Source organism: Numida meleagris, chromosome 1, assembly GCF_002078875.1.
Source record: "Numida meleagris isolate 19003 breed g44 Domestic line chromosome 1, NumMel1.0, whole genome shotgun sequence".
Lineage (NCBI taxonomy): Eukaryota > Metazoa > Chordata > Aves > Galliformes > Numididae > Numida > Numida meleagris.
The window spans coordinates 43,549,482-43,693,660 of NC_034409.1; the positions used below are offsets into that span (position 1 = coordinate 43,549,482).

Below are 144,179 nucleotides of genomic sequence, written 5' to 3' on the forward strand. Positions count from 1 at the left end.
TTCATTTGTTATTAATATTCATTTATGTAAATAATTTTATGGGAGAAAAATTGTCAATATTGGCTTTAATTAAGCCAATATGACATAAGATTCATTGCTTTATTGATAATTATTTTATATATTTCTCTAGTGAATCTCTTATAATCCCACCTTTCTCCTAAATCCAAGAATCAGTTTCATTCTAAAAACTTATGTATTAATGATTGAACTTTAACTGCTCTAGTGTGTAATAAGAACTGAAAACATGCAGTTTAACGTAGATTTTATAGAACAACCTTTAGCATCAGGGGAGCAATAAAAGAGCACGGTTTACAAGAAATCTATGTACCATTCTTCTACTTAAAAGCCCACGTGGGGATTGTTAAATAATAATGTATTATTAGGCATTCATCATATTTGGCATCCCAGTACAGACAATTACCTTTTTGTTTCCATCAGAAAGCAAATTATTCTTTGTGGAAATTAGTTTTATGCCTCATTATATTCCCAAGTCTGGTACAATTTTGGAAGGATTGAATTTGCAGCAAAAGTTAGGAAAAGTGTTAGTAGCTTTGGCATGGCAGTACAATCACATATTGGGAAGCATAGCCTTCTAGACCTACTTTGAGGTTAGATCACTAACACAAAATATCTCCGTAACATAGCATGCTTTGTTTTTCTATTCTTCTTTTTATCTTCTTGTTTTTTTTGTTGGTGGTGGTGGTTGGTTGGTTTTTTTGTTTGTTCATTTGTTGTTTTCTTATACTAACATTTTTGATCAATCCCCTTATTCTTTTTATTGGAAACAGAAATAACTGGGTATCTTATTCAACACTATCTGCAAAAAACAGGACACTTTGTAATCAGGATTCCTTGGGCAGGTAAGAAACAAATTATTCTGACCTGGTATTCATTCCCTAACCACCTAGAGCTCTGTGCAGTCTCTTTTATTGTTACATGATTGTTGACTATGTGACAAGTGCACTTGCGGTCAGAGAAGACAGGAGGAATAGAGCAGCAGAAGCAACTGTCCATTTAGTACATAAGAAATGGTATACCTGGGCTGAATGGTTTCTCATGATTGCTAGAAATTACTCCTGCCTGTAACTTTCTCAAATATGTCTGAAGGAGATGATCAAGTTTGCAGGAAAATAGTCATCAAAGCAGAGAACAAATAAGAAAGAAACGTATATTATTTGGAGCAGACTTTGGAGCCCAGTTGTTCTTCCTTTTTGGACACGCTCAAGATCTCACTCTTAAACTCTATTGTCTCATGAGCATTTAATTCTACTAGGTAAAATGGAACAGCTTAAATGGGTGAGAATGAGAAAACTAATTGCTGAAAATATGCTGAAAACATGATTTTCACCCAAGACAGCAGACACAATGCAAAAAAAAAAAAAAAAGAGTTCCCTCAGAAATAAGTATTATGAAAGTGCAGAACAAAATGTAAATTTTCATGGTTCAATTTATAGAGTAGTGCAGAAGAGGAACAGGAAGCAGCTCTGGGAAAGCTAGAGGAAAGCCAGGGAATAGAGACTGCTACACTGGGATGATAGCTGATATAACACAGTGTAACACTTATTTTCTCATGAGATGCTTCGCTCCAAAAGACTTCAGGGTTGCTTGTCTGGGATCTTCCTGGAAAACATCATGTAACAGAAATGAACAGAATTTTAATCCTTTGCATCACAAAAAGTACTGAAGCTACTGTATGTACTATTTTTCTGTTGGATCTAGTATGTTGCAGTATGATGGCCTACAGGGCACACAAGGGAGAAGACAAATACATGGTCTCTTAATTCTGCCTGGGCTTATACACTGGATCAATACACAGCAGAAGGTAAAACACGTTTCACTTCTGGTCATCTCCAGAAGCTGAAATTCAGCATTCTTACTCAGCTTCCTCCCTATCTTACTGCCTTGGGAATTGGGCAATAACTGAAAAGAGATTTGAAGGTTTTGAATTGTGTATTTACTTCCAAATTTCATTATTTACAGCTTTTGTGAATGTAATCCTGTGGCTACAGTATTTGTATTTGCCTTTGCTCCAGCTCATGGGAACCAACAGATCTGTAGGCCTGTAATATAGTTTCAAGAGGTGTACCAAATGTGAACTTCTTTGAAACAAGAGCATTTAAATAAAACATTTCCAAGACAAAAAATACAGTAAAAACAATAAATGTAATATATATTACAATATATTTATTTTGCCGCTGTATTTATTATGAAGACAACTTGAAATCTTGAAAATCTTTCAAAAAACATTATTGTTATACCAAAAAGGGACACATCACTTGCTTTGTCACAGATGTATTCTGAGATGGGCTGATTGTACTGAATATCATTACCAACCATAACATTTTGCATAGCTTTGATAAAACAAATACCATTACTCCATAACAAAACTTTTTTTTTTCTAAAACGATTTTGTTATAAATTGAAATTGCGCACAAAAAACCATGAAGATACAAAAGTTTCTTGTACCTTGAGGACCAGTTGGCAACAATTTTCACTTGTAAAAAATTAAAAATATGGAATAATTTCCCCAATTCTCTCTTTCCTTCCAGGCCCACATACTTTGGAAGTGGAAGTGAGGGCTGGAAGCCCATCTGAGATGGTTTTTGCACACACGAAAATGCAATAGTAGTTTTGGAGCATCAGAACCTACAATTTTAAGTTGTTTAGTGAAAGCCAGACTTCGTCATATTTAAATCTGAATTTGGGAATTTGGTTTTATTCTGTACAGGTGAAAGTGATGTATCTAAAATTTTTCATCTGTCTGCAAGAGAAACTATTGACTAGTCAAACCATTCATATGAACAGTGTCATGGACAAGTATAATTCCCTGTTCTGTGTAATTTAGAGGTAGAAATTTAAGTTTGGTCTACCATAAACTGAAGGACTTACCTTGCAGTGGTTAATGAAGCTTTTATTTTTGTGTATATGAAAGTCAATCATGAAAGTGGAGCAGATCCAAGTATCAGTCTTAATTTGTAGAAAAGACAGATAAATGATTTAATGTAGAAGCTGATAGAGTCCGTAGCTATATGCTCCTCTCTTATTGTCCCTATAGTGCTGTTATAGCCCTGATACATTCTAGCTGGACCAGTTGTCATCAGCTATCTCATGCCAGAACTGAGTAATATCGTAAAAATTTTGGCTTCAGTTAATCAGCTTCTTTCAACACAAGTTATTTCACTGGAAAATGTAGGCATCAATTTTAATTATGACGTATCAGAGTTGCTAAGATACTTGTTTGTTTGACTAAGTGTCAGTAACAATAAGACAGTATGTTTGACAGAGTTTCAAATTCTGCCCTTGATTATCTGTGGGATAATAAGCTCCAGGACGTTTATGCAAGTTTGGGCAAAGTTACATGACAGACCAAGACAAGGAAAGGAGGGAAAGAAGAAGAAGAAAGGAAGAAAGTACAAAAAAAAAAAAAAGGAAGAAAGGAAGGAAGGAAGAAAAAGGAAAAGAAAAGAAAAGAAAAGAAAAGAAAAGAAAAGAAAAGAAAAGAAAAGAAAAGAAAAGAAAAGAAAAGAAAAGAAAAGAAAANAAGAAAAGAAAAGAAAAGAAAAGAAAAGAAAAGAAAAGAGAAAGGAAAAGAAAGGAAAGGAAAGAAAAGAAAGGAAAGGAAAGGAAAGAAAAGAAAAAAGAAAAGAAAGGAAAAGAAAGGAAAGAAAGGAAAGAAATGAAGAAAAGAAAGAAGATTAAGAAATGAAGGAAGGAAGAGAAAGAAAGAAAGAAAAAGAAAAAGAAAGAAAGGAAAGAAATGAAGGAAGAAAGAAAGGAAGGAAGGATAGAGAAAGGAAGACAGAAAAGTTTGTTTCACTGGCATCAATTCTAGGAAAATATATTAATAGACTGAACTTTCATTTCCGAGGAGTGGTGACCAGTGCCACATCCACTTTCAGTATGAATAGGATTTTTTGGCAGAGAGAGTGAACAGGGCAAAGAGTAATCACATTTTCTGTGAAATCTCCCTCCAGTAAATAGGGAGGTTTTTAGAAATAGTAGGAAGAAGTTAACCGAAAGAAGTTATTTGAGATGACAATTCAGAAATTCTAAGATGTTCTGAATTGTCTCCCTGAAGTAGCTCTTCTCTTTCCATTAACTAGAGAAAGAACATAGCAAGACTTGTCTGAAACTCACCTCTGCGTACAATCCCTCAGCACTGCTGTGCAGTGTAGTAATGCACACATTTGTACACTGTCTTTCTGACTTCTGGAACCCATCACATATTCAAAATGTTCCAAGCTTTTATAGGAAAATAATGTAATTTACTTTATATTCACTTTCTTGGCCAAAAAGAACAGAAATATATATATGTTAATTCTGCAGAAATACTCATACTCTCATCCAAAAAGTGCTGCCCTTCCAAAATATAATCAGAATTGATTGCATATTGCCAGGATTGCAAGTGCAGTCTCAGCCTGCTGTGACATTCCATGTAGGAAATGTGCACAGTTTTCTAGTCTTTCTTTTGGAGCTCTGTAGAGTGATTAAAGCTAGGGGGAAAGCAGAGGAAGCTGACAGGTAAATGTTTCCCTTTGGCATTCCTCTTCACTGGCTCATGGCTGGTGAAGTGAAGTGGAGGGATGGGTTTCTCAATTTAATGTTTTCAACTAGGTAGCCAGCAAAAGCAAGCATAAATTTATCAGGGAAATTCTTGAAATGATTTATCAAAGAAATGATGGAAATACAACATCCCTGGTAGCATACTGTGACATAAGATCTAAACTTTATCACGAGTGTCCAATGTTGTAGCTTGCCTGAGCCACATTGAATGAAGAGTAATTGTTTTGGGCCACATGTAAAATATACAATATAGTTAATGTATATAAGTAACAAAACATTTTATTTTTTATATTTTTGTTAAATTGATAAAAAAGAGAGAGAGCAACAAAAATATAAAGCTAGTGGAATATTTGACCTTTTTTTTGTGAAACTAGTGCATCAGTCTGGTTTGATGGAAGTGGATGTAATTCATAGCAAGTTCTCAAGGTGTTTGTCAGAGATTTTTGATGAAATTTTACTCCTTCTATACTTCATCCTTGAAAATAACTGTTCACAAGTGCTCATACTGCCAAAATGCAATGACATGAATAAGGTGTGACTGTGAAGCAAAGGATATTTTTCTCTAGCAAGAGAAGTCTTGTAAAAGTCTGGTAAAGAAGCATGATCAAATTTTTGAGTCTGACTACAACTCTATACATTCAATTTGAAAATTCACAGGTAATATATTCATATGGACTAAAAACTGACTTGCAAATTTGAAAAAAATATGTTTTTTTCTGCAATCTTGAAATCTCTTCTCAAATTCCTTTATCAAAACAGATAGCAAGGCTGCATATTTTTCACTATTCTCAGGACTGTGTTCTGCCAATGTATCAAAATACATAAAATTATTTGCTATAACTTAAGCTTGCCATCATTTAAGTTTCATTTTGAACATTGTTTTGGTTTGAAACAACAAACATAAGTTGATTTTGACCTTGAAGACGCATGTTTAACTCACTTAAATGAGTGGTAAAATCCACCAAAAATGATAAATTTGTAAGCTAATTCTTCATACTCTGGCACAATTTTTATTCTGATTCCATAAATGACTTGATTTCATTTTGCAAATCATAAAATCTTTTCAGCATTTTGCCCCAACTTTACTTCAGAAGAGTAAATGGTGTCCCCAGAATCAGCATCCATGTTTTTAAAGAATTCCTGGAGCTGGTGATGATTAAATCCTTTGGACTTTTTGAAATTCACAGCTTTCAATTGGCATAACAAATGACAATTTGCATGACATTACCAATTTTTAAAGCTTTTGCACATAAATTTTCTTGATGTACAATGCAGTGATATTTCATCAAATGTGAATTGCTGGCAGCAGTTTTGTCATCTTCTATTAATTTTAGAAGTCGCTCTTTCTTTGCAACCATTGCTGGGGTGCTATCAGTAGCTATACCAGATATGTTGACAAAGGTTAACAAAAATCATTTTAATGTATACTGCTTCATATGAATCAAGAGATTTAGTTATGTCTTTTAATGGCACCAAAGAAGCCATTTCTTCAATGGCATTGAATTTGTTATCAATACCTCTAATAAAAATGGCAATTTGAGCTGTACCAGTAGCAACAGTATTTTAACTATCACCAAAGCATAAAATTTGAAATAAGCATTTATCTAATTCTTTAATTCACCTGGCTATATTCTGGTGGGACAAACTCATCTTAGAAAAATCTGTTTTTCTTTTTTTTTATCAGAACAAGTTCTATCTGTCATGTTTTCCATACATTACTTAATAAAGTCACCATCAATAAATGGTTTTGATTTTTTTCTGCAGTCAGATATGCTACCACATAACTAACTTTTATAATAAAGTCCATTTGAATTGTAACTGAAAAAAAAAAATCGAGACTTTTTTTCAGTTCTGCTATTCTGTTGTTACGAAATTTTTTTGATATGCATCAAAAATTGTTTCTGCATACAATGTCTTTTCAGATTTCTCTCTTCATCCACAATTTTTCTGTTTTGGGGTTCTGTTTTCTTTTGAGACAATATTAAATAGGTTGAAATATTATTATAGGTAATCACTGCATTTTACTCACCAAGCAGCACAAGGAAATGTAACATGTATTACACATGAGTTTCAATTTGATTGAGTGTGTGTGATGGGTGTAAGCGGTGGAGGTAGTACTGCACTGCTTCCTCCCTTTGTCCTGGTTTCAGTTGAGACAGTGCTAACAGCACACATATGTTTTGGTTGTTGTTGAGTGATCAGATCACACCTGGGGCTGGACCAAGCTTCTGAACAGGGAAGAGCTCCTGCCATGATGGCATGGTAGCAGGGGATGGGCTTCATTACTTGCTGTCCCAGTCCACATGTGGCCCATGGGCCACAGGTTGGACATGGCTGCTTTTTCATGTGATGGGAATGAGAAGGGTTATTTCTCCTGTACTGCTGTATATCCTCCTCTTAATTCAGGAACACTACTTATTTGGATGCCTGGCAGGTCTAGGTACCAGGCTCGGACAAAATGAAGTTGCATTCCTACATAGTACAACCCAGTAGCCAAATCTCATCCAGTTGCTTAAAGCTGAAGCCTAGCAGCACACCTATTCAGCAGATAAAATGAGTGCAGGTATTTCAAAGAAATAATAGGGATAATGGCCTTCCTAGCTGTGAACTCAAGCTTGTTATGCTTGAGATACCCTCATATTTGTGGCATTGTTTGTTGCTCCACACTCCCATCTGATGTAAATCAGCTATATTCTTTTGAATCGGTGGAACTGTGCCAAATTATAGCAACAGAGATTCAGGCCCTTCGCTTCATAAATATATATAATATATTGTTGAACTCATTTGTTAAAAACAAGGCACCTTAGGATTCTGAGAATTCCCCACAGGATCTGGCAGAAGTATAACATCTTAGCCTGTCTGGTATTAATCTGATACACAGTCCAGTTGAGAATGCGTGCCAAAGGAATCCCCAAACATAAAGACTGTTTGGCTTTACTCTCATGGCTAGAGGTGTGTTCCTCCCTCCTGCTGCTTCTCAAACAGATGGGATATTCATCCCCGTGCCATCAAGTTTATTCCCCATGTTGTAAAATGTGTAATTTCTCTATTATATTTTAAAATTACCTGCTGTATTGACATGCTATTTAAGGAATGTAGTATTTCAGGAAGTAGCAAAAATTATGGGGCAGCTTAACTAAAGGTCATAGATGCCCAAATTGCAAAATGTCATCTGAAATGCTCAGCAGCAGCCCAACCATGAAAGTAACTAAATAGATGCTCTCTCTCCCAGTTTAGCCTGATGATTCCTTAGGAATATTTAAGACTATTATGCTGTGAACTTACTGTATCATCTTAACTAAGGCAACAGACCAAATGTCTCCTGGAATGGATTTCTGAAAACTAATTAGAAGGAACACAGTTGTGGGCCAGCCTAGTAGGTGTGCACAACTAATATGTTTTGCTAATCTCAAATTCTTCTCAAAATCAGTTTATTGATTCCTTTACTTTTTTCTTGTCTTTTCTGTTTTTTGGTGGGTTTTTTTTCTTGTTTTCTCCAGAAATAAAATGATAGGAAAGAGTTTCTTCCTGATGTGATTAAAATACTTGCACAGGAAGTGAGAAGTCAAGTTCTAATTCTCTATTCCACTTCAAGAGGGTCACTGCTCTCAGTTTCAAGAAGCATTTTCCTTCACTCTCTGAGCCTAAGTTCACTGACAGATATAGTCACCATCCTTAGGAAAAATAAATAATATATATTTGCAAGCAGATTTAGATAAATATTTTTTATTTTCTGCAACATGTTTTCTTTCTAAACGATTCATATGCAATTAAATGACATCATCTCATTTCTAGTCACTTTGACATTTCTAATTAACTATTCAGTTATCAGAAAAGATTCTTAACAAGATTCTTACGCTAATCAGATTAAAAGCCCTTTACTTTAAGAAGCTTATTAAAGAAAATTAATTATCAACATTATCTATCTCAGTTAAATACCTTTGACCCCAAATTTCTTTTACTTTTATCTTCAGTTTCTGGAGTTTTTTTCTAATTTTTCCAACCTTCAAGGATTCCACATGTTCAGCTGTTAATCTTAACAGATGTGAATTTTAAATATAGGATAATACATTTATAATTATTATGGACAACTCTTTGGTTAGTAGCTAAATTCATTGGAAATGTAAGCAACTTTTTGTCTGGGATAAAACCTAGGCACTCAGGTACTGGGAAATCTGAAATTATATTCAGACAAAATTTTACCATAGACTTTAAGTGAGTATTTTGCTATTTTGGGTAGCTGTTGTAAATATTAACCTCATAGCTACTACTCCCTGTTGTAAGAAGTCTTTCTCAACAGGGCATCCAATTGTTGTAGTGTATATTGTTTTGCACTGAACTTGGAGTGCTCAAGCTGTCATCTATACATAAGATTATTTGCATAACCATCCTACTGATTATGCAACTGGGGACTAAAATGCTATATGATGTTTTTTTGACTTGACTGGTCTATACAGAAGCAGAGTAGATGATTTTTTCCTAACATATCTTGGAAAAGAATATGTTTGAGTGGGATTTTAAAAGATAAGCCACATTCATTTGGAGCTCAGATTATTACTCTTATTGTTTAAGTCAGCCTCTTAAATCCTGCCTTTTATCCATCTGATAACAACGTATATGTAGCCATTCCATGAAATGCACTGAAAGACGTGCATAATTTTCATTTTACCCAAGTAAAAGTATATGGAATGAATTTATAGTAATTTCTTTAATCTTAAAATTACATCTTAAAATTAAAACAACACAGTCATCTTATTTACCTCCCTTGATTTCAGCAGTTAGGCGGAATGCACTGGATGGCACACAGAATCTATAAGCAGCGCTTTGTAATGCATTATTCAAGAAGTCTGCTATTAACTACAATAAATATTGTAATACCAGATGCTGTTGCAATATAAATAGGGAACTGCCACTTCTCCTTCTGTGATCAGGAAAGTGTGCTGGATCAGCTTATGCAATAAAGAGAAGATCCAATACTGAACTTTGTTCTGTTCCTTCTTGCAAGTCTGTTATGATCTAAGAAATTCACTATGTGATACAATTTTCAGCTGAAGTGCATTGATTACTCCTGAAGGCATTGATTACTCCTGAGTTACATAGTCCTGCAAATCAAACTGGATCATGGAAGTGACAAAGTACCTGCAAAAGTGAGAGAGATGCCAGATGCTGCCAGAGTGACAGTGGTGCCACAGCATTATTGTCAGGTGAACAGTCAGAAAAGAAAAGGCTACAGACTTCTAAACCATTGGCAGCAGCATCATATTTGTCTACTGTATTTTACAAAATAATCCAAACACAAATGGATTGTACTACACTGTTTTTCTGCAGTGATAACATGGACATTGTAAAGGCTAAACTCCTTGTCCATTCCTACTTTCTAGTTTTTGGAATGCCTTTCATAACATGTTGAAGACTGAAATATCACCCATGCTAAAATATCGGGATCTATTTGCTACCGTGTTTTCTGCAGTAGTTTCAGAAACAATTTGGAAGTGAATACAGTGAATACATAGTTTTGAATGACTACTTAAATCTATTAATACTCATCTCAATTGCCCACACTGCATATTCTGAATCTTCAAGGAGGCACATATTTTCCTTCCTGTGGAAGAGAAAATATAAATGTCTGAAAGGCTCTTCACCGCTATTTTCATCTCTGATCAGATAGAAAACTATATTGTATGAGAATAGGAGTTCACTGGTGAATGAAGGTGAAAGCACTTTTGCAGCAAGATCAAATACAAGTACAGCTACTTGGAGGTGAGGGGAAAGAAGAGACAGGGAAAGAAAATAAAAGAGGAAACTCTTCTGTCTCAAACAGGGCATGGTCCAGTAGGCCTATATCAGGTGTTCTAAGGGCAGAAGGTCCGTAGAAGGGAAGTCTATGACAATGCATGTATGGCTCTGAGATATTTGGGAATACAAAAGAAATCCAGTCTCATTGCAAAGAAGGGAGGGGACAAGCGGAGATCACTTAATCTTCTGAATCTTATGTGGAAAAGGACGGTATCTGTAGGCCTCGTGTTTCCTCTACACCAAACCAAAAGGAATGTCCATTGGCCTGAGCAGGACTTCCACGCAATAATAGCAAGATCCCTCCTTCAAAAGTTTTATAATCTGGCATCCTCCCAGCAGCATTTCTTTTCACTGGGACATGACAAAATCATGCTACTTAACTTTGCGAAAGAATGAAAACATTGTGCTGCCTTGCCTCTAAAGGACTCTTGGCACGGGATTTGGAGGGACCCAGGACTCCATAGGTTACAAATATTTGTCAGTCTAGCCAGACCACAGCAGTTCTCCTGCCTACTCTAAACATGCAGGAGGCATTCTCACAAACCCACTAATTCAATAACTCTATAGACACCCTTGCCTGCATGGGCCTTGGCTTGCAGTCACAATGGCAGAAAGGTCAGCAGAGGCATCTTGACCTAAAGCAACATCTATTGCCACAGGCAGGAGAGAAGGCAGTGTCTGGGAATGGTTTATGGCAGGATAGGTCTACAGGGCAATAAAGATTCTTCAGGTCTTTCTGTTATTTCCAAATGGTCAATTTTTCTTGATTCGTTTTCACAGATACCCCACTGCCCACTATTATAGCTTAGAATTATGATTAATTATTATGAAAGCAGAGGAGAAACAACACTTAAATTTGTTAACTGCTCTTTCTCCATAGGTTATTGCTATAGCTGAAACCTTATTCCTCAGCTACCTTGAAAGGTCAAGGAGGAACCCTGCCTCCATGTGTATGCTGACTTCCTTTGGGCAATCTGCCCAGACTGTAGCCTGAAGAGGCCCTCTGGGTACATAAATCTCAAAGGCTTTGAGATAGTCCAGATGGTCTTCGTAGGAAAGGGTGGCTTTTCTCGATGCATTCTCATTGTACTTTGACTAATAGTTTCTGGCCAGTAAGAAGGCCTGGTCTAGATGTAAATATTTTCTCTGTTGTTTTCTGTTTGTTTTCCAATAAGGCAGGAAGTCCTTGAAGTGATGTTAAGTATGGACTGACTATCAGGGCCAAAATCATCTGTATTTTCTGAAAGGAAAATATTTTATATTTGACAATAAGAAAATACTGTTGCACTGCAAAAAATCATATCTGTTCTCTTGGTTTCAGGGAACCTTTTAGCTCCCTGTCTTCCCTTTCTCTTCCCCACTCTTGGTGAAGTGAAACCACTGTCCTGTGCCTTGATCTGGGTAAGGAGGAGCTCTTCTCCTTCTGAAAGCACTTCATTACATCCTCAAGTCTTGTTTTTAGGAAAGCAAGGAGAAGACACAGATAAATACACTACTCTCTGGGCAGTGAGCACTGAGGGGCAAAAGTTTAGCCAGCACCCACAGATTTTCAGTATCATGGCAACTAAACAGTAAAAAATATAGACAAATGTAGATGGGATGTTATATTTTAGTCACTTACAAACAGGAGGTGTTTTTGATTAAAAAAAAAAAAAAAAAAACAGGGAAGACCTGTGTGGAATGAATAGCTTTAAAAATTTTGATAGCAACAGAGAGAAAACCTGCACAGGCAAACAAGACAGAGAAAAGAAGGGAGAAACTGTGTCATAATGTAAGAGTTGTAGTCCTAAAAAGGGCATGAGGTGGGTCATGGAGCAAGCTGATTAAGGGAAATTGAAATCAAATATAATGTAAGTACCACGGGTGGCACTTTAATTATTTTTCATTGATGGATTAACTTGCATTGATACACTAACATTGCACTCTATAATATTTAAGTTAATCACAGTGAAGTGGAGAGGCAACACAGAGAAGGAATGATCCTTCCATAGGCGTCAAATTGCATCACAAAATCTCTGGAAGATGCTGAGTTTTTTTTGTTTTTGTTTTTGTTTATTTGTTTGCTGTTTGTTTGTTTTTCTCAGCCATCTACATTAGCAGCTTTAAAATCAGCTTTTTCAGCTTAAATGGAAGCACGCTCTTAGTGCTCTTCAGTCTTTTGATGAAATGCATGGGGAAAGAGAACATTGTCAGCCTGGACCTGGTTCTGCTTTTAAGCTCTGCATATCAATAAGCATGGAATGGTCTGAGGTCAGGCAACACAGTTAAATCACCTTTTTTTCAGGTTACATAAAAACAAAATAAGTACTTATTTACCAAATATAAATATACAACACTGTTTGCAAAGATTGTTCAGGAATGAAAATCAGCAGCGTATATCTACCTAGCATTTTAGCTTCTGAGGCCTATTCCACCTGCAAGAGGTCAGCTAGGAAGCTGACAGATGCTTCAGCCTTCCTGTCTGAAGCCTGTTTTACATGCAGCCTTTGTTGCATTGGAAGTCAATCCTGGATTCCTACTTCACAAATACCATAATTCTCCTGCTGAGGTTTAACAGATTGAAAATTCCCTCTGCAAGACTCATGATTTTGGGCAAAATTTCAACTTTCCTGCCACCAGAAAAGTGTCTGTTTTATCTAACCTGGAAAAGCTAATGTCTCTTGGGTATGATCCAGGGCTAATCTTATTTTTCCATACAGCAAATGAAAGATTATTTTCATGGTGAGCTGAGCCAGTAGCTAAGTCATTCACTGTAGGGCAAGAACATTTCCTACTTGTAAAGTCAATGAATGTTACTTCTCACTGACTCTGAGTTTTCCTAGAAACAAAGGACTGGACAAACACACTTTTTACTGATATATTTATCGTATTAACACTACAGCTTTTTTTTTTTTTTTCTGGCTTTTGATTGACTGTTTCAACAGACATTATATTAATGGATTCCTTTTGGCAATTGTGGGTTCATAATGGATTTATTTGAGTAATAATGTGATACCATAAGGCACTATACAAAGTGAGAAGGTATGTTAATAAAGTGAGTTTCTACTGAAATTTAATCTGTGACTCATTATTCACTTCTGGTTATCTATATGGAACTTTCTTCAGCTATTCCATAGGGCTCAATTGTCTGTGCAGGCTATGGGAGACAGTTTTTGTAACATTATTAGCGTATCTTTAAAAGAGGTGTCAATAAAGTATTGTGATTAAAGACTTGGATTTTAGTAGCAAATAAAAGCCAGTCAACAACATTAGCACAGCTTAGATTATGCATTTCTGATCAAGAAGTATTGTAACATATAAGCAGGTAATTTTTATAAACGTTTTGGTTATGCAAAAAAAAAAAGTGACATAATCTGTTTAACTAAAAAGTATCAGCTTGGGTTAGAACCCTTTCTGCCTTCACAAACAATTGATCTCCACATCCATCACAGTATGCCTGAACACTTGGCTGCAACTCTGAGCTTAGCGGCTTGTGCATAAATATGTTGCACAGAAATGAGATGTGGCACCCTATGCAAAACTTGCCTCCACTTTTCCATCTGTTTTTCCTCTGTTTTGTGCCTTTTTCCTCCCTTACAAGGTCCTAGCAGATTCTGCAGAACTTCAGGCAGAAAGCAATTTGCATACGCAAGAGCAAGCAGAATGACACTGGAGAGAGAGAGCTGCAATTCGATTATCCCTTAGTTAAACGCTGACAAAATCTGTGATCTGTGGGGATTACTCAGAATGTCTTAGGAGGCTGTAAAAACCTTATGCTGATGAAAGTCACTTTGAATATATCATCTAACCTTCCTGTGTGAAAAGAGTTTTTCTCTCCCATCCCCCTGCTGACTGCTGGCAAGCTCTCTGCATTATCTAAAGCCACTAGCATTTCTGCAGCTTCAGGAGACAATCTACAGAATCCCGAGGAATCTACATTAACATCTCTGGGGTTTGGCTAGGTTTTGTGTTCCTTACAGGCTGCTCTGGTGATTGTATACACTTAGTGCCACTGTGTTGATGGATGTTTTGTGATGCTATATAAATATTTTCTCTACTTTTTTTGCAACACATTAAACATTACAGGTGGAGAATGAGTATTCTGTGTCTAAGAAAGGGTGACTGTGAGAGACCTTATCACAAAGGCCAATATAAAATAACTGCTTATATTTTAAAATTCACTTCCATTTAAGACACTTAAAAAATACTGAGAATGCCACATCTCCTTATTCTTTGTTTATACATTTTGCAGCTGTGCCACTTTTCCTCAATATTTCATTATGAAAGCATAGGGATGTATTCAGAGAAATTGGGATCACACTACAGGAGCCAGTTTTGTTCTAACTCATTTGTAGTAGGGTGCCTGACGCAATAATTTTGTAGTTAAAAAGGCACAACATTCTATTTCTGTAGTGCCACACGACTGGGATTTTGTAGAAAGTTATTCCCTAGGGCAGGCCTGTGGGAAAAGTTGCAATAAACTGGCTCCCACCATTGTGTTGTCCAGCAGACCAAAAAAAGCAAACAAATAAGTCTCTTCCTTTCTGTTTAAAGAAACATTCATCATTGTAATTCTCTTGTATGTATTGTTATGATTCTGTTGTTTAATTTCTGCATGAGTACTAGGCATGAATAAAAAGCACCAAATCTGATTGCTGGTAGTTACAGCATGGTGGAAAATGAGATTGATTTCTCCAAAGACAAGTTCTGAAGTGATATAACACTGCCTCGATTCATTGTGAACGGGCCAACAACCTCTATCCCTTTAAGTGGCCTTCTTTTGCTGTCAACCTGATTTAATAAAACAGTTCTAATGCAAGATGCCCACTTAATAACATATTGTTCAAAGCTAATGATATTTCATGTTGCAGTAGAATTTTTCATGTCAGGGTTTTGAATTAGCTTACAAGTTCTTGATAAAGCCAACTGAGATACTGTATTTTTAACAGAAGTGGAAGGAAGTAGAGAAAAAGGAACATTAAAAGAGATCCCCCAACTCATGTGTTTCCCTAACTGCTTGTTGTGATTACTAGGTCTGGTGGGAAGAAATTTTATTTTTAAATGTTTTTAATTATTTGAGGATACCTGCCTAATGTTTTCCAGAATTGCAGATTGCCTCATTTACTAGATAGTCATGCAGAAAAATAAAAAAGTAGTGCATTTTGTTCATAGACCAAATGTTTATAAACTTTTCCTTATTTTCTTTTTCTACTAAATGGTGTAAAAAAAAATTAACTACAGACAGGCCGTGCAGAGCCAACCTAATGAGGCTTAATGCTGCCTCTTGAGAAGGACTGCCCTTACTGGGATAAATGCTGACTTACCAAAAAAGCATGGAAACCACAATCTATTCTGAGGAAAACAGAAAACATGGCTCAAAGACAGGCAAGGTTGATCCTTTTGCACAAACACCAGTTCATCCTCATGGAGCAGGCACAGACCTACATAGAGGTGGGGCATGGGTCAGGGGATGTGAATTATGGAGCCAAGAGCTCTGGAGACTGAGCAGGAGCTGGTGTTGCATCCATTTTACCACATAATCTAAGGGCTCGTGCAAATGAAAAAGATCCTGCCTAGCCTCAAATGCTGACAATCTGAGCATTTACAAGGAGGACTGAGCTGAGATCAAAGGAAATTTGGAGGATTTCAGGGGCCCAGGCACAGCATTGCCCTTCCTTTATGCAAGGATTGAGATAAGAAATCTAACTCCAGCAATATGATTTAGAGACCCAAAGTATGAACAATGCCAGCACTCTCATGACAGCCAGCTGGCTCGGGAGTCTTTGGCTTACTGACAGAAGCCTTCAGAAGGTGCTGAGCCAAGCTGTGGTGTGGATGAGGGTGGCTTTTTACATCCCCTTTTTTGTCCAAAATCCCCTTGAATAGCTTTTACTCCCTTGCTTTGTCAGACCTCTAGAAGTAAAATAAACGTACCATAGTTAGATAAGACCGAGCTAATTTGTTAAAACACTTCTTTTATGTTATCTAGGCCTACCTAATAAAATTAAAATTACTTTTCCAATATAAAGGGGAGACTGCTTTTGTACTATCTTTGGGCAATCTCAGAAATCTTTATGAAAGATTCCCTCAAGCACAGCAAAACACTGGACAATTTCTGCAAAGCTTTTGATTTTTTTTTATGGATCAAATGTGAAAAGCGGAAACATAAGAAGGGATTGTGAAAGGTGATACAGGCTGTGTTACACAATACCAGTGTTTTGGCACAGTGAGAAACAAGTTCACAGATTCTCTCTGGACATTAGACATGGACATCCAAAAAACTGTTTGGATGTGGTGCTCAGGGACATGATTTAGCAATGGGTTGTTAGAGTTAGGGTGGTATGCTTAGGTTGTGGTTGGACTTGATGATCTTGAAGGTCTTTTCCAACCTGAGCAATTCCATGATTCTATGATTCTATGGTATCTTCATCTCAGAAGAAGCAGATGGCCATGAGGTAAGACAAACTGACAGTAAATTCACTCCGTTTTCTCCTCAGATCCCATCTTCTGTAATGCATCATACATATGTCAGTTCTCTCCTAAACTCTTGTTTGGAACAAATTAGTCAGATCTCCCTCTGCGATGTAGCTCAGGAAGTGCCTTGCTCCAGTAAGGATTTCTCATGGTTGCTGTGGACAAGATCCATTCCCCATGTCCTGCACTGCCTTTAGCACTACCCCAGCAGACTCTGGCTACTTCTCCTCAATGTTACCTCATACCTCAACATACGTAATGTATGCCATCAACTTTCTCCTATAGAAACACCACATTTTGGGAGCTCTATCATGTTCTCTATTATTTCATTCACTTTCAACTGAAAAATCACAGCAGAATTATACTTACATCTTTCACATTTGAGATAGTACCACATGAGATTCAAAAAGGACATAAGACCAAGTGTTATTCAGAGTGTGCATAGCTTATGTGCTTCAAAGAACATTGTTGTCTGCAGCGAGGACGTGACCCATCCAGTGCAACTTGGCCTGGACTTCAGGGGATGCTCCCAGGGGACAGTATCACTGGCAGTTTTCACGTAGCTACAGTCTAGCAGAGTGATTCATGCTCTTGGTGAAAACTACTGCTTAACAACTTCGGTGCTTTTTCATGGGCAGCTTCAGGATCTAGGATGATATTGGTAGGGACAACATGCATGTTGCAGCATAACTCAAAATGTCAAAGTCACGAGTTACTGAAGCTAGTAACTTGCTTCAATGGACAACAACCCTTATACCTTAAACAAGTGCCCAGATCTTTGAAAACTGAGCCTAGGAAGGTAAGTGCAAAGCCCATAATAAGTGTAGCTGGATTCATTGAAGCAAAGCAGAAAATCCTCAAAATAAATAAATATAAAAAAGAAACAAACATCCTTATTTTCCTGATGAATTGAACAAAATAAAGGCAGGAAAGAAACAATTTTGTTCTATGAAACACATTTCATATGCTAAAATAAATAACTGTGTTTAATACTCCCTTTCCCAAATATTAGTGAAATGCATTTGGGCCATCTTGTTCTCTCTCTCTTTTTCTCTCATTTTCAGCACCACTGATGTGAAATTTAATCTCATAAAACTTCTTTGGAGGTCAATTCCTTAGATTTAACTCAGTGCATATGTGAAAACAGAGTGGGGGTTCTGAGTTTTCCTAAGGTTATGAGGAAATTATTTCTGTTTGGCATCCTCAAAATGATAGCCAATATATTTTATCAGGAAGATTGTTTTACATTTCATATCTAAAATTACCCAAGCAATGAGTGAAGAACTGCAATTTTTATAGGCTGAGTTTATATTAAATTAAATAGGATGTCATTATTAGTGTTATGTGGATAATTCTTTAATCAGATAAGACCTTGTGAAAATTAAGATCTTAAACACAACCCTTGTATTCCTTCTGTTGAAAATGAGATAATATAGGTTGTTAGCAAACAATGTTTGAATAATAAAAAAAAAGTTTTTTATATTTGAGAACTATCCAGTTATTTTTAGTCTGCATGCACTCTAGTCTAATTTTATACAGCTTCATTTGCTCAAGAGAAGTTCTTAAAGGTTTTTCTGAGGGGGATGGGAACAGTGTAATAGTAATTCCTGAGTCATTTGTGGATTTCCTTTCTTTCTGAATAAGATGTTTATGCATTCTATCGGTACTTGTCAGTTTAAGACATCATGGATTCATAAAATAAATGTGTTCATTGGAAGAGGGTCAGACTATGAAAACTGGAAAAATTGCAATCCTTTCTGTAAGTAAAAATACTTTTATTGTGTTCGCATACCTTATTCTTGCTCTGAGAAAGGGTAAAAAGAGTTAAAAAACTAAATATATCTGGAGCGACTGCTGTTAGCTGTTCCTCACAGTATTCCAGAAATATTCCATATGGAAGGAAGCAGATTTGATATGTTTTTCAAGAAGAAACCAAAAATAAGAGGATGAAAATAGATGAAGACTCTTCTGTCATAATTAGAAGCAATTGGTCCCTTGGGTCTGAGAAGTAAAGTTTGCCAAGAGAAAAAGTTTCTTAGGAGCGACAGCAGAGAGGAAGCAGAGACCACAGTAATACTGTCAGTCTCAGTTATGTGAAAAGATCAGTCAGAATGCTAGAAAGTGTGAAATCAGTCTTTGGGAATAAGATTTTTTAAAGAATAAATAGTATTGTGCTTTTTGTTTTATTTGCATTTCAGCTTTTTAAATTATTTTTATTTTGTCACATTTCTCCACTGAGAGGATAGAAATGATATTTTCATATGCAGAATTTATAAATTACCAAATAACTCCATACATGGATAGTTTTAGCCTACAAATAGCTGTCACCATTTGCATTAACACCTTACCTGAATTCAGTTTAAATTATATTGCAAAAATATTTTCTTCTCAGTGAACTTGTATTTTCTTTTCCACCAGGCCTACCATAGCAGTATTTCCCTGTTTTTTTCTTTTTTTGTTGTTTGTTTTGTTTTCCTCCTTGACCTCTCAATATCACACAGCTCTTGCAGTATATGGGAAGTTCTGTGAATACCTACCATCCCCTTTCACTCCAGGCTGAAGCTGAGTGCCTACAAGGATCTGAAAGGATCTAAGAACCTGACAGAGTGATTGGAGTTCAGCTGTGTCTTGTCCAGCCCTCCTCCTTCATGGCTCCTCACACCAAGCCCTGCCTGGGAAGGATCTTTGTGCTGCTGCCTTAGGGGCTTGCTGGATCCTCCTGTCATCTGTCTGCTTACTGGCACAGCTGCTCCACTGTGGAGAGAGAAGCATTCTGAGAAACGTTTAAGCAGAAAGACACAACCGAGGTGCTGAACAGCTTGGTGAGGATGAACAACATAGAGGAGGGTCAGGAGAAGAGCAGAGAATTCAGGACTGAGTGGTTCAAGGACAGCAGGAGATAGGGGTGAGGGCTGGCTGCTGGGAAGACCCTCACTGAGGATGGATCGACACTGAGAATGGCCACTGAAAGCCTGCCAGAAACTTTCTGAGACTCAGCATTCCTTATGGAAGGAGCGATTCTGGGAGTCTGGGGCATGCTGTGACTACACCTCATGTCCTCAGCAACCAACTGTTGTGCCAGCTCTCCTCCATCCACTCCTATATTCTGTTTACCATGGAAAGGTTTCATTTTCTCCAAGCTTTGGCTGAGGTATGTGAGAGCCTGGACATCAGGATATCTCTTTCATTCTGTATAAAGGCTGCTCACTGTTAGCAGCCCTCATATATACTTATAATCCTGTAAGCTTAATGAAGGCAGGAGCTAGGACTGAAGTACAAGAAGGCATTGCTTTTCTCTTGGCAGTTGAATGTGACCTCCCTGAATAGATTGGCGATTTGTAAATTCCCTAGTGTACAAACTATCTCATGTGGAAATGTGCTTCCATTTCAGAGTCTGTTGTCCTTCAGTGCTTGTTGTCGTTTCTAGCAATAGGTCATCAGTAGACAATTTCTATCCCACTCAAAATAATACTCCCTGAAAAGTTTCAGAATTTAAGTGACAGATAACTTACAAGCTTACAAATAAATTGAAAAATAAATAGAGTTAAGGCACACTGGTCAAAATCTCAATCAATTCATTTCAGGATCTTCTTTTCAGATGTTATGCAGAGGGACAGTATCTGTGGTCTTCAGTGGATGTCTTTGATGTTCAGTAACTGAGGTTTTACATATCTAAAGCATAGGTCCCTGTAGCCATGTCTGGCAGTTAGTTTGTGGCAAGTTTGTCACCTTTAAAATTATATATTATCGTTTCCTATGTCTGTATCCATAGACAAGCTGCATCTATAAATGTTTTTCTAATTCACTTCAGCACAAAATAAAAAAATCTTAAAAGCTTCAAAATAATATGGCACCCAAAAACTTTACTGAAAAATCAATACTAAGAATGATGTAGTTTTTTTTTTTTAATATATTAACATTCTTCAGGCCTAATTTGGAGCACTGTTTCTTTGTTTCATTTAAGAGGAGAAGTCTTCTGCATCAAACATTTATGTTTTCAATAAAATCTTTATTCACCATACAAATGCAGTGTCTTGGTCATCCAGAGAAAAATAAATAAACAAACATAACAAAGCAAAACAAAACAAACAGCAAGCTACTATTTTTCTTGCTCAGAAATCCTCAGCAATGCTACCTTCTTTCTGACAATCCTCTGGCATCTTTCCTTCTTCCTACAGTCATTCTTAACTGCATTGCCCTCTCTGAAACCCACAGCTGGTGCTGATATCATCACCCCTATGTGTGCTCCTAAACTAGATTTAGGAGAAAGCTTGTAAGTCAATACTTGAACAGTAGGCCTTTTTATCTGTGGCTTATTTTATTCTGGGCTTTTTGTGTCATCATGATGGAATACCAAACTAGATGGAGATTTATGAAAATACTCATCTGAGTGTTAGTGTCTAACATCTCAATGCTCTGGCATTTCCTTCCAAATTAGATGTCATTTTAATATCCACAAGAGTTTAGCCAGTCTTTTGTTGGGACTGATGATGTATGCCTGGGAAACTCACTGGCTGTATCTTGTTCGTCTTGGTTCAAGACTAGCATCATATTGCAGCTGAAAAACAAGTTATAAATAAATGTGTATTTAGTAATACTACCCTGCATCCAATGGAACATAAAAAATTTATCAGAATATAAATCTGGGCATAGGCTCTTCTATGGCATCTGTCCTCAGGTAGCTTTCTATACGGACCCTCTCTTCAAGTGCTGGAAACTCCGATAGTTTCACAGAATTACAGAGCATCCTGAGTTTCCACTGGAGAGGCAGGACAATTGCTGTTACATAGAATATTTTGAATGGTTTATATAATCACTGTTCAGTGATTATTCTAGGAAAATTTCACTTTGTGTAAGCTATACAATTTCTCATTTTTTCCTTATTAGAGGTCACTCAGCCCACGCTGAGTTTCTACCTCTCACTACTTGGAAATTGTAGCAAACTATTTAACTTAGCTCTTTCTTTTTCTTATACATCATATTTCATAGTATTTGTTTTGAATATTTCTTTCTTTCTTTTTCCTTCTTTCTCTTTTCTCTTCTCTCTTTTCTTTCTGTCCAGTGACTAATATCTTTGTGTTGTAAGAATACAGTGTTAAACATGTCTATGCTTTCTACACTGTGATGGATAAGAAGAGATTTAATTTAGCATCTGGAAAAGTATTGCTGGTTCTCCAGGCTCACATTTCTGATTTTTCTTTTTTGTTCACCCAGTGGTCAAACACGAAGAGAAATGTAATTACTGAGTGAATTTCAGCACCCTGCATTTAAAGAAGAGCACGGAGCCGCAAAAGTACTAAAGAAAAAAAAACATAGTGTGGGCATTGCATCTTTCAGAAAGCGTACATATTATTCTCCAGTATTTTTCCTACACCTTATTCTATTTCCAGCTTCCTTTTTCTATCGTGTTTTTATTTGTTGTTCTTCCCATCATTAAGACTTGTCATCTTCTTATAGTTATCTTGGCCATATAAGTCAGGTGCTACCATTGAAACTGCCACTCCTTATACCCATAAGTACTCTAATTCTCTCTGAAAGGTTAGAATACCTCCTATCACTTTGGTGATGGAGCTGCTAAATGCTGGTGGGTGTTGAACCAGAAAACCTCTGGACATCCTTTCCAATCTATTCTATGGTTTTGATTTGATTCTGTATTTTAAGCATAGACAAGGGAACATATGCCTGCCCACTATCCCTTTTTGAGGACTGAATTGTGCCTTTTATGGATCAAATATTGACTCTGTTATTTTTATGTGTGGCAACACATGCCTGAGAAAATAGATGTTTACTTGCTTCCTTGCTAATCTTTTGGCTTTCCTAGTGTGCTACAGGAAGAAAATTGAAAGCAAAATAATCCACATCCCCCAACCATTCTGCAGTGTCTCTGCCAATAGTAGAGAGCTTGTTCTTTCATCCTCCCCTAAAACCCTTTACATGAGACACTCAGCTCTGCTTTTCCTTGCCTTCAGCTGAGATCAGTTCATTGTGTTCAGCCACTGCAAGCTGGCGTCTGCACAAGAATGTTTTATGGGGCTGTACATGTTCAGATGAAATATAGTCTAATAGGTTTCACTGCGTTTCTGTACTTGGGTGAGTGTGTGCCGGTGAAGTAGAGGAGCAGACCACTCACAAAGAGCAAGCTTGCCGTTACCTATCATTTTTTGAATTTTGAGTGTTATGAGGTGTGCACATGTGGCTGTGGGTACAGTGTAGTGAAGACCACCACATATGATATTCCGTTCGTAACTTGTCACCCTGCCTGCAAGGACTACTTTCTGTCCCCGGTCACCTCGTCACATTTACACATCAATATGATGAGCGGCAAAATGGCGTTTATTGTTAAAAGCTACAAAACTATATAGTATATCTTATCTTTTACTAGACTGTTCCAGAAGCTCACGCAGGCCCCTGGCCAATCATATTGAATATCCCGCTCTGGCCACTCTCTTCCGAAAGGCCATACACGGAGTTGTTGTACACCTTGTTATGAAAACAAAGAAGGACAGCCTCTCCTTCTTACGACACGGGTTCAAGTAAAGTAGGTGAACCAATAGCAAGCATATGAGGAAGGACCTTCAGCGTTACAGCCTGAGTACTCAGTAACATGCCTACTACAACAGTACAGTTTTGAGCTTGAGTTTGTCTTTGGACAGGATGGCAACAAACAGACTACAGATTAGTGATGGATACTGAAAACCACCCTCCCTCCTCTGCTGTCATTCAACTCTGCACTTACTTGCTCTATATCTCTTCTCTGCACTGCAGCTAGCAACAAGTTCCTAAATAATCCCTGATGCAATTGGAGAAAGCCCTACAGTTCAAGGGATTGAATTCCAAGGAAATAAATGAAAAATAAAGAAGTCAGAAAGGCATGTTCTGAATCAGACTACAGACTAAGAGAGAGTCTCATTAAAGGCTCTTGCTGCCAAATGCTGTTCCACTTACCTTCAGAGCTGTCTGCATTAATGACTACCTCCACTTGGAAGTTATTTACATAAAGTATTGTTCTCATGTCACTGCTGCAGATAGCAACTCCTTGCTAGGTGTGAGAGAAAAAAGAAACAGAGCAGGCTTCAAATGACTTCAGAGAAAGCTGGAATTAACACGTGGCGGGAAGGATGAAGTATTCCTCCTGTAATGCCCACTGTTGCACAAGGGAAAATGCGTTGCTACAGGGTATGCCGTCACACAAGACCCTCCCAGGTAGGTCTTGCAGTGAAGGTGATGATCTTTGCTAGCATTGTCTGCACTTCAGTACTCACCATTATTTGATGTATTTACTTGCTTCCTAATCTTTCCTGGCAAAGATGGATCCATGAGGAAAAGAGAAGCATGATCCAGGTTGTTGCGGAGAAATCATAGGAAGGAGAAAATTGAAGACTTGTTCAGTGTTGGTCTGAATAGCATTTTTCCATAACCTCTGTGGGAACAGTGTAGAGTCTAGCCCTTATAACTGGCAGTGGAGCACTTCATAGAGCTACAAGGGTCATTGCCTTTGTGCCAAGTGGGCATTTCCACACTACTCCTACCCCCTACCTCTGTACTGGATCAGCTTCAGGTAGATAGAGATAGAGAAGCAAATGCAAAATTGTTTGAAACACTGCGTCTCCTCCTTGAACTTAATTGGCTTTTCCCCTTCAAAAATAGAACATTCCAATGCATAATGACACTTAGGTTCAATTTAAATTCTATTCAAAACGAGCTTCTTTTGTGGTTTTGGCCTGTGATACAGAATTGATCAGAGAGATTTTATCTGAAAAGCAAACCTTATCACTTGCAAGTTCATTAGTAATATAGGTGTCAACGGTTTACGGGCGTTCAGCCCGGTTCCGTGACGAAGGGGACGGGGGATCCATGGGCCCACGCCATGGGAAAAGGGAAAAGGGGAAAAGGGTAAGGAGATGGTCCTGAGAGCAAAGAACAGCAGCAATGATCTGAGGAGAAAGAAACTAATTTACTAAATAAAATATTGGAATGCAAAACAACACACTATAATACAGTATAATTACAATTTAAGCTGATAAATCCAATACAGAGAGAGAGAATGTCTACTACCGACGATAAGACGGCTGGAGAGCAAGGTACTGCCAAGACGAGAGACGGCGGAAAAAGGGAAGAGGTCTTGTGATCTGCAAGTTTTTATACTGCGAGCTTTTATCTTTTCCCTCCGGCTGGAAAATGGTAACAGAGGAGAAAAGTACCGTGGGGAATGTAGTAGTCCTTCTCTTCTGAGAACCAGGTACATCCACTACTTGATGTTATGATGTGGAATACCAATAACCAAGAATCACAAAACCATGACAATAGGATATATTTTTAAAGACAGTTCTGATACACTTTGAATAGGTTAGTGTTCCAAAAGTTGCCATAATCTGACGCTATCATTTGATAGCCTGTGAATCTTCACCTAAAGAAGAGAGAAATGGTTTACAGAGCCTTTGAGAATATCTAAAAACATAGGTTCTATTACAGATACTTGCTGCTGAAGTGCTAGCTGTTATTCATTCCAATACAACTCAGAGAACTCTTTATTGTGTGTTGATTTGTTTCTAAAATGTAAAACTTGATGACTTAAAATATCTATAATAACTAGAACCCAAAAGTTAATAGCATTTTCACGGAAATGAGTGAATATTTAGAGATATAATCGCTGTATAACTTATGTGCATTTATTAAAGATAATGTAATAAAAATGTTAGCATTCTGGGAAAGTCTAATAACCTTACAGTATGCAAATATATTTAAAAGTTGGGTAGACAATTATTTCTCAGATAATGTATATTTTCCAGCTTTTGCACAACACTTTTGTCCAACAGGTTTTGATGCTCTTCCATTGTTGGCAGTTACATCACACCAGAAATGTTGCAGGGTTTGTGACTCTTTTTTTCCACAAAGTTAAATTCTATTACTGACTGTTGGACAACCTTATTGAAAATGAGACTGTTTTTACCAAATGAACTTAATATCTTTCAAAATAGGTTAACTTCTTTGGAAGTGGACCATATTTGTTCAGATTCAGAAGATTCATTCCTGGATTTAATCAGGAGTGGATATTCTGGAATAACTCCCATGTAGGCAAACTTTCTTCAGAGACGGAGCTCAATTTTTTTCCTTCAGGAAATGCTGCACAGCTCAAAAATGCTTAAATTTTGAACAAATTTTTTCAGAAAGTTTAAGAAAGAAAAAGTGTAGGGAACATTTTGATACGTATTGAGGATTCTTAAAAGGAAATTTCAGTAGCAATTCAGCTATTCAGCATTTGGAGAATCTGCCATATGGCTGCTGAGGCTCACAGTGACTTCCTAGCTAAAAGACGTATCTGAAATAGCTATGTCTAATTCCAACATAACACATTCAGAAAAGAGAGACTGCCGATATTCAACTTAATCTCAGTGATAGAAGCTACTGTATGGCTGGACACACTGACTGTTGATTTAGTTTTAGTATTTTTTCATTCGTGAAGATCCCAGCTGGTTCTGATAGCTGTAAAATGTATAAGTGTGTTGAATAACAGAACTTTAAATAATAAAAATAAACAGGAACATCTACTGCTCTATTCTTCAAAAGATTATATAGTTCACAGAAAGTACACTGACACTGAAAGTACATAAACAACATGAGCTAACTTGGATTCTTACAGGAAAAATGTAAAATATATGAGTTTCTGCTGTAATATTATCTACTGTTCCAGTCCAGAGAAGTAAGAATATGCTTTCATCCTATTTCAAATACCAGACACTTCAAGAATGTCTTGCTAATTTTTGTACTACATCTCTTTGGAAGCAAGTGAATGAGTAGGAGAGTCCAGAGGACAACAGCAAGTGAAACTTGCTGAAACATGGCCTGTGAAGGAGACAGAGCAGTTTAATCTGAAAAAAAGTCTTGAAAAGAGATGTTTTAATAGTTTTCAGTGTGTAGAAGGCTGCTGAAGAGATAAATGATCTATTTTCTGTTCTGGATGCCTATAGGAAAATAAGTAGCACAATTTAGCAAAGGAGCTATAAATAAGACACCAAAAGAGAGAAGACTGATAATCGTTTGAATACATACAGGGTGACTATTGGCTCTCGATTTTTAACAGGTAGAAATGTCTTGCTATAGAATTGGCAAAGATGCAAATGACTCTGACATCCTGCTCTGGACAGGATTAGCTACTATTCGGGGTGTTTTCCTAAAAGAAAAAATGATTGCAAGAGATTAAGAAGTTTCAACATTAAAAAAAAGAAAGAAAAAAGGAAAGTACAATATTCCTTGGAATAGGCAATGCAGATAGCATGCTTGCCTGAATTCTTAAAGGAAAAGATTGAAGACAGTAATGAATTTTGTATATTGTAATGTGAATATATCCAATAGCCAGACAACATATAATTTGTGTTACTTTTCTGAGGTAAATAACTTGAATCTGTGTCCTGAAGGTTACAGTGGGAAGTAAATTCTGCACTTTACTACTTGCAGAAAAAAAAAAAGCCCTAAAAAAAAGAGAAAAGAAAAAAAACAAGAAACAACCTGTGTCTCAAATAACTTGAAATTAGGCAAGAGGGAAGTGTTCCAACATATTAATCATCTTAAAACTAGCTTTTAGGGAATAACTTGAAAATTGCAGCTTGTGCTTTGATGCTTCTGGATATTATATGATATGACCAAGTATCAGCTTTAAGCTACTATGTTCAGTTATATACCTATAATGTTACATATCGTACCTGTTATTTGGTAGGATTCTTTGCCAGCTCAATCTGTCGGCATGTTTGCTTGTTTATTGCTAATAGTGGACTGCAGATAGACAATTGACATAGGCTACAGTGTGAATATTCACATATTCAGATGTCTGTTAGCAGTCTGTTGCTGGAGGTAATCTTTCAGTCCAAAGTTGGCAGATTGTACAGTGATCTTCAGCCCCTGGAGGGCTATATCATCTACCTCAGCTTTGTTTATTAAATAGGATTATTTTTAAAAGTGTTTCTAGTTGATGTGGTAATTTTATATTCCAGCAAGTGAGAAGTTTTCACCTGAGCTGTTCTACCAACTTGCTCAAAAGGCAGCAGCCTCAAGCAGAGAACTTCTGATAAATAGTGGGAAACAGTAACATACACAACCTCTAGAGACCTCTCTGCAGTTATTCTTCTAATACAGATGTAGCTTTGGTTGATTTCCAGAAATGTTAACTTCCAAAACATGTGTTGAAACAGAAGAAACTTGTAATGAGACTGGAGCAGCTTGTGAAGAATAAGTCACAAAAGCAGTTCAGTTCAGAGTTCTATTTTGCAGCTTTGAAAGCAAATTAAATACCTTACTGATAGAGCAGAGAACTATTTGAGGGCAGTAGAATGGTTGTGATCAGGTTAGGTAAAAAATTATTACAAAGGATACTATATGCTCTTCAAAGAAAAACTTGTGTTTTCTTGTTTTGCTGCTTCCTCCTCAAACAAATTTCTACATTTCTAGGAGGGGCAACATCAAGTAGATGGCATGTTCTGATATTTCAAAAGCTTTATTTAATTGCCAGAATCATATGATGGCTGCCTCTGTCTCCTGAATTTGAACTCTGCTCTTCCTAGAGCACTGATATAACTTTATAGAATCACACAGGAGAGTTTGATGTGGAAATAAGATTCATTTTAAAAATAATTTTAAATAAAATTATCGATAGTTTACTGGATAGTGAATTTGCTTTCATATCTCTTTCAATTCTGATTAGATGGATATTTGCAGCGTACCAGGTCCTCTACAAATTTGCAGATTAAATTTAGGAATCCCTGTGGGAAACTATATGTTTTATATGCAAGAGTTTAATATAATTAACTAGTGAATGTGAATCAATAATTTTCCATTTTCTTCTCTTTTTTCATGCTTATTCTGCCCTTCCAAAAAAGCTATAGAGTTCCAGCAAACGAATAATTAATTACATCATTTTGGACTTTTTTTTCCCTCTTAGGAACTTCAATACCTAAAGAACACAGATTAATTTAGTGGGCCGGTTCAACCATTGGGAAGGGCACATAGGTTAACAGTTGATCACAGAATCATTGAATCATATAATGGCTTATATTGGATCATCTTGTTCCAATGCCCCTGCCCTCATCAGAGATGCCACACCCTAGACCAGGCTGCCCAGGTCCCCATCCAACCTAACTCTGAAAAACTCCAGGGATGGGGCATCCACAACTTCTCTAGGCAATATGTTCCAGTGACTCACCACCCTTTGAGTAAAAAGTTCCTCCTAAAATCTAGCCTAAATCTCTCCTCTTTTGGTCTAAAGCCATTTCACCTTGTCTTATCACTATCAGACTGTTTAAAAGTTAGTCTTTCTCCTGTTTATAGGCTCCCTTTAGGTACTGCAAGGCCACAATGAGATATCCTGGAAGCTTTCCTTTCTCTAGACTTAACAAGATCAGCTCCCCATCTTTTCTGCGTAGAAGCGGTGCTTCAGCCCTTTGATCATCTTCATGGCCTTCCTCTGGACTTGCTCCATCCACTCCTCATACTTTTTATGCTGGGGGCCCCAGGCCTGGACACAGCGCTGTAGGTGGGGCCCCATAAGAGCAGAGTAGAAGGAGAGTACAGCCACCTCCTTCTCCCTGCTGGCCACTCTTCTTTTGATACAGCCCAGGATACCATTGGTCTTTTGCACTGCAAGTGTGCACTGCCGGCTCATGTTCAGCTTTTTATCTACCAGAACCCACAAGTCCTTCACCACGGGGCTGTTCTCAATGAATTCTTCTGTAAATGTATCTGGGATTGCCCTGACCCAAGTGAAACACCTTTCACTTGGCTTTGTTGAATCTTATTACATTCCTGTGGGCCCACTTTTCAAGCTTGTCCAGGTCCCTTTGGATGGTATGTCTTCCTCCATTCATATCAACTGCACCATTCAGCTTAGTGTCATCAGCAAACTTGCTGAGAGTGCACTTGATAACAATGTCTGTGTCACTGATAAAGATTTTGAAGAGCACCAGTCCCAAGACAGACCTCTGGGGAACTCTAATTGTGACAAATCTCTACCCAGACATAGATCCATTGACCACAACCCTTGGTCTGTGACCATCCAACCAGTTCTTTATCCACCAAATAGTCCAGCTTTCAAATCTCTGTCTCTCAAATTTAGAGATAAGGATGTCATGTGGGACCATGTCCCACATGCAAGGCCTTGCAAAAGTTCAGGTAGATGGCATAATTTGCCCTTCCTTTATCCACTGATGTCAACACTCCATCATAGAAGGCCACCAGATTGGATAAACTCCTTGTCTTGCATATGCCTTAACGTAGCTTCCGGAAAGATCTTTTCCATGATTTTCCCAGGTACAGATATGAGGCTTACCAGCTTGTAATTACCCAAGTCTTTCTTTCCCTTCTTATTAAAAATGGGAATAATGTCTCCCTTTTTCCATCCACTGAGGACTTTACCTGGCAACCATGACTTAGTTGCTGATGGGTTCTGCACAGCAGGATTGGGGGGGCTGGGCTGAGCAATCCCTTCCTCACCAAGAAATCTCAGTGTGCTCTGCCTTGTCATGTGCCAACCAGAGTTCACCTACTCCACTTTCTAAACTTGGAAGGGACAGCTCTGTCCTTCAGAGTCCATGTCTTGCCTGCACGGAGATCAGGCACCCACCTTCCCATTACAACACCCAAGGAATACAAGGATGAGTCCTCCTCTCACTGAATAGATTAATCATTGATGTGTTTGCCCAGAAAGGAGGACAGGTGAAATCATAGAGTTTCTGAACATCCTACTGACCAGGTTAGCAGCAAGGCCCTGCTCCTCCCTCCCTTTGGATCAGGGTTACTGTGAAAATGCATTGTGAGCCTCCCAGGATCAGAGCAGAGGGAAGCTAAAGACAGACACCACGTGGCTCACCGTAGCCTCCAGAGAGACTTTGTGAAGAGAAGAGGTTGTGCATGTCATTAGCATTCCAAGGCCTTACATCCCCCTCTTGGCGTCTGACTAGACAGTGCACATAAATCTGGCTACCGGATGTCCATAAGAAAGTGTGTGCTGTTGGGTTGGATGTGTTGCATGTTTTGGGTCATGAAGCATACACTGGTCTTCGGCCTTTGTCAACATAGAGGGGGAGGGTAATCAACATTGAGATAAGGTATGGGAAGAGTATGGGGTTGAGTGGACTCATGACTGGAGAACTGAGATTACAGGAGATGGTGAGCAAACAAAATGAGCACAGGGTGTGATCAGACTGACCAAGACCAGCCAGAGATTCACCACAAGGAGAGGTTAAAATTCAGGCTGTCTCTTCAGACCGCATTATCAACAGGAACCCTATGAGAATTGATTGCAAAAACTTGACTAGCTGTTTCTACCTTAAATTTGATGGGCAGTCATAGAATCATTAAGGTTGGAAAAGACCTCTAAGATCATCCAGTCCAACTGTAAGCCCATCACCACCATGCCCACTAAACCATGTCCCTCAGTGCCACATCTATATGTTTCTTGAATACCTCCAGGGACAGTGACTCTACTGCCTTCCTGGGCACCCTGTTCCAATGCATCAACACAATTTCTTAGGAGAAATTTTTCCTAATATCCAACCTGAACCTCCCCTGGCACAACTTGAGGCCATTACTTCTTGTCCTATCACTAGCTATGTGGGCGAAGAAGCTGACCCCCACCCCTGCTTTTTAGGAGATAACAGAGTTAACATACCTATGCAATATGACTATTTTTTCTCAGAGGAAAAACTCACAGGGAGTTTCTGTGCTCATAACCAGCATATGTATAGCTGTGTAATATGCCTTGCAAATTAGCATCTCCCAAGTTATAGCTTTACTGTGTCCAAATTTTGTTGTTCTGGTGACCTCACTCTTCATCCAAGTTATAAATATAACAACTCTTGAGATAAAGCCATCTGGGTCAATTTCAAAAGTCTAATATTTAGCTGAACTCTTTGAAGTTTTTCCTTCCTAAACAGCATCTCAAATCTTCACTACCTAAATAAAGGGCTTTAGTAGGGCTGCTAAACATAACTGGGTTGCAAAAAGCATTAATTGCAGAATGTAACTCAACAGGAGAGCGTGGGAAGTCAGGGACTGAGGCTGAAGTAGAGCCTGGATAACTTAGAGATGTATGCATACAAGGAAAGAAGCCTGAGGATCTGGGGAGTTTGGAGTTTCTAGATATGGTCCAGGCTGAAAAGCAGATGGCTTGTCTAAATCATGCAACCCAGATTTAGAATCTCAGTGGAATGGCCACCTTGGTGGCCTATATGGAGATATGGATGAATTTGATTTAGGTGCCCCCAGAGTTACGTAGGTACATGTGGTTCTGGCACATGTGGTTCTGGCACGTGCAGTCACAGAGAGGTGATGGTACTGAGCTGCAGATGGCTGAGCAGACCATCACAGGGTGTGGCACCCACTGAGCCTTTTGATCAGTGCGTAGGACTTGGCAACCACGAGGCTTGCTCTTGCCAAGGGCAGGGTTTGTGAAGAGATTCTGTAACTCTTTCCTCCAGGGTATATGACTGAAGTTCACAGCAGTTACCTGTAAACTTTGCTAAACCTAAATATTGTCTCTTCCTTCGCTCCCAACACCCCTCCATCCCACACACATGCACATGCTACATTATGGGTACTGTGATGTGCTTACTTAAAGGGTTGCAGTGTATCAGCAATTCTATTTGAAATGCATTAAGTACCCTGTTGCAGCTCGTAATGGCATTTTTCATTTGCACAACTATTTTTTTTTATGCAAAGTTTGAAACATTTAGAACAAAATGGTGAAAACACAAGGCTCAGGCAACTGGATTCTTCTGGAACAATATAAAAGAATTAAAAACAAAACACCAAGCAGTACAGCAATGTTGATGAGATACTTTCTTCTCAACTTCTTGCAAAGGAGTAATTGCTCCAAAGAATTCTTTGCATTATTCTCAGGGATGTGATTCAAAAGATTTAGATGCTATGTCTCTCCTTTCACTGATGCTATTAATTGGTTTTGAGACACATCCCCATTTTGTCATTTCTGAAGGTGAAGGCTGTTCTGTGTTTTGTTAATGATGACAGCATTGCTGAGAAAAAGCAAGGCCTAAAATATTTAACTTTAAGAACATGACAGATTAAATAACCCTTGGGGTCCTAATAATCATCAATCACAATGTAGGAGATGACAAGGTGAAATTTCTCAGATGACATTTTGTCACTTGGGCTAGTCACTTAAACTGACAAAAGCTATACATTCTGCTCTGCAGCTTCTTTATTCGAACTGGGCCAATTTTACTATCGTGCTGTTATCCTGCACAGCAGAAGTGGTGACAAACAAAAGAGGCTTTTGTGATCTCAGTCGAATATTTTACCATGAGCTCAAGAAAATATCTTCTTTGCCAAAAAGGAATGAAAATTGTCCCTGTATTTTGTGACTGGGCAGAAGCCCAAGGCTCACGTCTGCCTGGAAAACAAGTCTAATTTGTATTTTAGTTCCCACTTGCTTATCGTGGGATCACGTAAAAAGGGCCACAAGTCAGAGGAACTATAATTTCAGTAGGGATTCCTCCTGTTACTTGTTGAAATAACTTTCCTCAGGATATGCTGGAAGAAAAAGAGGGCTGAACTTCCATTTCTGCATTCTTCACAATAATGGCCATCTGCTTTAATTTTGCATTATTTTCTATTCTGCAGCAACACATAATAATTCCATTTAAGCATATAACAGTACAAAACTTGATTGTGTTAGCACATACTTCAATGTAGTTATTGGGAAACTTAATCCCTCTAGAAAGTTTTAATTTTGGAAGAAAATTTAATAGTAATGGCTACATGAAAGCATTAAGGGATTGGATCCATAAATCGGTAATGTAACATGAAATCCTGAAACAGCCCATCTCATTAAAAAAAAAACAAACAAAAAATTAATACGAGCAAATAAATGTATGTACTACCATTCAGAAGCCTTGGGCAAAAAGTATGTATAGAAATATACATCTGTTAAAATGAAATAAAATTATACTAGAGTTACTGAGCACAGATGATGTAAAATATTGCAGTTTTATAGAAGTGCTAAGTTGTTCAAACGTATTGCTACCAAGAAACAGTAGGTTAGCATAATAAGCATTGTTTTTCTGACTGACAGAAGTAGGAAAATTGTTAATGCTTTCCATGCCTCAGACAAAGATGTCTTTTGTTTTCATCCATTAAACAGAATGGTTATATTTGTTGTTTGGAGACACATTGTGAACTTGGGTAACTGAAGTTAAATGTTTCCTTCAATCCTCTGGCACATTTAGCTCCCCAGAGTTCAGATTAAGTGGTGATGGTGGTGGCAAGTTGTTAGTCAGCATTGTGTAAATCAGCAAAAATCATGTCAGAGTACCAAAAACAATTTATTGGTGTCTTTTGGCTGAAGTTACGTCTGCTTTCTCAGTGTTTAACTCATCCTTTTCTGTATCTGTGCAAACTACAATTATCATGAACCTAAGTTCAGTGAAAGCTGTTTTGATAGCTCTCATTGTGACATACCCTGCCATCCATTCTGTCTTATCTGACTTCTAGGTCAAGCCTCCTTCCTTTATGGTACATTTATGCTGTCATTAATGCTCATCTCCAAACTCTGCAGCTACTTGGTTCTCTTTTAGCTCTAGCTGAACCAAGTGTGCATTGTACCTTCAACCCACCCATGCCACTGGTGCTGCTCCTCAGGTCATGAACTTCTGCTACACCATCAATTCAAGCCCTGCTGCTCCTTGGTCTCCTTTAAGTCCATCAGAGAATCGCAGAATCACAGGATAGCTGAGGTTGGTTGGGACCTCTGGGTCCATCTAGCCTAACTCTACTCAATCAGAGCAACCCAGAGCAGAGTGTCCAGGCCCATGGCCAGGCAGCTTCTGAAGATCTCAATGGAGGATTCTCTGGGCAATGTGTGCCAGTGCTCTGTCACCTGCACAGCACAGAAGTTCTTCCTCATGTTCGGAAGGAGCCTCCTATTTTCCCCCAGTTTGAACAGTCATCCCCCACTTTTCCCAGCCTTTCCTCATAGGAGAGGTGCTCCAGTCCCCTCATCATGAGTCCCATCACCTCTGTCCTTCTTCCTGTACCCAGAACAATGACATTTCTCACTATTGTCCATGCTCTAAATTCTGCCATATGTAAATCCTGTTTCTCTGTCTCCCAGCCCATTAACCCTGCTCTCTGCTCCTTTTCAACAGTCTTGTCTGTACTTCACTCCTTTTTGTAAGCCTCCTACATTTGCATCCAGCAGCTTTGCTTCTCTTTCAAAGCATTCCTTAGAGGTAGGTTGAAAGCTTGAGCAGGTTTATTTCTTCCTCTTAGGCTGGAATTATTTTGTTCGATCTCAGGAGGGGAGAGGTGCCTGAGCTCCCCAAGCAGTTCAGGTTTTCTTCCTATCCCCATCCCTTGTCCTGGGCTTTTTACTGAAAAATCAGAACAACTTGCTGAAAACTGAAAGGCAGGATTCTATTCTTGTGGGATAAGCTCTGGTCTCAGCTAAAAAGCCATCTATCTATTTTTTATTTTATATTTTTAATGAGTTGGTAAATGCCATTTACTGCAATGTGCATCAACAACATTCCAATTTTCAGTGGTAAATTAAATAAAATCCTAGTATTTGGCCAATAGCAAGAATGGGATGAAAAAGGTTGCCTAAAGCTTGGCACAAACAATTTTAAGCTCATTAAGGAGTTACCAGAAACTTTTAATTCTGAAGTTGGGATAATTTGCATAATCACAGATACACTATGGTTTAGAACTGGAGGTTGATAATGAGGATATACGTTTTAGTGGCACAAAACTTCTGAATGCATGATTAAGAAATGAAAGATTATGAAGGAGCCCTTGTCTAGTAGCAGATATTATGGCAAAAAAACTGTGCAAGAAGACAGCAGGACTTTCAAAAAGTCTTAGGACTGACACAGAGGAATATACTCATTGTTTGGCAGTGCATAATATCTTTATTTAGAACAATAAAGTATATGTATATAATGTAAATTTCAAATTTGAACTGGTATAAAAAAAGGATCAGGGAAAATGTCTATCTTTAAGAGGACACGTATATACATACACACCACATTACATAAATTTTATTACTGCCAGTCAGAATGTAGCTATGCAAGACTGTGCTGACATTTACATTGAGATAAATGAATTTGCCCATGATACAACCAGCAAATGTCTGTGTCTCTATCACTAAAGAGTCTGAAGTTACCGCGTTCTATCACTTCAATAACATAATAGCAACATGCCACCATCACTGTACATCTGCATTCAATAGATATCAGATTCCTGAATTGAAGAATGTTGGATAATTCTTAAATGTAAATCTAACTCAAAATACCTGTACTTCATATATATGGTTAGCTTTTCAATTTAATATTTGTACTGTGTGTACTGAATAGTTTCAGCGTATTACAGAGAGCAACAGAGAAAACAGAGCTGGTGAAGATAGAATCTAAAAAATGTGCAGGTTGTACATATACTCCATAGTATAGCACATTAGTTGTTCATAAGCTTACTTATACAATGACCTTGTGATTAAATAAGTACCATTTATTTATTCAAGTAAACACATATCTAAAATAGCACATTGAGTTACTCAGTATATCACTATCTGCTTTTTGTTGTCACAAGGCCACAATTAATTGCATGCAAAGTTCAACTACGCCAAAGGAAACCTAAAAACGTTAGTTCCTCACAAAATGATAGACATCTGAAACCCAAACTTGGTTGACTTTCATATTAAAAAAAAGAAAAAGCAACACTCACTTTTTCCCCCAAATTCATTTTAAGAGAAAGGGTGTTCATTTCTGACCTAATGCAAAGTTTATCCATAAAGACTGAAGAAGTGATCACTATCCAGAAGTCAGATAGGCTACAGCTGGATAAAGAAGCAATTAATTGACTATTTCTGCCACGACTACTTTCACAGAATAGTAACTTATATGATTTTCATTGGTTTCAAAGATATCTCACAAATCAGTAGTTTTTTGAAATTTCAATACATGTAAAATAAGGGCCTCCTTGGTGGATAGACAAATTGGGCACAGAAACCTTGAAATAATTTCATGATCACATTTTCAAGTGCCCTGCCATCCACTTGCCATCCATTCATATTCATATTCATAAATGTCCAGAAATGTCCTTCTGCCTTGCAAAATGACTGAGACCACCTAATATTTTGTTTAAATCTCTCAAAAACAGATAGGGAGAACAGGGAAATCATGGGCTCTAACAGCAGTTCTACTACTCTCTGTTGTACTATGTTCGGTGCATATTCAAAATCTGAACAGATTGTGATGTCAGGTTGGAAATTATATACATGAACTCTCTTTCAGTTTGCATGTAGCCTTCAGTTTGCTTTACTCCATAGCAGAGATTAAAGTATGTGACATATGAAGGTGACATATCTACTATTTTAAAATTTTACTCTTGGAACATGAATATTTTGTCGCCATCTATCTCCGTTTAGTGTAAGTTTCCATTTAAACCTGTCATTTTATCTTTTACTATTGTATGGGTAGACGGTATACTAAGGACTCTAAAACACCATGTGTTTTGAAGTATAATTGAAGGCACACCAGTGTGCAATGTTATTGTGTATTTGATTTTCTGGAAAATATGCATATAGGAAAACTAATATTCTTATGAACAAAGAATGTTAATAAATACAAATATTTGTTTAAATGTATCTTTGAAAAATACTGTAAAACTTAGAATATATAAACTCACTTTGAGAACACACAAAGTAGCAATGTGAAATACTTTTTTTGTAAAATATGTAAAGATAGCGGCTTCTACTTATTGTTGGTTGATACTTTTCAGCTCTGTCAAAACGTACATACAGTTATTCTTCACATTACCAATAAGGTGCAAATTTCCTATTAGTTAGGTCATGCTGACATTTCTTTCAGGGTAACTCTTAATTAGTTTGCAGGCCTAGTGAGTAAAGAACTATATACCAGCAAATTTTTGCAGATCTAAAATTTGCAATGAGCCTCATTTGTAGAAGTGATGAGTAACCTTGATTATTTCTCATTAAATGGTGAGTGGTCCTGCATCTTCTGAATAAAAATGAAGGCCTGATTATCTCACCAGGCTTCTTTTTATCTAGTTTAAGCTAAGTTCCTTGGATGATAAAAACCTCAAAGCTCTGTTAACATTAATGGAACTGTGCTAACTTATACCAACTGAATGAGATTGGAGAACACTTTTCTGACACCTGGGGAGGGTCGAATATTATTTTCTGACACTCAGGCAAGCCTTACTATAGGAAAAGAAAAAACTAGATCTATGTGGTCAAATCCTGGTATCAGTGAATTCAAGAAAAGTTTCACCATTGACCTCAGTAGTGTCAAAATTCCAAGCAAAGTAGCTAAATGCACATATAAGCTCTGTCATCACAGTAAAGTCCTGAGGTTTCTTCTTCTCAGTGAGTATGAAAGCCAAATCAATTTTACCAATAATACACGCGCGCGCACACGCACACACACACACACACACACACACACACACACATTATATAATACATATGTCATATTCTTTCTATGCATGGCTCTCAGAAAATTTATCAGATGATTAAAAATTCCACAAAAATTCTTTAAAAATTAAGCCTGTCAAGTGTACCAGTAGATCTTGGACAATGGTATTAGATATATTGTTTACCTCTTAAGTTGCCCTGTGTGGAGTCAGGACTTGATGATCCTCAGGGGTCCTTTCCAACTCAGGATATTTTATGATTCTACAATTAAGTTAGACTATACTTTAAAGAGAACTCCAACTTTCTGGAAAACATTAGTAAGGTGTTCATTGTTTTATGTATTTTTTTAATATTTTCAAGTAACTCAAATGAAAATTCTTACTGACATAGCCAGTTTGATGACAGATGGCCGTTTGTCATCTAAAGTGAACCACCTTTACGTTCTAAAATAGAAAACTCTAATACAGATAAATGATTCATAACCATTGTCTGGAAAGAGTCAGGATGAAAAGATGCACAACTGTACTTGTAACTTTTATCACAGTATTTTTGGGATTTTCTTGAAAATGCCTGTACATCAAACCTGTACAAGATTTCATGGATGCTACAGCAGCAGTAGTTGTAGAAGACAAGTGGAAATTAAAGCCTTTCTCTTTTGTTTCAAGAGAATTAACTTTAGGAGTGGAGAATGTCAGGATAGTAAAGCTTTCTAATCATTTAAAACACAATGCAAATATTAATTACAGCTGATGTAAGTAAAAGCTAAATACACTCTCAGGATCTTTCAGATTTTCTATGCTATACATTTGAAAACAAGGTATCAATGGCATGCATCTTCAGCATTTAAAATGCATTTTATGGGTTTGTCTTTATTATGATGTTTGAACGCAATTCAGACTCTTTACTCTCCCTTCTCTTGGCATGGCTGGAAATTGCACCAGTGTACACATCTCCAGCAGTTACTCCTAATGCTTCAAAGCTCTATGATGTACTGCAACGTCCTGTTTACTTTGTCTTCATCCAGTATTTGCTTCTCCTGAGCAGACACCACCAAAGCTGATGAATTCTTGAGGCTTTCTGTGGTGGGCATGTAGCCACTTGGCATCCAGCAGAGGCCACGTGTCACTGTACACATGACTTTTGCCAGGAATAAACCTAGTTCCTTATAAGTAAAAGGCTAGTAAACTGGTCCATGTCACGACTTTACTTTCAAGTTTTATATACAATATTGAAGAGTATGTTATCTGTATCCATTTCTGCATTTTCTCTCAGTTCAAAGAACTCCATTTGAAGACACCAAGGCAAGGTAGAGGACACAGAACTTAAATTAAGGATGCAAAGGTATTTATGATTTTCAATTATTCCATATAGTTGGAGGCATTTGAAAGATGTTTTTTGTTCCAGACATGTACTTTGTTTGTCAGTCAGACACAAGTACTAATGCAATTAAAAACCCCAAATGCCACACAAAGTAGATATTCACATAAGATATAGTCCTGTTAAGTGCACACTCTTCTTCTTGTTGTTCAATTCAGTGTTGGTTTTACAGTAAGAAACACAAATTGTCCTCATTTCTATGTCACGTCTATGGAGTCATGGGCAGCAACAACAGATGCAGACTCAGTCTGTCACTCCAGAAGGAATATGAATGTGCTTAAAGCTGCTTCATTTATGAAGCAAACATGGAACTGTTACCTGCCTGAAGAGAAAGAGAAATTAGAATTTTGCTAATTAGGTTTTCTCTCTGTGCTACTAAACAGTAGAGCTTTTCACAGACATGTAACACAGACATTTTTTCCTATGATTTTGGAAGTACATTCATGATACTTGCATGGCATTCCTTAATTTGGAAACAAATGAATATATAATCTGAGATGAATTTTCAACTTCATGGCACTTCTTGATTCAAGAACACATTTGCCAGCAAAAACTTTTGATGTCATCTAGTTGATGGTGACTACATAACTTGTGGTCAGACACCCCTTGCAAGAGGCATGCTCCAACTGCAGAGAACTTCTGGGACTGGGAAAACTCACTCACATTTTCTGCTCCCTCGTGTTTGCTTGTCCCTCTTACATACAAGCAAGAATTATGGATCTGATGAGGCTATGGAGACTGCAAACAGTGCTGAGTAAACAACTGGAAGAAGCTCAGTTCTATCCTGCTATTTTAAGGATTGTGATTTTAGGTTACACTGCTTTGAAAAAGCTGTAGGGACAACAGCTGAAGTATTTTCCATATCAGCCACTACACCAAAAAGGAGAAGCAGTAGTTGTCCTTCATTTCAGAATTCTGGTATCTTTTATTTTGTAATGTTTATATTAAAATTCAAAAGCCAGAATTAATGATACAGGATTATCTACATTAGCAACAAAAGTTCCTAGGTGCAAAGTAAGTCTACTGATAACAAGTTTTATTTCATTATTTTTCCCCCTAATGGACTCTGAATGATTCCACATTTCAGCAGACTGAAGTTAATCCTATGATAGGACTTTCAACCACAAAAACTTACCATTACCTGAAACAGTAACAGTGTTGAGGGAGAAAAAGCAACAGCTACACTTGTAGATGTTCTTTCTCTTTTTGCTGCAACATACTGAAATAAAAAATAGGTACTTCATTACTACAGTGCTAGTACTGTAGGTACTGTTACTAGAGTTTCAAGGAACAAGAATGGAAGGCTTTATCAGTTAACATAAAAGCACCTACATGTAACAAAAGAAACATTTGTAATTGAACCAGAAGCATTAAAACTTATGTTTGCTAATAGATTCTTCCTACAGGTTGATAGATTTTCAAAATTTCTCAAGGAGAAGGGAGAAAAAAAAAACAATTTATGCCATATATTTAATAAAACTGCACACTGAATATGTAACCTCTTTACATTTTCTTATTCGGGTCCTCTCCTGCATCTACCCAATTGTTCTATTTCCTCTACCCTCTTTTCTTCCTATAAAGTCATTTTTCATACTACCTGTGAAGTCAGAAGGAAGATTCATGTTTGGTTTTGCAAGTTTTAACACCTGCAAGGATGAGGTGCTGGATGAGTTATTCTTTACAAATCATATGCTTGGTAAATATGCAGTTTTCTTTTATATGAACTGTATGTGATGAAAAAATGTTTGAAGAATGTGTTAGGTGTAAAAGGTTTAAACCCTAAAAACCTTAAAAAACCTTAAAAAAGCTTAAAGTCTGACAATTTTGTTTGTTTGTTCATTTGCTTTATATTTTTGAGAGCTAGAGAGGAACTTTCAGAAAGAATCTCTCAAAGATAATCTTACATTTCTATATATATATGTGTGAAATGGAACTTTATACCTTATCTCATTTTCCTCTTGACAGCCATGACACTGTGTAGTTTCATTACTTTCTGGTCTGGATTTAGGATGTGTTTTCTAGAAAGAAAATGCAATAAATGTAAATATTCTAAAGTTTTATTTAAAAACTCTGAAAGCAATTGTTGTACATTCCAGTTGGCTAGAGATTTTCAATATCAAAACCATTTTGCAAAATGTAGGTGAAATATTGCCTTCTAATACACATTTCCTAATTGTATAATTTTACAATTAAATATTTTGTATTGTAGACAATGCCACAATGGCTAAAATAAAAAGAATTCATCCCAATAGAAGAACAATGTAATTAGGGGAATCCCATGCTTTTAATTTCCAGTTAGAGAGTTATCAAACTGATAAGACAAGATTTATAATTTGATGATGGAACTGAAGAATTTGACAACAAAGATTTATATTTTCATGTCACGCAGTTCAGAGAAGATCAAAAGAGAGGTCTATGGCTTTCACATACAGAATCATTCTGTTCTTCCTGCTTCTCTATAGCCATGAAATATAGAATAACTATGCAAACAATTAAATGAAATATTTCTTACCTTCCAGTATATGGCTCCCAAAGTAAAGCCAATAAGAAGAGACAGCAATGATGTCAATGCTATGCTGATCCCTTGCAGGCTGGAGCTGCTAATGAAGCCAAGTGCCTCTTCTGCAATTACAGATGTTCTCATTAGTGAAGACAGATTTATGGCAGAAAACCATATTCAGGGCAACACTATTAACAGGAACACTTTTAGGCAGCATCTGCGTAATAGCATCTTAAATAGCAGAACAGATACTTCAAAATGCTGTGTACATGAGATGCATGTCATCCAAAATATCATTAGAACTTTTTTTGACCACAGAGATGCTCCTCTCCTTTCTGAAAGTGCTCTATTTAATAGTTCCAAAACTAATTATCTTTTGTCATTTGTAGAGCATATTCTTTTTCCCTCACTTCGAAGTTAAGTTTTTATCAGTTCTTAATGATCTTGTAACACAAAGTAATTCCTTGGAAGATAAAATATTTGTCACTTCTAAACACTCACTTCATGCATTTGTTTAAGTTCCATAAGACACATAAGACACAGTGGTTAATTTAACTAAATAAGCCTGAATTTACTTCTAATATCTGCCTCTAATGGTCCTGCTGACTTCAGTAAGATCAAACCCTTGTAAGTTTATGTCTAGCTGTGTGCTTTTTTGTTGCTACCATTTCTTGATAGCTTTTTGCATTTTATACAGAATAGTCCCAATCCTAGTCTTTTATGTGCATAAGCAATTCCATTCTCCTCACAGGGAGCTGTATGCATACCACACTAAAATGAGGCTCTCCAGTAATTTGATCAAGATTAAGATGTGAAAAGTCCTATGGAGTCACCCTGGGATGTGCACTTTCTGAAATGCAAAGTGAGCTGTAGGAGACTGCCAGTTTAGACACCATTCAGCCAGTTTTAGTTCATTTCAAAATTTAATGTCTGCACCTCAAATTGTGGGTGTATTGTCAGATTATTGCAAAAGAACCAAACTGTAAGCATGGAAAAAGTGTAGGTAACTAGTTAAAGAAATGAAAATGGAGCTGTAGGACTAGAAATTTGTGCAAGTGATTTATGCAAACAGCAAACATCGAAGCACATTTGGTGTGAAATACTGGGTCAATCAATGTGTATTTAGTACATTATTAAACAACCACTGAGAAAACACTTTAGTTTAGAAAGGAGCATTCTCATAATTAACTGGCAACTCACTTTCACTCTCTGAGTTTTTCTGCATGTCATGTTATAAGCTTTTACACAAATATTTTTTCTTTGAAATTCAGCTGTATTTCTAGAGTTACTGTAGAGAAAACTACAGGACAACAAGTCTACATCCCTTGTTACGTACTGTTTACAAACTCTAGATTCTGACGATAGGGGCTTGAATTTTATTTACATCAGTAGGCTCACTGCACTAAAAGGAAACGTCGGTCAAACAGAATAGATGATAATTTACTGTGAAGAAATCTGTCTAAAGAGAAGGGAAAGAAAGTTCTACAGGAATGAACACCAGCTGAAAAGAGTGGAAATTAAGAGGAGTGGCATATCTTTTATGAAAGTCTGTCCTAGGTTAGGTATAGAGGTTTGTTTATAAAAATTGAACTTCACGAAATCTGGACAAACTTAAGTGGTGTAGAGATAGCCTGAGTATCTGAAACAAAAAATCTTATCATTAATTTATGCAACTTGTATTCTCATAAGAAAATTTTTGTACTGTTCTTGTGTTCTAGTCAATTAAAATGGAACACTGCTTTGCCTAATTACATTAGTGATTCTTCCCAGTGTGAGACTGGTTAGTAATACAATTTAACTTATGGGGATGGTCATGTTTCCTGGATTCTGCCCTATAAACTTCAGAAAAATAGGAAAAGTGGAAAAAAACCTCTTCAGGTAACAAATAGCAGGTCATTCGATAAGATGTTTTGGCAGAGTGTTTAACCTCAAAAATCCTCTATTCTGCTCTGCCAGCTAGCATGATATAGCAAGCATGTTGATTTTTATGTCAACTTCTAGAGAAATAGTCTGCATTCATGGAGATCAGTGTTAGTCTGGCATGATCATTTTTACAAATTTCACAAACTAGAGATTCTTAGAAAAAAAGAGCTTTCTTTACAGTGAGATATCTAGAAGTAGAAAAATCTGATTTCTGAGAAGATATCTCCAAAGCAGATGCTTTCTTCAGCATCTACTGAAAGGGATATATATTTAGTTTTCCACATGGAGACCTGAAATCCAGGGACAGAACCTAAATACAATCAAATCACGAAAAATAAACAACAACAATGCACAAAGCTACTTTTAAAAATGAAAATAGATCTTTTCTATAATTTCATTCTGTTTGAGTTAATTTGAAAGTTAAGTTACCCAAATCTACTTTCAAAAAACAAATAAAAAATATCCGTTAGATTTATTTTTGAGTAAGGAAAAATATCTCTTGAAAAATCTGGAGAGAATGAAATGAGTCATTTCAGATTTTACCAAGTGCCTTCCATTTATCTAAAAACCTAAGTCAGAACAGGTTGGAGAATTTTCAGTCTGGAGAATCTCCCAGAGATCTATGCCCTAGTGAAGAAAGGGGAAATAAGAAAAGCATGCTTGCTGCCAATAGCTTTTATCCCTTCAATTGAGACTGTTTCCACTGTTAGAAAATTGAACCAGAACAGCTCTACACAAAAGCATTCCCACTCCCAATGACTGAGAAGAGAGAGCAGGAGAAGGAATAGGAGGAACCAGATGGTTTGGTAACTTTGTGAACTCTTTGGACAACTCCAGAGGAACTTCTGGCTCTACAGTTGGTAGGTTATTTACTTGAAATAGACGCTATTCTGCAAGGTGCTAAAGGAATGTGGAAGCAGGCCAACAACTCCCTGAGATCTCAATTCACACCTTGTGGAAGAATCCCTTAGGAAGTGAGCTCATATGAAGTAGACTCATGTATAATCTTCATGGACATCAGGATGTTAAACTGAATGAAACGTGTTTACATTGAAAGCCACTCAGCTACACAAAGAAGTTATTGAGCTGCTCTCTACTTTGAGCCATGTGTGTAGGTTTAGCAAGCAATTATAATTCAAACCACCAACTAGATTTTATTGCCTTATATGTCTCAAAGGAATTTTCACTTTACCTCTGCTCAGCTCCAACACAATTACCACAAGATCTTATCTACAAAAATGTAGAACAGCTCTCACCTGTTCATTAGGGTTTTCCATTAACTGCAAAAGCACAGAATGAAACACCAATTGCATTAAGCCATGGGTAATATTTTTAAATTGTTGTGCAATTACTGAATTAAACTACCGTATTCTTTGCTCAATTATAAAAGTCGAACTTCTTCCTAAAAACTCAAACAGATCTCTTTGTTTACAGTGCACACATGTTCTATGAGCTGTTCAGTACTTCGTAATAAAGCTTAATTATTATGAGGAAATTACAGGCAAAAAAATGGAAGAAAGCAACAATGAAACTTCCATAAAAATATAAATTGCACTGTAGCAATAAAGTGCTAAGGTAAGTGTTAGTAACAGCTAGCAAGTTTAAGTTTAAGCAGGGAAACATGATATTCATTTGGTGGAAAGAAAAAGAATTACTATAGTTTTCTTGATTTAAGCACTGAAAGAGAACAAGACTCAAGACCTCTTATCCTGATATTTTTTCCTCATTTAGTATCCACTCATTTGAATTCTCTTTCTATGCACAGGTTCATGATCCAGAGAACAGAGACAATATCAATGGGACTGAGACATAAAGAGTTACTCAGAATTTAAGCTGGATTACATCACATAGAACAACAAAAAAAATGAAGGGGAGGAAGGAAGATCAATTTTATGGGGGCAAAGATGTGGAGTGGGAACACGTCACACATCTACATTAAATATTACCAGGAAAACACCAACACTACTGTCATTCAAAAAAGATTAGAAAAGGATAATTGTTCCATTGTACATTTAGTTGGGATAAAATTTTTTGTTTAGATCATGTAAGGGCTCTATCATAGTAGTTCAATTTTATCATTGTGTAATAATGATGAAGTCTTGAGATATGATGTGCAATAAAAGTAGCACTAACATGAGAAAAATGCAATTTAGCTAATTTATGTTAGATGACATTTCGATAATAATTATTTCACAAAATATTTTATTAGATGGTTTACTTCAGGTTTGTCTAAGTTAAACTTAGAATCGAGAACAGTTCAAGTCATCTGACTCTCTAAGCAGACTTTATTAATGGATTTGGCATTTGTTGTTAATCTGGAAGGATTCATTTGTAAATACTGAATGTTCCTCAATAGTCGAGAAACTATTAATTTAAATTGCTCATTTTAATAGTTTAATAGTAAGGAGGGTCATTAAAAAATTATAGCACAGTAGTTTGTGTCTGGGGATGCATTTTTCAGGTTTCTCCAGGTTTCTATTCCAAATGTTTGCCTTTCTGAACTTTGGATTTAGTGGTGCTGTTCCAAGAACAACCTGCAGCCAGCAGACTGGGTCCTCTGTGCTGAGGATTCTCCATGTGAAAAGTTTATCCACTGTTGTTTCTTTCAAGAAGGAAACAATTAACAAAAAATAAGAATAACTTACTTAGCAGTAAAGCCAAGACAACCTAAAATCGGTACTGAAGATCATTCTCAGGCAGTAAGAGAGAGATGCCAATAACCATGTAGCAACTCCTTCTCCTTCCAAACTAATGACTAAAGTGTAACCAGTCAGTATCCAATCTTCAAATTAATGCAGTTTAATCTGATTAAGAGTTCAAACTGTCCCCAGTCCTAGACATTTAGATGTTGTCATTTCTACATAAGGCTGCTAACTGGTATCCAATTTTCCAATAAGTTGCTTAGGAGAATGATAATCAGTTAGATCACACCTGTACAGCATATGGCCAGCCAAGCAATTCCTTTGACTTATTGCATTATTTTAATTGTTTTTTTTTCTACTTGATTATCAGTTACAAAATAAGATTAACATGCCTGTTTCTGTACTCATGTACTCAGCACAGTTCTGGCCAGAGCTCTGGCATCTGCTTTCTTGCCTGGTGTCACTTCTGCTACTGTGCTGGGTCAAAACTCCTTTCAGATAAACTGCTCCTGTATTCTATCTCTGTCTTTCTTTGGCTCCTTGATCCATTCCCATCGCTTCAGGCTGCATTTGAATATTCTTCCTCTCATAGTTACATCAAAAATTATCACATGCTCAGACCTGAGAGAGACAGGTATGCACTCTTTAGCCCCCTCCTGGTGCCTCACAGTTGGCTCTAGGCTCATCAGGTTATTTGCAGCCAGCTCTGTGACCTCCTGGATAGGAATTTATGGCTACGAGATTTCTCTCTTCCAGAGAGGAAAGCTGCCAGCCAGGAGTTGAAGGTGGATCCAGGCATAAATATAGACTGGACAAAGAATGGCTTGAGAGCAGCCCTGAGAAGAATCTGGGGGTGTCAGTTGATGAAAGACTCATCTGGAGCCAGCAATGTGTACTTGCAGCCCAGAAGGGCAACAATATCCTGGGTTGCATCAAGAGAAGTGTAACCAAGAGAGGTGATTCTGCCCCTCTACTCTGCTCTTGTGAGACCCCAACTGGAGTAGTGTATCCAGTTCTGGGCCACCCAACACAGGAAGGTCATGGAGCTGTTGGAGTGGGTCCAGAGGAGGGCCATGAGGATGATCATAGGGCAGGAGAACCTCCCCTATGAGGACAGGCTGAGAGAGCTGGGGCTCTTCAGCCTGACGAAGAGAAGGCTCTAGGGGACCTTATAGCAGCCTTCCAGTACTTGAAGGGGGCCTACAGGAAAGCAGGGGAGGGAAATTTTATAAGGGCATGTAGAGACAGGACAGGAGGAAATGGCTTTAAACTGGGAGAGGAAAGATTTAGACTAAATACTAGGAAGAAATATTTTACTGTCAAGGTGGTGAGACAATAGAACAGGTTGCCCAGAGAGGTTGTGCATGCCCCTCTCTGGTGTTCCAGGCTAGGTTGGATGAGACTTCGAGCAATCTGGTCTAGTGGAAGGTGTCCCTGCCTATAGCGGGGGGGGTGGAACTAGATGATCTTAAAGGCCTCTTCCAACCCAAACCATTCTATGATACTATGATTTTGTTCCAGCCTTCTTCTCAGAGGACTCTGGGGTGTGATAAGATATTCTTTTACCTACAAAGCAATCAAAAGCGCTTCCAACCTGACAACGGTTGTGAACTATCTATGAGATAGCAAGCATGGTACTGAAAACCCAGAGAATAACTAGATTACACATCTGCAACTGAAGGAGGAAGAGAAGAAATATATTTCTAGTAGTATCAGTCCTACCATCAGGAGCTTCCCACCAGTGCACACCAGGCTGGCTCTGTGCCTGTGCTTTCTTATGCACAACGAGAACCAGGCACACACTTCAATATCACACATTCAGATAATGCCAATATTTGTGAAACATAAAGAGGAAACAGTAGAAAGAAATGCACTGTCATCCTGATGTGTCTGGGAAAAAGGAACAAGGAAAACCACAGCGCAATAAGCTTTATGCACCATTTCAGGAACCTTTACGGAAAATCTCCTCCTTTTGCTCACATGGAAAGCTCCAGAGAATATACAAGGTGAATACTAAGTCATTGGAAACCCCTGAAACTCTGTTAGTTCTCTTCACCTCAGCTTCCTATATCCCTTCTGACCTGTGACAGGTAACACTGAGGCTCTTACAGAAACAACTCCAGGCTGTCTTATCCGTCTGTGACCAGTCATGTAATACACCGATCAAGACGGATGAGAAACATGGTGAAGGCTATGCTGGATAGATTAGAGTTACTACAGTTTTGGAAGGCTAAGTCCTTGGTCTTAACCAAAAACTCCCTCAGCACGCATCTGGCCCTACTGTAACTACAGCAAGTATTCAGCAGGGACTGTCTTCAGATTTGGTGTCAACTTTGACATCCAGAGTGCTCTCAGAATACAACATACAGAGAAACTCTTCACCCAAACAAGTATCCTTGGCCCAATTCAGGACAGCTATTCTGTTAGTTTGGAGCACCTTTCTTTTCTAAGACTTAAAATGATGTGCCTGGGATAGCTGAGTTTGCTGAGGCCATTAGACTAGTGAGGCCTCACAATAACAGTAAGCCAAAAGGAGGAGACCTGCCCTCTCCAAGTGGCAGAGAGCTGTCACAACATTGCAACTTCACAGCATTTCTAAATTTTGATTCATTGAATTTTGGTGTGACAGCTGAAAACCACATGGTGCACCATCAGGCACAAGTAACTTCCCCTTAATTTGCACAATTAAGACATTCTTTTCCTCTGAACTCTCATAACCACCAGCTTCCAGAACAAAATGTAGACGCATATATTAATTCAATCACTTGTACTTACTGTTACTGCTAGTGTTACTGCCAATGCTGTCATTCCTAAGGGAGCTGGCAGCAACAGGAGGAAACGAAATTGTTTTTGTGACAGCGACTCTGGAATCTAAATAGAAAATGAGTGTGTCAGCATTATGTAACTTAAAATACAGTTCCCTCTATTTGTAATGAAGGGCTATGGGGCTATTTGACTCTTCAAAAATTCGGCTGCAGGGCTTTCCTCTTAATAGGCCAAAAAAGGCAACCTTATTAAGAGACAGATGAGTCCACACACTGAGCTGCTGCTGAATAGGTATTCTGGGAAAGCAATTGCTTTAAACAAATTCTTAGGTTGTGGCACTGATCTCCTTCTAGTTATTACTGGTGTAATTGTGCAAATGGATACGTTGCCCTAATTAAAACAGCTAATAGCTGTGACAAGAGAGAGTAAAAGAAAAGAGAATACAAAACCTCCATTTACTGGAAGGATGAGAATCAGCTGCAGGAGTCTGACCTGAGCTTGTTAAATCTTTCACATCAAGTAAACATGGCCCTTTTCAGGAGGAGTGGGACGAATATGGAGGTGACTTGAGGCTACTCCATGTTTACAACTTATCCTAGCTTCCTATCCTTTAAATAGTGCAATCTTAGGCTCCTTTACTGCCTTATAAAAATTAAATAGAGCATCAATAGAAGATAGGGTGAAGAATAAGAACAATGTGTAGAAATGATCCAGGATGTATTTAGGATGAAAAGGAACAGAGCAGAACATTGTGAAGTTATCTGGATTATATTAAGGAACGATGTCACTAGAAACAATGGCAGAAGTTTTACTGCGAGATGTAACTCTCCTTTGAGCAGAAATACAAGCTTTGGTGTTAGTGGTAATTTTAACTGGCAGTAAAACGGAAACATGAAAATACAGCATCGGATTCCTAGTGTCTTGAAAACAAAGGAACATCACCCATTTCTATCTATTTGGATTCTGTTTCCCCAAACAAGAGCCATCTTACCATTCTCTGGTGTTTCTACAGTTGAAGGCATAATGCAGTCATTCTTATCCAGTGAGTCTGCAAACTCCTTGTAGACCTCAATGGTACTATTAAAGAGACTAAAAAAATTCTCAGGAATGAAGTGATCTTCTTCATAAAGGTGACCGTTTTCTTTTATAAAATCCTAGGATAAAATATAGAATCCAAATTGAAAGAAGGTCAGGAGAGATGCACATTTCAGCACCTCAACAGATGATAAAATATCAAAAGATGACATAAAATAGCTTAAATTTTTAACCTGTAGAAGACCAGATCTTCTTTGTACGGCCTTCACAACAGACTGTTTGATATGATGCTTTCAAATTAACTTTGCAAATAGAAATAAAACATTATTCCCCTGTTATAAAAATGCCAAGGAATGAAAGGCAGTTTCCCATCCTATGCTGAAAACAAAGAGATTTTTCATTCTTTGAGTTCCCTCATCAAAAAAACAAACAAACAAACAAACAAAAAAAAAAAAAAAACCACCTTGCATTCACATTACTTTGTTATGCTCTGCATGATTCTTTTAACCTGGATACAGGAACACAACACAATCATAGCTATTGTGGTAAGAGTACAGGGAACAGAATACAATAGCTGTGGCAGAGAAGCAGGCTGAGATCTTTGATAATGTAACTAAAAATAAGAGCAGGATTATAAACAAGGAAGCTCAATCACTCTGAGATCTAACAGACAAGTGTGTTATATCAGACTAAACAAAAAGATTAAGGCCCATGTTAAGATCACTGATGGTTGTTCTCGTTTCTTCTAACTCACCGGTTTTAACACAACAGTTGTTTATTAGGCCAGCAGCTCAGAATTGGTCTGGTCTTATTACTCCCAATAGGAGTGGTAAGAATACAGGTTAAACATGCACCGAGGAAAACTTCCTAGAGCTTGGTTCCAAAATTATTCTCTTTAATGCTGTCAGTACTAGATCTAAGACCATTCTATAAGGAAATCAATAGCAATTTGATTCTGTGAATAACAGAATTTTGTGCTCTGCAAAATAAGATTCCCCCTCCCCAGTCATATCCCAGTGGAGGGGCTTGAATCATAATAAAAAGAACTGATAAGAAGCAATAAATTTAAGACTGGACGGAATTAATTTTGAAGTGGAAAGAGAGGGAATGTCTAATTACAGTACAAATTCTCAGAAATATAATAATGACAAGGTTACATGTTTATGCTACATCAAATGATATTGGGTGTTTTTGTGCATTTAATTAATTCATTCTGAACGTAAAAGAGAAGCAATTACAACAGCTAAGAACTTACATGACAAAAACAGATGTATAGGGAAGATGAAATCCTAGTCCAATAAAATGTGTTGGAGGTTCTTCAGCGGTCCAAAACCTTTGACTACAGAAATGACTGATAGACTGCTTAGGGCTGAGTAAGGGATTAGAAAATTAATTTATCCCTATCATTTTCACCCTAGAGAATCAGACAACTCTCAAGGGAGACTCCTGGAAGACTTTCAGCTGTTATTGGCATGCAAAAACATATGGAAATGGGGCATTATCCTCCAGTTTTTCCTGTATCTTTGTATACAAAAAAGTGCATTAAATCATGGTGAAGCAGTCTGAGCCTCACACACCGTGAGAGTTTATTAATAGCTTCAACTACATAATCTCTACATTTATGTTAGAATCCCTAGCAAAATGAGTAATTTTGGGTGTACAAAGAAGATTCTCTGCCTGTCTGAAACAAACCTGAAAGAATTAATCATCTTAAGGATGATGGTTACATTTTTGACTACTTAACTGTATACAAGTCTTTGCATATACTGTAATTCCAAGAAAGTAATTTTCCTTTGAAACAGGAGATGATGACTAGCCAACGTTAACAGAGTGTACTCAGCATATGTCTGAACTAAGCAGGATTTCAGGTGTACAGGAGTAGAAATGAAAATAAAAAAATTGAATGAAACTTTGGATCTTTTAAAATAAACACTAAGTACTGTGCAACAGAAAGTTCAAGTAAAAATATTCAGTACAAAAGTAGAATCTCTGCATTAGATTACCTTATTTTTATCAAAAGCTAGACATGCCATAAGATCATTGATTATCCTTGTGAGGTTATTAATGATTGAATAGTTGCTTAAAACATCAGACATTTCGGAAATATCTGAAAATTTCTGGAGAAGATTATGTAGACTCCTCGAAAATTCAGGCACCATCAAATGCAACCAACAGTGATTAGGCTGCCAGGGGATAAAAAGAAAGACAGAGAGGTAGATTAAATATCAGACTTTGCAAACACTGGTTAAGCAACTCAACATGAAAAGTAGATCAGACAGTTCTTTCCAATTTAAATTATCCTGAATGTCTAAATAAAAATTCACTTTCTTTGGTGTCGGCCAACTTTCTCTTTAGCCCTTTTGGTAAAATTTCTATTCTCACTGATACTGACATATTTATGGTTGTCTGTTAAATGCCATCCCTTCATTAAATTCTTAATGAATGCTAAGCAACAGTCTGTTGAGAATTTGAGCCCTAGGACATACTACATTGAACACTCTTCCATGCTCTCATTAACCTCTTTTTTTTTAATTACTACTGCTTTAGCAACTTTTTACAGACTTTTTTAAACCATGCACAGTTCTCATTTTATTATTGTTACTCTGCATAACTGAGTTAACCCCAAAGATCCTTGATTTAAATCTCTTTTGAAGAATGATTCCATAAACATTTTGCTGTAGAAATTCATGTGTACATTTACCCACCTCTGAGCTACTCAGCTCAGTTAACTCCTGTTAGCATTTTCACTGAAGGGCATTTCTGATAAAAAGGTTCTATATCCAAAAGTCTTTATTTTCCTGAATTGCTGTCATCAATTTATTTATTTATTTTCATTTACTTTTACACAGCCTATCACAGTATCTGCCACATCTGTGCCACTGGAATAGAGTTCAAATCCTTCAACTGACTCTTCAGAAAAAAAAAAAATGTATACCCTTAAGTATTAGTTACATTGCTAGATGTACATGGAAATCTCTTCCCAATAAAAACTGCATTATTGACAGTAAATGCTATGGGAATTTACTCAATAATTCCATATTTGGATTTTTTTTTTCAACTGTTAAAAATGCATCAGGATGATTCAGGCCTGTCAGCTACAAAGATTTTGGCCCAGCAACCCCTAAGGAAGATGCACCCTCAGTAACACTAAATTAGTTTCTAATACTCTATGGCATGTAGGATGGTGATAGCAGCATCCACTGAATCTGTGTTTTACAACACACAGAAAGCATCTGACACTGAATCTGCTTCTACATTTAATCTCTTTTTAGTCAATTTCTGCAATAGCTCTCTTTCAGCCTTCAATACTGAAGCTGTCTCACACACTGCTAACAAGTGAAAACTATTACTGCCTCAGTAATGTATAATTACATCAGCTTAAAAAGTTAAAAAAAAAAAAGTGAAATGGATAGCATTTGGCTTGATTCTCTGCTTCCTTTTTCTTCTTCAAGCTTTACAACGGGAGGGGAGAAACAAAATCGAATAAATCAGAGGTGGCTTATTGAAATGTATTCCATTCAAGCAGCTTGCATTGTGTCATGTCTCGTTACACTCAGAAGACAGAAAACAAATTTTCCTTTGCTTTGGTGTAGGAACATCAACATAGTGCTTCTCTGAGCTGCAAACCTACAAACTGCTCTGCGGTTTTGTGGAAGTGTGTTGCTCTCTGCTTCTCCTGTGTAAGGAGATGATATGGTGATTCCAGCAGGGCTTCTGCTTTGCTGCTCCTGTGGTTTTGCAAGTACATGAGAATCTCCTCCAGATGAACTATTCTGCCCTGCAAAGCTCTATTTCATGAGAAATTTTAGTTTTCTTTTCAGTAACATCAAGCTGTGCAAGTGTTTTTGTTTTTTTTCTGAATACCTACCAAATACAGGGATAAAACTGTTAAATCCACCAAATATGACATTGTTTGCCAGGAAGAAATGGAGAGTTAACTCTGCTTTTTGTGTGTAAGTTTGGACTAGCATTTAGATCTTGGGCTACCTACAAACCTGAATTCCTCTGTACTTTCAGGTACTCATAATACTTTTCTTTCTGTATTCAAAAGTTTGGAGTTTCTCTCTTCCTTTGAGTTTTGCCCCTGATGCCGTTGTCTTCGCATTTTAATCTTCAGGTTAGATTACACACTTCACTCTATTCAAAACTACTTTTAACGCCACTCAAATGCATTGAGCTAGTGCATAATGCAACAGCCCTCTATTTAATGGATCGGGTCAGTCTGTTCCTGTTACATGCACTACGCTGGCTTTCCATTTGCTTTGCATTTGCTCTGCCTTCCCACCTGTAGTCATCTACATTCAAAATTTGCTACCTTGGATACATTTCTGACTTTGTGCACACATTTAAGATTGAAATCTAATGGAAAAAAAAAAAAGACTGCAGAGAACTGTCTCAAACGCTGAACAAAAGGCATTTGCCTTATTCTAAGCCATGGGTTTGCAGGGACCTTTTAAATCCCAGAGCAAAACCTACTTATTCAGCCAGCCTTTGGTGTGGTGTGTGTAACATAACCTGAAATCCCGAGAGGAATTTGGCAAAGTGGGATGTGAATACCACTGAATACTTCCTTCTGGGAAGGCACAAGGCCAAGAGCTGCACCTTCCCTCACCACTACTGAATGTGGTGTACAAGCAAAGCGAATTTGGAAATCCCGACTCTAAACTTCTCTTCTTCCTATTTAATTCTTGGCTGCTCATCATAAATGTAAACTGGATCTATGTTTCTGGATGTGATGCAAGATGAAATGGCATTTAAGCTAAAGAAGCAGAAACTGCTTACTGTCAGCCAAAACTGAACCACAGAGGGAGGTAAGAGGTGAGCAGTGAGAATGACCAGGTGTCTATTGCTCAGCCGAGCTCCCTGGTCTTCTTCATCCACAGTGTAAACACTACCCAAGAGAGCAGCAGAGAGAGCAGCTTCAATACAGCCTGGCCTACACTGGACAGCTGCAGTGCCCTCAGCAGAGAGCAGAACCCAGGCTAAGGCTGCCCACCACTGAAGTAATGCTCAGCACAGCAAGCATCCAAATGGCTGGATTTCAAAATGCATTGCAGCCAGGGGATGGTAGCAGCCAGCCTTACTGGGTAATGGCTATTTTCAGAAACTCAATTTTTTTTTCCATCAGTTCAAACTGTATTATACATGACCTAGTACAGAAATTCCACAGCATTTTTTTCTACTGAGTTTTCCTCCTTAAGGAATAAAATTTAAGTTATACGCACTCAGCGTATTTTCTACTTTCACTTTTTTTCTTCTTTCCTATTTATTTATTTATTTATTTATTTATTTTTGCAGTTCATGCTGCAACAAACAGAACATTTGCAATGCATTCTTCTTGAAAATATTACAAACATTAAGGAAAAAATAAAAACCATTTGGCAGAACAAAACAGTAAGATAGCATGAAAAAGTTTTAATCCAAAGACTAAAAAATTATAAAGAAGGCGGAAGACATTTATTTAAAAGCATCGCTATGTATAAGATTATATAGAAATCATGTTTGAGTGAAATGTCCTGAATTTCTGTTTGTTTAGTTACTGACACTGACAATTGCTGAACTTGAGCTTCTCTTCATTGGCTGGTCCATATTTGCTGTGCTTTAATGGCTTTTCCACAAGCTTAAACCAGGGTGATACTCTAGAGTATATTCCAAAGTAAAATTAAAAAGAAACTAGCTATTTAAGAAAGCAAAAATTTTCCTTTGTCACCATAGTTTGATTCTTTTCCAGAGAAAATACTAAAACACTGAATATGAAGAAATATTGTTTTCAAATTCCTACAATTAATAACATTTTAAGTTACAGTAGGAATCTTTATACATTCTTGTTTTTTAAATTAATAATTGCAATGCATATGACAAGTGAAATAATCATCCCATAACATATTAAGCTATAGTACTAGCTACAAAATGTAATCACCATCACTGCCTCCAGTGAGCTGTTTTACTAGGGTTAACATGAAGTGGTTGAACATACCAGGCTATCCATCTTCGGGACATATTTAAGGGTTATCAGATAATCATTTGGGAGATTTCCAACCTACAAGAAATAGATAATAAAAACGTTATTACTCACGAAACAAATCAAGACATTTTCCATCACTATGTTCAATAAAATATACCAAATATCAAATACAGATTTTAGGTAACATAAATGCAAGCTGCAAAAGCCTGCATGCTCATTTTCCTATGGAATTGCTACTGAATCTTATTTGCTCAGAAGTGAAGTATCTTTCCACCTTTCCCTAATGCTCCCAGATTTGATCCAATCATGTTCATCACTACCATCTCTCAGCAGAATTAAAGTCAGTGATATGGTGGGGAGAAGCAATGGTCTGAGGTTATTCATTGCTGCAGAAATTCCACTGCATTTCCATCTTTTAATGGCAAGTCTTCAATTGTTTGGAGAATCTATGTGACAATTTGTACTTAACCTTAACCTCTCAGACATACCCAGTAGCTTCTGACTAAGCCTTTTCTCAGCAAATAACTTAGAACTTGAACAAGCATTTGAACCTAAAGAAATACCTGCCTGCCTTGTACTCACTGTTGCACCAGGTCAAAAAAACACTTGAGCACGACTTTAGCTTCAAAGCTGAGCCTCCTATAATGATGAGCAACATAATCATGTCACGGCAATGTCCTAGGGCAAAGGAGGGCTTCTGCACACATAAGCTGAGCATAGCTCTGCCGTTGTGGCAAAGTGTCTTGCGTGCTGAAGTGAGGACAAGAGTGGAGGAAGGGGTCTTACTGAGCTATACAATGCACTCTTCTGCAGGTGGAATCTAACGCTACTTTGAGATAGGCTTGTTCATCTGAGGAATGTTCCGACTGAGGAGATGAAGCAAGGGAGATGCTCCCATGATCCACAGACTCTGGAAGGAGCTTTTCCAAGAGGTCCACCAATACTTCAATACTTAGTGACAGAGCAAATCTACTTCCATTCTTCTTAGTGAGATTCAGCAGTTATTTCTGATCCTTATTTGATATCCATTTAGTCAAAAGATGATAAGTACATACACAATTTCCTTCTTGAAGTAAATTCTACACTGTTCAACAAAGCCTTCCTACTTCTTTGGGTTAAAGATTATTCTTTTCTTCATAGCTGTTTTTGATTCTGCTGCTATAGCAACAAACACAGTGATTTATTTTCTGTGTAGCTTTTAGGTAATATTTTGTTCAACACAACAGAATGTTTTATTTATTAATTAAAATTGAGTTTCAATTAAAAATTGAAACAGCAATTTAAAAAATTCCAGGTTCTTGGATGATATTTATGCACAGTCAGTCACTACCAAATTCCAAACTTTTTTTTATTTTCAATATGCATTGAATCATGGTCCCTCTGTTCAATGACCTCTAGCTTCCTCCTACAGTAATAAAAAAAAAGCAGTTTTATACAAATGATCCTCATTAATTTCTTTCTGTAGATAATTTTTTTTTATAACCTTGCCTTCATAAACCAGCAGAGGCAAAATTGCCTCTAAAATTCTCTTTCAATTTCTATTTACCTGGAGTTTTGGGGAACTGATTAAAGATACCAAAAATAGTGAAGATTATTGCAGTGCATTTGTTCTTTCTTCAGAGCTTCTTGAAATTGACTGGTTTATTCTAAATCCTTGTTCACTTTTTGAATAAATTTTTCTTGCTCTAAAATCACCCTGACATTGTAACACATTAATAGATCATACAGTTTCTTTGCAACTTCCTTTGCGTGCCTGGAGAAGTAGGATTAGCAGCACTTCAAGCAGCAAAGATATTGAAGATGTTACTGCACATGCAAAGTTTCCCCTACTCACTCTAGAGGGATTCAGCACTTAGCAATGTCAGCAAAAGCACCATTCTTAAAGAAAGGTCACTGGAAGATTAAATTTGTTCCAAATCAATGAACACTACAAGAACTGATATGCATTATGTATACAATCTACTTTACCGGCATCAGAGCCTGTCAAGCACTTTTCATGCACATTTACAAAAAGGTAACAGCCCAAGAGCTCTTCCAGCTCCTCCAACATAGATAGAGAATACAGCTCAGTCTCAAAGAGTTTTTCCTTGATAGACTGTGAATCAGAAAATATATTTTAGAACTTACTTACTATTAAAAATGAAGATCAGTGAGGGGGAAAGTTGTCAAATGCAAAGTATATGCCCTGCCTCAAGACAAAACAACTTATTAAAGTTTTATCGACTAAACTCCAAATGCCACATGCTCTGCTGATGGTTAAAGATGGAGCTCAGTCAAAGTGAGGGAGTTATATTTGTGTCCAAGCTTGACATACCAATTTACTCACAGAAAATAGAGTAGAGCTCCTGATGCAGGAGTGAAGGACACGTTTGTACTAACACTGTACATTTCATATTGTCTTGCTTTCCTGACACGAGTCACGTCTTGTCGAAGGAAAACCACCAATACCACCCAGAACTAATTGCTTACTTTTTAACTGTTGAATTATCCTCATGCAGTAATGAATGTGGAAGCCAAAAGAAGGGACAAACGTGACTGCACTGAGTTTTCCACCTGTGCAAAATGCCAGAAAGTATTCTGCATACCACCTTTGAGAAAGGTGTCTGACAAGAATGGGGCTACGAGCTGCCTGAGCAAAGGGAGATGAAACATGACTGTCCCTAGACAATTCCTGAGTTCTGGAACAGCTTTTAGGTTCCCATGCTCAAGTCATTAAGGACAGTGACAAACTTGGAGGCGACAAGACACCTGTCTGCATGACCTTACTTGCTTTAGAAAAGGGTAACGTTTTCCTTAATTATAGAGAACATCAACTGATAATGTTGGAAAGTAATGTGTACAACTAAAATAACCCTGCTTTGCAATTGAAATTCCACAAAAAAAGTTATCTGATTTAGTGGGTGGCTGTGGTTGTAGAAATCCTAGCAGGCGCTGAGAAAAAAAAAAATTCTTTCATGACATGAAGAATAGGGAATCTGGATTTTTGTGTTCATGTTCATATAAAACCAATATTAACTGCTACATTCCCATTTGTAACAAAATCTCAGATGAGGAAACAAGTTTGAATGACATGCAGAAGTTTGAATAATTAATACAACACTGTTAACATTGCATAACCCAAATACACTTTTTGAAACATGCTCATGATAGCATAAATGCAGAGATAAAAGGTTATATTGTGAGAGTGGTTTAAGTTCCATAAACTGCTTTCAGTGCAGCAACAGAACAGAGGAGAGATGACCTACATCTGAAGTTAAGGGCTTTGATATGAGGGCTACTGTTCTTGGAATTTCTCTTTATTGTGGTTGTTTTGAAAATTTTATGTAAACAAGCATACATATAAATATTTTTTAATGCACAGATCAAAGATAAAGTCATTAAAGTAAGTATTACCGTTTGATATTGTCAATGATTTCTTGTTTTATTCAGAGACATACGATAGAAAAAACATACTTTTCTTTTGGCTAGCCTTTCTACCTCTCATTTCTCTCTTCCTCATTCCCCTTTTCCTACTCTTGAATACCTCTGCATCTCCCTTCTTTGTGTCCTCAGCTTTTCTTTTTCTGCAGAGGCTTCCACTTTCTTTCTATCATCTCTGCAATCCACTCTACCTCATCTGCTAATGAAGCAGTTAATTAAATTTTTATCATTTGGCTTAAGACAGCATGTTAACAATTTCCGTTCACACTTTTTACAGCTATAGTGGCAGATTATCTGCAGAATAACAACATTGGATCCTTTTCTTGTAACCCTTTCACTCAGTAGAATTTTATTCATTTAAAAATAAGTTTAGGGTAAAGTCAACATTTACAGCACAGATACAATGTGAAATCAAGGTGTTTGAAATGATGTCTCAAACAAGTCTGGTTGATAAATTTTGACTATTGTTTAGGCGTCAAGATTAAAAAAAAAATGCTTTAGAGAAATAGATCACTTAAACTTTGTTTTTGTGATTGATATATGAGATTTGTTTAGTAGCTATCTTAAACTTTGTTAATGAATGAACTCAAAATACACAGGTACATTGTATACATGCTGCAGAGCTCAGTTAAAATTCTACTTATATTTAGTCTTGATATTCATATTTAACAAACATACAGTATACACTGAACAGCTTCTTAATTCTTGTGTAAAAGCACAATTACAGTAACACAGTGCCATAGTTTTCTGCTAACTTACTATGTTGAAAAGAACAATGGGGACAAGCTTTACTGACAGATGCTGCAATTATCGTTTCATAATATGGAACATTTGTTCATCAAGTACCATGTTTTCCTTCAGACACCTCCATTAAAAAAAGAGGCAGGATTTCTAGTGATTAGTGATAAAGAAGGAATGCTCTCTTAAATACCTTCATTCTCCAGAGGTATGAAACTCTGTTCTTTTAAAGTTCTCCCTATTTAATAAATAAATACATAAATTAAGAGAGTGTTGAATTGTTCTTTGCTTCATAAAACACTTATACTAGGGACACGTTCTTCATACTACAAAATTACTTTATAAAGATGTTAATCGATGTAATCTTACAGAAAATACTACAAATAATTTTTGTGTGTTTGGTCTTAAGCTAGTTACAGCTCAGAAGCTTAATTTTACTGAACTTCCTTCTTTTTTATTCTAGTTTTGCTAAGAGTCCAGTATGATGCTACTGAAAATTCAGTTTAACATTTCTGAAAACAAGTTACGTACATCTGTCCACAGATTACTGTTCAACATCAAGTTGATTAGGCTAATGACTCACATTTTCAGGCTCTGCGCTATTCCTCACTAGCGTAACTTCAGTAGACATGCCTGGCTTATATTCACAGAAAGTGTTGACTGAGGCATATTCCTCTCATGTTCCTGAAATACAATAGTTTAACTGAATACAGGCTGCAGCTGTGCTCAGGAGTTTTCTATCAGTCTACAGAGCTACATGTCTAGTTTTGCAGAACCAGCTATTTTGTTACTTAAATCACTACTATACATTCATGTTAGGTTTATATCCCTTCAGAATCAAGCCACCTTCTGTTGGACTCCATATGATCTTTCATGGAGTCAAGTCCAGCCCCACAAAGTTTACAGTAATTATAGCAAAAAGCTGAGAACCAAATAAATAGTTTAGATCAAGCTGCAGGCAATACAGTTTAGTAGGGAACTGTGGCACTATTTTGCTACCTGTAGGAAAAATGCAGTAGAAATAGCCCAGAACAGAGAAGGAAGATGAAAGAAGGACATGGATTTATGCTGCAAATAGTTTTAGTATGAGATATGGAGAGGATGAGGATCTGTCTAGAGCTATCAAGGAGTACCCTTCCTTCAGCCTCAAACAGCTTAACAGAAAGCAAGCAAAGATTGAGGACGATGCTATGACAAGAGGGCAAAGCCAGAATGTGTTAAGACTTCACAGGCTGTGTTAATAGAGCTTTTGAAGACAAAATTAAGAAGCTTGCCATTGTAATCAAAACAAAAGAATAACAGCTTGAAGGAAGTAAGTAGAAGACATATGGCCAGAGCAGCAAAATGAACAGACAGAAGGAAAAAATTATAGAGGCTGAAGTCCAAAAAGACTTTTCAGAAGATTGGATTTTAATTCATAAATGATCTTGGGGAAAGTTGTATTTGCATGGATAGAGAGCTACAAAAACATTTTTTCCTGTTAGGACAGGAAAAAACAATAAATGTATTAAAAGTGGACTTAGTAAGTGTGAAGCGGCAAGAGCCAAAGTAGACATTTTTATTATAGACCTAAATTCCTGGAGAGCGATGGCGACATTCCTAAATGAGTGAGGAGAAAAGGCCCATGAAAGGATAACATTTGGGGAAAATGAAGAGCTCATAACCCTGCTCAATGGAGTATCCAGGATATGCTGAATCTAAGTTGATTTTTGATTTATTTCTGATGAGACAGGAGGAAGAAAGACCAATATCCTAAGGTAAACAATGAGACTGGTGTATTTGTTCTGAACAGTAAATTACTCACACAAACACTGGACTAGACTGTAAACAAAAGAGTCTAAAGAACATGTTGGTGCGGCCAAGAATGAAGCCTTTAGAAATGCCTGCCATATCGCTCACAGCAAGTGTGATAAAGATCTACTAAAAGCCTTTGTATAACAATATGACAATAACTAAGGGTAATAACTGTACATATAACATTAGTTTCTGTGAAATCCCCAGCTCACTCTGGGAAATCCTAATATTTGTTCTCAGTGTGGAAGTGGAAGAAATTTATGTAGGACACTGACACAGACTTTTAGGGTCTCTGAAGAAATAAGACCTAGGAAGACCAACAAATAACACAGACAGATGTGGAGGTTATGCCTAATTTTGAAGATGTAAGTCTTCAGAATAACATTTCTCAATTCAATCAACATTTTTTTTTCAAAATACAAAATTGGCACAAAATATTTATAGTAATTTACAAGAGTCATAAGCTCTGCCTGATCAAAATTATTCAGCAGTCATGTTGGATTCCATATTGTATGTGCTAAGGATATATTCCATATGGCATAAAAAAGACGTAAATGTAAAACAAAACAAATAAGCCTTGGAATCCCCTTTCAAAATATATTGCTATCCATCGATTCTGAAAGCAATATTTCCTTTTAATTAATCCAAATTGGCTGATATAGTTAAATAAAAAATAAAAGCAGAAATGTTGCTGTTATCTGTGAGTGGTCTGGTCCAGGTATGTGAAGAAACTGCAGCCTCTTACCTGTGCCAAATGTAAGTATCTCTGTTGAGATCCTACCTTGGCTAGGATTTTTTTAAAGTAATTCAGGAACTTCTCCACAGTGTACACACAGTGGTTTATGTAGATATTTCCCAGAGACTAATGGAAGTGGAAGGTGGCAACGTGGGAGAAAAATATCACTCAGGGATTCCGGTGGAAATTGTTGCTTTCAGTGATGAAATTTGCATGATACAGCAATGATTTTATATCAGAAATTTCAAAGCAAATTTGTACCAAATATAGTTTTAACAGCATTAGGAACAACAGTGTGCTTTTTAGCCAAATAATGTGGCTAGCCAGCATTCTCTGTTAGTTTCTGCTATCTATTATGAAACTGCCATGTAATGGTATTTTGTTTTAAAAGTATTTTATATATTCTTTTAACCTCTATATATTCCTTTCTTTTTTTTTTTTTTCTATCAGTGTCAGAGTGTCATGGTGTAGCATTTTCAAAAGAAAATGACCAACTTGCAAACTAATCATTTTAATTAAAATCAAGAATTCTTGTAATAAATTTAAGATACGAAGTTATTTCCACATTATTCTTTCAGCTCAAGCTTTATAGAAATGATTTCTAAATGAAAAATATGTGCTGACATTAACGTACACAGACAAAACAGAAACAGAGGTTCCTCAAGAAAGATATTCTCAAACACAAAGTTCAAAATGAAGAAAACCCAGCTGCCTGCTTTTCAGCCTTGGCATTCTCTGCATCTGTTTGCTACTTCTCCCACCCAAAACACCTTAGAACCTGTTAGTTAAGTTAGATAAGTCAGGAGAAGGATAGTTCAGCACCCTCGCCGTGGAGTGGCAGAGGAGCTCAGCCCTATCCCATTCTGCTCTGCCTTGGCAGCAGCAAAAGAGTAGTGTGAGCTGGACAGTCATCAGGTATTTTCTTCCAGGACAATCAGTGCATACACACCAAAACTAGGTGAACTCCTTCCTAGCCCAGGTAAAAGGGGATATGATATAAACCTGGCAGAAGCGCAGTACATTGCTCAGGTCTGCATTAGGCCCAGGGGTCATGGGACAACTAGCAACAAGGATGCACGTGAAGAGAGGTGAGGGGACATGGAGGAGGGTAGAGTATGGAAACAGAGTGCAGCATGGATATGTGCAAGAACTTGCAGCTGCTGGATGAGACAGGAGGAAGATGAAGGAATATTATATGGGAAGCCGTAGTCAAAACAAAAAATAACTTGATTTTTGTGGTATTAGGTTTATGATATATTTTATCTCAAATGGAAAGTGTGATTGCTCAAGCTGCATGCAAATTTTTTTGTCTGTATTTTTACATTCTTGAAGTTTAAATTGCTCTAAAGGGAAAGTTAAACCGTGTGTTCTGGAGATACATAATTGACACAAAGTTATTGCCAATCATGTCCCAGACAATGTCACCAGCCCTCAGAGGAGTTTTGTTGTTCTGTAGTGCTTTCAACAGTTTTGAATCAAAGCTTAATTCTCTTTCAAGTGATGAAATATCATTTTGAATAAACATGACAATACTTCAGATTTAAGCCTAAAGGAACTAACGAGAAACACTAAACATTTGACAAGGGCTGTGGAAGACCCTTAGAGATTTGCACTATGTGCCAATGCATGTAACGACACCCAAAGAAAAAAGGTAGGAACACTGCACTGGAAACCTTATGCAAAGGACTCCAAATTTATTGTCTGGTAGCATAAACTCCAGTCTTGCAACTGTTTCTCCACAACAAAGCTGTAATTTCCAGCTGAAAACAATATGTAAATTCAGGTGTGCTTTTTAAGTGTTCGTTGCATATTATTTCTTAAAAACTTTTGTGTTAGATCCTGCAGTACTTTAAGTCAGGATAATCAGTGCCTTCAGTGGAGTTAAACACAACTGACTTCACATGAGAAGACACAGTTTTTCTGGTGAATGCATTGTTCAACTAAATTACATCCAAAATGTACTCAAATTAGTTTGATTCTCACAAGAGGCTGTCAGTCCTTCAGATTCTAGGTATGACAAAGCAGAGACAGAAATACAGAATATTCTGTGTAGCTCATTCCCAACTAAGGTTGTAAGAGCTGTTCGAACATTATGGTCAGATTGCTACAAAGATATCTAATAACATCTTATTTTTTATATATGACACAAGTTTCTCATAAACCTAAGGTAAAGACTTCTGGTTTGTTTTAGTATAATTTGCTACCATTCTGCTCCCCACATACCAACAACACAAAGACAATAATTTTTCATCTGCATAGAAAACCATCTGTTTCCAGAGGATATTTGAGGAAATTGAGAGTTTTGACAGTTTTTATGTAAGTTTGGAGACAACAAAACACATAAGCCTATCTACTTCAACTTGGTCAAAGAAGTCATCTGTTCAATGAACTCTGAAACTATCCTCCATTCTCTGCAATGAAGGTTTTGTTTTGACAAAGTGACAGATGCTAACGGACAGATATTTTTTTAAGTATTCCCCTGATTCTAACCTAGATTTGTTAACCTTCCTTAAAAATCTAAGCGCCATTATCCTGTGATTATTGTATAACATGAAGAATAATTTAAACTGTTACTTACCAATTTTGCAATGTCATTTACATCATCTGTCACCGGATTCCCGCAGGAACTCTGGGCTTTGACAAGAGGATTAAGGAGGAGTAGCTGAAGACAAAAGCAAGTGATAATCCAAGTCTGTATTCAATAAAAAGAAACAAAAAAAAATGAGCAATCTCCAAACATGGATTAAAAAGACTGTAGTAATTCTTTTCATATGTGAAGTCTACATGTAACTATACTTTTCTCCTTTCATCAGCATGTATTCATACTACTATAGGATGGCAAGGGTCCATGGAAATGCACTTAACTGATCAGTTTTGGAAGAAGTACCTTTAGGGTAATAATGGAAAAGCTGGTATTGAGCCATCAGATTGCTTGCACGGAATCCTTCCGAACTTAATTACCTAGGTAAGCTTCTGCAGAATTAACAGATATCAAAGAAGAGTTAAACTTTGCTATATTCTTCATCAACATAAATCTAACTAAATGCTTGTCTTTCATCTGATTAGGTATTTGATAAACCTATGCCTCTAATGTGATAATGGATGATAAGGAACAAAATGATAACAGATCACAGCAAGATAAAAGGTCAAAGTTTATAATCACAGCCATTATATTTGCATACTTAAACTGCAGGCAAAACCACAGCTGGACTCTGCCCAAACACCAAGATCTCAAGCAGCGAAATGATAGGTTTTTTCTAAGTGACATGCCCTGGCCAATCAGGAAGAGCAGCTTGGCTTTGGCACTACCTTCCCTCCCTAAATACTATTAAGAAGAGCAATGCAATGCTCACAGGCTTGTGAGATTCATCCAGAACACAAGATAAACTAGAACTAGCTGTGATGCACCTAGGTATCTCCTTGGCTACATCACCTGAACTATCTTGCCGTCTGCTGTTCCATTTGCTTTGCTCATTTTCCACAGAGCCCTGTGCCAAGTGTAAGCCGTAGATCTTTATTTCCAGAATGTTAAAGCATTTAAGTTACGGATAACCAAAAGTTGCCTCAGGCTATGAAGCTACTTGTGCCAGCTGACTGAAACTGTCAGCAAGAAGCGATGATGGTGTACTTCTACTGCAAGCAGGAAATTTGCCTGTTCAGGCTCTCAGGCCTCCACAAGGGCAGGACTGGGACCAGGATTTGCTTCTGCATGAACTGTGATACACCTCAGGCCCTTCTGCCCTCTGGGTCAGGTAGAAGACCCATTACCTTCAGCCTGGCCTTCACAAGGTACCTTACCCTTCAGTTTCAAACCAAAGCAAATCAAACAGCATGGTTGAAGCTTTCTAGGAAAGCAGAGAGAGAAAATTACAGACTTAAAAGATCAAGTATCATCAGAGTAATCTGGAGGGGCTGAGGAAGCTTGAAGGCTATGATTACTTGGGAGCTATGAGAACATGAGGGAACTTTAAGGGCACCTTACTCAGAGCTGTTAAATGATAAGGAAATTTCTCTCCTATCTCTTACAACTTACATATATCTGATGCCTCAAGTAAAACCTGTCATTTGTTTATTAGATTATGGCTTCCTGGCTCATTTAGGCAAAACACCAGTGTGGGCTGCTGCTAGAAAAGATGTTCGGTTCTCCTGCCTTCTCCTGTCCCACACTGGCACTGGTGAGATGGCTGCACCAGCACTCTCAGGAAGTCAGCTTCTGTCCCTGTTCTCCTGCACTAACCTTCAGGTAGGCCAACTTTCTGATTCAGTCAGCTCTAAAGCCGTGGAACTGTTACTAGCCATACAGAGAAACAGCAGAAACGTTGGTTATATTTGTACAAATAATCACTACAAGAATATATTAGAAGTCATGTGAAGCTAGATACTTAATACTCTTGCAAAACCACTATATATTACAAGGTACAAAGCTTTGCAATTATACATATATAAACAATCCAAGCTCTCAGGAGATGCTATGAAGCAGTCACAGACTCTGTGTCTATTCCCGACTTTCTGATGAAAGGGTGGTGAGACCTGGAACACTGGGGCCTGGTTCTGCTGATTTTCCTCCTCCTGAGTAATGTGGCCAAGCTCATTGTGTTTATAACTCTGCTCTGTGTTTTGCATATAGCAGCGATAGGCAGTCTCTGAAAGGGCCTTTGAGATCTCCTTGCAAAATTACTGTGTAAGAGCATAAATCTTAGAGAAACTAGCTTTAAGTGGTCAAGGAAACATCTTCTCTTCACAGAAACCACAGAATCAGAGAAAAAAACTGAAGGTGACCTCAGTTAAGAGACTATTTTCCCACTGCAATTTTTGAAACAAAATTGTTATAAGAACAACGAGAAGTTTATGACAGCCAGCTCCAAAAATGGACTGGCTACATATTGTTTTCATGTAAAATATATATTCTTTGGTCTTTAAACAGTGACTAACAATTACACTCACTGAGTATCAGGAAAGTTTCTTTTATGTGTTCTTTGGAGATAAAGTTCAGGCCAGAAATCACTAATTTCTTTTATCTTGTTCCTCAAAACTAAGTAGTAAAGGATGATGGAATTTGTTCTCTGACTTGTGTCGGTGTCATAGGGCAGAATTTGACCTAACAAGCTGAAAATCAGAAAAGCAACAAAGCTCATTCATTGGAATTTATTTATTTATTTATTTATTTATTTATTTATTTTTGCCAGATCAACTGAGTAACATGAAAACAAGCAGAGCATATAAACAAGCCGAGCATATTCTAAATAAAACCAGAGCTCTGATGTCTCTGGACAGTTTTCATACTTTCTGATCAAAAAGGATAGCCTATACCTGAAATTTAAAATCACTACAAATTTTATAATTATGCAAATCAATAAGAATACAACACTTTTTGGCTTATGTAAATAACGTGATTTAAAAACATATTCATTTTTATAATTGCTGTTAAAAACATGCTTTGCAAATTTAGAGATGATTTGAGGTTTTTCTTGCTTATTTGCCCTATGTCATCCAACAGGAAGAGAAAAATACCCTAGTTTCAACACACCTATTATCCAAAATCTTTTCATTATTTAAACTTAGAAAATATTTATATTATACATGCCTATAGGTACATTGTATGTAAGGGCTGTACAGATCAAAGAGCTAGATTGTAAAGATCAAAGAGCTGGGCTATTTTTGTGTTATTTACTACTGACCAAACCTGCTGTTTGAGCAAAACTTGAATAGACTGAATTAAATCAAGGACAGAATAAAAGGGGAGCTGAAACAACAGCTTCAAAAATAGAGATTCCAGTTTTACACTTTACTAAGCATAAATGAGAGTTACCCACACAGCAGTCATAACATTTCCATACAAAATTACTTCCAAGCTAAAATGGGACTTTCAAAGCTGGCCACAGAATTTAATCACACATCATCTACTAACATTAAAACAAAGATATATAGCTGACAGGAGGCATCTGTATACTAAAGGGCCTTGTTCTATTTTAGGCTCAAAAATGAGAGTTTTCCCAATTGTTTTCATGTTCTGAAATCTCTTAAATATGCTAAATGTTTCAGTTGTTTTTAGAAAAGGGGAAAAGTAATGATTAGACCAGCAAGGATTATTCAAATGAAACACTAATACTATACACTTTTGATCATTCTGCAAATTATTTTTATTATTGCTTATATACCACAATCCGTAATTTCAATTAAAAGCATTTTAGAGAGCTACCTAGCAAGCTAGTGTGTTGAAGCTTTTAGTTATAAATCAACCTCCTTTTTGTTTAGGCCATTCAGTGATACTGTAATTCATACACTTTTGAGCATTGACAAAGGCTGATGAATGAGTGCTCTTGTAGCTTTTCAAAATACGCTATCAAAGATACTTAATTACTCTGGTTAATGGTCAGCAAACTCCTGAAGTGAAAAAGCAGCAAGAGGAAAGCCATATTAATTACTAAGTAAGCAAAACATTAGAAAGTCTGGATATTTCGAAATATCTAGGTCATACTGAAAATAATTCTAATCATAACTAGTAAGAAATCATCAAAAATGAATAGAAATAATTAAAAGCAAAAACAAATGAGCACAAGGAGAGAGAGTAACTGCACAGATGTACAGATTCATCATTATACAATTTTTTCATTAAGATCAAGTTAGCCATGGAACTTCTCACTCATTTTCTTGAGCAAACCACTCAGTTAGCTACAAATAAGACACAGCTGCAGCAGAGTTAGCTGACAGTGTGGAACAGAACTCACTATCAGCTAAGCCTTCCAAAATTTACTTTTTACTTCTGGGGTAGGAACATCTCTCATTGCCTCCTCATGCAGTGTCTGCATGCTGCTTTGCTGCTTGTGAACCTCTGCTGCAGAAAATATTGATTGGTCAGTTGTGAACTTAATAGCTAAATTAATGTTCATACTTACATCTTAAAAAGATTTTTGTAATAAGATCCAAAGTGAAAATGAAAATAGAGTGTCCAGAACCATAAGAGCAAAACAATTGTTTCACATGTCTTGTGATCTACTTAGTTACTTCTAAGTGTCTAACACTGACAGAAATAAAGACAGGAAAAAACTGTCTTTAAACAATTAAGAAATTTATGCCAGCATGGAAATACAGTAAAGTGAATGAAGAGCATTTCTGTAGAATATAATCCCACTTCACATTTTCACAGTATTCAGTGATATCTCCACCCATGCAAATGATAGCACTAACTTCATCACTTTAAATGAGTGTGCCTAAAAGTCGTTTAAATGCTAGGTATTGCTCAAGACAAGACAATGCATAAGGGGTGAAAAAAATATGTCATCCACCCAGGACCACCTAGTTCTGAAAGCAGTTAATTATTTCGGCAAGAACCCTACCAATTGGAAAGCTTCCTACGTGTTTTCAGATATCCAGGAGTTAGCTTCAGTGTAATTAAAAGAACTGCTGCATGAAGTCCATGCACTAAGTCCACCATGCAACCATTACTGTCCTTCAGAATACTGAATATTATAGCCTACAGATTAGAGTGGTAACTAATGTGTGACAGATCTAGGTTAAATTTCCACCAGACGGGGTAATTCCAACTCACAGGAGCTGCGATCTGTTCCTATGGTATCTACCTCCTAATTACCACAGGAGGTACTTTCCCACCTATGACATCTTTGTCATCAGAAGGAGCAAAATGGAGGTACATCAATATTTCTGACATCTACTTTTCAGAATATTTATGCACTTTATACTGGCAAGCCATTACTTTGAGGAAGGGAAAAAAAAAAAAGACGTTCAGCATGCAGGCATCAGAACGTTTATGTGTATCCTCGCCTTGCACATGCTCCTCCATCTGGGTACCCTGACTTCTGGGAAGCTCTGCAGTCAATATGTGAGTTTTCTTCAACAACCTTTTGTCAGTCCATTGAACAAAATGGAGCCTCTCTCTAGCCAAGTGAGTCACCCTGCTGGGGTGAGACAACTACAATTCCCTGGATCACACACTAAGTGCTTTGTTATTATTACAAAAAGCAGATACATACTTTTCTAGTGACTGATATTAATCTTCATTTTTTTCAACAATGATGTAGTAGGGAGAATGATGACAAAAGTAAACAAAATTCATCAGGGAGCATCAATGCAACTTATTTTTATTCTGATTTAAACACCAGCTAGAGAAGAATGGTTACTTCTGCAGAGTTAGCTGTGGAGCATTTTAGGCATGAAATATTTGAATATGTATTCAGTTACTTACGAAATACAGAATACTTTTCTACAAAATTTTTGACTAATGTCTAAAATTCACAATATTAATGTATTTCACCATGTAAAGAGGAAGAAAATTAATGTGTCGGTGGTACAAATGTAAGCAAATAGTGATGCCCTCTACATTCAGATGAACTGAACAGGCAACATGCTTTCACAGTTATTTCATCTGTCTAACATCCCATATTTGATTTTCCATGAATTTCCCAACCATTAAACTCCTTCCCCTAACCTTTGCATGCTTGTTTGCTTTCCAGTGGGTGATTTCTGGAATGCCTAATGAGAACCGACAAGACCAGTATTCCTCAGCTAATTGTCCATTTGGTGGCAGAATGCCAAGGTGGCACTTGCTGGACTCTACTAGCCACATGCAGAAAGAAAAAGCCATTTGCTGTATCCAGATGCTTACAATCCTTGTTCCTTTCTGAGTTACGCTGTTAATGAACCTGAAATCACTATTCAGGTCAAGGGATAAAAATAGTTCTAAACCAGCTAAATGCTAGTGTAGAACTACTTTGTTTTCACTATATAATATCTTCAGCCACAAAGATAAACTTTTCCCAAGTTCTGCACATCTTTTTCCTGAGATAGACACATTTAAGTTATGTGGTCTTACTCTGCTGAGAAAATGATGAATGATACTGTATATCAACTTCATTTCATACAACCTCAGACCTATTGCTATCATCCTCTATCCCTTCCAGCTCTCCTTGATAGATGCAGAAGCAGCAGGCTACTCCAGTCAATATGCTATTGTTGCACTTAGTAAGGCATTGTCCTGCTGTGCTTTAGTTTGTGTGTTTCAACTGGAACTGAGATGGACATTACAAGCAAGAAGTGCAGATTGCTACAGAGTTTGCACTAGAAATCAATTTAATCCAAGTATTTTGTAATTACATTTGTTAGACTATCAGACAGCGTTTCTAATGTGCAAACTATTCATTTCCTATCCCTGTAAGGATATCAATGTAAAATATTTCACTGTTCTAAAAACGTTGGCTTTAGCTCTTAAAAAGTATTATCTGTTCCATAACAAATTTTGTCCACTCTTTAATCTCACTTGACAATCAGGGACTCAGGCAGTTCCCTTGCATCCTAAATCTGCCCTGGATGACTGCCATTTTGTTTAGTTCCCAAGCACTAGGAAGTGAATTTACCAAGAGACAGGTAATGAAAAATGGATGTTGCCTCTGAAGCTTATGTTAACAGTGTCCATATAAATATTTACTGATTTTCATCCATCAGATGGCATTCCAGTTCTGCCAAGAACCAGGAGTTCTATAGACAAGAACGCTTAAAAGGGAAGAAAAGCTTAAAAAAAAAAAAAAAAAAAAGGTATTTTGAAAGAAATTTTCCTTTTAAGTCAAAATCAGAGATTAAGAGGAGTCCATGGGTCCTACATACAGCCCATAAGGCCATATTAGGCCTCAAGTACCAGCAAGAGATGTTGCTTTCTTTCTTGTATATTTCCATTATATTCATCACTGATCAGCACTGAAATTCTAAGTTTTTCTATCCCACTGAAGTGTGATAAAAAACAGTATTTATTTGCACTGTTAAAAAAAGAAGACTGAGATCCAAAATATTTGCAAAAACCAAATAGAAATAACAGAAGACTCAACAAAACCTCCCACAAACTTAAAATAGGAAGTAGGGTTTGTTTGGTTTTTTTTGCTTTTTTTTTCCTCTGAAAAATTACAAGAGAGTTTTCCAGCATAAACCCACAGGCATTATTAAGTAATCTAAAAGGTAAACAAAGTAAAATGCAAGATTTTCTTAACATGGAGGACAAGATATGCATGGAGGTGAACGATCTGACTTCCTTGAGGAATTAAAAGTCATTCTCTTAATTAAAATACTTAATTAAAGATTGCTTTTAAAATCTATTTTTAAAAATCCACTGTTTTGAATATTGTATGGAATTAAAATATATACAGGACAATCGCTTTTAACCTTAGACTTTCAAACTCCAGTAAAGCAAGTGGAAGAAGTGTAGTTGCAGACATTTTCTACAGAATCTTTAATTCTTACCCTCTGCTACAAAGTGCAATGAATTTGGATTTGGATAACTACTACAGCAGTAGTAGTTCAAGAACAGTGAAGTAGTAGTAATCAAGAACAGTGAAAGCATTAAGAATTTTGAAACTTGGCATAAAATGAAACTCATGCAGATGATTAAAATGTCTCTGTCCTCCCTAGTAGCTAATTAGTTGTATCAGATAAAACAGATTACCTGTATTTTGTGCACACAGACTGCTAGAAATTGAAATGAACTACAAATTTGAAGGGTGGGAACTTGTGAAAAGTGAAAATCAGGAACAAAAAAAATTCTCACACAAACTTAGAAGAGTTCTAGAAATGTTTATTCTATCTGACATTACCTTTATACCTTCCTGTGTAAGTAGAGGATGACTTTTGAATATGAATCACAGACTTGTCAACTTAGTCTTAAACCAAAGGCATGTCCTCAGAAAGACATCTTGTTTATGAACTCTGAATTTTTTTTATAATTTCTCTGACCAGTCCTGTATTTTTACAAGGATATGAATTAGAAATTAAGTCCTCTGACCTGATCAATAAGAACTATTTGGCACAGCCCTCCTTATAAAGGATAATTGTTCAACACAGACTGAAAACTAGATGCCACTACAGTTAAGACTGTTAAGACTGTGTTTCATCTACCTACCTTAATTGTACTACTTCCTTACAATTACAAGCTTAGATGTGATTAAAGAACATTGTTTGGATCTCTTGGATCTGCCAACACCAAAATAAGTTTTGACAGCTCTGAAGAATGATGTTTTGTCACATCAATACCGTATCTTACATAATACTGTATCTGTATACTACGTATCATGAGACTATTAGCTTCCTGACTTTTTACAGCTGTCTACATTGGTGGCCTACAAGAGCACTCAGGATAAGGTGAGAAACAGTATTTGCATAAGTTATATGGTTCTCATCATGGAACTGAGCTCCAGCAGCTTTCCTCGTCCCTCTGTCTTTGTGAAGGTCTCGTTACTAACTTCAGGCAGACATGTTCCATTTGCAGTCCACCTAGTAAGCCCAGGTAAATCGTATCTATAAGTAAACTGTGTTCCAACATATAGGGATAGATCTAGACAGTCCTCCTCAACAGGCAATCAAAAAAAAAAAGGTACTCCTGGAGTGCAATAGCCCCACAGCAGGTGTTAGCTATCAAAGTCACTGTGTGCTTCAGGTATCTCCTGGGATAGGCATTACTCTAGTAGAGCGCTGTGATGCCTCACCCATTTGATATCACAAACAGCCAACATTTGTAATCACATCATGGAAGGGACCCACAAGGGTCACCAAGTCCAGCTCCTGGCTCCACACAGGACCACTCAAAATTCAAACTCTTCTTCAACTCCAGCAAGGTTGATGCCCTGGGGAGCCTGTTCCATTGCCTGAAGGGCCTTTTCCTTACTTCCAACCTGAACTTTCCTTAATGTGGCTCCATGCAGTTCCCTCAGGTCCTGTCACTGTCACCAGAGAGCAGAGCTTAGTGCCGCCCCTCCCCTCCCCTCATAAGGAAATATATGCTGCTATGGGACCTCCCCTCAATCTCCTCTTCTCTGGGCTGAACAAACCAGAGGACCTCAGCCACTGCTCATATATCCCGCCCTCTAGACCCTTCACCACCTTTATAGCCCTCCTTTGGACACTCTCGAATAGTTTTATGACCTTCTTATGTTGTGGTGCCCGATACTGCACACAGTGCTTGAGGTGAGGCTGCAGCAGCACAGAGCAGAGCAGGACGGTTCCTTCTGGGTAATACCAAATAGAAAGTGCAGAGGAGTGAAGTGGCAATGGAAGTAATTATAAAACTACCTTTGTTTGAATTTGTTCCAGATCTTCACTATGCCAGTGGCTCTTGTACTGTCCGGTTTGGGTGTACTAATGGCAATTTATATCAACGTGTTCTCTCAGCAACACTGCTCCTTTGATTTTATAGTTATACTTCCACCTATTCAGTTTGTTCCCTTGATGCATTTCTTCAGATCAATCTTCTCTGAGTCCCTATTCTGCCTAACTTCAAAGACTGTACTTCTAGTGCTAGATTACAGAGACAATGTTAAAAAAAAAAAAAAAAAAAAAAAAAAAAAAAAAACAACCAGACTCATGGAAAACAAACCACCAACTCACTTCCTCCTACCTTCTCAAAGATCACAAAATGTATTGATTTATTCTGTATAGTGCCTTAGTTTCACAGGCTCCTCTCTCCAGCAGATGTAAATAGAGGATTATCCTACCTCTCATAGAGCATTGTTGCTGCAATTGTGGTGGATGCAGTACCTAGCCAGGTGATTGCTTATGAAGTGAAGAAGAGCTAACAACTTAAAATCAACACTTTATGTTGCGTAACTTTTAAATGGGATTCTTCCTCATTAGTCAGAGCAGTTTCTTCCATTGATAAATAACACTTGACATAAAACATATTCCTAATTTACTCACACAAAAGCTAGCTTCTTTGGATATATTCCAGGCAGTAGCACCTGCAACAATTTTAAAAGGCACAGAACAGGAAATTTCTGTGCACTAGAACTGAGTGTTCACTTTGATCCATCAAAGACTTTGTTGCTAACTTCAAATTATGATATAATACATTTTTCTCATGGAAAATGTTGGTGAAGAAGCTGAATTTGCATTTAGAAGAGATTTATTTTAAAAACATCACACATTTGGACAAACCTGTGGTGAAATGTTTCAACAGCAATTACAACTTTGCCAAAAAAAGGTCATCCTGTTTTTCAGTTGCTTTAAATACTAGATCTTTTGGGGAATATTTAAGCATCTTTTTTTAAGTTTTCTTCCATCATCAACAGTGATACTTAAACATTTAAACATATGTAAGTAATAAAAGCTGTTACTTACTCTTTCAGAATTCAAAATATACTTTAAAAAATACTATCCTAAACCCACATGATTACCTTGGAGCATTTAACAAGGCTGAAAAGTATTCTTCTCAGAACTTTCTACCACACGATGGAGGAGTACCTTTACAAATCTCAGCTGTAGGAACTGGGCTCAGGTCACGTTCTTCCTCAGTGAAACTTTAGTTTCTACTTTTCACTTTTTTCATTTTTTAATTTTTAATAAATAAATTTACCGTAATGTCCATTTATGATGTGCCTTTATACTATTCATGATTTAGAAAAGTGGTTTTACAGATTTAACAGTCTTTTACAATCATCTTGAGTACAAGACACCATGCTACATCAGTAAAAGACATAGCGTGTTCCATATGTGAATAATAAGAGGAAAATTTAACATAGAAGTTTATATTAGAAATTATACGAGTTTTAACACAAATAAATAACTCTTTCCACACCATGTTCAGTTTGCAACAAACCACCTGTTGTTAGGAAATGAAGTAGGCCTGTGGCCCCATAATGAGCCTCTCCAGACATTTTAACAGTAATCTATAGCAATTCTCTTCTACAAAAACTGCATGAGGTTTCTGGAAGATGATTGATTTTTCAGAAGAAAAAAATTCAAAGCCCTTACAGGCAAGCCATTTAAAAGCCAGTATACTGAAAATCAACAAATGTGAAAAATGAAAGCAGCATAATTTTGCTTTGTTGCTAAGTTTCTAAAACTATCAGAAGAAGCAGTAAAAAGCCTGAGGACTTTGAACATGTTGAATTTATTTGTCACAACAAAAATCCTATTGTTCTTTTCTCTTTTACGTAGTGTTTCTTGATATGGCAGATAGCTAAACAGAAGGTCTGTCATGATACCACCCAGGGAAATGTCTAAGTTTAAACTTTATCATTCAAAAACTTGGAACATATGATTCCACATTTGTCAAAATTCATCAAATGAAGTTTCAATGAGCCCATCAGAAATGACACTGCCAGGTTTATGCTCTCCCTGGACCTATTTAAAACTATTCATTTTCAAGTTTCCAGTAGATCTTGCTTTTGTACTTCTTTCTATCACTGTACCTGACAAACTGATCTGTATTCATTAGAAATCTTCCAAGAAATGTTTATGAGATTCACGCAAATTTATCTTGGCTGTTTCCAAATAAAACTGAGTAAAACAAAATGAGAAAGGCATTTTCTGGCTGGGAAGAAAAGAAAAACTTTTTTAACTTCAGATCTTGATTTCAATTCAAACCTCTCTTAGTTATTTATTAAAGCTACCCAGTAAATAATTCTACTTTGAAAAAAATACCTTAAGCTCTTACACAACTTTTTAATACCTGCATAATTTGAATCAGATGCTTTCCTATGCATAATCAAAACCATAGTGAACCATTTAGCTTTAAGGTAATGATCTGTGAAAGAATAGCACAACCTTACATTTAGTCTGCTATTAGAATACAAGGACATTAATTATGTATCTTTCATGGAAAGAATATTTGCCCAAAGTGCTACACCACTGGATGAGATGAATCTCAAATGCCTTGAAGTTACAGCTTATATGACTGTAGACAACTGACACATCCAATTAGAAACTAATCTTCAAAACATTTAAGTATGCTTATAAGACAGTTTAAGCACTGGGAAGGCAATAAGCCATTTACCTTAGCAAGCTGGAATTACAAATACATTATGCCCTGTCTTAAAGACATTAACTTGGACATTAGAAAGATCAATTACACTTTTTTTCTTTTTCTTTTTTCAATCTAAATTGAAAATACTTCCATATGTCAAAAATATCTCAGTGATTATTTCTCCAACTGCACATTTTCTTATCACAGAAAGCGATCGTCAATTCCTTTTTCAAGGATTAATAAAATATATTGTGCTATCGTTGATTCTAGTTCTTTCTGAAATTATTTCCATCAGATACATTTGTTTTACAGAAAGCAAATTTCCAAAATGGCCCTTTTAGGAATTTGAAGCACTGTATACAGTCACTTCAGAACAATGTAAATTGGAAATGGCAAAAATGAGGGGATGGGACTGACCAAAATTTTTTTCTGTAACATGAGAAGCCTTTGACTGCAGCACTGCATCAAAAACTCAAGTATATTTTTATTTTCTCTTCAATCTAAAGAAGTGGAAGAAATACTTTTAAGTATTTCCTGTTGATTTAAGAATTTCTCCTGCTGATTATGAAATACTGTACATTCCTATATCTTTCAGGGATGCTCCATGGAAACTCAATCATCTTTCAGTAGCTAGCTCTATGCAATATGTCAGCATTGCATTAAATTTTGCAAGTTCTAACCATTCATAGTCACATGCTGAAAGAAGATCTTTCAGTATAAATGTCTCAGTTGTCATTATTTCAGTTGTAATTGGAGATCAGTTACAATATATTTCAAAGGATTTTCCTTTTCCCAAAACTACAGACTGAATTGTTACAGATGGTAATTTTGGCAGATGGTTTTATCTGAAACTGAGTTTAAAATTAGGCCAAACCTGACTTGTACAATTAAAGCAATGAAGATTTGGAAACTAACAAGTGTCAGATTTGTTCACGATCAGTCTCTCAACCACAGGGAATAAATTTTAAAAAATAACAATAATAAAAAAAAATATTCACAGTTACAGAATATATTGCTTATATGAGAAATATCTTCCTGATTGTATGAATTAGAATACACAAAGCTTTCATTGTCACAGTGTAAACTGAAGTAATCAAATCTTTTAACCTATTAAGTGTATAACCTAGTTCAGTGGGGAATAATGAGATGGTCTGAAGCAACCTAAAGGCTCTGCCCTATTGCTGAAAGAGGGCTGTGAGCATTTCCTTTTCTGTAGCTTCCCTTGCTCTGACATTCATCCGACCCTTCATCATGTCAGTAAATTCAGAGTCAGTGACTGGCCAGTTCAGCTCAGAAACAGAAAACTAATCCCTGAGGAATGAGTGGAGGCATAAAGGAGATGCGCAAGGATGAAAAGACTGGGACTACTCCTTTTGTTACTAGTGACCTTTTGGGCTCACTCTGACTTTTATCAAGCTGCACTTCAAGCTACATTATATCTGCCGTCGAAAAGCTTTCCAGGCTGGCAATTAAGTGTGAAGGTAGCACTGCCTGTTTTAGCATCTTCTGACTTTCAACGATTTTATGTATTTCTTTGCTTCTGAAATAATGAAAAGATCAGTTACATTCAGTAATCACTCTGCACTACTTCTTGCATATTACTCTTTCTAGACATCACTAGCAGTAGTTTCTTGCCCTCAGCTTTCTGTTCCCCTTCATATGCATTGTTCCCATATAATATTTTTGTCTATTTTAAGACTACCATTACAGTACTATTGTTTTTTCCAAAGCACAACCAGGACTTTGTTTAAGGTGGCTGACTTTAACCACCATAAAAACATCGCACTTCTTATTTTTTTTTTCTTTCTTTTTCCATTACATTCCAGTATCACGGCTTATTTGTTCTACAACAGGTACAACAGAGAGAATTTTCATCCATTTTTTTTCTGACCAAGTATAGCTACAAGTACATTAGAAGAGAGCTTGTAAGCATTTTTTCAACTAATGAAAACTACTGTTATTAATGTAGTTACAGTTATTTCAAAATATTCTTTCCAAAATGCATCCCCCTTACACTTCAGCACAATGAACTCCACTTGCCATCATGCCATCTGTTCTTCTATCTTCTCTAAACCTTTTAAAAGTTCCTCAGAATCTCTTTTAGTATCAATTAACCTGAGTAATTTATGTAGTCCGCACATGTTGTCATCAATCTGTGAACCTCTCTTCCAGATTGAACAATATGAGGCTGCTAACAATTAAAGAACATTACCTCTTAATTTTTTGCCCTGTTGCAAATTAACAATACACTTTGGTTCCTGTCCCTATACAATTTTTCCTTAGAGAGTTGTCAACGGTTTACAGGCGTTCGGCCCGGTTCCGTGACGGAGGGAATGGGGGATCCATGGGTCCACACCCCATGAAAAGGGAAAAAGGGAAAAAGGGTAAGGAGATGGCCCTGAGAGCAAAGAACAGCGGCAACAATCTGAGGAGAAACAAACTAATTTACTAAATAAGATATCGGAATGCAAAACAACACACTATAATACAGTATAATTACAATTTAAGCTGATAAATCCAATACAGAGAGAGAGAATGTCTACTACCGACGATAAGACGGCTGGAGAGCGAGGTACTGCCAAGACGAGAGACGGCGGAAAAAGGGAAGAGGTCTTGTGATCTGCAAGTTTTTATACTGCGAGCTTTTATCTTTTCCCTCCGGCTCGAAAATGGTAACAGAGGAGAAAAGTACCGTGGGGACTGCAGTAGTCCTCCTCTTCTGAGAACCAGGTACATTCACTACATGATGTTATGATGTGGAATACCAACAACCAAAAATCACAAAACCATGACAAGAGTTATGATCAGGGTGACACAATATGGGGCTATTTAGTTTTCTTCTTAGACCATTTCTGGGGGAGACAATCTAAGTAATTTGCTTCAGTGCTTTCTCATTGTTCACCTATTTTGAAACACAATGAATCTTAGTACATTAAAATCATTTCTTTTATGGGAGCTATGATTTTCTATTCCTTTTATTGAGCTCTTAATATAGAGTTCCCACCTTCCTCCTGTTGACTGATTTAAATACAAATCTACTGACAACACAACAATAGAGTCAAGCAGCTAAGAAAAAATCTCTTTTAAACTCTGGACATATTCATTAATTCTGAAGAAATGAAATATGAGTAAATGCGTTAAGAGTTTCTGTACATTTAAGAAAATAAAGGAAAAGCCAGGATCACTGATTTGTACCAGGTTATGAATATCTTGCTTTCACTGCAAAATTAACTCAAATTGTAAGCTATATCCTGACCCAAATGCTAGAGCCTTTCACATAAACTATAACTAATATTCAGGTGGTTTGGTGGGTTTGGGTTTTGTGTGTGTGTATGTTTGGTTTTTTTGGGGTGTTTCTTGTTTTTGTTTTGAGGAGGAAGATAGGTGAGGGGGCATCAGAGATAACGATTATGTTGTACAGTCTAACTGCTAACTCCACAAGTCTCCTATGTTTCCAGGCAGACCAGACATATTCTTCTGATGTATGTCAATGTGCAAGTAGAATCTTTCCATTTAGAGCAAAGAGACACAGTGTATATCCCAACTAACTTCATTGTCACAGAACTGTGACCACAGAATTAATATGAATGCCATTCAAATAGTTGCCTCAATGCTTTTGTTTGAGCTATGCTAACAAGAGAGAGCTACAGATACTCAAACAGAAATGTGAAGCTTCACTTGCAATTTTCCTTAAAAATTACAAAAATTACAGAGTAAAACACACAAAATAAAAGTTTGACTAAGTCAGTTTGTGGCTCTGTAGGACTATGGCGATGCATATAAACCTGGAGGAAAAATAATCTGAGAAAAGAAGAAATTGTTATGTCTCTACAATTCTAGAGAAATATAAAAGCCTACTAAATACATATGTTTTCAACATGCAATCAACATTAATTTTAATACATAATTGAGACATAGTAATACAAACCTTTGAATTTAGCAAGTAACTGATAAAATTCAGCTCTCCTCACAACATTTGCAGTGATGGAACAAAATATCTATTTAATTTTAGTGACAATTTTCAGAGGGGTTACATTAAAAAAAATGCAGTTGTAAATTGTGTCTAGTGAGTTTACCTGTTATAGAGCTTTACATTTGGTCAAAATCATTCACGGGAATTAGAGAGAACCACAGTCAGTGGTAAAACAATTCTGATACGTATTTAGCTGCAACCTCCTAAAGATGTTCTAGTAGGAAAACTCATGTGAATATTGAAATGATCCAATATGATATTTTATGTGTTTTATATATCTAATTCTCAGATATTTCCTAGGATTGCTCTCCTCAAAGAACAGGACAAAACTGACTTAATTAATCCTACAGAAAGATCTCATCATTGAGATTATTGATATCTCCTCAGAATATAAGTTTTTCAATTCCTATACTCTAAAATTCCAGCGTAAGATTTGAGTTAGGTATTTTCGTAAGTGATGATGCAGTTTACTAGCAAGTATACTTAAGCAATACTTGTCAACATGTACAAGAAAAAAGTTCTTCACAGTTTTGCATGAATTGAGCCATTTACTCTGAAATAAGTAATGGAGCCTATATATAAAGAAAAGGAACATGCCACAGTAAATAAAGGCAAAAAGCACATGATAGTTGGGCAATTAGCACTTCAAATAGATACAATTCAGCAGAAACTGAAATAATATTCTTGGGCACAAAGTGCGAGGGACATGTTTCAATATAAATCAACCAGTAGGCTACAATCAAATTAACTTTACATATGTCTCAGACCATTTGTAGATGTCAACAACTTTCTGTTGCAGCGTGAAATGACCAAAAGCACTGCAGGCAATCTATTACTGGCAAATCTCTAGTTGATTAATCTCTAGTTGACTAAAACCCATATGTGAGAAGAGATTTTTTTTTTAAAAAAAATTCTGATGAGAAAAAGAAGTGAAGAAAAAAAAAGAAATTCACTCCTGTTGATTTAAATGTCAAATTAAAACACCATATCAGTAATTTCCTATATTGTTACACAATAAAGCTAAGAGATAGAGCAGAAAGCAATAACAAATACATCTACAGGAAATTCCTTTGATCTCAGTAAATATCTGAATCTTCCAAAAAAAGCACAGATTTTCTTGATATATTAAGGAAATGTTTGAAGTTATGGAGGAAGAAGTAGCGTCACTTCCAGAAGCAGCAGATCAGTACTTCATGTGGCTCTTCATAACTGGTTAGGTTACATGTATGTGATTGTATAAAAGCACAGATTCCACAGAACAGGGGATTCTTTCTAATCCTGAGATCCTTAATTTTTACAGACAAGAAGAAATACAGTAAAAAGAGATTATTTGAAAGATTTATATTTGAATTGGGCCTCAAAAAGCTGATAGGATATAAAAATGACCACTTGACAGACTGCCAGAAACTTGTAGAAAACATTTACTAGAGATGAAGCTTCCGGATTTTGGATTCCAGAAGTGCAGAACTTTTATGTTAAGTTCTTAACGCAGCTTAAGACTGTGTGACTTACATGCAGCAGAGGCCAGGAAAGGTACCTGAAGGAATTAGGATAGCATTGTTCTCTGTCTGAATGAGTAGAGAGAAGCTGGAATATTACCACTGTGATAATATTGTGATGATAGAAAAATAACTCCAGAAATTTTGGTCACATATGTGGAAGGGGAAAAATTCTTTCTCCATCTGTGGCAGAAGAGAATTCTCAGGGGATTATGTACACCACCTTGCTTGGGAATGAAATCTAGTCCTCCTTGAATTTTAGAAGACAATTTTTTCAATGATTTTAGTAGCATGCAAAGAGTGCTCTCACTCCCACTTTACTCTTTTAAAGGAAAAAAATACTGAAGAAATTTATCTAAACAGTTTGAGGCAAAGTATGCTTATGGCCAGAGTTTTTAAAGGACACAGATTTAGAGACTGCATGGCACATCTAGGGCACATTCTTTTCCAGGGATTACAATAAAGAAGATCAAAGCAGTTTCAGTGACAGTATTTAAACTTACAGTTTATAAATAAGGTTCATATTTCCTTGAAAATAAAGAATATAATACACATCAGAGCTATTTAAACTTGTGTCAACTACAGCACTGATAGTTTCTGCTATTAGAAAGGAAATGCAATCCACACATTGCTGAAACACTGCAATTTCAAAAACACAGCAATTACGAATATTGGAGATCTTTCTACCCTTTTAAAATAACCACCAAAAATCTCTGTTTATTCAAGAACATATTTTTTAATCCAAACGAAAGAGGGTGCCAAGCAGTGTTATACAAGCTTCCTAAATTCATTTGGCTGACTAATGTTCCTATTCGTGCATGCTTCAATGTTGTAAAAGAAAAACAAATTTCAAGAACAACGGATGTGTAGATCTGTATCAGTTTAAAGACATAATGCTTAATATTGTCTGCCTATCATTTAATGCAAAAGACAAATTTTGCTGAGTTCTCTCAATTAACTAACAAATAGAGGCTGGAAATTTGAGGTCTGGAGCTTAGGATTTGTTTACCGTAAACCATTAGTGTCTATACATTTTAACCTCTCTAAACTTCTAGGCACTTCTTTTCAATAGTGAAGTATTTTGCATACATGTAGCATATTGTTAATTTAAATGTATCATGCCTCGTCTTCAAACAAATCTCCACCACCTTACTTCTGTCCATTATTTCAGCTCAAACAAAAATGTCAGCATCCTGATATCCTACTTCCATTTCATATGCAATTACGAAACCTCTATGAACAGAGAGGAATTTTTTAGATCAACGTGAAACGGACGAAGAAAATCGCCCAATTCTCTGCACAGCCCAAAACTTCCAGATTTACAGGTACATTTTAAAATAATGAGCCTTGTACATAAATGCATTACTCTGAGTTTTCAGTATGTGCTGTACATATTGCAAGTTCATTCTTTTGTAAGGAGCAACTCCTACAAAGACAGTTGCTGTATGATTTGTACAGGGTTCCTTTTCTGTTTTACATGGAAATACATTGTCAGGACATGCAAAAATCAGTTTTACAATCTGGCTTATACTGCCAGAAAAAAAAAAAATTCAAAAGTAATTGCAGTGTTAGCAAATAGACCTATGAATCCATCAGAGATAATGCATCATACTGCAAACAAAGATGGAAGATATATTGGTTTGCTGCTTCCTCGCAAGTACAATGTAGCAAAGAAAAAATTGTATTATTTTTCTCATCCTTCCATGTTGAAATGAAATATATTTATTTTTCAGACCCCTTTTTAAAAGGGAAAAAAATTACTTAGTTTTTCCTCAGAAAATAAAGAACTAACTTTACCTGTCACTGAATTCCACTTTTCATAATCAAGAACAAAAGCACAAAAAGAAAAAGCTATAGATCCAGTGGATAAAAACTATTTAAGAGTATCCAGTGCAGTGCTCAGATAAATCTTTATCCTGAGGAGGTTCCATTGCACTAAAATACTCATTTATCCTCTGCCTTTCTTCTGTGGTAAAGTATGGTGTGAATTCACACACAGGTTACGTCTCTACTGTAAAAGTAATACACACGTATTTCTGCACACATTATTCTAGGCTGAACCTGACATTCCCCAGGTTCAGCTGTGCCCACACCGCATTCAGATTTTCAAATATCTTAAGCAGAAGATGTTCACACCACTCTTAGACCTGCGCTGCAAGTAAGTTTGTGCTCAAACATAAACTGACATCCAGACAAGGAATACTTAACACGTGCAGCTCCTTGTGTATCGTGTGAGCTCCCCTGCGTGTATGAGTATGTGGGTTAAATGGGGTGAGATACTTGGATTCCTTCCCAACTTTTAGTAGTTACAAGGGAAAAAAAAAAAAAAAAGCATTCTTCGTTTAGGAGGAAAGACTATCACTACATGTGATCCTGCTCACATCAAGCAGAATTTATGTTCCATCATACAATAAATAGATTTCTTATATGTGAGGTATTTTTAAAGCTATACTTTAAGTATACTTTAAGCTATACTCTTCTAAAAACTTTTTTAGATACTTCAAAGAAGAGATGGTAGAGCAGACTAGATTAAATTTATTTGTGGGCTAAGCTGTCAGTGAACTGAAGTCCTTGTAGCTTGGCAGCAGAATGAATGAAAAGCAACATACCGGCTGAAAACACTAGATGAGAATTTATTGACACTGTGACAGTTAATGTGACTGTGCAGAGGCTAGGTTCAGACACAGGGATGGCCACTCTTGGAAACACCAAGTTATACAAAGAGATAGGACTGGACAACTGATGTTTACAGACTTTGATTTGCAGACTCCTAAATCTTTCTGACTTCAGGTTTAGAGGCTGGCATAATTCACAAACTGTGAATCTAGCCTTATGGCCTAAAAGGTAATCCACCCTACATTCCTGGTTCATCTGTCAGCCACCTTCGAGACTGAACAAATAAACTTAGCAGCTCACTTAATTTGGTCTTAAAGACTTAACCCATCAGAGTTAAAACCTGCATCTGCATGGACTAGTTCAGATTTGGAGCAAGACTTAACTTACACTTTAGATTCAGAGTCTGAACTTTTTTTTTCTCCTCCTCTGGCACAATGCATAATTGCTTATACAAAGTAGAACAGCTTCAACAAGACAGACTGGATAGTTAGATAGGAAATAGTCTCCTTAAAGACTGGAGCTCCAACACAAGAAAAGATTTGAACCTGAGTCTATCTCACTCCAGTAAGTGTGTTCAGGTAAATTCTTTTAGATTAGGCTTTTTCTGCCTGGATTGAATCAAAACTGCTCACAAACCCAGAGTTAATCTCTGTAGACCATGCATCCATCCTCTTGGGACAGTCCATCCTAAGCCTAGACCAGCAGTCTAAGCTGAAGTCTGCAATTCAGCTCTGCCTCAGCTCCAAAGCTGCCGGTACACACCTCTGTCTGATTCCCCTCTCTGCTGCCCCAAACCAGCGGGAAGCCAGTATGCATAAGGGAATACCAATATACCTGGCCTGATACCAAGAAAATCTGCAATAGAACATTAATACCATGTGAATGACTGTTATACCAGCACTGAACCACAAATGGGAGAAAAGGCAGCTCTTGAGGCTTAGGCTAAGTATGACTTTGAGGGTAATTCCAGAACCTGACATTCTCCATCCAGTAAATTTTGCAGCAATGAAGAAGAGAAAAAAAAATGCATAAAATACAGCAGTTCCTACATATTTACAAGTGCTCTTTAACAGCAGTGAAGATGTAGGCCTAGCACATCTGCAGTAGACCTGATTGAGAGATCCCCTTCAGGAACTCTGATCATTGTGAGAGCACTGAACTGGGCCTGCAAGGCCTTTCTGCAGCCCCTCAGCCTGCACCACTTTGTCTTATGTCTAGTGTGGCTTCAAGTGATAACAGAATATCCAGAAGCTCAGAACTAAGCCGCTTTGCAAAACAGTGTGTTCCAAGCCGTGGTACTAGCAGTGAGTACCACAAGGGCCTCCACTAGGGAATACCAGCAGTAACATCTTAAACTTGATGCTATTGTTACCTTGCAACTAAACTTAAGTCTGCCCAGCACAGCAACAGCAAAAGAATATGTACAAAGAAGAAAATTCCTGATCAGATTAAAATGGTTATCCCATCCATCTACCTTGTATAATTTCAACACTGTTTAAACAGGAAAAAAAATAACCAGTGCATCATTCATCTAGTGATCATTGGATAACAATAGAAAATTAAGAGATCATTTATTTCCTGCATTATTTTGATCCAAAGTTGTCATTAATCTGAACTCCTTTACCAGCTTTTATTTAGACATACGGTGGAAATAATGTCTTAATTAGCGTACCTACTTTCATTAGCCAAAGTTATTATGCATGCTATCAGTTTTAATCAATTAAAATACCTAACACTACTTTTTCCTTTTTAACTGTAACATATTTTCAGTTTTCAGTCTCATAGTAATAAACCTCTGATACTATTTACAATTGCAAAGAATTAAAACCATCCAGCAAAGAAAACCATCCAGCAAAGGAATATTTTATGGCCTTCCAGCAGTCACTCATTTCAGCACTGATAATACTTCTGAATGTCACAGCTGCAGATTTCCATCTGATTTGATATACAATACAAACAACGGACGATCCACCAAAACAAAGAGGATCACTAAACCCTCTCTACTCACCTTACATTGGTCCATCACCTTTTTCCACAAATGTACGGGAAAGAGAAACAAGGATTTGCAGTGTGTTTAAAAGGCTGATGAGTTTCAAGGTTGGCATACTGAAGACCAGGGAGAGAACAAATGCTTTCATTTTCATCTGTCAGCTCCCACACCACTCAAATGGAATTACGTAGGGAGATTTTTCTTGCCTTGCTTCAAATAAATGGGTGTTGTGTTTATATACTGCATACTGAGCATTGCCCACCCTAAGCCAAGGGCTGTGCCTTGCCAACTCTTAACTCGCGTACAATATGGTGATTACACGAGCCAGCATACCATTAAGTCGCATAGCAAAATTTGGAGAATGGCACTGTCAGCTAGCAGAGCTGTACCTGAACGCCTGAAATTTCTTGCACAAAAGAAAAAATTATATTTCTGTGCAATGGCAGAACTGAGTCGGGAACAGACTGGGCTAGAGGCCTCAGTCTAAACTACAAAGCCAAGTGCCGCATAGTTCACAGGGATAAAAACTAGCAGACATGTGATGCAAGAAGGTAAAGGAAAAGAAACAAACCACCAAATGCCTCACAAAATATTCCCCTAGCTTTGAGTCTTATGGGTTATCAGCTGTTTATTCTCCAGATGACAGCTCATGGAGAATAAACCATCCAAGATGTCCTCTTCGGCTGCCGTATTCACAAACCAGCCTCCCATAAACAGAATGAAAACCAGAGAAAAGGGGAAAGAGCCCTAAGTCCATTACTCAAAGTGAATAGCACCACATATTCCTGACTCCAGCAAGCTCTCTTTACCTATCTGATGAGCAGCAGATCTATGTCTACCATGAGCAGAAAGTGACTTATTGTGCCTTGTGTTCATTTTCTTGCAGAATGAGCAAGAAAAACTGGAGATCAGAGCTTATGCTTTCCACCAAAATAACGTTTCTGTAAGCTCACACAGATGAATCAGTATCTGCTTTGCATTTCTATTGTAGCCTGCCGATATCAGACAGGAACAGGCAATTTGCATATTAACACTTCTTCCAGGTACTATTTTATAATAATCGCTACAGAGGCTCCCAGTTCCTTGACACAAACATACTCTGGACAGGACAACTTTAGGAGGTCATTTAACTATTAGCAATAGCACACACTTTCAGAGGTAAAAAGACGAGCTCAGATATAAGGCTTTTCTAATACTGAGGTTTCTAAGAGGTTGTGCATCCAAACCACAGCTGAAGATCAAGTGCCCAAACCAAAGATCAAGCAGTTCATAACAACAAAAGTTGCCAGAGTTAGCCCCATGCTTGACCCCTCCTTGCAGCGTATTTCTCAGTAACTTAATCTTATTTAGATTGTCTTCAAGTCAAACAAAGGACAGGGAAATCAGAAACCTGCTACATGTTTTTACAAGATTGTATCACAGCAGTTTCCATCACCTTTTTTTATTCCAAATGAAAAAGCTATTCAGGCATCAGTGGTAGTTCATGTGCTATAATACTGGCATGCATAATGACAAACTCACTTCAGATAATAGTTTTAATTACTAAGTATATACCCTGCATATCCTCTCATACAAGTAATCCTTCAATAAGATTAATTCATGGAAACAGTCCCATTGAAAAAGGATTTGTATGACTGGACCCTAAATGTTTAATCATATTTCTAAAAGTATTACCACTTTAATATATATATATCAAGGAGGTGCTGGTATATTTAAACCAAGGGTTTATATACTTAAACTGTACAGTTTCAGAAATGATCCTTCTAGGACTGACACTATAGGGGAACATGCTTCTGTAGTTCCCCATGTCTGTCAGGCTGAGATTGGTGTAAATAAACTGATCAGTCTATTCACTTCTAGTGTTCAGCGTGACTCCTTTCTTTCAGCACTTCAGTTGCACTGACATATGACTCAGTTGCTCCTACAGCTACTTACATATTGTGCCCATAAAACACAACCTTAAACATCAAATTCTCAATTTATTTCAAGCACTACTCAGATATTGCTGAGTATTTTCAAGGCTCAACAAGGTAGCATATCTTACTTTCTCTACTAAGTCAAATACTGAATTTTTATTAATAAATGTTAACTTCGTTCCTTGCTTTCCAATCCTATTCTCTTCTATATGACAGCTATCAGTCCAGACAATAAGAAAAGTAGCCATAGGAGAGCATAAAGATTAGAAGTTCACTTTAATATGCTGAGTGCCGCAACATGCTTAAGTCCTTCTCCTTGTGTCCACACCACTTGCCCTCTCTTTGCACAAAGATCTTCACCGTTTTAATTTAAAGTCTTGAAGTATCTCCTGCTCTGATCCCCTGGAATGATTAATGGTTTGGTATCATGTTTGTTTGCTAATCCTTAAAATGAAAGAAAAAAATCCTCTGGAAAGCTAAGAGGTTGCTGGTGTCTCCGAAAAGCAGGAAGCGTAACTGCTTGAAGGCTGACAGATGCTTCACCACCATGATAAGAAGTTGTTCCAGTACTCTGCTGGTTTTAGAAGTTTATAGTTCATAGGAAATGAAACACTTGACTGCTTGCACTTGTAAATCCCTGATTGATTGCTGAACAGCTCTTTCCTTCTCTGAAGAAACAGCCCAACACACACATTTCTGTGGGCTGTGATAACATCTTACAACTTCATTGTTATCTACTCCAATATCAACTGAATGCATGCAACTCTGCACACACATCTCTTACAGTTCAGTAAGAGACCCTTCCCAATTAACTATCTATTCAGCATATTGAACCAAGTTTGTGTACAAGGTCTGAAACAATAGTTTGGAGGCACAAGGCACCTTTAGTCATCTAAAGGGAGCACCAGCAGTGGAGATATGCTGTTAGAATTCAAAACTGATCATTTCAGATAATATCTCACTGTATTTCAACATCACAAAAATGAACAGTCAGCAATTAGTATCTCCTCAGGCACAGGTCCATTCTCCAGTGCTTTGGCCAGATGACATTTAAACGTTTCAAAAAGAAGTCTTTCTAGTTCCTGACACTTCTTGAAAAAGTATTTAACTGCCCAAAAGACTTTAGTAAGGCGCTTCCCCGTTTTAAATTTTTATGTCTTCTCCAGTGGCTGTACGCTGAAGTCTTCGGGCTGCCAATGTGTGGGGGATGCGGCAATCGCCAAGAGACAGGGAAGGCACATCTTGCTTCTGAAGAACGGGGGGCGGAGAGGCAGAAGCCCCAGCGCCGGATCCACGCCGTGTGCGTGTCTGCACCGCACCCTCCGAGCTCCGCCGCAGCACCGAGCGGCCCAGACTCCCACCGAGATGAGCCCGGGCGGAGGGCACGGGGACCTTGCAGAGCGATGCACAAAACTTTCAGAGTTTCCCTGAGCCACTTCTTGTTACGAGATGATTTTTCCACTCTTTTCCACTGTCGCCTGCCCCTAGCCTTGCTTTTAAAATATGCACAGCAGTTGTAATCTGCACAGAACTCGGAGAAATAAATAGCGGCACAAAAGCTGCAAGGGCACAGAGCAGTTCTTCCCGGCAGAGTGAAGAGGATGAGGAAGGACTGCCAGCGGCTACCTCCAGCACGAACCCCGCGCTGCTTCTGCGCTCCTGCCTCGAATCATTCCCCGTTTTCGCACCCGGTCCGCGTAGCCCACGCTCATCAGCGTAACGCAGGCAACTGATTTATTATTTTTCCAAGTGCCTCCCGAGACTCCCAACGGCAAAAGAGCCGATCCGACCCGCTGGCTGGAACTTTTCCACGCTCTGCGGGCGCCGAGGGCAAGACCCGACGGTATATTTTTTTTTTAATTACGATTATTATTTTCCTCCTCCGGACCGCTTCGCAGCGCAGCAGCTCACCTGGAAGCCGGGCGCTACGCGTTCCCTCCCGCCCCACGCCCGGCGGCCGCAGCCTCCGGATGGCTGATAACCGCCCCGAGCCGCGGGCACAGCCGGGGAGCGCTCGCCGCACCGCGCCCCGCCCTCAGGTACCTCCGGTGGCCCCCGCCCGGCAGCCCCGTGCCCGCCGCCCGCGGCCGCACTCACTTGTGCCTTCTTCATAAGGAACGGCAGCGCTGCAGTCCAGCCCAGCCGGCCGTGTGCAAACTCCCTTCAGCTGAACTGTAGCTCCAGCATGCTGCAGCGCCGGATAGTCCACGCATTGGGGTTGCCCTCGGCCAGCCCCGCGCTGCTGCCGCTCAGCTGCGGGCCTCTCGCCACGACACGGACTGGAGCGGCGGCCGGTGCCCGGCCAGGTCTTTTATATCTCGGATCTGCCTCTGGCAGCGGCGGCAGCGGCAGCGGCGGCGGCGGCAACAGCCCCGGCAAGACACGCCTTTCCCCTCCCACCCTCCCTCCCTTTGCTCCCCTCCCTCCCTCCTGGAACACTTGGAGCCGAGGCGGGTCCCGCGGGGAGGGGGAAACCCGAGCAAACTCGGGGGAAGTTGGAGGCAGGAACCGGCCCGGCCTGCCCCTTCTCACCGCGGGAGGGAGCGAAGCACGCCCGGCCCGGCCGCCGCGGGCTGGCTGGAGAGCGGCGGGCAGGGCTGCGGGCAGAGCTGCGGGCGGGGCAGCCGGGACTCGCCCGCCGCCTCCGGGCGCCTCGCGGCGGTGGCGGCCGCCGGGGCGAGGGGCGCTCGGTGCCGGCCCGGGAGTGCGGGGGTTCGTCCCGCCGCGAGAGGCGACCCCGGCGGCGGCCGTGAGGGGAGCCCGGCGCCGTCCGGCAGCTCAGTGAGCCGGACGCTGGCGTCGGGCAGCAGACCCGCGGCAGGGCGGGCAGGGCAGGGCAGCGGAGGCCTCGCAGGGCTGGCAGCGCTCCCGGCGGCCCCGTGCCAGGGCACCGCGCTGCAGCTCCCGGCAGCAACTCCGGGCCGGCAATTCCCGTTGCGGTACTTCCTGCTGTGATACACAACCCTAGCACCGAGCGCTTGAACGAAAGCATCAGGACTCTTTCTACCTGCGCCAGCCACAAAAGTTGTTGAGCAGTGCCTCCTAATGCTTGCCTAAAGGTGGTCCTCCAGGTGTTGTGCTATTAGAATGTGTGTAATGTGTTAATACACGGTAGCGTTGGGTGTGGGAAAACACTGTCCACACAGACTGAACCATGAGATTACACGGAGAAGAGCAGGTGGAGTACTGCCACATCCTGAGACAGCAATCCCTAGTGAGGATCAAAGACTGAATGAAGAAGGGACAGTCTGCTCACAGCGATGGTCATCTTCTAAAGGAGATCAGACTGCTGTCAGAATGCACAGTGACGTGTTTCACTAGGAAAATTCCTCTGGTTTTAACATGGAATGAATGCTAAGTTTTCAAAGGGTCAAAGCAAAGATGTGCTGTTAAGGCTCAGCTCCGCTATGTATTTGGGTGTCATTGCAGGACAGAGAGACATCTCTTCGTGCCTCTGCATCCAATCCAGAATAATGGGAAAATAGCCTTCTTTTAGAGCATCAGGCTACAGGTGAATTCTGTACTTTTCCCTTTTCTTGCTGCTTACCATGCTGAATTACCTTGTAGTTTTTTTGTTACCTTCACAGCTTTATCGTGCTGTTACAGGTGCCCTTCTGCCTCTAAATGGCTGTGATTCAAGCGCTAGACAAGCAGTGAAAGGGAAGAAGCTCTTAAGAGAAAGAACTGTGTGAAAGGATATTTTGTATCTCACCTAGCAGTGATTAACCAATGCTACTTACGCCATGATGTCCTTTAGCATGCAGGGCCAGGAAATTAAAATGTTACAGCGTATTTCCTCCTCAGAACACGCGTTGGGTTTACTCCCCCGGTGAGAAGCACTGGGAAGTGTGAAAGAGCACCCTGAGGTAGCAGTCACGTACCTTATGGAGAATACTTCTGGTTTCTCTCTTCCTGGAACTCTGTCCACCCTTACTCATGGCAGGAAGGCTGAAATGGCCGCCCCACATAACTCTGCCATGCAGACAGGGTGAGAATTCTGAGGCCTGCAGGCTCCTTTACCAGCCGGGCATTGTGCACCTCTTCTGTCCATCCCTAGGCTGAGTTCTTGACCTTGCCCCCATGTTTATCCAAACCCAGCTATAAAGGACAAATGCCCTTTCCATCCCATCCCTTAAGCTGACAACTCACATGCATATGACTGTTGTCTTTGGCCTCAGTGCAATTTGGGAATTATTTTCTCAGAAATTCAGAGTTTAATGGTTTAAACACATTAATTATGTCCGTAACCCAGTAGATAGCATGTTTTTATTAGTCTTGCCCTTTTCCAACATAGGACTGACTGCTGACTTACCAGGTATGCACAGGTTAGCCAAGGACTGTTAGAGCACTGTGTGGTAGATTTCCAAAGTACAACTGCAAACCGCACACAGCCTTTTATGGTTTACTTCATTTACATTTCTAAATGCCTAGGGGCGAATACAGACACCTCTCACAGCTCTGTGAAAACCTGCTTCTTCACAGGGAAGCTATGAAAATGGCGCTGGCCATCCCAGCTCTTCATAGGACTTGGTTCCACCCACTGAACAGGATTGTCCTTCCCAAGGGGTTCTGTTCTACGTGTATGGAAATAGCAAAAACTGAAGCACAAATGAAGCCTTTCCCGTTTACCTAGAAGTCTCACCATCTTCTGCAGGTGAGAAAAGGCTGCTAACTGCTGTTTATTCTAGAATTTTGTAGAATATCTGCTGCACCTTATAGAGCTCCAGCCATGAGAAGGAGCTGAGGCTTATCAGAATGAGCTCACCACTGTGAAAGAGTCCACATAATGTGCCAAAATCCTGACCTCTGGAGCAGCCAGAACTGGGGAGTAAGCAAAATCAGATCCACTTTCAGCTACTGGTGTTGTGGAATCAAAAAACTCCACAACAGTTTGGAAAATTGAAAAATTTATCCTATGGAATTGTGAGGATGAACAGTGTGTACATGTTACAAAGATAACACACTAAGCCTGTCTAATCTGTTACAGACCCTGAGTGCATGGGGGCCTTTGCTGGCACAGATACAAGGTATGCAGCCTGACTCCACTTTAATACAGGATCAAAGTACACTTTTTGAATTTCTGAGTCTTCTCCTGCTTCACATTTACCAAGAGAATGTCAGTTTGTTTCTTTTAAGCACCATAAATGCTTTGTGCTTTACACAAATGGTGGGGAAAACTTTTGTAGTTATTCAGTCATACTAACGACTTAGTAAGGGAATGATTCAACCTAGACTTAGATCCATGGGGGTACCTACACCACGATGAAGCCACTTTTATTTCAGAGCACACTGAAAGAGCAGGGGGTGCGGCTGCATTTTTTCCTTCATATGATCTGGTTCTAAATATTAATTTGAGGAATGCAAATTTCACATAACTTTTTGATTGCCCATAATATATTAATACAGACATTAATACATTAATACAGGGATTTTGGAGATAATTATATTGTTTTAAGGTAAAATCACTACTTAACCAGTTCTTCTGGGAGACTAGTTGATAGACTGAGCAGCAGTAAATGCAATTTTCTAGATGAATAGAGATACCTCCAAATTAAAAAGAAGGGGGGGGGAGGTGGTAATATAATTATTTATTGAAGCAACGCTAGCTCAGTTTCTCATTATGCTGTTTCTTTAAGAAAATTCTGCACTCCAAAAGCCATCTAACAACAAGCCTGAGTCTCCTCTAGTCTCAACTAACACTTCTGAAAGAAGATTCGGGCCTTTTATCAGTAAGAACTGATTTATCTGCAGTCTCACAGATATGGAACATATCAGCAGTATTCTCTTCTCCACTGATTGTTTTACCTATTACATGGGTCTTAGAGAGGAAAAGTCAAATATATATCCAAAATATTTGTACAGTCAGCAAAATGGTGAGGAATATGCTCTGATCTCTTATCCATATAAGTCTATAATTTCTTACCTTCAATACAAAGTCATCATTAGGAAAAAGAAAATGAAAGCACTGCAGAGTAAGAATGGAATCAAGTAGCTTCAAAACGTTGAAAATGCTGCACTTTGACTACTGTGTTCAGTTTTTGGCTTCTCACTACAAGAAAGACATTGAGACCCTGGAGTGTGTCCAAAGAAGGGTAATGAAGCTTGTGAGCGGTCTGGAGCACAGGTTTTACAGGGAATGGCTGAGGAAACTGGGATTGTTCACTCTGGAGAAGAGGAGGCTCAGGGGAGATCTTATTGCTCTCTATAACTACCCAAAGGGAGGTTGTAGTGAGCTGGGAGTCAGCATCTCCTCTCTTGTAACTAGTGATAGGACCAGAGGGAATGGCCTCAAATTGCTCCAGAAGAGGTTCATGTTGGATATTAGGAAAAATTTCTTCTCAGAAAGAAGAGTGTTGCATTGGAACAGGCTGCTCAGGGAGGTGGTGGAGTCACTGTCCCTGGTGGTGTTCAAGAAATGTGTAGATGTGGCATCGAGGGACATGGTTTAGTGGGCATGATGATGATGTGTTGATGGTTGGACTAGATGAGCTTAGTGACCTTTTCCAGCCTCAGTGATTCTATGATTCTATGAAATCTGCTCAATAAGTGCTGATGAAGGAGGCTGGACCCGTATGACTGTGTTGAGACTCCTTTGTCCAGAGGTGCTATGGTCAACAAATTTGTTGACTTTGCTCACTGACTGCCAACCTGGTCTGGAATCCTAGAGAAGAAATGATGGATTTATACTGAAAGCCAAAAATTGCTTCTGCCCATTGCTGTCTTTGCTGGTTTTCTTTCCATAAAGTGACAGTTTTATTTCCATTAGGATTTTACAGCAGGACAATTAGCATGGCAAAGATATTCTGTTCAACTAAGAAAAATGTTTTTTTTTTTTTTGTTTTTGTTTTTGTTTTTGTTTTTTTTTTCAGTGAGTGTAAGTCCAGAATCGGAAGCTGCACTGATATTGTTAAAACTTGATCAGAGCCTGTAAAAATATAGTTGTAGCTACTGAAAAGTAAATGGCCATTTCCTGACTTACATGAAAACTTCTTTCATGTGCTATATACAAATGTTTTAAAGCAGTCATAAATGAGAATCTGAAGCTCTCACTTGCATGGGGGAATTCTCAGCTAGAAAAAAAAAAAACTGGTACATGGAGTACACAACTTAGGAAAAGCTGATGCTGCCAGAGTTCTGTGATCCTTGGCAGAAGCCCTTTGGCTTCTGATGGACCTCCGGATGTTTATAGGCATTCACAGAAATCTGAGGCTTCTTGAAACTCTTGTAAACTCTTGGAACTAGGTTCCAAGAAGATCAGAGGAGAGCAGCAACTGAAAGATATTTTCTTTCAGTCTTAACTCACATTTTTTCCACATCTGTTCTGAGAGGGGTCTAATTCATCTGACATCACACTCAAAAACATTACATCTTCTTTTGAGAAGTTAATTACATGTGTGATCTAGAAAGTTATTTTTTAGTCCGGACCAGGGAGACCTGCTGCAGTGCACTGCAATTGCTCTGATGGCATGCCTCTGTTTTCTTCAGCAGTGGTGGAGAGTGCAGGGATAAATGGTGCTTATCCACCTCTGGTCTTGGCGTATAGTCCCAAGGGGAACAGACTTTGTATCAGGACTGACAAACCGGCTGCTTTCCAAGACTTGGGGTGCCTCATAGCCATAGTACACTATGCTCCGGTAGCTGTTAGTGAATATTTGTTCTGCACTGTTCAGAAAGGCTCTGTTTACCAGGGTCCAAACAACATCTTTGTTATCCTGCTATGACAGGATACCAAACCTGCAAGGACAATTTACTTTGTTTTTGCAAAGGTATTTCTAATGGATTTGATTAGAAGATTGGAGAATGGTGCTCAGCTCTGTTGAACAGATGCAGTTAGTATTCCTAATTCTGAAGAATACTCTCTTCCTGAAGTTTGACACCTGCCTACTATTGAATATCCCCTGACATGCTGGATGAAAAGAACAGTCATTTATCCTATGGATACTTATTTCTCAGAGATGCCCTAGGTAGTACGGCTTCTAGAGATGAAATTCTATACCCGTATTGATTGTAGGGAATATTTTAGTATCTGCAGTCTTTCAGTCATATAAGAACAATAAGTTTTGTCACTACTTAAGGAATGTCAGAGGTACTGGCGTGACTACACCAAAGTACTGCAATTCATGCTTCCAAGGAGCATGTTCACAGATAGTGTAATACACACTATCTACAGCATTAAAATGAATTATAGTTAATGTATTCAAAACTTCACTTTTTTGCCTCATTTTTCACTTAGATTAAAAAAGAATACAATTACACTGTACGTTCACCAAACCAGGCAATTGTGGAACTAGGCAGACTCAAGCTGATACGTTGTCTTGGACATCTACAGTAAAACTGGTGTTTATTACAGGATAAGACAACTACTGCTTATTATGTCTAAAATTCTATTGTTTCCCTGTCATGAAATCAGTTTGTGAAACTTAATGCATTAATTATAGTTATACATTCTCAAAAAAGTGTGTGCTATTTTGCTTGCACAATTCAATTTCCAAACAAAATAAAATAACATTTAACATCTGTACAATGCTTATGTAATTCCTTGATATATTCCTATTTTGGTGTCAGTAATTTAGAGGTGATAAATATATTAAATATATGTATGTGTTCCCAGATTTTTTTCCTACATCTCTTGATTTGCATTAGTCTATGTCATCCTAGTCACAGTAATTACAGCCCTGAGGAATTTCATGATAAAATGTGTTCATTTAAAGACAAAAAGTTGTGTAAGTGGGATTAGATATAAATATTCCCTGTTTACAGGGGAAACAGAATATTCTTATTCCATGAAAAATTGCAATTTTTTATTTTTTTATTTTTTGTATAGTACATTCTGTCTGAACAAAAAAAAGAATAGGTACCGTATAAGGTACAGTTACTTCAGAGCCATATTATGTCATTACTTTTTTGCCTGATGAAGTCAGATTGCATTAGGAGTTTAGGAAGGACTGAAATGGAGATAGGAGTAAAAGGGCATCCTAGGTTGAGTCCCTAGCCATCAAGGCAAGCTATATCATTTAGTCCATCCAAAGATTAACCCATTTCCAGCATAAAATGAGTTAAGTCTCCTGCCCCTGCTGCTTTATGGGAATGTTGTTTTTAGAATTTGACTCATCTCATACTTGGAAACTTGCTTTTAATTTGAAGCTTAATATATTCACGGTTAATTTCTACATGTTTGTTCTCGGGCAAAATTTGCACAAGCTTTACCATAAATAACTCAATTCTTTCCCTACTGCTTTTTGATCCTCCTGCCCAACCTACTGGCAATATATACACTAATAAACAAAACAGAGACAAAGCATGGGCTCAAGTACTGGCATGCAGTGGTCTGTTGTGTTCAATTTTTAGCACTCTGTTTGGCACACTTCCGGTACAGCCATACTGCACTCTCCAAGCCTGAGCTCAGTCAGAGGAACAGTGGAAGCCAGGAACTGCTTCTAACAATTTCCCTGTTCTAGGCAAAGAAGAAAGTTTGTCTGCCTGGATACAAGCCATCCTCTGCCACTTTCCCTAGGGCAAGAGAATGGGTCCAGGCCTAAAGCTGTGGTTTGGATTACCTCTTTTGAGGTAAATGTATAGTATATACCATGTGTAGAATTTGCAAATTATATTTTTAAAAAAACTGTTAAAACAGGTGTTCAGGAAATGTCCAACCACAACACCTGTGCAGTAAAAGTCAACCTTAATTCTGGAATTTCCTCTCTTTTGAGGTTTGGAATCGCAATCAAAGCATTCTATTATTATGAAGAAAAGAGAAAATGCAGAAATTACCTCATGTTGAAGTGTTGCCTTCTTGACTTGAAGGTCCTCTGCTACTGTATCTCACCAAGTGAGATTTGAATGTCAACAAGAGGTTCTGGTACAGCGACAGATCGTCTGCACTCATTATCCCCATGTGTTCCTATAGGGAAACACTGAGTTACATCTTTTCAACTACTGGAGAAGAGAGGATGTGGTGATCAGTCACTGAGTCCAGACCTCTTCGGGAGACCATGAATTTACTTTACTTTAGGTATTCCTTTGAAGATAATGGTTAGAGAGAGGGAAAAGCTGACATTTAATGATTTTTTTCCGTATTTTAAGGGATTCTCTGTGTTTTCAGTACAGCTGCAGAGAGAGGCAATGTTCAAAAGTGGGGATTCCAGTTTGAATGATGAGAAATGTTTGAAATTAGGTTTGAGCAATACTTTTAAATCCTGCAAATTGACTTTTTACTTGACTGTGGGCTTGAATAAGAAAATACAGAATTAAACACATTTGTATTTCAGTTTTGCTGAAATGGCATTACTGACCTGCTTGCAAGCTCTGAGCTCTGTCATGATAAATAACCAAGAAGTGTGAAGATGAAATGTATATTTTTCCCCCACACTGTTTTGGAAATAATCCAAAATGGAGTGCTATGACACATGTAAGTCTGAGTCACTTCTCATTCTGGTTTCATGTGGGGTTAGCCACTAGATTGCTCTCCTGCTGGATGTGAAAAAGGTGCCACCTGTATGGTGAAAAGATGATGTATTTTCCTGTTCTTTCTTCTTAAGATTTTTAAACAGTAATAATTTCCATCTAGTACAGTCAATCTGTTAAGTCACTCACTAATTTTAAAGACTGTTTCTTGAAAGGAAATGTAGTTCAGTTTACTTTCCTTCATGAAGCAATTTGAATTTAAAGTATTATTTTCAGAGGAATTATCAGCCGATAATTCCAAGCTCTGGGGGACTGTGTTTAATGACTTTCACGTTCTTCATCTCACTCTGCGTCTGCAATACTATCTAACTGTCCATGTCAACTGCTTCGGAAGGATGATTTGCCATATCTTCTCTCTTAGTTTCAGGCTTAGTGAATGGGTTATTTCAGAAAGCATTAGGATACTGAACAAGAGAGAGAAAAGGAGAGAAAATTTAATGCAGATGTTTTTATTCTCCACTTTATTCTAGACATATTCAACTTTTTTTAGATTGTCTCTCAACTGTATTGTGATCAATTCCATAAGCTTGATATCTTGAGCAATACAATTACTTTTTTTTCATTCTAAACAAGCTGTCCTTAAATAACATTTAATTCCTTTGTGTGCTTTAATTAATGCAAAATTTACAGAAGAGCACAATATGTTTTTGTGATTCTTTGTCTTATATCTAACGTATTTCTGTTTTTCTGTAAACTAATCACTTAAGCTTTCAAATGCCTTTTTATAGGACAAAAATAGCATTACTTTATCAAAGTTCATTCTCTGCCTCTTATCATAGCTTACCTTGTTAAAATAAACTGGAAGAAGGCATATTTATTCTAAGGGACAGGAGATGAGCTTATGTAGAGATGAGGACCAAATACTTCAGGCCAGTACTGGAAATGATTTGGTTAAATTTGGCAAGAACCAGCTACTAAAAACTGCCACCAACAAATCCCATGGCCCCTAGAGGCATTCTTTCCCCAGGATCTTTGGTGCATTGTTCTCGAATGACCCTTCCTCCTCCTCCTCTCTTAAACTGACAACTGGATGTGTATAGGGAAAGGAGAAGCACATCCTTGCCAACTTCTTGACTCCTGACTTGGCCCTGAAATTAGTTGCTCTTTCCTTGGCAGCACATGATCCTGGAGTTCTGCAGCAGTACACTGCTTCTAGCAACAAGTAGAAAGATTCAAGGTGCCTACTTCATTTCCTGCAGCATGTTTACTTCCTTAAAACATTCATCTTCCATGCAAAATAAAATATTAAATCCAATTCTAGAAGACAGAAATCACAAGTGGGAAAAACTGTTGCTTTCTTCAGTGTTTGAAATAACACTTTTTCAGTAAAAAGAATCTTTGTAAACAAAATAAAGCAAAATTAGCTATGTTTTAAATATTTCAGAGACACTGTTAGCTGTGGAAAAGGCAGATATGATAGCTGGTCCACCATCTACCCTGCAACAATAGAGAAATATTGAGTCATGTAACCCCCATAAGGTTTCTTATTATATGGTGCTAGAGGTGATACTATACGTATATCACTTCTGGATATGTTTGAAGATGAAGAGTTCTGTTAACTCTTGCTTAAGAAAAGGATATTCAATTTTGATCATGTAGGAGAATGAAGAGTCTAGTTTGAGGAAAGAGGTTGTTTTGATATGCCAAGAACTAAGACAAATGTTTCTGTGGAGGTCAAGGAAATAAAAAGGTAAAGTAGAATCAATAAGCTAGTAGCATTCACACAAAAATAGGTAGATATTGGCTGGTCAATAATCTGCTTAATTTGGAAACAAGCAAATTACAACATACGAGGCTGTTATTCTGAAACCATCTTCCAAAAGAAGCAGTGGGAAGAAATCATTCCTAAGTGGAGCTTAATCAGCACACAACAAGGATGTGTAGTGCTTTCAGGAGAGAATAGCAGCTGACAGGAGTGCAAGGCTGAAGCTGTATCTGGACCCATCAGCATGGGGATAATGGAAGGAATCACTTTATCCCAATATGCTGATGAACATAATTTTGCTTTTTACCAACAAGTGAATATCCAGGTATTTCCCTATAGACAGGTATGTGATGCTTCTCTGCTATGATGAGAAAAATCATAGTGGTACATCTCTTCATTGCTGTAAGGATCCATAGGTGTGGTAAGGACTTTATAAATTATATGTTACTGTGCCAAGACTCAGGGAAAAGACCTAATTACATGTTAAAGGTAGGCTAAAAATTGAATAAATTATACTGGAGAGAACCGGGAATGAATTAAAATTGTCTTTTGCAGGAAAATAGCGCTGAAAACAAGTGCTATTTCAAAATGTGTGTGAATATGTCCATACATTTATAATAACAGAAAATGACCCCTTGCCAATGCCATGGCACAAGCTAGATCCTCAGCAGTCTAAAACCCTCTCTCTCTGTTTTTTCCTTTTCTCTGGAGGAGAAATAACATGTTTGATGCTTTGGATCTTTCAGACTCGTATTCACATATCCTCATGCAGCTCTGCCTGTTTCAGTGTCCTGAGTGGTTGGAGGGGGATTAGAAACAGAAGAAGTAAGAATGATGTTGGAAAATGATTCTTTCTCTGACATGGGGAGAAGTGTTATAGGACAGATTTAGTAACAGGTTTCATTTCTGTTAATTTTACAAAACCTGCACTAACTGTAGATCAAGAGGATTGAAAATGCCTGCAGCCAATTTTAAGAAATCTGTTTTCACAATCGTATTTTCCTGAGGTAAGTGGAGTGGTGAAAAAGTTGCAAAATTAATGAGTTCCTTATCGAAATATTCCTTTGAAGGTCTTATTTCAAGCTGTTCAGACTCCATGATGCACTGTATGGTAAAGTAATGGAAATTCTCTGTGTATTCTTGATTTTTCCCATTTGTGTGTTTGTTTTTTTTTTCTTATTCCAAGCACCCAAAAGTAGAATATTATATATTCTATCCTCTGTGTATGTCTGTGTAGTTATTTATAATTACTGTTTCAATGAGTGCCACAGTAATAAATTTTCTCTTTAACCAGCTATTCCAGCAATTTCATTTCACTTGGTGGAAATTGTCTTGATTTATATTCATAGTCACATGATCAGAATTTGACCTTCTGTTTGGCTTTTTGCTATGCTGTATGTACAATAACAACATAATGAACTTGTGCTATTTCAATAGCTGTGCTGACATTAGCAAATGGGCTTGGAACACAGCAGAGATTCTTCTGCAAGATAAGATACCATAAATTTAGCTACTACAGCACTGCAAGTGACCATGCTGAGGTTAGATTTCTAAACAGAATAGCTGCGTTAATCCTATCTCCATTGAATGCACAAAGGAAGAATTCATGGTAATTAGGAAGAGACAAATGGCAGCATTCACTTGTGGAATTCTGGGCCCACATACGCGTCTTGTAACCACTTTAGGTCTTTACGTTTCTTACTTGGCAGAAAAGGAATTATATACAAGGGAAACTTGCATACTGGAAGGAGGCTCCACTCTGTCTCCAGACATAAAGAATATCTACAGGATGAGTAGAAACAGGTTTATAGTAATTATACAGGGAGCTGTAAATAGCCTGGTTGCCTAGTATGTTCCGTCTTCATTTTACATTTTCCTTCTATCTGTATTAAGTGTTCTAATACCTCCTCTAAGGCTGTTACAAGTAAACAACTGAGGCTAGAAAAATGTTTTTCTTTGTCACATGAATATTGCTTTGAGTTTAAAGTAAAAATTGCAAAAAGTGCAGTTTCTTCCTTGTGGCTTCAGTTTCCCAGCAGTCTGCTAAAATACTAGCTGAGCACGAACAACATGAGAGCGCATCAGTTTGCTCCATCGAGGTACTTGCAAAACTGTGAGTGCCCTAAAGCTTTCAGAGTCACCATAGTAGAAATGGAAAGTGAAGGAGAATGATGGGCATGCTGTCTCTGCTTTATAGACACAGCACAGCCTTCTAATGATGCGAAAGAAAAGGAAGCAGGATGGACTTGGCTTTCTGGAATGGTAGTGCCTCATTTTCTGCTGAGGAATGGAAGCTGAACTTAGCTGCTAGCTATTCAAAGGAGACTGGTAGCTCAAGCTCAGGTCTGTGTTTATGCTGAAGAATTGAATTTAGGGTTTTTTTCCTGGATTTCCCTCTTAGAAGTGGGAAATTCCCCCCTCTTTTAAAAATAGTAGGGAATTCTCTACAGAAAACCTGTTCATTAGACCATTAGATTATACTGTATGAATGTTCCAGAATTTAATAAACGGTTCATATACTTGTCTGTTGAAACCACATTTATGTGTCTGATTAATTTTATAGAATGCCTGATTACATATCCCCTTTCATTTAATACATGCAATGCTGCATAAAGACATAAATTGTCCTGAATAACCAATGTACAACAAACTAACCATTAATTTGGTATTTCCTCAAATTCTCAATGCTTCCATTTGCCTCATAAAAATATTTTAACGAAAGGAGAGTTGTATTGGTTTTAGTATTTCATAGACTGGATAATGCATGCCAGAACAGCTGTAATCTCTGCAAGTGCTTTAAAAAGATAACTCAAGCTTTGTTTTACTGGAGGTTCCTTATATAGTGACACTGCATATTCATGTTTCTTAAGGGAGCGGAGATTATAACAATGCTTCACCCAGAAGATAGTTTCCCTCCCTGTGTGTAGAATTACAATATTAATGCAGTGTCTAAGTATCACTCACTAAAAAAAAAAAAAGTAAATACATATTAATTATCACATTGATTTATTAGTGTTTTTGAACAGAATAAAAAGATAAGAGGAAGATAGTTGCCTTAGAAAGAGAATAATCTGGAAACAAATCAAAACCTCTAATTTTATAAGTTTTGAAATAAGCAACATTTTTACTACACCGGATGTTGTGGAATAGAATATGATAACATAATCGCACCAAAAGAGAGAAACTGTTTTGAGTGTTAAACGCAGTTTGAAACATCTGAGCATGGAAGAAATTCAGTGTGTTCTTTGCAAAAGATCAAAAAGTCAGTGCACTGAAAGTCTTGATTGTGTGTTGATACCTGTGTATTTTTTTTTTCTCCTGGTGTAAAAACTGCTTGAATTTTAAGAGACGCAATCTAATAAAAACTGCCATTTTTAAAAATTCAGCTGAGAGCTTACACTGTGGTGGCCTAATTCCCAGTACCCATCCTTTGTGTCTTATGCTTCAGAATATTTATCCAACTGGAAAGCCAAGTTATATGGAGGGTATAGACCATCTTAATTTTGGGCCCTTTTGTTAAACCACTCAGACCGCTATATTTGCAGAGAGGGTACTTGTCTCTGTTCTTTTTAACTGTAGTTAATTAGGAGTGATCTTTACATAAGTATGCCTTTGTTAAAAGTACTCACATAAGCATTTATTGTGTTAGATCCTTGATGTGTGTTTATAAGACATTTCTGATACAGAAATAAGTTAAAAATTTTTATGACTTAACTGTTATCTGTGTGCACTGAAATAGGAAAGTAAAAGTGAAGGAAAACATGTCACTTGTGGCTTAAACCTACAGTACTTGACCTGTTGAGAAGGATCATGTCCTTTCAGAAGCTCCCTTTGAAAAGTAACCACTTGATCATACCAGTTGTCCATACTTAGAAAATAAAGTGTTCTCACATGAATATGCTTTTTAAACTCTGCACTGATTACAGTGCAGGACTGGAAAAGATGGATTCGGAAATCCCCCTAGATCTACATTTGCCTCTTGTGAAGCACTGGGAAAATGATTAAAAGCCTGATTTTAATAGCAAAATTTCATAAGGAGCTATTTATTTTGTTCCTAGTAGGTCTTTCAAGATGTTTTATTCATGAGGAATTTTAAGTTAAATAGCTACTGACATCACTATAAAGTTATTCAGTTAAGGACTAGCAAGAAAAATAAGCAGGATGGGGCTGGTAATACTGATTTTGTTTCCTTAAGTAGTCAAATATATCGTTGATTTGAGCATCCTCTGGATCAGGTCTTAATCAGCTTTTGGATCAGTATTAGCTGCAGGTCTAGAAGGAAAGCTCTGTAATAACACTCTGCTTCTTTTCATCATCATGGCAAGAATCAGTAAAAAAGATTTCATATATAAAATATAACTTCATTAAAAAAGGAATTCTCACAAACCTCCTCTCTGATATTTCAGAAGAAACATTTTGTATGTGCTTTTGATGAAAGTAATTAGTGTCATATTCTGAATTCAGCTGTTGGGAACTCCTGATTTAGTTTTCAAGAACTCCAAGCTACTGACTGACTTCTGTCCAAGGGATACCATTAGGACTGCTAAAAGATAATTCTTTGAGAGAACTATCAAGTCAGAGGCATTAATGATTTTTTTCTAATGACTGTTAAGTTAGAACATATATTAGATTTAATGGAGTAACATCCTGAAGTTATAGTGCTCTTTTCGCTCAGTAGAGAACTTCTACCTGGATGCACACCCAGTCTGGATTTCCATTGCAAACCTAAAGAAAAAGTATGCATTGCCATCACCAAAACTGGACTTTAACTGCCAGTTTTCATTGTCTTGATTTATGGTGCCTAGGAGTTCATCTGCATCTCTTCTTTCAAGATATCTGTCTTTAAAATACTGTAATCTTTTTCTCCTGGAATTTTACAAAACTGCAGCAAGAACCTCAGCCAGTGTAAATTGGCCTCTTGTACTGACAATGATAGAGCTCTGCTAATTTACATTAGCTGATTATTGAGCCTATGTTTATTAACTTTCAAAAAAAAAAAAAAAAAGAAAAGAAAGAAAGAAAGAAAGGGAAGGGCTTTTTCAGGGACCAAAAAATCTGTTCTTGACCTTTAAAATTACTTACATACAAAGGAGACAAGAAATGCCTGTGTTTGTTCTTGATCCCTTACTGCTTTAAAATTTAAACAAGTGCTTTAAAAATAGTTTAGACCAATGTTAAGCACTTTGACAGGATTAATAGCATTCTTCCTTTTCTTTTCTTTTTTTTACTGAGGCATTCTCCAATTTCATTTTAGCCAAGGTTAGACCTGTAAGTGCTAAGCTAACTTTGGTAAGGGAAATAGAGGAAGTTAAATACTGAGCAAGAAATATCAGTGTTTGCCTTATTACTAGCTAAACAAGGCCATGAGTGAAAAACATTAAGACAGCTGACCTGGAGAAAGATGCATCGATTAGTGGTAAGTTTGTATAACTGTGTTAGGCAACCTGAGAAACATAACTGTTCTACAGCCATACTAGCTTTCCCTTCCCATGTTTTCCTTCCATCATTTCCCAGTTTTTCACACAGCTGGGTTTTATCACCTGTCTGTATTCCTTGACATTGGCACTGGTGCGTGTCTGATAATTTTTATTGCCCATTAACACAAACTGAGTTGCATAACATGGAGATTTGGAGCTTTCACTTCATTACCTTGTTCTGCCATTCCGATTGTCCCGCCAGCTTCCAAGTCAACCCTGCCTAGGCAGGATCAGCTGTAGCCTGCATTAATTCTTCCAGAGCTTTATTTCCACAACACAGGCAGACCTCTCCAGGGTAACTTTTGTAGTCCAAGAAACTCTGAATTATTTTGAACAGCAGGTTAAGGAGAACAAGGAACACCCTTCCGGTTGTTTTAGCCATAGGCACCCAAAGCAAATAGGAGAGAAATATAATGGCTCACAAAAAGTGGAGTAATGCTCTAGGCATTGCCCTCCTTTACACAGGACTGAATGACTGTTCCAGCAACAGGCAGACATAGCCCCACTGCTTTCAGGGATGATCTTGCACTTGTATTCTACTCTATCTCCTCTTGCTGATGTGGAGCGCATACAAATAGTGAGGAGCTCTAGTAATGCAAGGAGGGACATGAGGTATGGAAAGCCGGATTGTCATAAGGGCCATAAATCCTCTCCCCTTCATCTCCACTGCAGATGGCTGCATTGCAGCCACACGAGGATTTTCTGCAAGACTTTGTTTCCACCTGCTAGAAGGATGGGGTCTACAGAGTATGTCCATTGCTCTGTGAAGGCAAATTTTAGTTATCTGAAGATGAGGATAGAATTCAGTTTTGCCTGCACAACTGAGCCTCACAACTGAGGTTCTGAGGTAGATTTTTACCAACAGCAATTTTATGTTATGCTCAGACAGATGAAAGGACCACTGCCACTCCTGTGTTGGATGTAGGCTTCATGAGCATAAATGTGTTGATTCAATGCAGTAATTTCCAAACTATCTCCTTGGTCATCCCCACTGAAGGCACATTTTCTTGATTTATAGAGCAGGTTTTGAGTATGGTATTGGTGTTCATCTCTGAAACTAAACCTGAAACTTTTCTCCAGGACCTGACAGATATACACAAAATTTTGTGGGGATCCAAACCACTGACATACTGACATGTCCTTTGAAAAGCTGAGTCCTGATCATAATGGGAGTGTTCAGTTCAAGGCATCATACTAGATCCAGTCTGAAAGAGCACCCCTGAAATACACATAATGTGGATGTAGGGACAGTAGCAACTTTAATCTTCCAGTCTACTTTTACTTGTCAAGTTATGTGTTAATGTAGATGTAGATTTATGTGCCTGAAGAGATATTTAAAGCCTGTTACAACTTTCCATGAAACTAGCTCAGAGCTAGAAGGAGGAAAGGCAAAACAGTCTATGGTAGATTAGTCTATGGGAACACCTGGAGGCTTATATTTTAAAGAGTTGTTTGGTGGGAATGCAAGCTTCATGCCATCATTTTCTGTGAAGCATAAAGCACTCCACAAAACATGCATTTTTAGACACTCTTCCTTCATCGCACAATTGGAACTCTAACTTTGATCAGTTCTTGAACTTGCTAGTGGGCATAAAAAGCTCAGAGGCAGAAACATGTACTTTCTGTGTCTTTTTTATTGGTTGAGCTGACTGATGAAAGTGAAGAAGTCCATGATACAGAGTTTAGAAGACTAGAAGTTCTAAGACAGTATTTTTATTGACTGGATAATTAGGATCTGCTTCTTGTCTTCTGATTCTGACTAGTCAGTTCAGAATAGTTACAGGATTAACCTTCTATCCCTATACAGAAAGAAATAATATTTAATTTCAACTAGTGACATGGTCATAGGCCAGCAAATATTGTTTCTTATAAGTGGATCTTCTGCATAACAACTACGTAGATAATTGAAAATCAAAGAATCATAAGCCTTTTGTAATGTATTTCAATGAAAATAAACTAGCCGTGTTCCTAGAACAGCTGGTCATTTGAGGTAAAGAGATATTATCTTTGTATATGTTTCACAATTTTTATTTGTAAAACGAACATGAATATATGAATGTTATCTATGAACACCTAACAGACTGAAAGAAGGAGAGTTGTATTCCAATAGATTATGTTTTCTGTTTTGAACCTTAGCTGGGCTGATTTATCCAAAGCAATATAATTTTTCAGTTTATGAAGAAGGTGGTGAATTCACTTCTAATATTCTCCATCACTTGACTAGTCATTGAAAAAGTAAAACTCAAGTATAAGTTCCTTACAGATAAGGCATCATTTTAGGTTATGGTGAATATTTTCTTTTACTTTTGAATTCCAGAGATGCTGTTGAAATGCATACATCACACGTAAGAGTGATTTCAGTAACTCCTAGAAATGGATAAACAGTCATTAGGGCCACTCTAACCATATAGGTGAAACTGCTGGAGTAGTACACATTGCACACACTTTCATTCTCAGTAAGAGTTCTAGCTGAGAGCTAAGACAAATTTTCTCTAAGTTTTCAGTTTTTTCTCTATGGATAGAAAGCCTTTAGAGAAATTGCATAATAGAAAAAGAACTATGTAGCATTTAAGTACAACAGCTTAACACTTTATCTAATATTCTTTTGTATAGAAGTGATTTTTATAGGAACTCAGATTTGATAGATTTTGTAAAGGCTTCTTGTTTTCAAAAGAACTTTTAAGCAAGATAATTACTTCTAATTAGCACAGAGAAGGAGAAGTAAATACAAACCTGGGACAAAAATGTTGACATATGTTTTTGAAAAGGTGCTGATTCCTGCATTTTTAAATGTCATTAAACAGCTCAGAAAGGGTAGGGAATAAAAGTGCGGTGTTTGCCTGATTCTGGCAAGATCAGAAACATCTTCATAGAATCATAGAATGCCATGGGTTGAAAAGGACCTCAAAGATCATCAAGTTTCAACCCCCCTGCTGAGTGCAGGGTCGCCAGCCACTAGGCCAGGCTGATCAGAGCCACGTCCAGCCTGGTCTTGAACACCTCCAGGGACGGGGCATCCACAACCCCCCTGGGCAACCTGTTCCAGTGCATCACCACCCTCTGTGTGAAAAAATTCCTCCTAATATCTAACCTACATCTCCCCTGTTTTAGTTTAAAACCATTCCCCCTTGTCCTATCGCTATCTACCCTCACAAACAATCGATCCCCCTCCTGTTTATACGCTCCCTTCAAGTATTGGAAGGCCACAATGAGATCTCTCTGGAGCCTTCTCTTCTCCAAGCTAAACAAGCCCAGTTCCCTCAACCTTTCCTCATAGGAGAGGTGCTCCAGCCCTTAGTCGCCCTCCTCTGAACTCATTCCAAGAGCTCCATGTCTTTCTTGTGCTGGGGGCCCCAGGCCTGGATGCAGTACTCCAGATGGACCCTCAGAAGAGCCGAGTAGAGGGGTATCACCACCTCCCTCTCCCTGCTGGCCACTCCTCTTTTAATGCAGCCCAGAACATAGTTGGCCTTCCGGGCTGCCAGCACACACTGCTGGCTCATGTCCAGCTTCTTGTCCACCAGGATCCCCAAGTCCCTCTCCGCAGGGCTGCTCTCAAGGAGTTCTTCCCCTAGTTTGTATAAATACTTGGGATTGCCCTGCCCCAAGTGCAGCACCCTGCAGTTGGCCTTGTTAAACCTCATTAGGTTCTCATGGGCCCACTTGTCCAGCCTGTCCAGGTCTCTCTGGATGGCTTCCCTTCCTACCAGTGTATCAACTGCACCATTCAGCTTGGTGTCATCTGCAAACTTGCTGAGGGTGCACAATCTTCTATTTCCTAAGCAAGTATTTCACAGTGTTTACATTACTGTATAGTATACATTTATGTATAGGAAGGAAGATTAATTAATTTACAGAATATCTTATCATCCTTCATTTTAAAACAATTTAATAGCTAATTTCATCCATGCCAAGGAGGTATTTAAGGTGCCTTGATAGTAAATCACATAATACTGAATCATATTCATGGACTTGAATTCCACACAAAAAACAGACAAAAAAAAAAAAAAAGACAAAAAAAAACAACCCAGCAATAATTAGGAGTACTGCAGGTACAAACAAGATAAAAACCACTGTATTTTGACTGAGTCTTTGTATCAGACTTTCATCCTCAACCCACCTGTGGACTGCAGTAACTCAACGCAATACTGTCATGCAACTCTGCTGTGTGACATTCCAGTAGAAGCCATACACTTATCCAGAACATCTACTTTCTGCTGTGATGTAGCAAATGTTACCATACGTTCTTCATGACAAATGCGGAGTACTTCATGATCACTACCACAGATTACCTAAATTACATTGTTGTTCTTCCTGAAGGTGGTATGCAGGCAGTGTGTCCTCAAAGGCCTCAGAGACAAATCTGTGAAATAGTTTCTGCCTTTCTGGATGCTCACCAGCCCAGGCTACTTTGTGGAGGTGATTGTTCAAGAGCAACCAAGTGAGATACATTTCACTTACTGTGCCTTATTGGCAGCAAGTCTGATAAGGTTCTCTTTCTGTACAAAATGGCAAAAATCCTGAATGGCAGGATCAGTTTTTGGCTCATACATTTTTCAGTGGTTGTTCATCCTAACTTTTACTCTGCACGGTTTTCTGTAGGATTTTGAGTTACAAAATTCAAACACAGGCAGTCCTCTATTGGCTTTCCACTAATTTCTTGCCACTTTGTCTTTCAGCACTCCTGCTGTTCTTATCCAATTCTCCTCACCTGCTACATCTTAATGTCTTAACAACTATTGTTTTTTGCCCTGTGTGCTTCTCTTGTTCTCTTCTAATTTTTTTCTGATGTGCTTTTTGTCTTGTAGTATTTGTGTGATTATTTTCTGATTCATTTATACCTAATGAAGCAAAATCGCAGAATCACAGAATTATAGGGATTGTTCCTCCTCATTTTTTTGTGTCTAATTGTGCACTTGATAAGTTTTATTTCATTAAATATGTATTTTGCTACTTTACTTTCCTCCTTCCCTAGAGATCAAAGCCACAAAATTCCTGAACTAAATATTATAGTGTAAGCTTTTTTTTGCTCATTATTAGTTGTTTTCATTCCTTCACTTTCTTGCTCTTTTTAGAGTAGCACCCCATCAAAACGGTTTCATACGAATAGTTGTCCGCTTGCATATTCTCATTTCTATTAGCACTACATCAGTCCTGTGACTGGCTGTTAAACTGCCAATTAAACTGCAGCCTTCATTGTTTACTAAAATGATACATATTGAGTTTATGAATTAATTTGTTCTTGATATTGAGTTTCTCAGAAAGTTTTCAGATATGATGCTTGAATCCATATTATTTCTGAGGACTTTCATATTTTTTTCTTTTTGAAAGCATGAATGTAAATCTCAGAAAGGGCAGTTATTCACTGAAGCTTCAAATATAAGGGACATTTGGCTTAATTCAGCTTGCAGATAGTGAGTTGTTACGTGACCTCGACTTTGATCTCGAGTTTCTAACAGCCTATTCTAATGTCAGCATGCATATAAAATGAGATTCGAAGTACTGGATTAGACCAAAGCACAGCTAGCCTAGTAGCCTGTCCCCAGCATTGCCAAAGACTACTGAATTACAAAATAATTTGGGTTGGGAAGTACCTCAGGAGATCTCTAATCCAACCTCCATCTTCTCAGTGGCCTCAAGTATTGGAATACTGCTAATGTGTGCCCTATAAGTCTTCTTTTCTCCAGTCTAATAAATGCAGAGGTAGAGGGAGCCTGCATTATTACTTCCCTGAAATACTATCCTGGCTTCTGTCAATTTTAGGCTCAGTGATTAAATTTCTTTGTCAGGGATGATGATTTTATTATTATTTCTTAATAGCCCTTAATCACTTTCACTTTCATTAACTCTTTAAACATTTTGTGGCAAAAAGTCTTATAGCTCAGCTACATTGTATTTTGTTGGTTTTGACCCAATTGCTAGCTTTGTTTTGTGACTCCTTCTAAAGGAAGAAAGAATGTACAGTCTATTCAGTGGCCTAATGATGTTCTCTGTTTGGTTCTGTATTCCTTTCTTACTATATTTTACACTGCTTACTCTTCTAGAGTTACTCAGTACTGGACATAGAAGCATCTGTTATTATCCCTTGATTCATTCCTGTGGGGTTCTGGTCAGAGTCCATCAGCATTTTTATTTTCTCTTGCTCAGAATTTGCATTGATCTTCACTGAAACTTATCTACCATTTTAACATCCAGTCATAATGTCTCACATTTTCCTTTGGTGCTTAAGTGCTGATGCTAAATTTTTCCTATCTTGAATAATGTAATAGTTGCAGGAAACTGTTGCCTCATTATTTTCTAAAATTTTGAAAAATATCGTCCCAGTACTAGTAGGTGGAGACCTTCTTCCAGGAATCTAATTTACACTTACCCAGTACTTCTTATCTTAACACTGCATTTAATTCATGAAAAAATCTTCTCTCTTTTTCTAAAACCCCACAAGAGCTTTTGATGAAGCACCTTCTTGGATGAAATCCAGGTAGATTGAAGCATCTATTTCTCCCTGAAGAACAAGGTTGTTTTGTTTCTTTCAAAGAATGCCAGGAAGCTTGCAAGCCAAAGCCTCCCTTCCTGATAACTGCCTTGAGCTCTTCTTTGTCCACTGATTCTGTTCTTTATGGGAGTTACAACCAGTTTCTCCAAGGCAGATGATAGGATTTCTACTCTCTAGCTCATTGGGTCTGTCCTGAAACTCATTTTAAAAACTGGCATCACATCATTCCTCTTCCAATCCTCAGGAAACCAGGCATTTCTGACTCAAAGGCTGCACATCACGAATAATATCCAAGCAATTTTTTCTTGAGTTTCACTGTGAATTTTGTCTGTTTCTGACTATTTGTTGCCATTCACTTTATCTGTTTCTTCAATAGCCTCTTCTACCAACACTTAAATGTGAGACAGTTCTTATAATGAATTCCCAGTAAAAATGTTTCTGGACTGAGAACCTTTAAATGTACATCCACAGCGAAGATACCATAGAGGATTTTTATTTATTAATTTGATTATTTATTTTCATCACCCTGTCTTCCCTGAGTGCTCCTTTTATCCTCTGGCTGTCTCCTGGTTCTTTGGTCTCCCTGAGAGACTTCTTCTGTTTAAAAAATGTATTTATTGTTGTTGTTTTGTAAATGTTCCTTAAGTGGTTTTCTGATTTGTCTTACTGCATTTTTATTTTTAATCTGCCAAAGTTTCATCCTCTCTTGTTTCCATATTTGGATACCACTTCAGTGTTTTCAAACATACCTTCTTGCCTTTAGTACTCTCTCTTAGCACTGTTATTTAGCCATACTGGCTTCCTTTTGCTTTTCTCAAATCTTTCATGACAGGAAGCATGCATAGCTTTCGTACCTGCAGTATAGACTCTAAATTGTATTGTTGCTCTTGGCAGTTTAAACTCTTTTGTCACCTTTTTATCATCTTTTAGCTATTCCTTTTGGCTTATTTTAACAAGCTTCATTACTCCTAGCTAATTCTTTCTTTTAGGGTTGAGCACAATAATAATTGCTTTCTTGTGTTTTTGGTTTTATTGTTTTTGCTTTTTTTTTTCTATTGCTGCTGCCAATGTTTTAAAGCATATTGTGGTAACTTTTACAGCATTGTACATCATGATAAAGACAGCTGAGTTGAATTTAAGTAGAACATATATCAAGAGAGTAAAAACACAAGAAAATTCTGTCCAGCTTCTAAAGCATCAGTATTTAGCCTAAAAGCTTTCCTAGAATTCTTCCTTTTTAAAACAAGCTTTCCTTTAAATTCCAGTCTGGAGAAAGGGTAAATGATGTTATGTAGTGAAATCTTCTGCATCACTGTGTCTGTTTAAAACTGTGAGTGAAACATACAGGCAATTATTTAAAAACGTTTTAGTATATCTGGTTAGACTCTGTTACAGAAGCATTCTGCCTATGTCTTGGCACATTCATATGCTAATAAATGTCAGAAGAGAATAAAACAGGCTGCTTGGACCCTAGTGATTCATCTAACCTGGAGAAATCTTCATATGACTGTTCAAAACACAACTATACCTATTTTGTTTCATTGTATTTAAACTGACTAATCATTTTACTTTTTTATAATTAGCAACATATGTTCAAAATACATAAGACAGAGTATACGTTTTCAAATCTATTTATTAGGTCTACCTTTACCCCCTCTTAGTAATTCTTCTCTATAATTCTCTACAATTTTTCTTTATCCCATAATTAAGTTGGTGACATGACATGACAAATTTACTCTAGGATGAACTGTGATATCTGCCATAATAGCACGTTTCACCATTGTCTCTAATTAACTAGAGATATAGTTACATTACTTGTGTTGGCCAACTTTGACTATTTATTAATAAGGGATGCAATTCATTGGTGACTGAACTTAGGAATCAGCTTGTCACACCTGACGTTTCTTAAAGAATTAATAATCTCTGTCATTTTTCTTTAAAATGTAAACTGCAGAGTTTGACATATATATTCCAGATGCATAACACAGAAAAAAATAAATCCATTTAGGTATGTTAATACTCTCCAAGCACTAAAACATTTATTCCTCAGCTAATCATAAGATGACTGCACATTCTTAACATGTCTTCTTCAGCCTAGCTGGAGCACTTACTTAGATAGCAATATATAGCCCCAGAAAGAACCAGGAATAGAATGTTTAGTCTAACTGAAGCTGTTTTAGACATTTCATTCAGAGCACTTCAAGAAGGAGCATAAAGCTGCAGCATCACTTTTAATCTAATCTGTACTGACATTTCCAGAATCCTACCATTTGCCGGTTCTAACTCCATATTCCACCTACAATGGTCTGAATTCTCAAAAAGAGTCAGTTTAGATAGATTGGGAAAAAACAAACAAACAAACAAACAAAAAAACCACTTTATATAGAAAAGAAAAAGGAATTCGTTTCCTGCTCATCTCATTTCACCATGGATTTAGAAAAGAATGGGAACTAGTTGTAAGGACAGAGGAGGAAACAGCAAAAGCAGAAGTTTCTGTAGCTGAATGAGAAGTACGTAGATGTATGTAGACTCTATCATCACCATCAGGTAGATCTTTGTGAAAATGGACTCTAGTAAAAACTTTGAGATTGATTACTATCATTTTTCAAGCACTCTCTTTAATGCCTCTTGCTACAAAGTAAGAGATTCTGAATCAACCAAAAGTTGATGAATAGGAAAAATATTTGATCCCAATGACTTGGGGCAGAAAATTGTATTTTGAAGGGGGAATAAAGGAAGAGCTCTCCTTGCAAAAAGAGGAAGGTGTAAGCAAGATTTTTCAAAAGTACCTTGCCTTCAGTTATGTTTTTTTTGTACATGTTTAAAAAATCAGAATTTTCCCTACTTCCCACATTCTCCCACAGTCTTGCTAGAAATGATTAATTTTCTGAGGCACCACAGTTATTTTAACTTTAACTGCAGTTGGATGAAGACTTTTTTTCAATGAATCTGGGTGAAGGGACTGGCATTACAATGATTTACACTGCATATTATATTTTTAGGAAAGAAAAAACATTTTCTTTCAATGAAATGGCAAGCGATGGGAAAACTGTAAGAAGTTGTGCAATTATCTGATTATTACTAAATCTTCACATTTTTGCCTAGATGGTGAAGTTTCTAGCTGCCAAGTCTTTTTGTGTTACAGTAGGCTAACTCTCTACTTCCCACAGAGACTAACCCACAACTTACTACAGAAAATGGAGACAAAACAGCACCGTATAGTCTGTAAAGGCTGTTAGCTATGATGAGAAGTTCAGCTAGTAAATATTTCCCTTTATATATAATCTTTGTAATTGTGAAACACAATTCTCTGAGTTCTACTTCAATTTATTGCCTATTGAATCTGGACCGCATTGGATCAGAGCCTACTGCAGCTGCAGCTACTTACAGCAGAGTGTTGTTTGAGGGAAGAGCTTACGAAAACTTCCTTCTTACCACTATTCCCTCATGATGGTCAGCTCTTAAGGAGTAATAGTGAATGTTTCCTCTGTTCGTAGTGGAGCTTACTTTTTTGATGAATGGGGCTCCAGCCAAAGAGCACTTAAGTGACTATAGAAAAGAATGTAAGCTGATGATACTTAAAATTGGCTGGTCAGTGTCCACAGCTGAAGTACGGAGCCATTACATAATAAGCCTATGTACTCATCTGCCAATGGTTTGCAGAGTGCATCTGAATTAATGCTGTTTGGGTTTGCTCCTACTCCCAAACATTTTGGATACTTCTTTTGCTCCTCTAGTGTCTTCTTCCCCTCCCTTCTTGCTTTATAATGAAACAGCCTCTTTAGCCTCTTGCTTTATGATTTAAAATTCACACAAGAGACCAGTTTGTTGTCAAGATGTCTATGAGAAACATTTGAAACATTTACATTTTATTAGCTTGATTGCTTCCCCCAAATGCACTGTGATGTTCTGCAACTTTAGTTTGTAATGTGGTGCCAGAAATGAAAGATTTTTAGCCTTCAGCTAGAAGTTCCTTTCTGGTAATTTTTTAATGATTGCAATGTAAGGAGTCTGGAGGTGTTAAATGGAGAAAGTTAATGGGGAGATACATTGGAAATCTAATCTCTTAAAATTATTTGTTTTCATTTCATTTTGTAAGTAGATCAAGACTGACAGATAAAAGAACAAGAGGGGAATGATCTTTATTTTTCAAAATATACAAAAGAACTTTGAATTCTAACAACGAGTATGTTTTTAAAATAATACTATTCAATTACAAGAGGACCAATCCATGTTTTATTTCTTTTGTTTGTGTGTCATTAACTAGTGGTTACATTTCTCATATATTGTTAATACGAATCTACAGAGCATGTAACTTTGTGAAGAGTTTCATGATCTCACTGATCAGACAAGAAAGAAACAGTTTGGCACGCTGCCCTGCCCTGACCTAGCCAGGCATCCTGTGGGAGGGAGCAAGCTTTCCCTTAGCAACCTCCACCCTTCAGCAGGTGGTCAGCACTGTTATGAGTGGACTCTTAAGAAGTTCTTTATTTCTGCTGCTGGGAGCTGTACACATGGCTTCAGAGCTTTAATTAGCCAAGTTTCTGTTGGAGGTGAGGGCAAGTGAAGATCTTCTTTGGGAAGGCATATGGGAGAGGATGTAAATGGCAGGCAGGAGGAATTTGCAAGGCAACATGGTGATTTTGAGGAAACAGCTTGAAAGGGAGGGATCTGCAGTCCTAATGCATGAGGTTTGGGGTGGATGTGGGAGACAGGAACCTGCTATATTGCTTTCTGTTTGATGGTGTCATAGATAAGAGACCCTTCTCTGTTGATATGACATCATAGCATAGATTGAGAGCCTAAAAATTTAATTAATGAGAAATGGAACTTTGAACATAACTAACAAGATGTGGCATTATAAAGTGATTGTTGTGGAAGGTTTGTTATTTTTTTTTCATTAATCTTAATATCTTGTCCTTTAAATTTCAGTACTAGATTTCCCTATGTGATTGCAGAATTACACTAATATTAGTTAAGTTCATTTATACAGTCCATTTAAGATATTGGTAATCATTAATTTTATTATTTTGTGTAACTCAGGGAAATACGGAAGCCTGGAGGCTGCTGTCAGAATGATTTACAATAAGAATTTTTCTGTAAAAATGGCACACTTATGCCATGCATCAGATCTCTGCTTATTTGGAGCATGTTAATTTTACTATCAAGCCCAATTTTAATGTACTCTATCAACTATTGTAGTGCAAAATAATTACCTAGCTAATAAATTCACTGACGGAGAAATGATAAAGTCATCTAATGTGTTAACATTTTCTTGTTTCCTCTGCCCTTTGTGTGGTTGTCCTATGACTGTAAGCACTTCTACACAGGGGCTATGGGTTGGATTACACCCTCGACTGCAGTGCTGTGTGAAGACAACCAAAACAACTCTAAAAAAACTGGCAACAATCTTGGCATTGCACTTAGGATGGTTAACTTTCTGACTTACAAATTACAGTGGTTTGCAATGGGTCTTGTGACTGTGGTTAGCTATGTTCTGATTCTTGTTTACCACTAGATCTTGTATCACCTTAAGTCACTGCCACATACACCGAAAGTCAGGCTAATTTTCTGTGTTTACTCTGGACACTTGGAGAGCTTGCTGAGAGTTAATTAGATCCTAAGAGGACACACACACACACACACACACGTATTTAATATTTGTCGTGTGCAACATGGAAAGAAAATGTAATTCCTGTTCCACTGTGAATTTCTGGAGTCACTTAAACCTCTATATACTATTCAAAGCATTGGGATCTGGATGTGAATTTTATCATTGGAATCTCTAGGTCTAGACTTAAGCCTGATAGATGTATTGAAGTGGATACACTTCCACTAACTTTGAATGGCATTTGTGCCAATGCTACGACACAGGCATGAGAAAGCAGATGAATATGCAAGGCTGGCACAATTATGAGAACGTTTATTATCTTTTAACTGAACACATACATCACAAAAATTTAGAAGCATAATATCTGTTCAACTATTTACAACCATTCACCTTTACAAAATGATTTTGTTAATAGGTAAACAGGTCTTTCTTTTCAGATATGTGCAGACATCTGAGATGCATCTTAACTGTTTCTGTCCTTCATTATCTTTTGGACAGGGTAGACCAAGATTCTTGACGTTATCATTGTAGGGGATTACTTCAGTTCCTTCCTCCTAAGAGAGGAATGACAAAAATAGTATATATAACCTCCAGATACTGGAGGAAGAGGAAGTTACACCTATAGTAGTATGAAGAATAACATAATCATCCTTGGTTTTTCCTGTCTGGAAATGACTTCAGGTATAGAAGATTACAAAAGCACTTCTTACTCTGTGAATCTCTCCTTTCGCCATCTCAGAGACTAAAACACTGAGTGGTTATACCTCTGTTACCATGCTGCTCATATAGAATAGAATCCTAGAATCATTAAGGTTGTAAAAGACCTCTAAGATATTGGTAGCAGAATGAAAGGAAACCTTTACAATGCATACTATGGAATAGACACCAGAGCTGTGCTACAAGAAACTGAACCACTTCATCACGCAGTTTTTATTAACTCTGGCCAAGAGTATAGTAAGCAGATTGTGCAACGTTCTGTTATTATGGTTTCTGTATAAACATATTAAATAGATATTTTTCTTAAGATCTTCATGATACAGGCATTTATTAATAACAAACAGAGAATTTATACAGCTGTTTTGTTAGTGACTTTCAGAAATTCTGATTGTGAGAAACTTGCAAGATTAGCTCTAGTCATTCAAGTTCTAAATATTACCAGTATTAAACTGAGTGAAATTCAAGCCCTGCCAACTCCATTCCAGTCTTTCAGAAGAGATGAATCCCTGGTGAATACATATCTTTCCACCCATTCATTTAAAGCATGGTTTCATTTTTTTAATACTCACTATGTTGATGCCAGGAGCATTCCTGTCTCTTCCTAGTAACATTCTCTGGCACAGGCACTTCTATTTCCTTCTTTCTGGCTTTCTTCTCCTCTATATTTCCTTACAATTGTCTTCCACTCATATTTTTTCTCCTTGGACTCCACAGTTCTTACCAGCCCTTCTTCACTTCCCCAGATGACTTTCCAAACCAGCATCACTTACGAATTAAAAATGTGAATACTTAAGCAATATGTGTGTTTAGATTTCCCCTTGTGTACTTACATTCTCCTGAAAGGTTCTTGGTATCAGCTCTTTAGGATTGCGTAGCCAGTCCCTGTGCTCAGCTGATATCATTGAATCATAGAATGGTTTGGGTTGGAAGGGGCCATAGAGATCATCTTGTTTCAACCCCCCTGCCATTGGAAGGTCACCTACCACTAGACCAGGTTGTTCAAAGCCCCATCCAGCCTAGCCCTTAATCTGGCCTTGAGATCATCTGTCAAAGTGTTTCCCTGTGCTTCTTCTGAGCAGAGTCCAGCTCATTGTGCATTCGTGGATGGCACCACCTGAAGTTAGCCCTGCACACAACAGCACATCCCTATCTTCTTATTCAAGAGTGAAAAAGTCCAGATTTTCTTCCAGGATATAGACCCTTGGGATTTTATTCTCATGTCTTCCTACAGTTCAGGCTCTGCAGAGTGCTCTGGAAGAAGACTCTTAATATTTAAGTAAATTTCAGAACAGTAACTCCAGAGACCACTAATACTTGGTATTTACTGTGATCTAAAATGTCTATAAAAGTAAGAAAAACTTACATGCACACACAAAACAAACAAACAAACAAAAAAAAAACATGACATCACAACCTTAAAAACTTCTAATTCAGTCTTTTCCTTTGATCCCAAAGGTTTGAACTGGGAAAAGAAAAAGCCACAGTAGTACTGATGATAATCTTTGAGTCATTTAATTTTCAATTTTTAACATACTTTACTTTCTTAATCACAGTGGTCTCTGTTGTTCCATTTCTTTTGAAAACTGGATTTAGACATAATGGTTCTTTACATTTTTTTCATTACACTGTGCTTACATTTTCTTACTATATCTTCATCTCAAAATTTGCCTCTTCTCTTAGGGCCATAGTCTCCACTACTATAAATCAACATACATACTCTGTTCTCAGCTAAACTGCACAGATTTATACCAGCTGAGGTTTTGTTTCCTAGCATTTGCACATAAATAATAACTGTGAAAAATAATTTAATAAATAATAATTATTTCTTTAAAAAAAGAAAAACAACAACATTAATTCTTGGATGTCTTCCTCCTTCAAGCACTTAAAAAAAAAAAAAACTGTCATGCTCTGAACACTTTCCAATTTGTCCATATTTTCATTTGTCTGGCATTCTATTCCACAGTAATAGAGAAAATTTTAGTTCCCCACAGTGTGACTTGATTCCTCTCTGCGTGAAGCCTAATTTATGCTAGCATTTTTGCTGCCAAATATTCTACAGTTAATTTGTTGAACAAGGTGTCTTTAAGAGATTTAGCACCTCAACAAATATCCTGTCTCTAGATCTTCATCTCCAAAATGTAACGTAATTACTTGAATTTGAATTGGATTCTGATAGTTCTGAGAAAGCTGTAAAAAATGACAACTAATTTCAGCAAGATTAATAGTAATATAAGATTATATTCAATGTCAGTAAATCTAACAGAGTTTGTTTTTTGTTATACTCAGTCCATGTTTCTGCTCTACTCAGCTCCTTACAGTATTTTCAAGTACTCTGGAGTTCCTGTGTGAGTATTACCTGTGAGCTTTCTATTTTATCTTTTATATGTTTGTGACATTCGAGTAAATGGTATTTGCAGAGAGCATGAAGGACTAAGGAGGCAACATGCAAAGGCTAAAGAACACAGATAAATAAATATATGTATTCTTACATATTTTCAGTGTTGTCTTTAGAATCATAGAATCCTTAGAGTTGGAAGGGACCTTTTTAAAGGCCATCTAGTCCAATTGCCCTGCAATGAACAGGGACACCTCAGCTAGATCAGGTTGCCCAGGGCCTGATCCAGCCTTGCCTTGACAGTCTCCAGGGATGGGGCATCAACCACATCTCTGGGCAAACTGTTCTGTTGCCTCACCATCCTCTCTGAAAAGACTTCTTCCTTGTATCTAGCCTAAATCTAATCTCTTTAAGCTTGAAACCATTTCCCCTTGTTCTGTCACAACAGACTCTGCTAAAGAGTCTTCTTTCCTATCACTCTCTTTTATATATTGAAAGGCCGCTCTCAGGTCACCTCAGAGCCTTCTCTTCTCCAGACTGAACAGCCCCAGCTCCTTCAGCCTGTCCTCATAGGAAAGGTGTTTCACCCTTTAACAGCTTCTGAGTTATCCACTTACTTAAAGATATCATAAGAAATCTTAAGAAAAACATTAAAAGAACCTTTAAAGAATACCTGGCTGTTCTAGGGAGTTCAATTAATTTAAAATAATTCAATATATTAAAGTTGAACTGTAGGAAACAGGAAGATATCTACAATCAAATGTTGCACTTCTGGAAGAGCAGAAGAGATTGTAAGGCATGACTGAATAATTTTCAGGACACTTAATTAGCAGAGAAGAGTGAAAACTGCTTATGAGAAGCAGCGGCTTAGATTTTAATCAATGGAGAACACAGGATAGGCAAAGGAATATTAGAATGGTAGAAAAACCTCTTATGTCTCTGTTTAGAGTAGACTGAACACAGAAGGTTTAAAAAAATTCAAAAGGAAAGGGTATTTCGTGAGTAAACGAGTTGAGAGATGAAGGCCTGAACAAATCTATGTACATTCAAGAAGAAATAAGAACTGTCTTCTCTAATGTAATTGAAGCCACTGTGCAGTAAAAGAATCAGACTTTTTAATAAAGGAGTGTTTTCACTAATAATTTCTTTTTAAAAAATTGCTTAGGAATAATGAAGATGACAAAGTCAGTGCTGAAAATGTATTAAATGAAGAAATAATGAAATGTCTGATGCAAGAGTTCCTGGGAAAATTAATTCTCTTCTCTTGACTGCTTACTATAACTTAACATTCTTTTATATTACAGCCTGTTTTGTTTCTGTAGGTTTTTTTTCTTATCCTACCTGTCAGATAGATGTAAGAATTTCTGGAATCCAGGTGAAGAAAGAAAACAGTTATTTACTTGAGGAAAAAAGGTATTGAAGAGCATGGGTGATTTACGTTGTCGGTCCTGCTGCTCCAGTGGGTATCATAGGGAGCCTGAGAATGAAAAAGGTGTAGCTAGCTGTCCTGTCATCACTGAAATTGGTTACTGGTTAAACTTATCAAAAGGGCAGGTCTTGATGAAAGCAAAAGGAAAGCTTAAAAATTAACAGATTACAGATAGTGTGAGATAAACAGCGAGTAACTGAGGGAGCTTTGGGAAAGAGAATGAAGAAAAGTCTGCAGAGAAGGGAAAAAGGCAAATGACATGATTGTTGACGCTGGCTACAATGTTACAGTTTTTCTTACTGTTAACGCACAAGAATTCTTTCCCCCACTCTCCTTTCTCCACATTCATCCCCAATCTTTGTCTTCAGTCAGCTTTTGGATACTATAACCAAGGATTTCAATCAATGAATTCTGCAAGTAGAAAACCATCTAGCATGCCTCCTACTCAATTTTCTCAAGATGTAGGGGTAAAAATACCAATAGCGTGCATTAGACTGGAAAGGATTCAAGAGTATTTAACATGATCAACCAAATGTAAAGGATAGCAAGCAGCACCAAGGATAGGTAGCTACAGAGTAGCATTGCTGCACAATCTCAGAAGATGAACTGGCTTCTTGACAGGGAGGGACTGCTTACTAGCCATCCTTTACTGGTGTAACTCTTGGTAGATAAGGAATTTGTGGAATGGTTGCACTCAAAGAGTTGTGGTTAACAGCTCAGGGCTCAGGTGGAAACCTCAGAGGTCAGTATTGGAACTGATACAGTGGGATTGAGTGCAACCTCAGCAAGTTTGCAGGGAATACCAAGCTGTATGGTGTAGTTGACACACTGGAGGGAAGGGATGCTGTGCAGAGGGACCCTGACAAGTTTAAGAGGTGGGCCTATGTCAGCTTCATGAAGTTCAACAGTGCCAAATACAAGAAGTTACATCTGTGTCACAGCAATTCCAAGCACAAATACAGGCACAGCAGAGAAAGGATTGAGAGCAACCCTGAGGAAAAGGACTTCGGAGTACTGCAGGATGAAAAACTCAACACAAGCTGACTCCTCATATTCTGGGCTACACTAAAAGGAGCTTGACCAGTAGATTCAGGGAGCTAATTCTCCTGCTCTACTCTGCTCTCATGAGACCCCACCTGCAGTACTGCATTCAGCTCAGGGGCCCCCAGCACAGGAAGGACATAGACCTGTTGGTGTGGTTTCAGAGGAGGGCCATGAGAATTATCTGAATGATCCTGGCTTGTATCAGAAATAGTGTTGCCAGTAGGAGTAGGGAAGTCATTCTCCCTCTGTACTCAGCCCTAGTGAGGCCCCACCTCGAGTACTGTGTCCAGTCTTGGGCCCCTCACTGCAAGAAAGACATTGAGGCCCTGGAGCGTGTGCAGAGGAGGGCGACAAAGCTGGTGAGGGGTCTGGAGCACAGGCCTTATGAGGATCGGCTGAGGGAGCTGGGATTGTTCAGTCTGGAGAAGAGGAGGCTCAGGGGAGACCTCATCGCTCTCTATAACTACCTGAAGGGAGGTTGTAGTGAACTGGGGGTCAGCCTCTTCTCTCTTGTAACTAGTGACAGGACGAGAGGGAATGGCTTCAAGTTGCGCCAGGGGAGATTTAGGCTGGACATTAGGAAATACTACTTTTCTGAAAGAGTGGTCAGACGCTGGAACGGGCTGCCCAGGGAGGTGGTTGAGTCACCGTCCCTGGAGATGTTCAAGAAACGTTTAGATATAGCGTTGGGAGACATGGTTTAGTGGGGTTGTTGGTGGTAGGTGGATGGTTGAACTAGGTGATCTTGTAGGTCTTTTCCAACCTAGCTAATTCTATGATTCTATGATTCTATCATGGCTGGAGCATCTCTGCCATGAAGACTGGTTGGGAGAAATGTGATTGTACAGTCTAGAGAAGAGAAGGGTCCCGTGAGACATTGTAGAAACCTTTCAGTAACTAAAGGGGGCCTAAAAGAAATCTGGAGAGGGGCTCTTTATGGGGGAGAGTGTTGATAAGACAAAAGATAATGGCTTTAAACTACAACAGGGTAGATTTATATTAGATATTAGGAAGAAATTCTTTAGTATGAGAGTGGTGAGGCACCAGAACAGGTTACCCAGAGAAATTGTGGATGGCGGGTGGCAGAACAGGTGCCCAAAGAGCTCTCTTTCTCTGTCAGGATGTTGCTCTCTTTCATCTCTTGCCAGACCTGTTCAATGCTTTGTTTAGTTGGTGCCCTTGAAGCAAAGCTTATGAGGCATCTGCTTTTCCATCTTCTAATATCTTTTTGTCCCAGTACAAGAGCATTTACTTCAATATACTCACAGAAAATTCTTTGCAAGGGTTACATACATCTGTGCTGTCCTACTTAACGCAAACTCATTCTTGAGGAGAAATCTTTAAGGGAAGCCTCCATCTGGGTCTGTGCTCATCCTGAGCTGCAGATGGTGAGTAAGATCCATCCTCAGTGTTCTCAGCCTTTCCTCATGATATGTCTTACCACAGAGTGGATTGAGAGAGATCAGAATTAAGATTTTAGCAAGTTGTTAGTAAAAGGGGGAGGTATGCTGGGTTGTTATCTGGGGCTTGGTTCTTCAATTTTCTAAGGGAGCAACGATATTCCCTACTTTGTAGTTCCACAACAGATAGATCATAGTCCTTATTCTCTCCCAGCAATCCAGTGGCAGTGCACAAGGATTAAAGAGCAGCCAGCCAAGAAGCAGGAAAATTTGTTAAATGTTAGAAACATAAGCTGGAGCAACCAACTAGTAAATGTAAGAATTTGCCATTGGCTGTTGCCCAAATTATGTTAGAAGACTATACGTCACAAGTTTTTAAGAATGGGTGGTTCAGCCAGGGATAGGTGGACTATTAGACTATACTTGAAGACTTCTTGTTCTCTGATTTCTGTTGTCACACTCTGAATACAAAGTATGCAGTAAAAATTAAAAAAAAAAAAAAAAAGTTTTTCTCTTAGCATTGGCTTATTTACATGGCACCAAAAATGACTAGCAGGGAGCAGCTGAACACTGATTCCTTCCAGAAAGACCATATCCTTGAATGAGAGCAACATGAAAAGAAGGAAAAAGATAACAGAATCATTTTGTAGCTAAACAAAGGGCAGAAAAGCCATTGGAGGAGCAGTTACTATTTGCTATCAATAATGACCTAGAGGAAAATATGAAACAAGTTCTGAGTTTTGTTTACATAAGCAAAGCTGACTGTCATATTCAAGATTATTAAATAAGCAAAAGCTTTAAAGTATGTACTACCAACACCCTTTTAAACAAGTTCTTGCAGAACCTTCAACAAAGAAGTCAATAAGCCTGCATAAGCCTCTGGACATCTGCAATTAGCTAAACTGATGAAGATGAAATAACTAATGAGGGATAAAACATTGCAAGTATTTTTATGTGTTTGAAAATGGACTCAGTGTTTATTTAGCATATACTTTTGATGCTAGACTATTACTGTTATCATATATCTAACATTTACCCAAGAAGAAATATGAAAACACAACAGCATTTATTAGCATCTGTATGTAGTAAATGTATGTAGTAAATGAATGTGTTGTCTGCTACTCTGCCAAGGAATATTATCACAATGGAATGTAGAAGGTTCTCCTTCTGCTAGAAATAGATTAAATCAGAACACTCCAAATATGAACACTGAAAAAGACACTAGGACAGAAAGACCTTGAAATCCCTATACATGCTTCTGCTTTCTCATGTTACACTTAGCAATGCAGAGCAATGCTGTGGAGCACCATTCGCTCTATCTTCCACAGTACATCTGCACTATAGAATTCTCCTCAGAGCACGGACTACGATGCCTGGCCCCTTCATGACTGGATTCAGTTAAGGATCTAAGATAGGGCATCTAAGATAAGGCTTCCACACATATTCTCCTCATTTGCTTGACGGACCACCCAGTGATCTACTCTCCAAATTTAGACATCAGGCCTAGATATTTGAAGGTCAGCAATGTAAATATCTTCATTATAAGCTGCTCTACAAAGAAGGAATATATAATGCCTACAATACTAGGTTTCTATAATATTTGTGAATGAGTATACATAAATTATAATTCTTCTATATTTGATTCAAAATGTTTTCAATGAGTTTGTAGTTAAAATGACTATCTAGTAATGAGAACTGGCATTGTCCTGTAATAAGGAATTTCTTAAGTGTCAAGACCTAGCCCATACTTTAAAGGTGAGTCCAAACCAAATTTGGTATGTGACTGAGTCTAGAAAATATTCTACTCTACTACAAAAGATGAGGAACAGAATCATAGAATAATAGAATGATCAGGATTGGAAGGGACCTTAAAGATCATCCAGTTCCTACATCTCTGCCATGGGCGGGTACAAATCCCAAAGTCTCATCCAACTTCACCTTGAACACTGCGAAGGATGGCGTACTCCCTGACAAGAAGCACCTCATCATCTTTCTGGTACACACCATGGAAGTACTAGAAAGTTGCTGTTAGGTCTCCCCAGAGCCTTCTCTTCTCTAGGTTGAACAACTCCCACTTTCTCAGTCTGTCTTTGTAGGAGAGGTGCTCTAGCCTTCTGATCATCTTTATGACATTTCTCTGGACCCACTCAAACAGTTCTTGGATATAGAGGTGGATGCAGAACTCCAGGTACTGCACAAAGGTGGAGCAGGATAATTACATTCTTCAGCCTGCTGGCCACACTTCTTTTGATGCAGTCCAGAATATGGTTGGCTTTCTGGGCTGCAAGTACATACTGACAGCCTATGTTGAATTCTTCATCCATCAGTATTCCAAAGTCCTTCTCCTCAGGGTTGCTCTCAATCCATTTATCTGCTGTGCCTGTATTTGTGCTTGGGATTGTTCTGACAGGTGCAGCACCTTGCATTTGGCTTTGCTGAACTTCATGAGGTTGACAGGGTCCACTTCTCTTTGGATGGCATCCCTTCCCTTCAGTGTGCTGACCACACCACACAGCTTGATGTTGCCTGCAAACTTGCTGAGGTTCCTGTGACCGACAAAGGTGTTAAATGATACTGATAGGATGCACAGAGTAGAATGAGGCAAGGTTTGCCCGTCTTGAAATACAGTTTTCTTGAAAAGCCTTTTAGGCTGATCAGCACCTTCTCCCTGTCTTTTCTCATACAGAATCACTTTCTCTGTTTAAGTGATTTGATCTAACAGAGGAACAGCAGATGTTCAGCAAATTACATTTTCTATTGATAATTTGATTATAAAGGGAAACAGGAAATATATTTGCTTGTTTAAAAGGAAAACACAGATTCAGCCTCCTCCCCATCTTTGTGGTTAAATATCACAGATTAGAATTCTTCCCTCACAGAAAAAAAACCCCTAAAAATATACATTCTATCTTTTCACTGATTTTCTTTTACACTTGGACAGTTGCATGCTATATATTTAAGAACCTTAAAAAAAAGTCCAGAAAATAAAATACTAATATTAATATTTAAATGATTTATTATAGATTTTGGCATACAATGAAATGAAAAGAATTGCATTATGAATCTGGAAATCAGCTTCTTATTATTTTCATAAAATAAGATTTCCCATTCATTTTGATGGTTTCCTCTCACTAAATGCTTATCCCTGTGTTTTGGTTCTACTAGTTGGAGAAAATAAAATACCTAGTCAATTTTGAAATACTTCAGTGACTGCTAGACTCCCATCTCTATAGAAAATTATGTTTCTGCATAGTTCCAATGGAAATCCATTAGCAAGCTTATACCTACGATTGTCTCATATCTGCAGAGGCTCTAGACTGTACTGCATTCATGAAGGAATATTAATTAAATGTAAATTTAAAATGTAAAAGGGTTACAGAAATTGTGACACAAGTGAATGTAAAAAAGTATTAGGCAATGACTTTTGGAAGATGATCATTTTGATCTTTTAAAAAAACTACTGACACTAATAACAGACAATACTATTAATATTTAAAAGTAAACCTAGAGTCTTCACTGTAGTCTTAGATGTATAAGAATTTGAGAAAGTATAGAAGCAATAAGTGTATGCTCTAATATCAGGAAACTGTGCTATACTAAGTTCAAGTAAAGACCTGATAAGACTTCTGTCACTTGGAATAGAATGGCTTAGTCTATGCCTATTACAGAAACTTGAAGTAGTATATTTTGTAAGAATGAATAAGGATTTTGTTTTTCAGTGATACTGTAATGAACTATTAAAAATTATTCCAGCTTTTAAATAGATTTTGTCACCAAACTGAATGCCTTTATATTATGACACATGTAATGGAGTGACTAGATTCTGTTCTGCAGCCTGTATTATGCAGGAGGTAGGACTCATTGATCCCGTAAGGCTTTATCACTGTAGGAAATGTATAATGATCTTAAGAATTTGTAGCTAAACACTGCGGGTTTCTTTGTGTCTCAATCATTTCCATATGACGCAACGGTCATATCATTAAGAGAATATCATTCTTTCAAAAAGTAGACATGAATTCATCCAGCATGCTTGTGTTTTTTTTCTGCATGATCTCTCTTCTCTACTGTGAAAGGTGTCTTTGATACTTAAATTCTAAAAGTACAGCTAGGCTTTTCTTTTGTGTGTGTGTATATGTTTTGCAAGTTAAGCAAGTTAAGCCATGTACTAATTGATAGAAAGGTTTATGGTTTTTCTGCAGAAACTACACATTCTTACTCTGTGGAAACATGAGAGAGCATATCCTTCTTCAGGAGAGGAGTAACCTCCCTAACATTTACCAGCATGTGCCTCAGGGTAAGAACACTGCATATGAGTTGTTCCTGAAAAGAAATTGGTGGCAAAGATTCAAACATTGGTGTACCGTGGAATAACTTGTTTGTCTGCTCATGTCTTTAATTTTCTAATCTCAGGAATGTTCTCTAATGCATTTGTTCACAAGCAGTATGATGGCTACTGCCATTTCTCTCATTTGGTAAAATGAGAGAAGATTTAGTATATTTTCATAAGTCCGTATCATCCGAGGACCACAAGATTTTTGTAAAACAAAAACAAACCAACTTTTTCCTTACTCCCATGTAAACCTCATAAAATCAGTACAAATAAGGTGTGAAAGATTTGCTCTTTAATTTTCTGTTCCTTCTACAGTGCTTTTAGCAAACAGAAGAATCTTTTCTATTTATGAATTTGAAATTTGTGCTATTATTTTGCAGTTTCATTACTGTGCAACTAATAATCAGCTATTTGCCTTGAAATCAGGAATGTATATATTTCCATGGTTTTATTATTATTACTGTTTCTTTAAAAAATATCTCCTCTTCAGGCACTTGTACTACTCCTATAGAATTTTTTTTTGTCTGCCTAATTAAGTCCTTTTGATCTCCAATTTTTCAAGCTGGGGTATCTTAAAACCTTCTGTTACTTCTAGGCAATTACCTTCAGGCTTTTTTCCCTTTTAACAGCCTTATGTACTGCAGATTCAGGATGTTAAGTAAATCTTTATTTTAAAAGGATGGTTGATATTTGCTCACAACTGTGCATTTAGGTATCATTAAGACCTTCACTGAAGTTTTTTACATAATTCATTTCAATATTTTCTGTTAGTTAATGTCCAGGAGATATTCTTTCCAGTACTGTCTGCTATAGAATTTTTATCTATAAATCATGACCCCTAATGTAACTTCCCTTGCACAGAAGACATAGCATAGGGGTTTTAGGCACTTAAGTAGATAACAATTTAAAAAGCATAATTTTCTAAAAGCGATTTTAAAATACCACACTGATTGAGAATTTTCAGTACAGTATAATGGTACTGTTGTTATTCCTAGTTCCATTGGAACATCAGAGTAATGATTTTCCAAAGAAAAGAAACAGTCGGTTAGTCAAGGTCATCCAGCCTAGCTTCTCTCTTTAAGAACTAAATAGTCTCTTCGACTCTTCTGGACTGTTTTAGAATTATTATTATTTAAAATGATTTCTAGTAATGAAGTCTAAAATAAATATTGTCTGATTTTACTTAATTTTTAAATTTACTTCTATGGCATTTAGTTAACAATTCTGTTTTCAAATGTAAGACTTTTATTTTTAATTATTTAAATGCATAAAAGGATATGAGTTTCTTTTATGACGTCAGTATACAATTGGTTTATACCTAAATGCAAATAGTCTAAAACTTACTGATGGCACTGCTGTGTAAGCAATACTTTTTCTGGTGCAGCAACTGGAAATAAACTGACCTTTAGATAACTGACCAGTTATCTAAATACAGTGGCTGAATAGACAAGGTGTCCTGTTTAAGAGCCTCAGTTTGGAATTTCATATGCCAAATCTGTCTCCCATTATAAAGTTTCTAAAGCTATTTCCACTAAATCTGTTACTTCTTGTCAGTAGAGAATAAATATCTGGATTGAGGAAAGAACTGAAGAAAAATTACTGTTTTATTTGGAGATAGTTTGTCACTTTAAAGATGGCGTACTAGTTCTAGCTTTGCTGAGAAATCAGAAAGGGAGCTGAAAGCACTTCCAAAAAGATTGAGCTGCTTAGGCCTAATGAGGTATCTGTGGGAAAGGCACTGGTGCCATAGAATGGTCCAACATCCTGTCCCATCCAGGAAAACAACTAGCTTTCAGCCCAATCTTCAAGGGAATAGCAGATAGTTCCTCTTATCAGTCAGTCCTCATCAACTCATTCATTTCCTGGAGGGACAGGAAAAGCACTACCAACTGCCAAAACGTTGAGGGCATCCTGGAGAGAAAATTAGCTCTCCAGGGTAAACATGCAAAATCACAGACTGCTTCAACCAAATTATGAGTGCAGACTGGCAAAGTAATGAACAGTTGCCTATGATTATGGATAGCAAGGTAATCCATTTTGTAGCACAAGGAATTCTCACCCAACATCTTCATTACATTTTAGCTTTAGTAGCATTTTAAATTCAAAATTTATTCAACTATTTTCATTTTTCATTTTGATCAAAGGAGATTAAAATATTTCTCTTAGCCAATAGCCCTGTGTCTGTATTCCCACGCATACTAGAAGCATAGTCTTTACATTCTCATGGAGGAATGCCTCTTTTTGTGTTCTTATTTACCTCGGACTCCATGTCTTGCATTGCATTTCACAAACTGCTTTAGAAAGCATTTTTCAAACTTTTGTCTTTTAATTATTTTCTGTTGAGTAGTAATAATTCTTGTCCCATCTACTCCAATGGGTATCCCATTTTCAAAATTACTTTAAGCACCCACTGTTAACAACTGCAACCATCAACTGATACAACTGTGTATTTACACAACTGTGAAATGAATACAAATAAAAACATGAGAGGTAGTGAATGCCTTCTGAAAATTTAGTAGAGAAGATAGTGCACCTACCTAGGTGGATTTTTGAAATGTGTTTAGGTAGACAAATAATTAAATTACTTGCATAACTTAATAATAATAAATAATAATTCCGTACATATAAATATAATGTGATATGCCAGAGGTAACTTGAAAGGAAATTCTCTTTACTTCAGCACCAAGAACTTCATCAAAGAATTTTTGGATTGTTGTGGCATTGTTACCAGTTTATATGTTAACTTGTTCTAGCTCACAAAAGAAAGGCTGTATTATGTCCATTTTTACCTGATAAGGAAAATTGAGTGGCATCTGAGTCTAATATATAGCAAGAGAAAACAGAAATGTGATAGGAGCTGTATAGGCAGAGAACTTAAAAACCTGTTCTAAATGATGTACTTCATTTCCAATTTGACCCCATCTAAGACAGGATAACTAGAAGCATTACTAAAATGTTATAAAGAACTGGAGAAAGAAGAAGGAAAAAAATGTTTTTAAATTGAAGCACTTCATCTTGGATTTTAACAATAAAATCAGATCAACTAGAAATGAAAAGTTTCAGTACTTTGCCAAAATCCCTCTTCTCATTTTCCTTTCTAGTTCAACCTAAACACACCCTTGAATTCCCCTTTATTGTTCTGTGGTCTCCGTTCTATCAACATTAATGGTGAATTCTCCTTTAATGTTTAATGTTTGCATACTCAATTTAAGAGTAATATAGTCAAAGCTAGATACTTACATTTCTTTCTAAGCCTTTTTGCATTTATTTTTCTCCCTCTATGTTGTCAACACTACTGTTTCTGGAGTCAAAAATACCCTTTGTTAAGATACTATCTTAATCTTTACTGTAGAAGTAGGTATACAAACTGTATAGAAATGTTACCAACTTCTTCAGTAGTCTATTTCCAGCATCTAAATGTACTGGTCTGACTAACTGCATAACTCTTATTTTGATCATTACATACTGTTGTCATCACTGCAGTTCCCTCTTGACCTTACATAAAAATCCATTCAAAATACCATTAATGTTTTTTTCAAACCATTTGTCATTTATCATCTCACCATTTTTACATCATCAGGAATAATCTTATCATTCTTCTTTTGAACACTCTCCAAAATGAAGATCCTTATTATTTAATAATAAACCTAACATCTTACCAGGTTGCCCAGCCATATTACTCTGTTAATGGTCTTAATCTGACTCTGTTATGCACTTCTTCCAGTTTCCCTATGCTTTCTTTAATGCTCCCTATAATCGAATACCTCCGTAACATTTCTTATAAAGTTACGTTGCCATGCATCCTGCCAAAGGTTATCCTCTTCACTAATGTTATATGTTTGGTAGTATCTTAAAAAAATATGATTACAGATCTGTCAAACCAAGAACACATATAAAAATTTCAGTATTATTAGGCTTTTTATTGAGAATGAGTTTGGACAGAAGTCTACTTTTGTTAAAAAAACAAAAATGAAAATAATTTGTTTTTCCCTGAAATATGCAGCTTTTCATCAAGCAGCTTGACATTCTATCAAGTCACCTACATTTAAGTATTTTAGAATTTGAATGTCTTTCCATGAGTAAGTAGTAACTGTCTATATTGAATAAGTTACAGAAGGCTCCCCAGGTTGGACACAAATTGCAGATATTTTGGCCAGAGTCTATTTGTGTTCTTTTTCCCATTTCACCATTGGACACTGGGCCACTGCCTTCAGAAGAAGATCCCTGCCCTCCTAATCTTGTTGATCTTTGGAGACTGTTGTCAGTTTTTAAGAATAATCTACAGATTAAGATAGGTAAGAAATATGGTACCTTGTTTTGGAAGTTGATTTAGGCAGTGTGAAGTAGTATGTCACAAGTGAAATGAGATCAGATCAGAAATCATAAGCTACAGGGGCTGAGATCAAAAACACCCTAGGGGACTCTAACCTGAGATCAAAGAAGTGTTTCAAACCACTGAGGAAACTGAGACAAGGGAAAGCATGTAGGTGTTTTATCTGGATTCGTATACTTAGCCTAATATAGAAGGTGTGGATATTCGGTCTTTATAGAGTCTGTATGGTTGATTGCTGTAGCTTTCATTTGCCCTGAAGAGGTGAAACCTCTTGGGTTTTCTTTTCTTTCTCTTTCTTTTACTTATGGGCAGTCAATCCCAGTCATTGCAGCACCATGAGATTTAATGTTCTTTCTTCTTTGAAGAGTAACTGTGAAGGCTGCTTTTCAAAATACCCTATTGTGGTGATGAAAACAAGGAGTCCTCAGATCTAATACTGTGGAAAGGATTTAAAATTTCAGTGTGGCAGAAACTAAACAGAGCAATCATTTTCAAATGTTAGTATCAAAACCTATCTTTCTTCATGTATATGCGGTATTGCTTTCTACATAGATACTGACCTAGGTGGCTGATACCCTGAGTGTTATCGCTATGCTTTTTCTGAAAAAAAGTCCCAAACCACCAAACCTGAACATATTGACGGACAACCTTACTGCTCTGACACATTTCTGAAGTAATATTCCCAAAAGGTGCACGAATGATTAAATGCTTTAATTTCTTCTTTTCAAAGTGAATTGAATGATATTATTTATAACTCATTAAAGAAAATAAGCAGATATAGCTTGTAATCATTTTCTTTGTCTATTTGTAGGAACTATTTACTAGCCTCCAGGAATTTCAACACTCCTTTTAGCAGATAGGTATGAAAAAGTAAGGAACTTGTCAGAACTGGTAACGTGAGGATGAAATTCCCTAAATCTGCTTTAACGTGTGCATCCACCTTTTGCTTGATAGTGCTTTTCTATGATTTAGACAGAGGTTTATAATGTCATTAGGCTCTAGCTGGCAAAAATTTGAGTTCTTATCCAGCAGACATGATCTCCTAGGTTCTATCCAGGACTGAATTATTGTAATGTTCTGTTCAAACAAGTTCTGTGTATATTTCCAGATGTCAATTCATATATCATTGAAATATTATAAGACGTGGATAATGTGCATTTCCAAACCGTCAGGCAGAAGGACATGTACATAATCTCTGCGCCTTATAGTATGGGCCAGCTAGAAGAACCAGCTGATATAAACATTTCACAAGCATGTTGCAAGTTTTGGAACACATAATTAGAAAGGAATAAGAGGCTCCTCTTGCACTGCAATATCAGCATGAATTTCTGGAAAAAATATTAATTTTCTTCAGTACTGTTCTAATTGCTTCCTCAACATTTTTCACGGCGTTGCTGGAAAACTATCTAAAATCAACAGCATTATGCTGACTTCTGTCTACAAATAATTCAGATAGCGTTTTGTAAGTGATTTCACTGAGAAGAGTTTATCTGAATATGTCTAATAATGCACTTATAACAGTATAATTGTACAAATAAACTTACATGTCTATTTTAAATGACCATTTGCAATTCATAGAATTTAATTTTGGAAGTGTATGATAGCATTGCATTTTTAAAAGAATTTTTTTTAACGAAGTCCTGGAAAGAGCCGGAAACTCTTCAAATATTTCAGAAGACCGCTTCTTCATGATTTGAAAATGTTTTGTTAGCTACTAAGTTTGCCACAATGCAGCTAAGCTGTGCACATTTTCCTAAAATTTGCTCTTTCATTTTGGTTTAATATGAAAATTTATAGTAGATATTAATTCTATTTTCACAGACTCTGTAACTCCTTCCTATTTCTTTATGTCCTATGGAATATTGTAAATGCGTGTAAATGTGTTGCTTATTGGAAATTCCAAACCAACAGAAATATATATAATTAATAATAAAGTTTATTATACCTAAAAAAAAAAGACTGGAACTGTTTTCACAACACTTATTTAACTGCAGCCAGAAATGTTTCTAGTATCCTAAAATTACAGCTGCATGTCCAAAAGAATGCAAAATCCTATAGAAGCATATATGAAAGAGTTGTTATTTTTGAATGATTTAATTCTCACCATTAATTACATTAAGTACTTTCAGTAAATCACTTTTGGAACTTATACTGAATAGATGATGGCATGATGTTTAAAAGATATTCTGCAAGAAATTAACCACTTCACACATCTAGAGCAAGCTTCTGGACTAAGATCAGAAGTAACATAAGGAAGATCACAGGTTTCCATAGTTTAACTATGTACAGATGTTTATATTCTAATAACAGATCCAGATCACTCGTGATGTTCTCTATAAAAATCTCTACAAGTACACCATTCTCATATATAAAGTACTACTGAATGCACTTGCCCATGAATTTAATATCTTTGAATGTACTACAGACAACTGAAACCAGCTGTTGAACATAAAAAGATATCTGAATTACTCATTGTCTGAATTCCCAAGAAATTTAACCATCATTATTACTACTTGTTCAGGAGAAGGTATTAGTGCACAAGTATCTTGTAGATTTGAGACTTTCTAAAATACTTGCACACGATTTTACAAATAATAATAATAATAATAAAATAGTAAACAGTAGAAGTTGAACCTTTAAATACTTTACCTGATTTGACAGGTTGCTATTGCAAAGTATTTGTAGTGTGTGAATGGCTGGATATTCAGAACGAGATGGCATTTCAAATTTACAGATTGCTAGTGTGTTAATCTATAATTTCCTATTGTAGATAGCATAAAATATAGCAAGTGACACTGCTGATTACTGAATTTTCAGTTTTATGCTCATGGAAGTACATCACATGAATTAGGATGTTTTCTTTCTGAAGTTTTAAAGGGAATCTGCAAGATTGTTTGCACATACAAATTTCAGTCAGCAAAAAAATGCTAAGAAATTACTTGTAGTGTTGATCATTAAAATCTCTTTATTTCATACTGATTTTTAAAATATATTTTTCTAGATTACAATGTTAGATTTGTATTATAAATCTATGTTTATAACTATAGACGTAACTTTTGGTTTTTTAATGATTCTCTTGCTATGAAAACATTGTTCATAGATTGATATCATCATTACAAATTTCTTCTATATGTACTGAAATAATAAAACATGAGCCCAAAATGTGGTATAAGCTTGTGTATTTAACGTATGGTTTTGATTACTTGACTATCAACTGAAATGGAGATGCACCTTTCTATGTTTGCTCTTTAATCAACTTCTGTTACTTTCCTCTCTTATTATTTTCTACTTTAGTTAAACCTACTTATTACTTGTTCCTTCTGGTTTTGTTTTTATTATTATTATTTTATTCAAGTGTATTCTCTTGAATGGAGCAGCTTCTCAGCTACAGTTTCTTTTCCTGTTCCTAAACTGTCTTCTAAAATCTCACTTATTATACTGAGAAATCAGGAAGCATCAGATCAAGATAGCTAATCCAAACTTAATTTATCCTCCCTAGCTACCCTATGAACATGAATCACATGACAGAGTCTTTAATTTGAAGTTAAAATGGCTTTTTTTCCCCCATATTTTCCTGCCTCCTTCAGTGTATAGGATGGCTGATTTCTTTAAAAGTGGCCAGCTGGTATTTTTTTCTGCATGTGCTTCATTGTAGTAAGTGGGATTATTTCTAGACTTACTTCTGTAAAAGAACTTAAGATTCTAAAACTTAATTTATGGAGGTGCCTATGCCTGACACTCTAGAAATCTCCCTCGGGTGCTAAAAAATCCTGGAACACCAAAATCCTACCTCAGGGAACTCTACCAAAAATAGTGGTTTTCAGGCTTCCTGAAGGAATTAATCTTCTCTTCTGTAGAGCACACTTGGCATATGTTTGCTTCAAGAGACACAAGCTCACTCTGCTCATGTTCCAAAGGAAGTAAAACAAAGAGTCTCCATAACAAACAACAGCAGCAAATCTGATCAGTCCTATTGCAAGGTAGTTTGTTACCCAAGCTCACTATCTTTTTCACATGGTCACATGGACCTTAGGTCACTCAAGGCAATTCAAGCTGTGTTTGCATTTGCTGAGTAACAAGATAACTTTTGAATGCCAGCATTATAACATGGAAGTACAAGCTCTGCTGCAGGGATCGGGCAATTCAAGTCAGCCTGGTTTAGTGTCCAAGGGTTCATTTCCTTCTGATTTGAAAATTTAATTCTTATGCTCTCACCCTAATTAGAGAGGTAGATGTGATCCTTTCCAATATGAATTATCTGACTATCTATTCCCTGCTAGTAGTTCTAATCCTGCAGAAGAGGAAAGATTTGGAGTACACACTTTAGCTTCAGGTTTTCTGAAAGCCTCTCCTTGTTGAGTGTACTTTTTACAGACACCAGTCTGGAAAGACCAGTTTTCCTTGTGCATTGTCTGGAGACACTAAACACAAATGGACTGGCATCACAAAGGATATCCTCACTGCAACTAAAGTGTCACATATAGGAAGAAATTTATAGTGAGACAGATCTTCCTAAAACTCCCTTCCAGTGATACACAAACAACATTTCTTGATCTGTTTATTTCTTAGAGTATGCATATTTTTCTCATATATCTAACCAGTAAATTTTGAGACTTGATCAAGAAATAAAAAATAAAATAATAATTTCATTTGAATTATTTGTGACCCACAAGAAGAAAACCACAATTTTCAGTGAAAGTAGACCTAAAGTTTTACACCTTTAGTTAATGCAAATATTTGAGTCTTTTATACCTTCATATTATGTTTTATAATTGAGAAGATCACTGATCTTATGCTTTATGAAACTCATTTTCTAAAATGGTATCTAAAGAAAAAAACTATATTAACTGAGAAGAAATATGAAGAGTAAGATACTATCATCATACTGGAACATGTTATGCTCACTTAACACAGGATTCTTATTTCAAAAGACAATTGGTGTCTTTTAAATAATTTCAGAAGAAAAAACATAGCAACCCTCCCAGAAACTTTCTGCAAGTGAACTTTCAGAATCTAAAAAGGTCAAACAACTTAAGTAATGCTATGGACACACCCTCTGTTTCCACAGGACGTGTTCTCATTCAGGAAGTCTGGAGCTAATTACTTTTAATCAAAGAGCCGGACAAGCATATCCTTCCAGCTTGGAAGATATGCATCTGGTGAGGTTAGGAAGGGATTCTGCTAATGTTCAGGTAACTGCTACATGGGAAAGTATTGCCACTCACTCCTCTGTTTAGCAAAAGTTATTAGTCATATTTGAGTCACAAATAAGTGGGAAATAAATGGATGAGCCAGGATGACCTTTTAACTTCTCCTCTTCCTTTTGCACACATTTGTCTACAAATCTTTTTTCTGGGATGTTGTATCCTATAGCAAGGAATCAAAAATATATTAAAAAATTGCTTTTGTTAAGGATGTTCGGTAGTTATTCAAATGAAATTGAGTTATTTCCAAATCAAAAAGTGTGGACATGATTTTGCAGATGGCTGCTAGGAATTCCACTCTGAGAGGCCGAGAGATGAGTCCTATGGTATTCTCAGATTTTCACAGCATTTTATTTTTTGTTGCTAAGTGTGTGAATGAATGAAGGAAAATTTCATTCCCTTATACTATTGAGCAGTTGATTTTTTTCATATAAGATTTTTCCTACTTGGTCACACAGTCAAAAATTGTATAATGTAAAATTTGATTTATTATAGCAGCTTTTTTCTGACATTGACAAAACAAAACTGTATGTTTGTATAAATATTGCTTGCAGCTATTGAATGCAGCTACAAAGACTATGCTCCTGCCCATGTCACACATCGCTTTGTAGCTTGGCATCCATTCTTACCTTCTTCACCAAAACAAGTTATTTTTTTCACTTTGAAAACTGTAGTTGATTTTATTCTATTCCTCAGTTTTCATTCATAGCAACAAATCAGCTGCCACTTCCAATCAGCCATTACCACAGTTTTTCTCCCATTTACTAGGTTTTAAACAAGAATGCTTATGATTTTTTTCCATGCGTAATTGTTCTCTTAAGATTTTTCCTTAGAATTCTCATTGCTATCTTGTCTTAAAAACTCAGCGTAAATTTCCTACAGTTCCAAAGGGTGGGAAAAAAAATGGAACAAAATCAAGAACTCTCCATTTTGCTACTTGCTTTATTAAAAATAAAAAAATTTATTATTTTTAACTTGTTTTTACAGTTAGTCTTATGGTTAATCTACTTGAAGGAAAATCTTTCTTTTTCCTTCTTTATATCTATTTTCAAGTTAAATTCCTTTTATTAGATATTTGTCTGTATCAAAGAAGGTAACTGGGAGTTTTGCAAGCCTTAAATAAAGGAGAAGAAGCACACAAAACTTTTACACATGCATTTTTGTTTCTGATACTTTAGTTTAAATAGGCCTTAAGCAAAACAAAAATGAAAGGGTTAGGTTTATAGACTCTATTTGCTTTGAACATCTGAAGCTTCACAGAACAGATAGGGAAAAAAAAAAAGACTAAAAGGTAGATATTAATTTGATTAGAGTCACATCAGAAGAAAAAAAACACTTCTGCTTGTGAAGAACTGTGTAAGAACTAACATTAAAATCTTGGAACTTCATCTACATCAACAGTCTGCAATAGTCAAAGCAATGCAGATGGCACTAATCAATGCAATTAAACATAACTTCTTGGCTGCTTCACCATAGGCACTGAGTTGTTATGCCTTTGGGCAGCAGAGATTCAATGGAGTAGACACATGGCCTTTATAACCAAACTTTCTCTACATATTCTTTACTACACTGAGAGCAAACTCAGTCTAGTAAATTTTCTGAATCAAAGAATTTCACTGAACTGAATAAAAAACTATTCCCCTTTTTGCTAACCAAATGGAAATCAAGAAATATTTTAATTTCTTCAACAAAGCCTCCTGAATGTTCCCAAATCCACCGTACTTTCATTTTACTTGCAAAAAGGCAACAAGGTGAGAAAATGAGGTAGTTTTTCTTTTTGTAAATAGAAAAAGAATAAATTTATTACAGCTCTGTTTGTATCACGCACACAAAACACTTTCTGTGATCCACACTAAACCATTATAAGTCATCTCTGAGACTGTGGGAAAAGAAAAAAAATGAGAGTATGGTAATAATTTTTGTTTGATCTGGAATGATTTTATAATTACAGCTTTGCTATTCTGATATTTTTAGGAGTTTTATTGTATTTAAAAACAAAAAATATCTCTGTCAAAGAGATCATTCTAATAGTTTTTTCTACAATTTGTAGTACCTGTTGCCATACATTGATTCTAAACACAGATTTATACACAGTTGCATGACCTCCGGTCTCCCCAGCTTGGGAGCATGAGCATGTATTCACAGTAGACATACTTGAAAACACACAAATACGACACCACAGATACATACATATACAGCTGGCTACACACAATCAGGCACTCACAACACTCACGCAAATGCAAATAGCACCAGTGGCCTTGTCCAGCTCCTATCCCTGGTCCTCTCATGGGACCTCCATGAGAAGTTGAGTGACTCCAGCAGCATGACTCCAACATTCAGTCTTTCCAGTAATTATCCATGGGTCCCAGCTCCCCCAGCAGCTGGCACCTAGACATACAAGCCCATGAGTCTGCAGCCTCAGTCCAGTTGCTGGTAGAGATCCACACAAAACCACACCGCAACACCAACTGATTTTGCCCCCAGACGTTATGGTCTCTCTGACAGATGCCTGAGACTCCCACGTCCCCCTGTAGCCAGATCTTCCTGTGGTCTTGCTCTTGGAGACACTCACCCTTCCTCCCAGGCCACTTCACCTACTTGCAGGCTTGATCTTTGGTAGTGCTCACACATCCACTTACACACCTGCCCTTGCTCCTTCCTCTGAACTTCTTGACGTGAATGAAAAACAACATTTTATCACATAACCTAAAAGCCTCATCACTGTTTTCTCCGTTGGTGGGTTTAGCTATTAGATGAGAAGACCAAGTACAGCGGTGAACAATGGTGATAAACAGTCTCAAATATTCATAGGCCCAGAGTGGTCTTGTTAAGAACAGAACTGTGAAAACTGGATTTTCTCATCTTAGATTAAGGGATTTAGGAAAGTGGGTTATTGTGCCTGACTGATGAAAGTAAGTTGGTGATACATAAGCTAGGGTAATTGCAGAAAGGTATCCAACTTCAACAGTAGGGAGTGGAAAGGTGTGGGATAAAGCTGTCAAGACAGTGAATACTCCCATTACTGACTCCCCAAAAGTTGATTCTCTAATGTGTAATATATGATTTAATGATGTATTTTTAAATGTAAATAAGAGTAATAAGTGTAAATAAAATTGAATTGTAGAGGAGTTAAATAGAAAAGGATATCGAGACTTCTTAGTGAAGTAAGGTAACCCGATTACCCATGCTTTAATTTAGTATTCCATTATCTTAGTATTTTTACAACAGTAATAGTATTTTTCAAATAATAAGCATTAGCCTATTAGAATGAGTTCAGAAATTGAATCAGACAGTAATCTTTTAGAGGTGGCTGATATTGATTTTGATGAGCTATTTGTTCCAAGAAAATGAATGTTATTAATTTTAACTGAGCAAATATGGTATATTCAGATTTGATTAGCATATCATTACATTATCAGATACATGTAAAGGAGATTTTTCCTAATGCTCTGCTTCTTAATCATAGAATCATAGGGTATCCTGATTTGGAAGGAATCCACAAGGATCATTGACTCCACACAGGGCTACATAAATGTTAAATCATATGTCTAAGAGCATTGTCTAAACACTTCTTCAACTCCAGCAGCTCAATGCCATGACCACAGCCCTGGGGAGCCTGTACCATGCCCAGCATCCTCTGGTGAACAACCTGTTCCTAACACACATGTGACCCTCCCCTGACACAACTCCATGCCGTTCCCTCGGGCCCTGTCACTGCCACCAGAGAGCAGAGCTCAGCAGTGCCCCTCTGCTCCCTGTGAGGAG

General features: G+C 37.4%; 1 protein-coding gene across 7 annotated transcripts; it reads right to left on the reverse strand.

The window, feature by feature from the left end:
• KITLG (KIT ligand) lies at positions 35,701-92,258 on the reverse strand. 7 transcript variants are annotated; one of them, XM_021385357.1, is made up of 10 exons: positions 91,970-92,258; positions 65,720-65,833; positions 56,466-56,528; positions 52,492-52,671; positions 50,445-50,607; positions 49,463-49,558; positions 42,135-42,244; positions 41,564-41,640; positions 40,764-40,841; positions 35,701-39,940 (listed from the first exon to the last, which is right to left on the reverse strand). In XM_021385357.1, exons 1-9 carry the CDS (start codon positions 91,982-91,984, stop codon positions 40,802-40,804), a joined length of 858 nt encoding a protein of 285 aa, XP_021241032.1. In that variant the 5' UTR covers positions 91,985-92,258; the 3' UTR covers positions 35,701-39,940; positions 40,764-40,801. The 7 variants fall into 7 exon arrangements, 3 of the variants coding, with proteins under 3 accessions (XP_021241032.1, XP_021241030.1, XP_021241031.1); XM_021385355.1 differs by having other exon boundaries at positions 35,701-39,944; XM_021385356.1 differs by having other exon boundaries at positions 35,701-39,944; positions 40,758-40,841.

Bases quoted from the DNA above. Each gene is read 5' to 3' on its own strand.
- KITLG (XM_021385357.1), bottom strand. The intron at 49,559-50,444 runs GTAAGATGGCTC...TTTTCTATTTAG, and splicing joins TGTAGAAACACCAGAGAATG to ATTCCAGAGTCGCTGTCACA. The intron at 40,842-41,563 runs GTATAAAGTTCC...TTTTTATTTCAG, and splicing joins CAAGAGGAAAATGAGATAAG to TATGTTGCAGCAAAAAGAGA.